Source organism: Pseudopodoces humilis, chromosome 2 (assembly GCF_049639895.1).
Source record: "Pseudopodoces humilis isolate 2021_Gansu_Grassland_sample_001 chromosome 2, ASM4963989v1, whole genome shotgun sequence".
NCBI classification, from domain to species: Eukaryota; Metazoa; Chordata; class Aves; order Passeriformes; family Paridae; genus Pseudopodoces; species Pseudopodoces humilis.
This window is the reverse complement of record NC_142201.1, coordinates 7,428,314-7,570,798: the sequence shown is the minus strand read 5'-3', so window position 1 is coordinate 7,570,798 and position 142,485 is coordinate 7,428,314. Positions and strand designations below refer to the sequence as shown.

The 142,485-nt window shown below is 52.6% G+C and overlaps 1 protein-coding gene across 8 annotated transcripts; it reads right to left on the bottom strand.

Moving 5' to 3' along the window:
• Nucleotides 1-39,534: 39,534 nt before the first annotated feature.
• BCOR (BCL6 corepressor) lies at nt 39,535-121,334 on the bottom strand. 8 transcript variants are annotated; one of them, XM_088051574.1, is made up of 15 exons: nt 121,195-121,334; nt 78,669-78,798; nt 77,095-77,173; nt 73,348-76,176; nt 72,595-72,648; nt 71,933-72,116; nt 63,569-63,850; nt 62,815-63,165; nt 57,008-57,336; nt 56,407-56,676; nt 50,305-50,471; nt 43,392-43,537; nt 42,168-42,245; nt 41,806-41,956; nt 39,535-40,640 (listed from the first exon to the last, which is right to left on the bottom strand). In XM_088051574.1, the coding sequence occupies exons 2-15, from the start codon at nt 78,752-78,754 to the stop codon at nt 40,346-40,348; spliced, it is 5,301 nt and encodes a 1,766-aa protein (XP_087907700.1). In that variant the 5' UTR covers nt 78,755-78,798; nt 121,195-121,334; the 3' UTR covers nt 39,535-40,345. The 8 variants fall into 8 exon arrangements, with proteins under 8 accessions (XP_087907700.1, XP_014106636.1, XP_014106630.1 ...); XM_014251161.2 differs by lacking the exon at nt 121,195-121,334 and adding an exon at nt 98,082-98,140; XM_014251155.2 differs by lacking the exon at nt 121,195-121,334 and adding an exon at nt 97,485-98,026.
• Between the last annotated feature and the right edge of the window lie 21,151 nt (nt 121,335-142,485).

Below are 142,485 nucleotides of genomic sequence, written 5' to 3'. Positions count from 1 at the left end.
TTGTTCCCACCAAGGAAAGGCTGGGTGCACCATGCTGTACTTGCTCCTGGCAGTCCCCTACTCCAGGGACTTTTCCACAGCTGGGCAGGCTGTGGAGGGGGCACTCACAACAGTGAGGTTTGACTGGGGTGGTTCTGCCTGACAGGGGTTTTTCAGTCAGAGGGAAATGTGTCCTGGGCTCTACAGAGGAGAGCTCCAAGTTTTATCTGTACTTACTCTTTTCTGAGGGTACCACTAAAAATGTCTGGGCAAAGTGCAGGTTTGGAGATCTTTGCAATTCACACCTGCACCTAGACAGTGCCTATGCTACAGTAAAAACACTGTCCAGATTCACCATCAAGCACAATTTATGTGAGTGATGTGCTCTCCCTGCGGGCTGAAGCAATAACACTCCAAACACACCTTCGGAAAGACTATTGCTTTCATGAAAGGTTTTCATGAAACACAGGGGTGAGGGAAGGAGGTATGAGAAATTAGAGGCTGAAATTGTGTCCCAACACTGCTAAGAGGAAAAAAAATCAATTTTTTTCCCACTAACCCCCTATAGCAGTACTTGATCCAGTATTACCCTCCTCCCAGGGATCAAAGATGATGATGCCACGCAGGAGTAATGCTGGAGTAATACAGGAGCTTATAACTGCAGAAGAGCTGCGACCTAAAGCAAGCCTCCCCTGCAGATGCTGAGTCATCAGAAATGTGATGCCCTTCCACCATTATCTAAGAACAGCATCTGAAAGAGAGAGGGGTGATTAGACCTGGGTTGTGAGCCGGGACAATCCGAATCCTGATGCTGGTTCTGATATATCCCCCACATGAACCTGGGGAGTAGTTAATAGGACTCAGATGTTCAGAGGTTCTTAACATCTGTCACTCAAAACCCCTCAAATGCACCATGGGTACTTAAATCCTCCAAAAAAAAATTATGTTTAACCTTCTGAACACAGGAAGAAGAGGAATTAAGGTTAATATTTGTAATGTGCTTTTCAGAAGAAAACAGACTATTACTTTTAGTTCTTCATTACTTTATGCAGTAGAAAGAAAGAAGATATAAAAAATTAACAACAGGATAAGACTGGTTATTAGTATTGGGAGTGTTGTTGGGCCATTTCTGGGTTTTTATGGGTACTTCTATCAAATAAATGCATGGATTATATGCACCATGAAGGAATAATTCTGGACAGGTGATGTTTGTTCCATAAAAGGGACACTCTCAAAGGACATGCAAAGTCCTCTAAACTTTCCAGGATTAGCACTGAGTGACCTAATATCTCCTCCCACCACTGGTGCCTAACACTTTAGAGAAATTTATGCACAGAATGTGACAACTTGTCATGAAATGCTCAACTTCATCTATCCCGTTTTCCTGTAGAGTTCTCTGCATAATATATAAACAGAGGGGGGTGGGGGAAATCTCTCTGAAAGCTCCTGCCAACTCACATCTATTTCATTCTTTTCTTTTGAAAAGAAACCTATTCCAGATGGTTTATCATTAGAACTTTTTTTAATCTCTGACGTTATGAAAAAACAGGAAAATAAAAGAAATCTGTGTGGTCAGTTCTAGCACAAACTGGAAGCCCTCCCGAAAATCTTTCACACTGAACCTGGGGCTGTGGATGAGTGTCCACTGCAGGGACCAATGGACTGCCCCAGGTCAATAGAACCAGCACTGGATGTTGCTGACAGGGCAGGATTTGGGCCAGCCTGTGACTGGGCAATCTGTTCTCCTGTCCTCAAAGCTCTCACTCTTCCCAGGGCACGGACACCCACTGTACCACATAAGCAAATATGCTCAGACCGATGCCAGTAAGGTCATTCCTGCTGTGACCTGGGCAAGCTGTTCTGTGTTTATATCAAGGCTCCCATGGCACCCTACAAACAATACAGGGAACAGGAGCTGCAGTATCTCCCCCTGAGCTGCACACCCTCCTGGGTGTCAGGACTGCAGCCGGGCAGACAGCCAGCATGCTGAGGGATGTTTGAAGCAAGGCCTCTGAGACAAACCTCTGCTTTCAATAAAGTGCCACAGGATTTTTAATGCCCATGCAGAGCAGGCAGCTGTTACCCAAAGGACATTCTCCACCCTAAAATTACATGGAAATTATTTGCCTCTGAAGCTATGTTTAGCCTACAGAGATTCAAACATATAATTCTAGGATATCTAGTTATTTGATTAAAATGCTAATATAGCCACCTCACTGCTAATGCTGCCAACCGACCGGCCTCCCTAGGGCAGCGCTGTGTGTTTGCTTTTCGTGTCTCTCTCTAAGCCAGAGTCTCACCCTAAATCGGGGATCGTGATCACTGCTCTAAGCCCAGGGGTTCAGCCTCCCCAGCACGATGACTCAGAAGAGCAGCCAGCTCAAAGCTGGAGAGGAGGCACAGAGATTTGCCCATTGCCTCATTCCAAGCAGTTTCTCTCTCCTGCTAGGAGGTGTCAGGCAGCAGCAGTGGTGGCAGGTTCCTGAGGAAGGTGTGCATGTTGAGGAGGCACACCCCTGCTACTGAGAAACTGATTTTTTTTTTTTTAGGAGGAGCCCCTAAATAAGTGAATGGGAGCCACAAGGTTTTTCCCAGAACTTTTCTTAACTGCCTTTTTTCTCACTGTCACTATAATGACTGGGAATTGTGCCGTCAACATTTTCCCTGTGAAGAACAGCTCCCATTTTATCCAAAATTACCTCTGTCCAACTTGATTTAAAATTTCTAGTTTGTCAAAGTTAATTATTTTTACTGAAAATCCAGGTGCCAAGATGCTCAAAACCAATATCATGTACAAAGGAACTCACAGCATATCATTTTGAGCTCCTGCTATGAACAAACATCCCTTCATCCTACATCCTTTTCCCACCTCAGGGTCTCTGTAAAGCACTATGCCACAGCAGTACTACATGATCTTATGATAAATAGACCTAGGTCCTTCTCCTAACAATTGCTGAGGTTTGTCAAAGCTGCTATTCATTTTGCTGAGAGGGCACAGAAAGGATGACCATCCTGATGATGCCAGTCCTAATGATCCAGCCTGAGTGCAGGGGCTGAGCACAAGGCCAGGGATGCTCTGCGCTTCACTGTCCGTGTCAGTGTAAGCTGCCTCATCACTGGCTCCACAGGAATCAGAAGAGAGTCTGAGGGGGCACTTTTTTCAGAGGAACAAGGAGGGGAAGGATGAGTGTACATGCCTGATTAGTTACAGGCAATTAAACACGTCTAGCTTCCCCTTGCCTCTCATCCCTAACCTCCAGCCACTGGAACAGAAATCCAGAACAGCCATCTCCTGATGCATGATCCCTATATCCCTTTGCCTTTATAACATGGTGCCTGCACTCTTTCAGCCCCTGGGCATCAAAACATTTGTACACAGGCAAGTGAAATGTCTCAGGCTCTCAGGAAGGAGACCACCCCTTCCCTGCAGACCAATCCTACCTCTGATCATGGGACAACACTCTCTAGCACAGTTCCTGGAGCTGCCATTGCTCATCTTGAGCCAAAGCAAAGGCAGCTTTCAGAGATATGGGATTGCAAGAAACTTCTGTCATCCTCTGGTTTGCAGCCCCTTGGGTTTCCCTGGCTTCACACAGATTTGACCAAGGGTGCTTCCCTTACAGAAACTTTCTGTCTCCATTTAATTTTAAAACTGCTTTTGCTCCAGCACCTGTCCTCCCTGCCAATCTTCTTGACCAAGAGCAGCACAGTCTCAGGGTTTTCCCATAAAATCACTGCTCTCCTTGGTAAAGAAGGATCAGACTATTTGTCCCTTTTCTCCTGTCCTCCCCCAGGGCCTGCCAAGAGCCCCCTAGAACCCTATCATCCCTTCTCTCACAGGGTTTCTACCACTGTGGCTGAGTTCTCCAACAAAAGTCTCACCAGGCTGGGTATCATCCTCACCCACACTCCCCATCCTGCTTCTTCTGCCACTTCTGCCTCCAGGGAACAGGCTCTAGACTGCTCCTGCCAGCAAGGAACACAGCCTCTTGCTGTTTAAGGAAAGAGGTGGGTGGGGAGAGAATCCCTCGGGCTAAGTGGAGAGGCACAATCTGCAGTCAGAACTCCAAAAGCTCATCCTCCCCAGTGTACTCATCCCTGTCAGGCCACAGCCAAGGCCTTCTTTTTAGAGAGAGCTGGTGAGGCCAGTGCTTATTTCATTGCAGCCAGTACCTCTTCCAAGTAAGTTACAGGTACATGGATAGAAAATACAGAAAAAACAAGTGCATAGAATGAGTCTTACTACAGCATGTAACTGTGTTTAAACATGATCACCACCAAAACATCACTATGACTGAACAAATCTTGTCCTTAGGTGCAGGCAAGAGCAAATTTCAATTTGCAAAGGTCAATTTTCACCCCTGCGTTGCAAAGTTTCATCATTTTACTGAGGACATTGTGATACCCAATACTCTTTAAAGCCTGTATTCCAAGTTTGGGTATACAAGAATGACACCTTGAGCTCTTTTCCAGATACACTTCTTTGTGTCTTCTTGTCACTCTCATAGAGATTCCTGATTTTGTGAAGCTTATGTTTCAAAAAATAGAGGGACACCCTCTTCCTCACCAAGATTTTTTATCTCATGACCCAGGGAACAATTGGACTTTTGATTTTATACTGGTTGGACTCAGCAGTACTATAAGCACAGTAATTCAAATACAGACAACAGGTAAACTATCAAAATGCCTTTTGCTTTCTGACTGACCCAAAATCCATGTCCAATGTTCTGTAAAGAAACAGCAAATACAGCTGTGTTCAGATGTGAGAAAATATCACACTTAAGGCAGACCTTCGCACACAGAAAAGAAGCTGAAAGCATCCTTACCTTTTTCTAAGGTCTGTCTTCAGCACCTCACACCATGGCCCAGGTGTACCTCATGCAGCCCAAACTTTCTATCCTGCTCTCCCTGCATGAATTTTTAGCAATATTCTGTAAGTTACTTTTACTCAGAATAAAACCGAGTTTTACACCAAGTTATGTCCTGTCAATCCAAAGAACCAGCTCACTCTGTTTAACTATGGGCATGGGGAACATTAGGAATTATTTCCATAAAAGGGTACTAGGCTGCTATTTGATACAGGGGTCAGAGTAGAGGACATGGTCTAGATTTGACCAAGACAGAGTTTAAAAGTGGTCTGGATAAATGGACTTTCACTGTAGAGTAGACAGGGTTAGAGGTCAGCCTTTGCAGAGAAAGAACAAAAGAGTACTGATCCAACTAGGTAATTTCTGCAAAAAGCAGACTTATTTATCAAAAACTGAATTGATCTAGCTTGCACAACATTAAAGCCAAAGAATAAATAATAAACAGCACCTCCATTTGTCACATAGTAAAAAGAACAAAAGTGCACAACTGGGAAAATGTAATTTGGAGAAAAGTCTAATACAGAAAAAAATAAGGCAGAGTTGCAGTAGCGAAATAAAACCAACCTGTGATTTATTAGCAGCCATTGTGTGCTCTGTGCCATATTTCTTTATTCAAATAAAGCCCTGTTCAGATTCTTCTGAGGTGACTTTTCAGCAGCATTTAGCACAATGCAGGGCAGGGCCTGAGGGTCACGAGTTCAAGAAAGGACTTGTGTTCCTCTATCCTCCAGCCACCTGATCTGAGCTATAGACATGACTTTCCTCAGCTGTGGTGATGCTGCTGGTGGAAAGGAACAGTCTGCCCTGCGCATTAACGTCTCCTGTAAATTATCTCAGGAACGAGACTGATACAGCTGCAGACTGAAGCAGCTTTTCAGTTGTCCTAGGCTGGGAGAAGCTACAGCTGATGACAAGAAATGGAAAGGAGGAAGGAAGAGAGAAAAATGTAATTTTGGAGGGCTCAGTATGAAAATTTTGACCGCATTATTTGCACAGGCCAGACAGCAATAAAGCACAAACTTGTTGGAATAGCTTATTCTCCTCTGGCTTCAAGCAATGCAGGAAGGATTTGCTGTTAGGTCTCCCGGTGCCACCTTCCCCCTCCCCTGTTTTATTATTAACCTCCTACATTTTCTCTGCCTTTAACGGTAAATTGCTTTCCAATCAGCATGGCGTGACAAGGCTAACCAGAGGCAGCCAGAGCCCGTGCAGTGCTGGGCCCAGTCAGGCAGCGACGACTCCTATTCACAGCACTGACACCTCTGTTATTTTTCCTACCTCCCCTGACCCTTTGAGATCAGGGGGCCCTGGCCATAATGCTCAAGCAGTGAAAAAACACAAATCCTGCTGGACTTGCAGCTGGGGGAGAAACAACCTCAGGAGCTGGGAAAGGAGCTGTCAGCCTTCATTATTAATATCCAGCTGTTAATATTTAATGTCATAAAACCGCGTCTCCCTCCACAGCCTAGTCATCAGACATGCAGGGGTCACAGCAGCCAAAATCCTTTAGACAGACAATTCAATGTCCCTGTGCTTTAGCTGCATGCCAGGACTGCTAAAGGTGTTCTAGATGTATTTGAGATGAAATGCTAGAAGCTTTAATAAAGCATGAGATTGAAAAAAAATAATAATAAAAGGAAATGGAAAAAACAGTGGTCACATTCCTCCCGCCTTCCCAGCCAGCCCTGCTCACAACATTGACCCCATCCACGAAGCCAAAGGGCACCTGCAGCTGGAAAAAAATGAACAGGGACGGCCAAAGCATTAGCACAGCATGGACATGGCCCACTGCTGCAGCTGCAGGGCCAGATCGCTGCTCTAGCCTTGGTGTCCAGACACAGAGGGAAGGTTTGAACATGAGGTAGAGAGAGGGCCAAGATTTAAATCCTTCAGATGGCAAAAGCCAGATGATACTGCATTAGGAAAAAGACTGTGTAGTCCAACCCAGCCTGTGTTCCCAGGAGCTGTGGCACACACTGAGGAGTGCCAGGCAAAGCACGCCAGGAAATGCTGTTGTGTGTTTGATCTCACAGAAGACGAGACAGAGAGAGGGCCTCTATCATGGGGGGCAGGCAAGGGACATTTTAGTGGTTATTTTCAAATCCTTCACCCTCACAGCTTCACAGAAGGGTCAAACACCAACATTGTTTGCAGGCAGCTTTCCTCTCAGCGGGTGTGAGAGCGTGTCACCTCTGCTGGCACAGAGCCACGGGTCCTGCTCCCTGCTGCAGATCCCGGGCTCTCCCTGCTAGCGATTCCGCTTGCGCTGCCAGCATTGCCACTAAAGCTGCCTCACAGTATTAATTTTTAAAGACTCCTTCCTCCTCCCGGGCATAGATTCCGAGACAGCTCCAGAAGCCCACACATATATACCAGCGCAGCGTAGCAGCCAAATGCGTCAAACGAGATTTTAAGGGAGAATGGGGGAATAAAAAGCACAGCCAGAATGTTTTGGCATGCGGTGCAGAGAAAAGCGTGGCACCACATGCAACATCTGCTACCCTTTGGCCTTCCCTGCCTCTCCTGTTTCCACCTGTAAGCTCAAGATTGATTTATTTCCTTTTTTTACAGAGCAGTGTAGTCAGAGGGGCTGGAGCACCCCAGGCAATGAAGAAACATAAGTAATGAGAAGCCTCCAAATATGTTAGTCTGCATGACATGAAGACAGCTGAGATGGTCCTCAAAGAATTGGTCAGATCCAGCAGAGCTCATTAGCTCTGGCTTGGGGCTACTTCTGCCAGATCTGGGTTAGCACAAGCTCCCAGGTGTCTGCGAGCTGCACTCTGGGCTCCAGGCTGCCACATCAGCCCAGCACTGGCCTTTGCTGGCACTGTGGCTCGATAGAGCACAGCTCCTCAGTGAGGTGAAGTGCTGCAGAGCTCTGCGGAGCACGATGCACAGGTATCCAAGCGACTCTCCAGGAAACAACCTGGGCACAGCTGTGCCTGTATTGAGATGAAGCTATTTAACCTATCTGGGTTTGAGCTGGCTTTATCCAGTGCCTCTGTCCTCCAGCCCCAGTTTGTGGGTTTAGGGACAAAATGCAGAGACACCCCCATAGCCCTGCCTGCAAAACCATCTTGGGTTTGCAGGGATTAGTAGTACAGACTGAGCACTCTGGGGACACAAGGGGTCTAGGTCCCTTTTGGTCTGGAAGCAGACAGCTGTGTCCTCACAGCACAGGGGCAGAGTCCAGCTCAGGCCGTTTGGCACAAAGGCAGTTCCTATTTCTTATGGATAATCCACAACCCAAATAGATTGCCTACAGTGAGGTACTGACAGCAAGTGGATACTAAAAGAAGGTGGTTATGACTGTGGTCAAGTGTGACAAGCAGGACAAGTCAAGTCTCCCCTTCCACCACACTCTGGCATGGTAAGGTAAAAGTGACTATTTACACATGGCATCTCCCTGCCTATGGATAACAGTAACTTCAGACAACTCTTGCAAACTAGGAACTAGTGAACTCCAGCAGTTAATTATAGTAAATATTTACATAACAGCTGGGCCCTTCAAATTTAGAAGGAATAGTCAATGCAAGGACATGCCCTTTAACCATCCCATTTTATTACACAAATCACCAGGGAGCCCAGCACAGTAAGATTTGCAAATGAAGTGTTTGATATTGGCTGAGACATTAAACTACTTACCTCGTGCTATAAAATGCATAGGTACAGTACATCATTCTTTTTGCAGAAATTTCAACCCCATTTACTTTAGTTAACTCTTCCTCGGCACTTAATATTTTGTGTGCTACAAAGAAACACCGTACATAACCCTGAGTAGATCTAGTGCCACCGCTCTAGCAGAGTCTGACTTAAAATAAAAATGTTTTCCCCTTTGCTGTTACTAAATTTGGCATCGCTTATGTAGATTCTATTGATGTGTCTGATCTACTTAACATCCTCAATGTTCTCCTATTAGCTGGTTGCTTGGGAATTTTCCTTACGTGAAAGATTCTGCCTCTGTCCCATCCCATGCTTTCTCCACACATACACACACCGGATAATGAAACCAGGTCCTGTAAGTGAGGTAATATGTTATCATCCAAAATGACTTGGTACTCAGGGGCATTGTATAAAATCCTGTAAAAAGAAAACGCTGTGGGTGCTGGGAGCTGTGGCTGCATGGTTTCCAGACAGAGCACAGTTTTAAAAAGATCACGGTCTGAGTTTGGAAATCCGAGTCAGTTCCAAGCACCCTCGACTGGCAGGACTCAGATGTGCCTTGGGTAGGGTGTAATCTATACCAGGAGCAAGATGAGACACTGACAACTCTCGGGAGCCCCCAGCTCCTGAGTGGCCAGTGGCTGAAGTAACTCCAGAAATACCTGGAGACAAAGCATGATGTGCTGATCCTCTTCAGGAGCTCAGTGTGGAGGAAAGGGGAAAGTAATAAAACACAATAATCCCAGAAGATATTTCCTTCTCACCACTACAAAAAATTGCATTCCCAGATGCACAAATCAAATATGGAAAGGGGTTGACCATGGTTGCATTACGCATAGTTTTAGGTGGTCCATAAAAGAGTTCTTCTTACTGAAACGTTATACCAGATAGTATTTACTGCTCTATGACTTCCTTTCTAGAGGATTTTTGTGTTACCTTAGGGAGGAAAATGCTGAAAGGTATCATAAGTCAAGGTGCAAAAGTGTGCAGTGTAAAATTAGCTGTTAGAAGAGAGGATGAAGCAGCCCAAAAATGGTCAGGTTTAGCCAAGGGACAGCTGCTGCAAAATCAGGAACCCTAAGGACTTAATGGATGGGGGTTTTGCATGCATCAGAAACCTTCTGCCAGTCTGGCTGATTTATGTGGCTGAGAAGGCTCAGATGAACCCTCCCTCCTGAGCTTGCTCATAACATTATAGGGTAGGCTAAGAGGGTTACTCAATGTTATTACTGCTGTTGCTGTTGTTTATTTATTAATGCATCTGTATCAGAGACCGGGGCTGATCCTGGGAGTCTCGCTGTGCTACGTGCACAGGATGCAGAGCAAGAAGGAGCAGCCCTTGCCCAAGAAAACTCCAAGTGCTCCCTTTCCCCAGAACCAGAGCAAGCTCCCAAAGCTATCCCAGGGACATAGATCCCCCTTTTCACTGCCATGTTAGCCACTTATTGTTTCCCAGCATAAATACGTTTTAAAGAGAAATAAAGTCTGCAGTTCTGAAAAGGGAGTGCTTTCATACACCCACTTCTCATCTATAAAGCCCCATGATTTGGCATCTCAGGTTAAAGTATGAAATTATGACACCAGAATTGACTTTAGAGTTTCTGATGCTTCCTTGGATGATTGCTTCTATAACTTATAGAGACAGGGGAGCGTTTGTATTCTACTGAACACATAAATTAATATCCATACATGAAAACGATGTGTAGACAGCAGGACAGAGGCAGGGATGAGTTTGCTAGAGTGAATAACACCAAAGGAGGGCTTGTCAGCAGCAGTTTCTGCTGTATTTGGAATGTTGTGGTGAGAGTCTGCAAGAGTAATGAAGTAAAATAAAAGGGGTTTGTACCTGACTTGTTAAAGCAGCAGAGAAATTAATGGTATTTTCCATCATCGTACCATTTGGGGGGGAGTCCTACTGAAAATAAATATACATTTTTATTTTTGCTGGTGGATATAAACCAGAATTTCATATTTTCATGTGCTCTGTATGTTTTACACCATGAGCAGTGCAGGTTATTTTGTGGCCTAAAGAACATCTGTAAAGGTATTGGAATCCGGTCTTACAATGCATAAGAGATAAAGTTCTCTTGCTCATGCTTGCTAAAAGCTTTATTTTAGTCTGTCGTGGCAGAGACAACATTATTTGATTTTGCTTCTTCCCTATGTTTCTAACAGTAGCAATATTATATGCATTGAAAAGAAATTGGAGCAAAATAAGAAACAGAATACCCCAACCCCTGCATATGCCATGGATCTGAAAGCCTGTTAAATTCATGGCAAAGTTTTAAAAACAAAGGGGGTGAAAATCGTAGCCCCACTGAAGCCAGTGGAAAGCTCTCAGTGAGGGACAGGAACTGGGAGCTGGATTTCACCACGTCCCCTGACACTGTCTTACATTAGAAACAGCAACCAGGATGTTTCTGTTTCTCTCACCTCTGACCCAAACCTTTTTAAAAATTAAAATAAAATGTTAGAGATGCAGCATCAAAGGGCTGGAGGCACAAAGGAAACATGGGCCTGCTCCCAGCCCTACACACTGGCAAAGCTGTGATGCTGATGAGCCAAGGCAGCAGGTAAGACATTCCCGTCGGCACGGCACGCTGCCTGCCGGATGCCAGTGCCATCAGGAGCAGCAGAGGGGCTGGGTGACACACACCAGTGGCTGGACCAGATGGAGGATTTGGACTGCACTGCAATGTTCAAGTTGTCCCCAGATCCGATGGCAAAGTCCTGTGCCAGTTTGTTAGTCTGGAGAGCTCGAAGCGATCCTGGGAGAAACCCTTATCCCACATAAATCGTCTGGAGTTGATGGATGGCAGGAGCCTCAACTATAAAAATCTCAGCCAGAAACATGATAAATAGTTGCATCCTGTTAAAAATAGGCAGCAGAGCAGCAGGCACATGCATTGGCTGAGGAGGATTGCCAGTCAATGACTGAACTGCCAAGGCATTTTGGCGTTCAGCTTCGGAACAGGCTTTCAGGCTATTCTTGCAAGTGAACAACCTCTGTAGTAACCTGGTTTTCAGTACACATTGAATTTCCTCTGGGTACCTCAAGAGGTGGCAGGAGAAAGCCCAGAAGAATGTTTTGGTTGACTCTGGTTTTTGTATATAGCAGGTATACTGGAGCCAGCTTCTTTTGGCCAAAATCAAGTTTTTCCCTGTGGGCATCATTTAAATGTGTTTGCTTTCCCACCAAATCCTGATTTCATATAAAGTACTCAAGGGAAAAAGTTGCCTCCCTGCCTCCTCCAGCAGAGTTCCTGTGTTTACTGTAACAGTAGCGTATTTGCATGGCGCCTCCTGCTTTGGAGGCTCAGACTCCCATAGTGCAGGTAATAAACAAATATTACTGTGAGCTTTCTGGAGCAACTCTCTTTCCCTCATAAGAACTTCTATAAAACAGTTGCTAGATTACAGATGGGAAAGCAAACCTTTCAAAAAAATTCTCTCAACACTTAAAACTACAAGCTAAGTATGTCAGACACACGTGGTTTGCTCTTCGTGCAGAACCAATAAAACCTTGCAAATTTCAATTGTAGACCTCAAAACATCCTATGACACTCGAAACCTTCTCTTACCAAGAAATTTCCACAATAACATCCCAAATCCTTCCCTAGCCCACAGTCTCCAATCTGTTCTAGTTTCATGTCTCTTCCATGCTCCTCAAACACCCAAACCAAGTCTTCTTTTCATCTCTGCAGTGCTCTGCTCCTGCCCTGTATGGTTTCTACCATGCTTTCATGTGCCCTCATACCACTTTTCCAGCCTCTTAGCTTGGCAAGAGACAGCACATACTGTGATTCAACCAAAAAAAAAGCAGATTTGGATGGGGGAGTTGTCAGATGCCAGTCAACATGGACAGCATCTTCTTTCCAGCTTTTCTTTGGTGGAAGTACTAACTGGTGTCTTTCCTCCCCAGGTACTGCCACTGCCCTCTGCCAGATTTGATTCCATGCTGACCAGTGGAGTTCAAAAGCTCATAGTTGGGGACTAGCAGATAAACAGTGTGTTTGTGTAACTTTTGTGTCCCTAGGAAACAAGGCTGAAAACAGAAATATGAACTCTGTCCATGTTTACAGATATCTTTCTTGCTAATATTTCTGTTGAACTTGCCCCTGAGACTCTGAGCAACTCTATGATAAACACTGCATAAACAGATAGTAAGGCATGGTCTCCACTCCAGTTAAAGAAGACAAAGTAAAGTATGAAAATCTATACCATTCAGCTATTTTAAAAATGGCTCTTGTAAATAAGCAGTGAGGAATAAATTGCACACAAACATGACACACAAACACAGAGATAGTTTCAGGCTGGGATCATCCGTATCTGATCCGCTGAAAACAAAGATAGATACAAACTTGTCCTATCTGAACCCTACTTTAAAAACACAGTATTGTGCATTCACAGTAGCTCAAATGTTAAATATAAAGCCTCATTTATCTCAAGAGAAAATGCTGATGAAAGGGGTAAGACTTAAACCACATCTTTTGTAGGGCATCAACTTCCCAACTTCAGACATGCAGCAGAAGCTTATCCTCTCTACTCCAGTGCTTTGCCATCACCCATCTGTCATATTTTCCTCAATATCCATGGGTTCAGGACACTCAGTGGTAGGGGGGGACACTTGTCTTAAAAATCCATTGGCCCAGGCTTGAATCACTATGGGTGCAGCATCTCCTGATGCTGCTGTTTCACTTCACTTTTCCCTGGAGCAGTTACTGACACCTTGCTCAACCATAGCTCAGGGAGATGCCACAGAATTAGCAATCATCTTAGCTCTGCTATCAATCTGTACAGTCCTGAGCTTGATGGTCAGGTCACTTTGCTAGGAGAAACACGTAGATCTGCCCAAATTAGGCAGGGTGAGGCTTTGAAAACAGGTTTTCCATCTGTTGAAAGATTGCTCTAACCAATGGATGGTGGGTGGAACTTGCCCACAAACTCAGGAAGTAGCTAAGTGGGGAACACGGGCCTCTCAGCTTGCCTAACTAGAAGCCTGAATGCCTCTGTTGATTTGGGCCTTACCATAAAAATTTGGTACATGAGCTGAATCGGACCAGACTTGTTCTCCATCAAGGCTCTGCAGAACACTCAATCACCCTTCCTTTTTTTCAATGCATCAGGAAGGAGTTATGCAATTTCAAACTGTGCAGATCAGAGTGTACAAAACAGACTAAGCCCTTCCCACCAAGAGTCCTTTTGCCATCCCAGGGAGCTCTGGGATGCATGATTGGCTCAGCATCAGGTTCCTAAAAGAGCCTCTTGTTGGTTACCAACACTGGCAGGGCATGACTTGAGAACTAGGGATCCTGCTTTGCAAAATACTGCCATGCAGGTAGCTTGAAGTTAACTACACACATTGCAATGAAAATGGACATGTAAAGGTCCCCCTCATTATTTAGTATGGTTTGGGTTTGGGATTTGAGGGGGTTTTTTATGAAAGAAAAGAGGTTTTGGGTGGGTGTAGAAGATTTGGCAGTAAAGCATCAGGACAGCCAGTCAAATAGACAAGCAGGACTTCCATTTTTACCTCTCTTGTCTTTAATCCCAGCTTTCGTGCAGCTAAATCTAGGGATAGGGATGTAGGGAAGGAAATCTACACTTATTTATTTCTGGAAATTAGGATGAAGACATTATGGCCTGCACAGTATGTTTGCTATTATGAAGTTGCAAACTGAGCTACAGAAAGGGCATTTAGTGGGAAATATTGTCAGCTGGCAGTCTCGGGCACTTGAGTACCCTCCATAACATGCATAACAGAATCAATTTAAACCTAGTGAAAGGGACATTGTCTGATAAAGTAATTCCTCTTTGAACACAAGATGGCAGCCTTAAATAAATGCAACCCCGCACAGCTTTTAATCTTACACATCATTAAATTCCTAATTTACACATTATGTTTTCATGGGCCAACCCATAACTCATTAGTGTTGAACTCTTGAGTTGTAAAGACCAACACACTAGACAAATGTGGGCTTCTTTATCTGCTTTTCTTTGGGTGGCAGTTCTCTTTTAATTTACCACAGAGGCAGACTTCAAATTCAACATTAAGAGAGCTTTCTGATCTTGTATGCTTTGTGCATCCTCTACCCCAAAGAAAAACCACTCTGACTACTGTTCTATACCCACAGATTTTACTGATAAAGTGTGGAATATGGAATGGGGAATACCATCTTTTTTCAGCTTGTTCAAGGTACTGGAGTTCCTTGAAAGATGTGTCTTTCAGCAGGAGAATTTCAAACAGGCCTTGAAGTCAAAACTAAAACAGACTGAAAATAACATAGGGTTTGAGCTGGTCTTCCCACTTTTCCACAAAACTTAAAACACCAAATCATGTTTTGACCTCTTAGCTTTCCATTCTCTTGTCTGGGTGTTGTCTGAAAGAAGTCACGAACGCCATCTGAGCAGGAGGGTTTTCATGGGGCTCCAGTACCATGACACTAGAAATAAATCTAGCAGAATGGATGGAAATGGCAAAGGAAAGGCTATAATCACTTTCCCTGCCTTGGGAACTACAAAAACGTCAAGCATAGAAGGAGTCTTTACAAACCTGGTACCACTGCTTTAGCATTGCATGTAAGAACATAAACGGCTCTTGGAGAAGGTCAGACCAAGGGCCTTTCCAAGACAATCCCTGGTCTCAGATTCCCCATTCAGGCAAAGACAGTGGGAAATGTGACTCATTATGTGGGGTCAAGGAAAGCAGAGCAGCAAGGCAAGGCTTTGAGCTAAGCTTGTTCTTCCTGGCTGGGCTGCAGTTTATCATGGCCACAGGGCCACTGGTCTGCAAGAGCTGCTGCTTTGAGAAAGCCAAACTCCAATAGCACAAGGCCCTGCATGCCCTGATGGAAACTGGACTGAGGTTCACTGATGGCTGTAAAGGCTGCTTATGCAAAGGAGAAGATTGGGATCATTCTTTTCCACCAGAGTTGAACAAGCTTCTAGGGAAAGTCAGTGCTCCTCAGGGGAATGTTTTGCTATGCCACTGCTCAAAAAAAGCTACAAACCTAAGGAGAGAGGAAGAATATTCATACCTCAAGTGCAAACTATTGCAGGCTCTCCTCCCCATCCTCCACTAAGCCACATGGAGTCCATCCATAACACCAGCAGAAGAATTCTTGATGAAAACCCCCATCTATTCTCTTGCTGCTTATGCCTCCAGCAGCTCACAACGACTGCCCCATTGGGCATCTTACAGACCCTTCAACTATTTTAGAGAATGGCAGTGCTGATCCAAGTCTTCTGCCTGGCACCCCCATGGAGCTAAATTCTTATTCTTATAGGATGGATGTCTTCACCCCCACTGAGTCCCTTTTCCTATCTGCTTTACTATATAGGCATTAATTTTTCTCTAGTATTCTTCCTCCCTCCTTTCTCTTCTTTTTGGTGGATGAAAACATATAAATTTGTCAGCAGAGAAAGAGGTAGTAACCAGTCAAAGTGTCTTCCTGCTGACACTACTTTCCAAGTGGAACCTTCCAGAGAGCTTGTGGATGGTGAGGGACAGTGTGTAGCAGCAGGGGATGGTCTTGTGTGGCAAATAAAGGGACTCTGGCTCTTTCCTGAGACTAAACTACCTGGGGAAGGAGGTGGGCTTGTGATATCAACTCAACATCAGCCTCAGTAGGTTTTGCTTCAATTTCTGGCACATATTTACGGATATGACTTAAAGCCAAACTGGGCTTCCCTGCCTTAGTTTACTCCTAGAGGACATGAGTCTAGCACTTGGAGCATTTATAGGATCCCACTGCATGCTCCTGCAAACACATTGAGACTTGGAGACCCAAGTTGCATTCTGTCCGTTCTCCACATCTTCCCCATCAGAGATTGTTCTAGAGGTCTAATGCAACCCCCAGCAACATCTGTACAACCTCGTAAGGACATCATTTTAAAAAAATGCATCGCACAAGCATACCAGGAAAGGACGGATTCTTTTTGTGGTTAAAGCACAGCAGGAGGCCCTCAAAGATTTAGGTTCCATTCTCAGTTCTGCCCAATAGTTTGAACAGATCATTTAATCTTTTCAAGCTCCCAGTTCCCCTTTATAAGAGGGGAACAGCTCTTGATGGGAATGCCTACGAGGATTAATGCACACAACATGAAAGTGGTGAGGGCTGTATTGCTAAGCTGCATGACAGCGAGTACTCTCCTTAGCTTGCCAAGTCTCCTACACTCCTGCCAGAGATGGGACACGGCCTCCAGAGGTGGCAATTAGAGCTCTGCCAACTATTACAGCGATGCGTGGCACACGGCACGGCCACCCCTCCTTGGCAGGGCGCCTCTCCAAACAGGGCTGAGGCACACCACATCTCCTGGGCAGGGCAGTGTCCCTGCAGGGCCCGAGCCTGCCCACGCAGCTCCGGGTGGCTGCAGGGCCAGGGAGGGCGGCAGGCTCGGTGCCCGATGTCCTGATGCCACCTCTGCTGCCTGAGCACGGCTGTGGGACCTGCCTGCACCCTGCCCAGGCTGCCCACACCCTGCTTGGCCTGCCTGTGCCCCACTGCCCCCCTGCCCACCCTGCCCACACCCTGCCTGTCCTGCCTGCGCCCCACTGCCCACCCTGCCCAGGCTGCCCATGCCCAGCCCACACTACCCTGCCCCAATTGCCCTGCTTGTGGCACTGCTCACCCCGGCAGTGCTGCTCCCCTGAGGTTCACAGAGTCCTCCACAATCTTCTGTTCCCCACAGCCCCTAGTTCTGCACAGCCCCTCTCCAGCCATCCCCCACCATCACGTCCAGAGTCAGCACCTCCCCGGTGCCTGCCCTGCTGCTGACACCCACACACAGAGCAGGCACAACCCACCTGTCCATATGGACCAGCAGCCAAACACAATTTTCCCCTCATCCACAACCCTTCTGCAGTCTCCCATCTGCCCTCCTTGCTTTGCACACAGGGCTCAGACAAGCAACCCTTCATGTGAGCCTCTGCAAGCCTCACCAGAATACAGACGAGACATACCCTGCAGCTACACACTGCCAGAGACAGCCCCTCACACCCTGCACAGGGCTCCCTCTGCTCCCTCTCTTTTGGCCTCCTGTGCATACCAGACTTACTCCACACCCTGCACAGACAGACCCTTTCCACCCCCAAATGCAGCCACAGACACCTGCAGCGTGCGCACACCTGTAGATCCAGAACTGCACAGGCACAAATCATTGATCCTGTATGGGCAGGAGACTGAGTGGAAAGGCAGCAAGGAGGTGTGATCAGACCATTAGTGGAGGGAGTCCTTAAAGCCCCGTCACAAGACAGTGTGCTGCCTTTTAGGAAATGCTGTTACCACATTTCCAACTGCATCCACCTCAATCAGACACCAGCTCTGTTGCCCACAACATCACAAGGTCTTCATCTGTACTCACCACTTGCCTGTGCCCCACTGACATTTATCTTCCAGGCAGCTCTCCAGCACTGCTGTAATGGACAACCCCATGGCAGAGGCAAATGTTCTGAATCACAAGTATCTCTCCACCAGTCTGGCTCTGCATGTGCAAACACACAAGTCCTGGCTCCAGGGCCGTGCTGCATCTCTCCCAAGCACTCCCCACCTCCTTCAATACCTGCACACTTTACAGAGTATTCTTCTACAAGCATCCCATATATAACCCCTGCACTTCCACAGGAGCGGCTTCCCAAACACTCCATGCAACTCAAGCATCACAAATACATCTACACATCACATGTGGATTTTCATGTTATCCAAGTCAACAGTGGTCTGCTGGCAGGGCAAGTTACATTGTGGTTGCCAAACCAATAAACAGATCCCTTAGTTCATCATTAGAGGTGGATGAAGTCTGCTGGGAATGGAGACTGGGACTGCTTAGGGTTTTATTCAGCTTATTCATTTGTCCACTTGTATTTAACAAGTTATTTTAAAAATTGTAATATTTATTTCTATTTTTGTTGCCTTGTGTCTGATGTTGTATGAAAGTAGATCACAGGCTGACCCTTGTACCAAACAGAACATATCCTAAGTAAGAAAACACAACAACCTGTAAATAATAGAGATGATGACAATATGCAGAGTTGTTCTGTTGTCTCCTCTTGCTATATGTACCCCATTATTTTACTTTCAAAATCTCTCCTCATGTTTAACACTGCAGTGGGCTGATTTATGCCTTCCTGCACTTCAGACACTAGGATAAAACCCTCAAACAATAGGTTTTTTTCTCTCTGTCATACTGGTGCCTTGGTTTTCCCTGGCTTCTATCACCAGTTTCTGGCCATAGGTAGTGCCTTTGGTGAGATTTTGCCCCATTTTATGCCCTTTCCATTGTCACAAGGTCGGGTCACTTCCTTAAAAGTAACCTGCTGTGGTCAAGGTTGTTTTCCTTGACCTGGTTTATTGCCTTTTAAATGTTTTAGTGTTTTGACTGTTTCTCAGGTTGAGCACAGGATGTTTGTTGCACTGGTAAGAGGTTAGTACTGCGAAGCCTAGGGAGTGATATATGGATGGTTCATGCTTTCTTTTGGATTTAATTTTTCATCCTCTAGTGCTCTGTGGTGAAAGGAATGTTTGCTGCTTGCCTAGGGAGACACCTGACATTTAGACTTTATCTTCTGTAAAGGCTTGGGCCAAAATTCTCTTCTCTGACTTTGGGAATGGCAGTAAAGGGCACAGAGTTGAAGTGAAGGGGGGGACGAAGAGGGATATGTGTCTTTGTGATACCAGGCCACAGTAAGGAACTCTGCAGCCCTCTGATAAAAGTCAGTTCCTCCAATATAAATGGGGTTTTCATCCCCAGGTGCCTTGCAGAACTTCCTTAGTCCCAGAGTATCTTTAACAGCTCCTGCACACCCAGGTAGAATACAAAGGCTGACCAAAAGATAAAGAATCTTCCCCTGGAATGCTTTTTGCTCAAGCTCAAAGCACTGAGGGTTTCCTTTTTATTTTTTTTTTTTTTTAATTTTTTTTTTGCCTTTGACAAGTCCTAATTTTGCATTGTCCTCACCTGATTTGGCTGCCCCTGCCTCTGGCTTTATCTCATGTCCCGAGTCAGTAATGTTGATTTAACAGAGGCAGATCTGACAGGAGCAGAAAGAATAAGGAAAGGACACCTTTCTGGAGATAACCCTCCAGTGTAAAATAGATAAGTGTGTGAATCTTCCATCTCCAGGGCTTCAGGAGCCATGATCTCCCCCTCCAGAGCATTCACTTTCCCAGAACTAAACACACTGGCTTTCAGAAACTCTCCCCTTGGGTGCTTACATCTGGTTTGCCACCTGGGGTAGGAAACACCAAGAGATGCTGTGCTGGTCTTCCCATAGCTCTTCATTCCTGGCTTTCCCTACCCCAGCCTGTGACAGCACCAGAGGACAGTTCTGAAGGGGAGAGCAGTTCTGTGAGAATATGATGCCAGGAGAGGTTTCTTCTGTGAGTGAAAGGTTGAAAGTTTGTGTTCCTCACCTGTGTGTGCCCACACCTGCCCCTTCCCATCATTCAGATATCTGAGCTGAGGTGACTAATGGTCCATTAATAGCTAAAAAGCCCCCTTGGCACAATTGCTAAAAGAGGTATGAACTTTCTTTAAATGGCACTGGTTTATAGCTGTTAGAATAAATGCTACTTAGACGGTTCCCCAATTTTTAAATTAAGGAACTAGGAACTAGGAATTTTAAATTAAATTTAAATAAGGATTTTGTGTCTTCCTTCATGTGCTCAGTGTGAGGAAGGATTGGTATGGTTGCAAGATGCATTTTTGCTGGCCTTCCTGTGGATAAGTAATATCTGCTTTGCAGAACTACAGGTGAAGGTCTTCTGCATGATTCTTTTATTTCATCAAGTATGATGGGCTGTAAAAGATAGACCTGCAGGAAGAAGGACTCAGTTATGCTCTGCCCAGTTCTTTTTTTATCAGAAATTTCACTTCACTCTGTGGGTTGTGTCTGTCAGATAGATTCTCCATCATACAGAAAAGCTGGGGAGCTTTCCTTGCCACGCTTTGAAAGGAGGCCTGAACATCCTCGGTCTGGCAGAATTTAGAGTATGTTTAATTTCCACGTCACTGAAATAACATAGTATTTGTTTTAGAGATTTTGTGAAATACTGTTGTTGTTTTCCCGGCTGACCTTTGGAGGCTCTGCATCGCCGTGGCAGCAGGTTGCTATGGGGATCGCCTCACATGGGTGGGAGCATGAACCAGTACACACAGATCCGCTGGGTGCTCCGTGCTGCACCTGTTCTGTGGTGCTGTACCACTGGGAATTGCTCACAGAAATCTGGTAGGCTGATTCATTAACACGTAGGAGATCCAGCTCCAACTTATATCCCTTTATCCTGTATTTCCCTGTATTGTTTGGCAAAAGTAACTTTTTTCTAAGTTAGTTATTTATTTTCAGTGGTGCCATAGGTTTTGTTTTCTATTAGCAAATATAACTTGAAGCAAACTGAGGATCAGTCCCGAAAAGCTCAGGTTAAGCCAAGGGTTTAAGCTATACATATTCATGATACAATTACTCTCTTCCTTTTTTTCTTGTTTTTTGTATCACCTGTAAGGTAAAAGTATGTCAGTGGTTAATTCCTCCTGGAGAAATCCAATACAAATTCAGCAATACTTTGCTGTTGGACAGATGGCTGAAAGGAAATGATTAATCTACTAACCTTGGATTTAGGAGATATGGATTTGAGTATCTGCTTGCTGCAGATTTTCCATGTGACACTGATGCGTAAATATCCTCGAATATGGCCACTGGCCTCTGTGCTTGTGTTCACAGACTGCAAAATAGCATCGCCCTGTCTCTCAGGGCAAGGTGAGAAGAAAGAAGGCACATGGCCTCAGCCAGGTAATCCCAGCTTCCTTACAAGGGAATCTGCTGGCCCACAGCAGCAGGGTAAGCAGAAGGTGACTGGGAATGAGTGTGGAAATATTTTGTTACAGTTTTGGGGTGGTGCAGACTTACACTACAAACTGAGGCTGTCGGCTGCTGCGGGGATGGGCTCCACACAAGTGCCTGGCAAAGGCAAGGCTATTTTCAGGAAACTAGACCATAATTTGCAATTGCTCATGCTGACACAGATTTTTCTATAGTTTCATGTCTCAAGCACACTTCTGTTTTGTATGGGCATAATTAGTGCCACTGACTGTCTCCCGAGGGAGTGTCTGAACTGGAACTCAGCCATCCTGAAGATACAATATCAGGAGAAGGTTATCTAAGTAAACAGGTACATCCTCCTAATCCACATCCTCCATCCTCATATCCCATATGCAACCTCTTTTACACAATCCCAAGTATTTATTATTTCCTCAGCTATCCTGAAAGACAGACCCAATATTTGCCACCCTGCATGTGACATGAGACACACTATAGACTTTAAGCACCACATCCAACAATCTTCCAACACTTGTATACCTGCACTGTCTCCCTTCCCTCTTCCAAAACAGATCTTCTCTCTGCCTTTTTGGTGAAAAATCCATCATCAAAAGTATTTATTGGTTTTAAGTGAATCCAGAAACCAAGTCTTCGAACTGCTGTCTTTTGCAATTTCCTGAGCCAACCCCAGATCTCTGCACATTCATCACTGCTTTTTTTGTGTTCTGCCTGCTCTACCCCTGAGAAACATTCAAAGACACTGAGTACAGGCCTGAAAAGCTCACATGCCCGTGCATGGCTGTCTCTGCACATCCTGAGCCTGCATGGGCTGAATTCTCCAGGATTTGGAGCTCGGGGGAGGAATGCATCCAGCAGACACGTCACAGGCAGGGGCCACGAGAAGTATTGCTAGGGCTGAGCATAAAAGTTGGTACGTTGGAGAGAAAAATCATAAACCTTCCCCAGCAGCTGTCATCATGGTCCATCTCCAAGAAGGGCTTCACATCTGGGAAGAAACTGCCTGCGGGTAATTGGGTTTGCTGGAGTTGCCTCTCTAATTAATAAGTGATTTGACTTGGAGATTGGAAATAATAGTTGAAATGATGGCATAAGCACAGGGGCATTGGGGCTGCTGTTGCTGCACTGTTCAGAAAGGACTTTCCTGCACAATCTAATGACACTGTATGGCAGTTTGAGGAATGTGAAGTTGTTTGCCCAGGAGACCAACAATGTGATAATATTGGCATATAACCTTCTAGTATTTGAGTAATTAGTTGCTTAGCTACTTTGGATAGGTCATTATTTTGCAAACTGGAAACATTTGCAAGTGGTGATATTTTCCTCGGTATGGTGAAAGAGCTAAACCTATTCTGGCAGTGTACAACTCCTAGAAATATATATGCATAAATTGTTTCTAATGAGACCATCTGCCTTTTATAGCCCCTTTGGAACTAAATAGTACCCAAAGACCACTCTGTCTTTTAGATATCCGTGGTCAGGAAGGCTGCTCCTGGCAATAACAGTATGTAGTTTTTTGCAGCTAGAGAAGCTTTTTGATTCCTACATTTCAAGACGTGTTTGTGTGTGCGTGTGTGCATGATACTGCTTATATTTGTTAAAGTTACTAGAAACCACTGTCCCAAATCTCTTAAGAGATAGCATCTGGTAACTCATCTGTTAAATTAGTATTTTCAAAGATAACAGAAAGTTCGATCTTTCACTTGCAGAGCTGGGGGCAGCTTGGCAAGGATTCTTCGCCTTGTCGGGATCTTCCTGTACTTGCAAAGAAACAGCACTGTTTTAAAGGAATACCCTCAATTTAAAAATCACAGCTGAGCTGCTCAGACTCAACATCTCACTTTGAGGCACTCACATTTTGACACTGGTGTAAAATCTGTCCGACTTCCTGGGTGCTGTGTGCGCAGCTCCCACTGAGCTCAGCATGTTGAGGACACAAAGGAGCTCAGCATCTCTCAGTCTCCAAGCAGCTGCTGTCCTGGCACCCAAATCAGGCCTAGGCAACAAGTTTCTTCTTTTACTCATGTTTAGAACTGCAGGATTATAAAAATAACAGGATAATCTGTAATTCAGCACTTGCCTGCTCCTTTCCATCAGCAGGCTGGAGCCAACACTGAGAATAGTGGAGTCAGGTGCTTTTCTCCACATCAAGTTTTCAGTCATATCCCCTCCCAAGTCCTTCTATAGGAACACAGACCTTTAAAAAGCCTCCACTGACTGTTTGTTTATTTGTTTGTTGCTTTACTCTTCAACCACATAGATGCATTTTCTTTAGTATGAGGATTTGTAAAGTCATGCTCCATGTGGTTTCTCTTTAAATACTCTCTGCAGTTTCTGTTGGAGGAGACCTCAGGCATGTGCTGGGGGACAGCCTGTGTGGGAGGGAGAGCTGCATGGGCAGGGCAGTGCTTCGGTCATGTCCCCTGGCAGCTGGTGAGGCCAGCTGGAGTCCTGACCTCTGGCTCCAGGCTGGCTGTGCCTGGGCACACTGGGTGAACTGGGCATACTGGCTGTGCCTGGGCACACTGGGTGAACTGGGCATACTGGCTGTGCCTGGGCACACTGGGTGTGTACTGGGCACACTGGGGGTGCATTGGGTACACTGGGTATACTGGGTACACTGGATGTGCTGCACACACTGGGTGTGTATTGGACACACTGGGTGTGTACTGGGCACACTGGGGGTGTACTGGGCACACTGGGGGTGTACTGGGCACACTGGGGGTGTATTGGGCACACTGGGGGTGTACTGGGCACACTGGGTGTGTACTGGGCACACTGGGGGTGTACTGGGCACACTGGGTGTGTACTGGGCACACTGGGGGTGTACTGGGCACACTGGGTGTGTACTGGGCACACTGGGGGTGTACTGGGCACACTGGGGGTGTATTGGACACACTGGGGGTGTACTGGGCACACTGGGGGTGTATTGGGCACACTGGGTGTACTGGGTACACTGGGTGTGCTGCACACACTGGGGGTGTATTGGGCACACTGGGCACACTGGGTGAACTGGGCACACTGGGTGTGTACTGGGCACACTGGGGGTGTACTGGGCACACTGGGGGTGTACTGGGCACACTGGGTGTGTACTGGGCACACTGGGGGTGTACTGGGCACACTGGGGGTGTACTGGGTAAGCACAGTAGGGAGCGAGCAGGGTCGGTGAAACACCCGGGGAAGGAGCAGGGGAGCTGCGCTTGCACAGAGGGAGAGGAGACCAGGCACACAGCTCATGGAGCAGGGACACAGCATTCCCACTGCAGAGGTGCCTGGCTGTTGAATGGAAAGGTCACCCAGGGATGGATTATCTTGAGGCAGCTTCACAAACCTCTCCTTCCTGAGGAACCTCTTCCTCTCAACATGTGTCCTCAGCCTCCCCAGAGCCCTCAGAAACCTCGTGTCGGCAGGGCCTTTCACCCCTCTTTGGACAAGCTCAGCTAACAACTGTGGGTGCCCATGGGACAGTGCACAGGAGGCTTTTCCAGGGTGTACCTGGTAGGTGACCAGCCCTGAGGCAGTCAGATGTTTCCATGATACACTTGAATTAAATATTCTATGCCAGGTCACGTTAATTAACATTCCATCTGTCATAACACAGCAGGGTAGTGAGCTGAGGTAGGGGGGAGGATAAACACTTTCCTATTCACTACCTGCTGTTAATTAGAAGAGAAATTAAATAATAAAATTTTTTTAAAGGCTGCACTCTTTTTAAGGGTTGGTGAATCAGTGCTTTGTGATAACTCAGGTGCTTCGGGTGAATCTAAGGTCTCAACTATAGCCAAGATTATTCCAGCACTTTAGTCAATGAGCTTAGTGCATATTCTCATCTTAATTACAGCCTGACAGTAGCCATGCTACATACAGCTCAGGACAAATGCACATTCAGGGGGCTCAGGCTTGGAGGTTTTTTCAATCATCATCTCAGATGTCTCCCTTTGAAATCTCACTTGCCCTATTTCCTGTCAGAGGAAAGTTTTGCTGGGAAGTTTGATAAAACTCCTTTGGTGTTTTTAGAGCTGTAGCACTTTGAAATGTATCTGAACTTTCCTTTAGAGAACTTTTTCTCTTTTTTTTCCTTTTTCTTTCTCAGCTCAAACACACTCCACAATTGCTTGGCCTTGTTGTGTACCAGTTTGAGGTAGGTTAACTAGCATAATAAAAATATTGATGAGTTAGCATCTTGTCCTATTTTTTTTTAATGCAGCAAAATCCCATTTTCTCACATCACATGTTCAGGAGTCACCACAGAGTTTGTTATTTTATCTTTCTTTATGAATAAGCATTTGTACACACCATGGCAAGGAACAATATAACACAGGAGAGCTCTGGTAGTGTAGGTGGCTGTGCACCAGGTGTGTCTGCCACCACAGCCATGCCAACTGAGAGCGTCACTGGGACCCTGCTTCATGCAGGCACACTCACATCCAGCTAACCAGGCATAGTCAGCTTGGGGGCTGCTGGAGCTACTTGCTTTTCTCTTTGGCAGGGCTGATTTTGCACTTTTATCCACCCAGCTTTGCTGCTACATCTGTACTCCATGTAGAAGCCTTTGCCAGTACAGAACAGAGGTGTTCCCCCACCTACAAAACAGCCTGATGCTGACACGGTGTGACTTAGCTCTAAGAGGACAGCTCTGACGCAGAGCTTGGTCCCTGATAGCCTTTGTTGCTGAGATAATGGGATTTCCAAGATATGGGGCTTGGGGAGAGAGTTTGCTTCTCTTTTGAATATAATGGCTGGGGTTGGGTTTGGTATTGTTTCCAGTGAAACACACTTTAAAGCAGAACTTTGTTTTTATCTCAACAGGTTTGTTTGTTTGCAAATACAGAGACTCTATCATCAGGCCAGGTCTTCTGTAAATAAGTATCTTAGTGTGGTTAAAAAAGGCCATACATACATAAAAGTTAGCATCTGGTTTGTAAACCACAGCCCAGGATCAGAGGGGGACTTCCCCTGCACTTTAGTCAGAGCTCCAAGATGTTTTCCTCTCGGCTGGCTCACAGCTCTGAGCTGTAGTACTCTTTGTGTGTTTCAGTAGAAATGAGCAAGAGTTCATCTCTCAGTCAACAAATGTAAGGAGCTCTAAAAAGTAAATCAACATGAGCAAATTGCTTCTGTTGCATAGAAAGCACTGGTGTGGCCAGCGTCACCACTACATACACTAATTAAATGTTATGTGCATGAAAGGACGTTCAACCACAGGCAGGGAAAATAAAAGTTCAAAAGAAAATCCATGAGGAAGAGCAAGGCCCACAGAAGCGAATGGCCAGAGATTGACAGCAGGTGCAGAGCAGGGATGGACCTGTGGGATGTCCAAGAGCATCTGGGTTTAGTCCCTTTCACTGTAGCTGCACTTTGCCCATGTGACCAAACACCTGGGGAAGGAGGGAAGTGACAAGACAAATGGCTACACTCATTTTCATAGGTTTGGGCACCGAGGGATGGAATCCAAATTGGCAGTGCAGTTGCTGTCAAATACTATTTCCGTGGGTAGGAGCAGCAGGAGGAAGTTTTACTCTTTACCATCTCCATCATCAGGTGGGCTCACCAGAAAACACTTACCAGGGTGTGACTAAAATCAGAAGTGTACAGACAGGGTCTTCCTTTAGCTGTTCTGCCACAAGTGCCACCCTTTGGGCATGAAGAACACAATCAGAAGCTGAAATCTTGAGGGAAAGTGTCTTCACCCCCACCTGCCTGCGTAGACAACACTGGCAGATGGCTAGAAATAGCAACGCCTCCATAGGACCTGGTGTTAAAAATCTTAAATTTTGTGTTACAATGATACAAAATGTTACAATGTTGTTAAATTTGACCACACGGATTGACAGGAGCCTCTCTGTGTTCCCCTCTTGCCTTTTCTTCCCGGTCTTCAGTTTCAGCTCTATCTCTGCGGTGCTGCTCCAGCCTTTTCTGATTTTATTTTATCCTTTTTGCACAAAGACTCGTTTCTTTTAGGACTTGTCCCTGTTCCCCAAACTATTTTTACCAGTTCCACCTCAGTCTCTTTCCCCTCTGACTCACTGCTGGGAATCCTCCCCTGGATCATTCCTCCTTTTCTCATCCCCACAGTGTCACTCCTCCTCTGCTAGAGGTCAGAGCAGGAATCACTTCTGGATTCCTAGCTATAAAAAAAGTGATATCTTGGAAATCCAATGCCTGAGGGCAGGTTGGTGACTGCTCCTTCCAAAAGCAGAGCAAGCAGGCTTCTGTGGCTCTTGCAGGGTTTAGCCAAGGTGCCCATCACTCGTGAGGTTTGTACACTGAAAGGAGAGGCGTCCTTACTGTTTCTGTTTGGTCCTCCTGCGCTGTCCTTTGCATGTTCAACATCTGCCAAAAAGGGCTGGGCACTGGGTGGGAGCAGGGGTGCTTTTGACCCCTTTCTGACCCCCTGGTCAGAGACCAGCCACCAGCTCCAGCCTGGAGATGGCCACCTTTAAAGGCAAAACTCCGTTTCTTGCTGCTGCCTCCCAACATTGCTCCCGCAGAAAGTTGTTCTCCTTGTCCTGTTAATAAATTTTTAAAGGCAATAAATCTTCACTTATTTTAATAATTAATTTTCATCTGACCAGGTTCCAGGTGGGTGTTTAGGCTCCCACTTTCTCCTGGCACTTTGTGGATGGCAAGGAGCCTGTAGACCCCATGGTTTGGAAACAGGGGCACTCACAGCCCTGCCCTGGGAGCTGCCTCACCCTGTCCACAGAGGCGTGCAGGGAAGCTGTGTCTTTAAGAGCATTCCCTCCCCAATGCCATGCCTTTGGGGTTGTGCTCTCCCTCCCCCAGACCTTAGATTCCCTCTCCACAGGATGTCGGCTGTCCTCCTTGTCTCCTCCCTTCAGTGGGATGGCTTCCTCTGCTCTCGCTGTGATAAGAGTTTGTTTTCTTCTCCAACATACCCTGGGCTAATACCACTCTGCATTTTTCTGCTTTGATACCTGCATTTATGTTCTGATTTCTTTCTCTCTCCTGGGGCCATACTGCTTTTCTTTTCTCACCCAAAGCAGCTCTGCAGTAAAGACAGGTATAACTAATAGCACTGGGCTTCGTCAATGAAGCAGACTTCAATTTACCCTTTGCAGAGATCTTACAGGCAAGAAACATCAGGCTAAGATTTATGTGGAACTGTTTGTCTAAATGGGCTTCCTACTTCCTTATTTCCATGGAGCGAGGAAGCCGCCAACATCTGCTCTGTGCCTGATACCACTTCCGATTCTACAAGTAGAAACTTTTCCCAAGAGACAAGAAGCAAGTAGTTTCCCAAGCTGGTGGGGATTTTGGAGGGTGTGGCTGTGCTCTGCATCTCCTGGCTGCACACAGCCTTCATGAGCAGTGGAAATCACTTGCTTCAGGCAGGTTGAGCTCTGCTTGCTCTCAGAAGGGAAGGGGAGACACCCAGCTTGAAGTCAGTCTTCTCAGAGGGCATGAGGGCAGAGGAGCTCTTGTTTTGCTCAGGCATCATGCATTTCCCCTCCTCTCCAGAGAGAAACCCCACTGTTGCTTCCACTGTTGCTGTTGTGCAGAGCTGATGTGCGGGGTGATGCTTCTCCTGCTCAAACTGTGGCAGTCTTGTCTCCTGAGGGGCAAAGTACAGCTACTGGAGAACGAGCAGCATGTCCAGAGCAAGATCTCTGCTGCTGGGCACTCCAGGGGTTTGATGCTGAAGGAAGCCTCAGACCCACGGAGACTCTTTTACACCCAGGCTTCAACTAGAGAGAAATCCAGTTTTCTGCCTAAAAGTCTTGTGGTTTATGGCTATTGGAATGTGTTCTAAAGCTCTTATGTGTCACATGTGGCCCCCTGCATGGCTGTGCAAGCATCCCAGCATTTTACTGTGCAGATACTATTGCCTTCAGATGGAAGGAGATGTTGAAACTAATGGAAAATAGTCTGATTTTTATACTAGACCTGTAACAGAATAATTTGAGGGGAGTGTGTTAACTTTTGTTTTATTTAGCTTTGCCAACTTTCAAGTCAGCTCTCAAGCAACCCAGAAGGTTTTAGAAAATGTTTAATCTAACTCAGACAATTTCCTGAACTCCCTAACTGGACCACCCCATTTTCTGAAACACTGCCAAAAGGCTCTAGCGTGCTGCTCTTTCACAACTCCTTGCTGTCCTCTCACCCCACTCTGGAGCCGTTGTGTGTGCCTTAATATAGCCCAGAAAGAGGAACCTCCCAGACCTCGCTGTCAGTGCCTGATGGGGCAAGCACTGCCAACAGGGCTGGGGTGCCTGATGGGCCACTGCTGCAGTGGCATCCAGGCTGTGAGCATGGACACCCAGCCCTGCTTGTGCTCATCTGCTGCTCCAGGTGTGCCCTGCCCAGCCTCCCAGCCCCCCTGCCTGTGGCGTGAGCCTCTGGAGAGCCAAGGGACTCCCTGCTGGCCCTACAGGACAGTGGTGCAGCCTTTCTTCACCGGGGCTCACACGCTGGGTTTGCTGTCCTGAGGCCTCCGATCCTCCCTGCCTGTGCTTGGCAAAAAGCATCAGGGGCAGCTTCTCATGGTCACAGGACATGGAGATGGTGAGCATCCCCTCTCCTCTCACCTCCTTCACTGCTGCACACTGAGTCCATACAGCTGTATACACAGGGGCACATACAGCACACAAGGATCAGGCCAGAGCCCTCAAAGATCCTTCTTTCAGACCTTAAGAATTATTTATTTTTCCAGCAGAGCCAGAGCACAGCACAGTTTTAACAAAGCTGCAGCAAACTGGGTTTTTAGTCACTCCCTCACTGAGAGATGCTTGCTGTTTGGGGACTTATCATCATGTGATAGAAGTGTCCTCCTCAAACTTAGTTTCCTGCTCTTCTCCTGTGCTTCCCTCTGTTGTCCACCCACACTGCTGGCTCCAAATAAGGGCAGTGAGCTCCCTAGAGCTCTCCACCACCTACTCATCACCCTGCTGTCCTTCCTCCCCTGCCTACTTACCCTGTCCCTTCCTGGTCACAGAGGAAGTGGGATGACAAGAAAAAATGGCTCAACTTTTCCAGGGATTTCTGTAGAAATTTGTTACCTGGACCTGGACCTGGACCTGGACCTGGACCTGGACCTGGACCTGGACCCGACTGACTCATCTTTAGGCTTTTTACTGGAAAAGGTGTTAGGCATCCACAGATCCAAATGAAATAAAAAGCTGGAGGGGAGAGGATGAAGACAGCAGTAAGAAAATTGATGAATGAAGCTGCTGGGGTCTTTAGCTTCTTGCTGGTTAAAACTGTCACAGACCTCAGCAGAAGCCATCCAAAGTGCTGGGGTCAGAGCTTGCAGCACAGTCCTGCCATGGGATGCTCAATCCCAGCATGTGCAGGAAACTGGGGGTGTTCCCAGCTCCCCACACAGGGCTGGAAGAAGTGATGGAACCTCCAGAGTGCACAGCTTTCCTCCCCTGCCCCACAGGAAGCAACTCTGCTGCAGGGGGAGCAGTAATTTTGTGAAGGCAAAATATTGCCAAGGGCAGGGACTTTCGTGGAGGAAGATGGGAGCAGAGCCATCTGGGAATGGCAGAGCTGGGTTCCACATAATCAGGATGGATGGCTTTCCTCGGGTCTTGTAGGTGAGACAGGTCTCTTAGGAGGTTAAACCTCCTGCTTCCACTCACTGGGAGTCTCTGCTCTGATCAGGATGGCACACAGGGCTTCAGAGTCAAGGAGTTATTGCTCAGATATCATTTCCCTATCCTTCACAGAATTATTGCAGCAGGGAGAGGATTAACAGGTATGCAAATCACAGTGGAGGTGGGGGGAGAGCTATGCTAAAAAATTAATAAATGCCACGGTGGTATTGCTGTTCAAGCTCTCTGGTGCCGTTTTAGGAAAGCTTAATGTGTTTGCAGGGTGACTGCAAGCCTGATGGGAAGAGAGAGCCAAGAGCCAACCTTCCTGCTCCTGGCTCCTGCTCTGGGTCAGGTAATGGGATCTCCTGCCCAGCAGGGGCTGGGAACAAGCACCCCTTGCACACACACACACACACAGACTGTGCACAACTGCAGCGTGTCCCTCCTCAGATGCCAGGACTGCTGCATGCTGAGCAGGGGAGGTGTCAAAGAATGGCAGGAGCACAGCCAAGGCTGTCTGTTAAGCCAAGTGAGTGAGGGAAGGCGCTCACCAGAGCGTCTGTCTCTGCTGGGACTGACTGTGGTCCCTGACACGCTGGGCTGCCTTGAGACCTCATGTCGTCCTGCAGCCACACGGCACAGCCTGCTCCTGCCGTCTGGCTGTCATCTGCCGCTGGCCAGCAGGGCCAGGCAGCAACCGGGGTGAGCAGGCAGCTGAGTCCCTCCTCCTCCACCTCTTCTTCCTCCTCCCCAGCCACCCTGTACCAGCTCCCTGCCCAGGTCTGATTTAAATGGGAGGAAGCACATCTGCACCCCCACCTCACCTACCCCAAGAGAGTACCTAGAGTTGCAGGGGGTGGCTAATGGCAAGAGTGATTTGAATAAGTCCCTTAGTGCCCAATCTCAATTTCTAAATAAGTCTGCTTTAAATTACATTGATTTATGATTCACATATTTTTATTTGATCAGTCAGTGGTGCTGCAAACCTTCAGGCGCTTTAGGTGTTTCTAATCTCTCCATCCTGTTGGATGGAGCAGCGCTCACAAAGGGCTTGTTTTTAACCCCTGAATCCACCAGCCACTCAGCAAGGACGGGCCAGAAGCCTGTCTCCTGTCCTCTTACTGGGGCTCTTCTGGTGTGATCATAGCATGGATTGTCCAGCACCTCTGGGGTCTCCCGCTCTCACACCAGGACACTCAACAAGAAATCGGGGTGAGAATATTTTGGACACTGGGTGTGACAATCCACACCTCTGGGAGTTTACATTTTAACATTTGTACCAGGAAATCAGGTCTCTCAGTGTCATGGAGTTAGACAAATACCTGATAAAGACATAAATCTGTCAAATAAATTCACTTTATAAAGGACCAAGCCCTGCAGAAGTCTCTGTTGTGTGTTTTTAGAACTGCCTCGCCTTCACAATCAGACTGCCTGGGATACTGCATTCCTGTGCACTCGGGAGCCACTGGCAGCAGAAGAGGGACCGTCCTTGGGGCCAGCTTGCTGTGATTCAGCAGCAGCTGCTGAGCAGACCCACTCTTCTAATCCTCCTCCTCCACATCCTCATCCTCCTCCTCCTGCAGCGCTGCTGGGCAAAGGATGGGGCTGACTCACCTTGTTCTGCCTCCAAAGCAAAGCTGGGGGCCCCGTGGAGCACCAAGAGTTACCGCAGGTGGAGAGAAAGCAAACAGTGAGCAGGAAAGGCTTTAACCTTGTTAGAAACTTGGTGGGATGTTTGAAGCCCTGGCAAGTCAAACGTGGGCTGAGCGTGAGGCTGTGTTTGTGAGGTGATCTGCAGCTGTAGCTGTAAGCCTGGGCAAGGGCTTTCTGCATTCCCCCAGCCTGCACTGCCTGTGCCACATCTGCCGTGCTCACAGGATAGCCTGAGAGTGCCTGGGCAGCTGCGGGTTCCTTCCCTCCCGACAGCTCTTGTTTACTATTAAATAACCTTGAAGACAGAGACGCTGTTTTGTGTCCACAGAGCCGGCCTGAGCCGCTGCTTTCCCCGGAATAACACACCCTCCCTTCTCCAGCCTTTCCAGCACTCAGAGCTGCTGCTGCCCGCTACCCAGGGCCCCGACTCCCAGACTTACAAAGCACCTTTTTGCTGCAGCGTATTTGCATCTCTTTGTTGATTTTCCTAATCAAGCTCACTCCTGAGCCTTTGAAAACAGCAGTACTCAAAGGCACTCCATCTCTTTGGGCATGGCAGCCATTTCAGGAGAGGTAACCCCTTGGGGACCAGGCAGGTTTGGTCACTAGGCTGTTACAGGCTGTGAAAGGAGCACCAGCTGGTGGATGGGCACAGCATCCAGGTTTTGGAGGCACAGGCTTACCCAACTTTCTGAGCCAAGGTAATGCCACACTGCCACCAAAAGGGCAACGCTTCCCTGGCTCTCCCTGACCCCTTGCCCTGCTCCCAGACCCAGGCAGCATTGCCTCCTTCCCTTGCAGGGGGATGGGTGGGCTCCCACCCTGTACCCACCCACCCTGAGTGGCTTCTGGGTCTGTCATCTGCTGCTTAAATGAGTGCATGCAGCCCCTGTGGGGACATTCCCAAGCACTGCCATGTGCTGAGCTGGCCCTGCAGGGAGGTGACTCAAACCCCCAGATGCTCACAGCAGCCAGGGGCTAGCACAGACAGGGTCCCTGGGCTGGGGAGTTGTGCTGGGCAGATACAAAGCCACCCTCATGACATGGAGCAAGGGGACAGAAGAATGAACTCTGGAAACCCAACTGCATCCCTTGCTAAACTGCCCATGGGTTGGCCCAGTTCAGAAAGAAGAATTACGTTTGTGTAGACTGGCAGGTCACAAAGATACTTGAAAGTGATATTTAAGTGATGTGAAGTGGGGAGACAAGGTACCTAGCCTCAAACTATTTGTTTCCCTCGGTGCTTTATGCCATCAGTTCCAGCACCTCAGCAAGGGAGCCCAAGCCTGGCCCCACTGCGTGGTCAGACACCAAATGCCCATTGGATTCCTGTGGTGGTGGAGGAACTTCTCCTCAACAATCACCCACAGACCACTGACATGACACGTGGCAGTGGCAGCCCAGGTCTCCCCACTCCCAGGGCTGGGCTCTGTGCTTACCAGCAGCAGCTTGAGAGCAGCCAGGCCAGGCTGTCACACAAGAGTCCCTCTGGCACATGTTGGCTCCAGCTCTGAATTTGCATACTGTATTTGCCAAGGGTTATTAGTGTTGATCAGCTGTTAAATAATCTGCCCTTTTCATTTCAGGAGGCCTGTCAGGACTTGCCTTCACATAGGCTTTACTTAAACAGGAGTTTCATGGCACATTTGAAAAGGGTTTTCATTAGGTAGCCTTTTCCTTGAAATTTTGACAGCTACAAATACTAAACACTGTCTCTGACATCACGAGCGTCTGCCACACGTGTTGCCTAACCCTCTACATCCTCAGTGTGTGGAAAAGCCTGCAGCCACAGAGCAGTGGAAATCGGGCTGCAGTCCCACTGGCACTCCTCATTGTGCCAAGGAAAGGCCCAAGCCAGGAGATGAAGATAAAAGCAGATCCCACATCAGAAAATGAAATTATCCCCTGTTGGAGAAGGGTGCTCTGAGCTTGCTGTACACAGGTTTTAAAAACAGCCTCACCCTGCTCTGCACCTGCAGGGATGCAGTCTTTGGGTGACTTATGGTTGCATTGCAGCATCCTCGGTTTTATCTGTGTGTCTTCAGGGCCGTACACCCTTTGCAATTAGCCAGAAACAGGAGCTCCAGAGCCTGGGCAGGCTGGGAGCACAGGCCAGTGGTTCAAAGGGGGTGGCTTGTGACTCACAAGGAAACAGCAGGATGGGGTAAGAACCGCATTTTGTGGTTAGGCAACACCGTCAAAGGACTCTGGAAAGTCAGGTCAGAGAAAAAGCCTCACTTCAGGACTGAGTGGAGCTGCAATAACCAGCTGGTTTCCTCACATGTAATTATGCCTGCTACCCTACAAATCTTTAAAAGAGCCAGAAAGGAATGAAAAATATGGATGTGGTAGTAGGGATCTGAAGAAGGGGTTGCTATGCATACTGGATAGCCTTGAAAAGCTCTGTAGAAAAACGTTGTGCTACTTTGAGGGCAAAGAACCTTCACTTTTACCAGCAAATTAATTAAAACACCTGCCTGCAGGACAGCCCCACGCTCCACATCTCCCACTCCTCTCACCTGCAGATTTGGAGCGCCTGCTGAATTCCAAGGGCTTTTCACCACGGTTACTTCAGCACAGGGGAAGAAACCCTGGTGCCAGGGAGGTTTTCTGCCCACCTGCCATGCTGGAGGCAGAGCTCTCCCCCTTCCTCACCAGGGCTGAGCCAAAGCTGGTGTCTAGGTGGTACCTCCAGGTGGCAGCTGCCTGCTGGCAGAGAAAAGGGGGAGCAGGAGGTCCCTGCAGAGCCGAGCTGGCCACATTTTCCTCAGCCATGCCCAGTAGGATGAGAGGGTGGCACTGGGTACCACAGCAAGCTCAGTCTTCACTTTCTCTCCCACCACTGCTCTGGGGAGAAGAAACAAAAGCGACTGTGAAAACCAACCAATTTGACTGTAACGAAGCATAAAACGTGGGATCAGCTCTCCACCTCCGGGTCACCTCGCCAGCAGAGTGCTTGGTTGTGCCTTGTTGGTACTGCCTGTGTTACGGTCATCAGGCAACAAAGCCAGCATTTAGAATTGATTAACTGATTTGTACATTAAATAGGTGTTTGTGCTCAATTATTGGCAGGTTTGTTAATAGATTACTATTTAAACAATTGTGATATTTTAAATTACACGTTCTTTTATGGATGCACATTTACTTAAAAAAAAGAGCGCCCTATCTATTAACATATTAAAAAGAAAATAAAACATTCAGGCTGTTATAATGCACAACGTGGCATTACTCTGGTACTTTCCTTAAGCTAGGGAAATCTTATTTGTTTAATAATAAGTTAACCATGAATATGCAAATCTGCATCCGTGCAGTACCTCACTGCTGTCACTATTAATGAGTTGCAAATTAATGTGACAACAAAAGGAAAATCTATTTAGTGACAGATTTGTGGTTCCTACCTGGCTCAAGAGAGCAACCATCTACAGTCACGTCAGTCTGCTGGAGGGAAATGTGCACATGGCGTGGACAGGGTTTTCTTCAGGACTGGCAAACCAGAAAGAAGCAACGGCTTCCTTCACCCCAAGGGCAGAAGGCAGTGCTGCTGCTCGGGATCCATCACACTTCACTTGCAGGAAAACAGCCTCTTCACTATGCAATCACATGCAACCACATTAACGGGTGAAACGCAGAAATAGCAAGGCTCATGCACGTAGACATCATGGTGGGATGCTTAAAGCTTCATCTTCTTCAGATCTCTTTGGAGATTTTTGCCCCTGACACCGCTCCAAGTGAAACTTGGATTCCTGTCACCTTCTGCTCCTCCTTCTAGGAGAAGTGCAATGGTGAAAGAGCACACTGAGAAAAGATCTGTGTCTTCAAAATTATGGCATTCAACTCTTCTGCCTTGTGTGGTGGTGCCAAACCCTCTCCTACCACCACTGGCCTCGTACTGAAATGAAAATATGTTCTGCAAAAAATTTGAAACAGATAAAATGCTATTTTTCTAGTTACCTTGAATCCATGCAAGTTAAAGCAATAATGTGTGCCTTTTCCCTGTGCAAACTGATTATGCTGAATGTTTACCAACAGCCCCACAGAGCCTGGGAATGGCAGCTGCACTTAGCACTCCCCGATACATTAATGCTCAAATCATGGGTCTCATCTTTTCATTATTTAGCATAGAAATAAAGGGAGGAGTCAGCTTCAGACTCTTCTGATTCATGAAGTGAGCTTAGTCCTTGGCAGCAGTTTTTAAAATAATTTCCATTCTGTGCTTGCTAACTAAAATCATAGAATCATTAAGGTTGGAAAAGACCTCCAAGATCATCAAGTCCAAATGTTAGCCCAGCACTGACAAGTCCACCACAAAGCCATGTGCCTCAGCACCACATCAACCCTTCCTCTGACCCCTGCTTGCCACTCACTGCCCCAGTGTCTCTGGCACAAGACTCCAGCTCAGCCACCACAGCAAAGCAGAAGAAATGAGAAGAGTGGCTGGAGGGAGAAATGTCCCAAACAGGAAAATCCCAGGGCTGACCCCCCTGCAGAAGTCTTGGGTAAGGTAGGAAGGCAAAGGAGAGGTTCAATATTTTGGTCCTCAGCAGCATTGCTTACCTCAGGGGAAACCTCCCAGCACTGCCTGTGCTGTGGCTCCCCCTTAGCCTCCCTGCCAGGCAGCCAGCCTGGAACTGGGTATTCCCTGGGATTTCCCAGCCAGCAACAAGTAAAACTTGACAAAGGAACCTCTTTGAAGTGAGGCTCATCTGCCTGCTCTAGCTGGAAATAGGGTTTTTCCCTACTGCACCAGTGGTTGTCCAACACCTTCACAGGGCAGCACAGACTCCCAGCTGGGCAAATCCAAGCGGCAAGCAGGGGAAATTCAAGGAAACACCTTGGCTTTGCCCCCAACAGCATCAACACCACGCTTTCACCTTGCAGAAGGCAAGAAACAGGATCAGCAGGGTTTTACCATCCCCAAAGGCTGCGTTTCCATTTCCTCATTTTTTTATTAACCTGGAGCAAAGCCAGCAGTGTGAAGCAAGCGTGTTTGGCCCAAGGAGGATGCACAGGAAAGCGCTTTAAAGGAGAACAGTGTGAGATCAGAAACTGAAGCGCTGAACACAGCCCTCACGCTGGCTGGAGCTCACCCAGCCCCAGCTCCGTGCCCTGCAGGATCCAGACATTCCCAGCGCTGGCCAGGGTTTCACTCCCTGTCCACACTCGCTGTCACCACGCTCACGCCCTGCTGGCACGCTGCCATCTCTCCTCTCCCAAGGCAACTCTCCCCTGGGCTTGTCCTGCAAGATTACACCTGCATCCAGCCTCTCCTGTGACAATCTCTCCCGAAACACCCAGCACAGGGGCAGCCAAGCCAGGCTCGTGCCCCCTCCTGCCACAGCGATGTCCCTTTAAAGAAGCACATCCCGCAGCAGAAATCGGCTGTGTTACACCAAGGGACAGCGCTGGGATCAGGTGTTCCCTGCCATGGCCCTATTTTTAGAGCACAGGCGCCTGGGGCAGGCACACACACTCGCATGAGGCTGTCTGTATTCCAGCGGTGGGCAGGAGCCAGCGTGGAGAAGGCCCAGCTGTACCCAGGGAAGGCAGGGAGAGCTGACTAAGCAGAGATGCTCAGGATTCCTTCAAGATGAGCTGGCCAAAAGAGGAAGCCGTGTCAATCTTTTGTTTGCCCGAGGGGCTCAGGGAGAAATGAGGTGCCTGCCACACACCCCGGGAAGTGGCACGAAGCTGATTTATACCCAGCTCAAGCCATCCAAGCATTGCACAGCTGATCAGATAAAGGTGTCCGTAACAACTGCTTTCAGCGTTCTCCCTTAAGATTTTCTGGCCCTCTTCTTTCTGGGAAAATCAGGGGGTGAAAGCAGATGGCACTGGAGAGTAGAGGTGTCTGTGTTTCAGTTCCTTGCAAAGCTGGAGACTGTTTGAAAAGGAAATCCAGTATGCACATAAAAGCTGTGCAGGGGAGACCGTCATCCTCCTTATCCCAAGTCTGGAAAAAGGAGGTGGGTAGATGTGTTAGGACTAAAAATTCCCTGTACTGTGCAGAAATGAGACTTCAGCGTCCAGCAGCAGGCAGCTTTTGGACCCTTCTCTCACCTCCTGGCTCAGCTACAAAACCACCTTACCCACAGGAACAGCCCCACTGTGAAGCCACACAGCACAAATGTTTGGCAAAACACTCATGGGCAACACACCACGAGAGGCAGCAGCTCTGAGTCTTCCCCTCCAGGGCACCTTCAGAAATGAGGCACTGCTCTCCCTTACCTTCAGCCTTCAAGACAATGGAGAAACTTCTTCCCAGATGCTTTTCCCACTGACCAGGTGCTGTGCTCAAGACCCTTTGGGTGGGGTCCTGGCCCCCATCAGAGGAGCAGTGCAGTTTAAATACCTTAGTGGCAATTGGCTATCATAAGACATACTGCTGTTAATAACAGCCCCAAATTAAAACTCAGGAGTTTGAGTTCACAGCAAGAATTTCCTTCCACAAGGAGAAGGCAGAGAGGGTCTGCCCAAGCCCAGGGAGCCCAGCTTCTTAGATACAAGTTCTACAGCTGGGCAAAAGTGACATTCTGGTCACTGTCCCTTTAAATCCTCCTAAAATGTGCTCATAGTTTTAATGCTCCCCATTAAAACTAAAGCATTTCCCCTGGTAGTATTTTCCTCCACTCTGCAGGCTCCATTGAAAAGAGAATTCAGCCAATTGAAATTAGAAGGATGTCAAGGGATGGAAAATGACTGAACCTATTCACAATTCTTTAACTAAAAGATGGTGCAGAAGGTATTGTGAACACCACTTTTAAACCCTTGTCCCACCAAAAGCACCCACCTGATGTTTCCTTGCAACATGGAATTTAGAAAGCCAATACAGATTGTACCCCAGATTTCATCAGCTGCTTGCCTGCCCCACTTCGGAAACCACACCCTCCTTTCATAAACACTAATGAGATGAAGCTCATGTCACAACCGGGCACAGAGTTAATGGGATTCACTTTAGCCTCTTCATTTCTCAACAGTTTTATTGCCTTTAAGAAAATTTTTGTAAAATATAAATACAAAGGCAGAAGATTTACTTACAAAGTTAAAACACAGATCTCAAACATAAACACACAATTCAGAAAATTTAGTTTATGTACAGTTTCAAGCAACTTCAACATATGTTAGTTTTTCAATATTTTACAAGGTACAGAAAAAATAGTTCAAAGTCTTCTTTAAATAAAGAGCATAAAATGTTTAAACATATATAAACAATCCGGTTTGATGTGTGAAAACTAAATTTCACAGCTTTTAAATTAGGATATAAAAGTTCTTACAATTAGTTGATGCGTATGGATATGGTTTAATTTATATTACAAACTATTGAATTATATTCAATAGTGCTTACCTGGCCAAAGCAGGTAATTCTGTAAACAAAAAAAAAATGAAAATAATATCACCAAGTGCCTTACCGAATTCTATCTCCCAAACAAGCCACACGACTTTGATCACATCACCTAGAAAAAGTATGTTCTGTGTAATCAGTGCTTTGTATGAAACAAAGTCAATGTGTGTGGGTGTGTTCTTTAAAAAAAAATGTGTTCCAAGTAATAACAAACTTATCCCAAAGCCTGTGTGCATTTAAAGAAACATTATATAACAATTTTTGTAAAAACCGATTGAAGTTAAAAAAAAATTCTTCCAAAATCCATCCAACTGGAATTCATATCTCTTATATAAAGGAAAGATATTTTCATATTTAATAGTGTCCTTTCTTTACAGAAACAATTTAATTTGAACACATATACATAAAGAAGTAGCTGTATAGAGCACTGTACATTAAATGGCCTGATGGTTCACCAGACGATGTCGAAGGGAGGGTCCTCGTGCGGATGCAACCAGTGAAGCTCGGAGCCGAGCAGAGTCTTGAGCTCGCTTGTGAACTCTACCAAGTCCAAGAGCTCTTTGCTCTCTGGGTTAAAAGCTTCAAGGTCCGTAGCACAAGAGAACAACTGGCTGAGGGAAGTCTGTTTGTAAAACTCTGCCTCCGTGATGGTGACGACTTCCAGGTTGGGGAAGTTGCAGCGGAAGATGCGAGATGACATTTTTAGCCTCTTCACCACGTCCGAGAGCAGAAGCCAGTTCCGTGGTCTGCGGAAGCCAAGGAGAAAGAGGCTCCAATAACTGACATTAAGTCAAGGGATTCCTGACTCTGCCCCACATGGCTGTGTGGCAAACCCTCCCCCAGCCCACAAACAATCCCTCTGAAATCAAGGCTGTCGCCCAGGGGTTGAATATAACAGATGAGCAGGTGTGTATTTATTTATTCAGAGTACTGCTACCTGCAGCTCTGGGAAGGAAGGATCCAGGCATGCAGGGGGCACTGAAACCTGGGCTCCTCAGTGCTCATGTGGCCCAGCAGCCATCCCAGCTCAGACACCTAAAGGTTAGTCCACCTGAACCCAACTTTTGTTTCACAAATAAGGAGATGGCTTGCAGTTACAAGCACAAAATTCAGCACCCCTGACTTCCAAGATGCCAATATAGAACAGAAGTCAACGGTAAGTTGATTTTTTTGTCAGATAAAGAATGCAGTTTTAAAATTCAATCTTTGTACTTGTCCACTTCAGGGAATTAAGTTAGATCCATCACCCATGTAACAAAGACATACTAAAACCCACACTCCTGCAGGATCGATATTTAAAACTAGCTGTCATCAAAATTGGTGCAAATGGTAAACAACAGTCGCTTACAAATCTAATTTATATCTTGAATATAAAGGATAATACAACTTTCCAGATATTGGCTTATTATTAAGTATCATAGGATCTTCTCTAAGATACTTATTTGTTTGTTCCAATTCAGAGCTTTAAACCAGTTTTGCTACAAAGTCTAGTAAAGCAGTAATGGTGTCATTTTGTCATCCACAAAGGTGTGTCCATTCAGCAGCAGAACAGAAAAGCCCATGAAATATAATTAACACCTTACAAACATGATACCCAAATTTAAGTGCTAGAAGCACTTCTATTTCGAGAAATTATAAACAAGATGCCAGTCTGGGATGAGGAAAGGAAATTTGTATTCAAACATCACTTGGGAATATGGCAGTAAAAATTCAGCCCTGACAAACCAGCCTTTTCACCTCTCACCTCCTATTAGTTTATTTCCAAAAAACCTTAGCAGTTAGAATATTGGTCTCTCATTTATGTTACATAAATACACTTTTCCCAGCTGACACAAACTGCCAATTTTCCCAACTGACACAAAAGCTGCTCATCCCAGCTGTTTTTACCCCAAAAGCTGTATTTGTTCTTACCCCTGAGAGAGACACACTTGAATGTTGTAACACGGTAAGGGAGGCTCATCCAAAAATTCAAATTCAAACACATCGCTGAAGCCATCTTCATCTTCATCACCCGGGCCAGGAGGATTTGCCAAGACATCAAATCCAGATTCATCTTTTGGATCTAAATAAAATTGAATAAAGGTGCTAAGTCAGCAATGAAAAGACTGTTACAGGTCTTGCTTTTTTCCCCCCAGTGACGTGATCTGCAAACAAAATCAGTTTGCTTCCTTCCTAGCTTGCTCCACCGCAACAACAAAACAGCCCCCATCCCCACGTGCCCCGTGTTTTTAAAGTCTCTTCATACAAAGAAATAAAGGGCAACATTTGCTCACCACAAACAGAGCTGCCATAGAAATCCCAGTACAAACCAGGGTCATCAACACTTCGACCTTGCAGGTCAGTTAAATACTCTGGAGAGGGAAAAACAACAACAAAAACATACTGATGAGAACAAAAAGCTGGCAAGTTAGGAGACAGCGTGTCACAGAGCCTCAACACGCGTCCTCCACACCATCTAAAAACCCCACACCATATTCCTGGCACTCATGCCACAAACAACAGCATATATACACCATTCCCCCACATCAAATAAGGACCCACCACATCAAATAATCACCCAAGGTCTAACAGGGACAGACCCAACCTTAAGCTTCAGGTAATGAGAGCAGCATCTTATTTTTGTGAAAGTAGGGCGTACCACATTTTTTGGCCTTCACAATTATTCTGGACACCCACTTGAGGGTAAAACTGCGGCCCCAAATAAGCTGATGAAAAAGGTTTATCCATACAGGTATGTTCAGAAGATGTAGTTCTTTTCTACAGATATAATTTGGGAGATTTACAAGCTGAACTGATGAAAAGATACTAGGATTCAGGATGCTAGGAAGTTAAAGATACAGACTTTACTGGAGTCCTGAAACACCTGTGTGCCTTCTATACTGCACCATTTAAACAGGTAAACAGATGAGTTCTGACACTCATGGACTATGAACACTGCAAACATGTTCAGAAGTAAGTTATTAGGGAATGCAAGTGTCTTCATCCAAAACTAAGAGGAAAAAGATCCCTAAAACCGTGTTACAACATGGATATGTTTAAAGGCAAGAGCCTTCAACATATTTTTACAGTATTTCAGATATAAAACAAGGGCAGAACTGGCAAAACCAAAAATAGTGTAAGATAAAAAGCAAGACCATGGGAAAACACAAGTATGTTTAACAAACATCTGTTTGAATTGGCAAGATTCTTATTTTCACTTCAAGCAGAAAACTGAAGGCACTGAAACAGCCCGCTGACCTCCTACCCACCTATCAAATCTGACACTGGAATAATCCTTATGACTTATTAAGAGTTTCAATTAGAAGGAGCCCCCAAGCATGGCTGTGCTTCCCACCTGCAGCCTCTGGGTTTTTGCAGGCAAAGAGGGAGCTACTGCAGCCCAGCCCAGCCCAACCCACGGCCCCCTGGCATGAAGTCACCCTGCCAGGCAGGAGGGACTTTGGGGGACAGGGAACATCTGCCAGGACCAGAAAGCCCCATGCAGTGTGGGCACAGACCTGTGAGGAAGGTCTCCATGAGCTCACTGTGGGTCATTTTCACGATGGTCCTCCCAGAGTAGGTTGCAAGCGTTGGATCAGCACCATAGGACAGCAACAGGCGGACAATTTCCAAGTGGTCGTTCTCAACCGCGTCATGGATTGGTCTGGTGTGAAATAAAAGGAAAACCACGGCGTTACATTTTGACTCGACAGTATTATGCAAATGTTTTTGACAAGAAACTTCTGACTGTAGATCAAAAGTTATTTATAGAGAGTAACACTATTAATATAGCTGCCAGTCATCTTATTGTCAGCTTTACTTGCACATCATCCCCCTCCCCTCTTGTCTTCAGCCAGACTTCTCAGGACACGTATTTCTGTTACGTCTATTCCTCTCTGCACGCATTTTCGAGGGACAGTAAAATAATTACACCACTGTAACACAAAGCAGGAGTTTGTGTGAAGCCTCACAAACATCATTTTGCTGCAAGTCACTCTACCATTCCAAATCTCTGCCAATTTAACAGCGTGTTGTGGAGCAAGGCTCATTCAGCCTGCCTCTGGGCAAGCACAGAAATCAGTTACCCGAAGCTCCTAAATTATGTACACAGAAATAAGTTATGAAAATTTGCTAGGAATTAAACTTCTGTGCAGAACATCCTCTTTAAACAGTACTTGTGAATATATTTGCAGCACAATTCAACCCTTCTAATCAGAGAATAGAAAAACATATTATTTTAAGTGTAGTCCACCCGGAAATTAACGCATTTCATGCAGCATGAGCAATCTATACAAGCTCAGACATAGATTTTGTGAGCCTTCAGAAGGATTATTCATTAATACACAGGCCTGCAATTCCAGGTTTAGAATTCCTTATCGCTAATTATAAATCGCATTAACTTTTGCCTTTAAAATTGATTATACGTAACGAGGAGTTGTCTGGAAGTAGAACATATTATCCTTCAGACTAATGAAGATGTGTTAAAATCCCATCTTTTCCTTAGACAGGGAACTAAAAGCAGAGTCCAAGGCGTGGACAGTGATCATGGCAGCCCAACTCAGCACAGTCGTCCTTTGGGCTGCAAACACTGCTGCCCCCAACAAGGCTTTCAAGCTCTCAGGGAGCTCGTACGAAAACACAAGGAAGGACTTTAACCAGGATCACACACTGCCTTCCTGGAAAGCTTTCACAGTGGTGTTACCAGGGGAAGTCACCTGGAAGCACAGCCAAGGGAACTTCTCTGCTGCATCTCCCAACCTGCCAAGCTACGCTCAGCTGACAACCAGGGCTTCAACTCCCTCCTGCCAAGAGGTCACAGCCCACCACTCCTGCCTCACAGGGCAATGCCCCCTCCATGCCACCACTGCTTTGGCATGACCTGGCATCCACAAAAACTCAGGACAGAGGAGGTGAGGGTCAAATCAGTCAGAAGAGGATGGCACACCACAGTTTTCCCATCTATCACACAGCACTGCTGGTAGGAGGGGAAGGAGGGTGACTGGTAAGTCTCAAAAGATGTTCCAGATGTATTTACTCCAAGTACTTTCCAGTAGGCCTTGATTTAGGGTGACTAACATCTGCTACATGTGAAGGGTTCTTGCTTGCACCCATCTTGCTGGAAAGCTGCATGTTGTATCAGTTTTGATATGTGCACATTATACTGACTTGAGGAGGTGCACTTGGGGACTTGGTGGCTTGTTCCCTACAGAAAGAGGGCTTATCCCATTCTACCTGCCTCTCATACACCCCATGCACCAACAGAGTGAAGAAGCAGGTGGTCCTCAAGCTGCTGAGCACAGTCCCCAGTCCAGCTTGTGCCAGTCCTCAGACCCTTGGCTGCAGAGAGCACAACATGTGGTCGCCTTCAAAGCCCAAGATACCACTCTTTGAAAAGCCACCTTCACATTTTAAGACTGGAGAGGTCTATGAGGATCTCACTGGCAAAGGGTCAGGATATCCCCTCTCAGTTTCTGAGGTAATGTCTCTAAAATAACACTGAAACTGATGCCTTTGAGACAGACAGTGTTGGAGGAGCCAGCACTCCTGGGATTCCCGTGGAAGTCCCACCCTCCCACCTCCACCTACTGACTCAGTGCTTCCCCACAGGGAAGCATCACATCCAGGATCTGGTCAATGCCACATCACAGTGTCACATCCTGGGTGACACCAAGCAGGAGGCAACAAATAACAGAGGCTACAGAAGTATCAGGTGTTTCTTGCTGTCAGCAAGCATCTGAGGCCTGAGCTGCTGGGTCATGGCACTCTGAGCATCTACAGCAGGAAAGGTCAGCCTTGCTGCAAACCCTCCTGTCCCCCACTGGGCATGAAGCATCCCTGGCTGAAAGTCTGGCAACAGGCACCAGGAGCAGATCAGACTGTTGCCAAGTGCTGGGAATGCTCTTTATCCCCCACTTCCTCGCTTTACTGGAGTCTTTAATTTTGAATTCTTTTTAAATTTTTTTCAGAATTACAATTTTCTGGTTCTGGGAGAGGTTGAGGAGTGTTGTGGGATTACTGGTTTGTGGGTTTTCTTGTGTGTGTTTGGGGTTTTTTTTTTAAGAGGACTTACCTAAGTGGCTTTTCAAGCAGTAATGAATTCAAGATGATCCCTTAACTTATTAAAAACAGCATCTAAATCACCGCCCAGTGTTTCAATTGATTTAACGACACTCAGACGAGTTTATTAAAGGGTGCCTGGGCATTCCCCAGGAAGGAAAAATTGCAGCACATGGGCTGTAAGGCTGTGATGGAACCTCCTCCTGCCTTTTTACAGGTCACCAAGCCCAACGTGGTGCTGCAGACAGAGGCAGCGGGGCAGGCAGAACCAGATTCGTCATCTGAGAGTACACAGGGAGGCTGCCTGGGCATGAGAGGGGAATTTATAGAGGCATGGGGAAGGAAAGGCGTAGTAAAGCAGTGCGGAAAAAGGAAGAACAATAAATAGAAGGAAGGAAAGAAAACACTGGCGGGGATGGGGTGGAGGGGGGAGGGGGGAGGGGGGAAGGAGATTCCCCATAGATAAGTTAAGGGAGAAAAGGCCAAAACAGAGCGCTGACAGACTCTTTTACTGGCTAGAACAGCTTCTTGGCAAGCTCACGAGCGGAACCATGCAAAGGCACAGCTATTTGTTTGCTTCTCCCAGCAGGGCCAGCAGAGGAGGGAGTATTCTTCAGTCTTGGCAGAGCTTAACCATCCTCTTTGTAGGATGCAAAAGCAACTACTGGAATAGGCAACTTTTTCAGATGTGAAAATAAAAGAAGATCCCTGGGAGTCCTCTCCTGAGCTGCTTTGCCATACAATCTCTTCCACCCTGAGCATCGTGGAAATAAACACTCTCTCTATCCCTAATGGTACAGTTAACGTTGCACAGCTCGTTTCTAAAACAAACCCTTCAAAAGGCCCCAGAAGGATCTGGGGACATTCGAGAGCTGCAATATCCTACAAAAGACACACATCTCAACCCTCTCTTGTGTACTGCCGAAATCTTCCTACTATTTTTACTGCCACTAGAGTTAAGAAAACATTTCACTGGGGGTTTATCATTCCACCACCAAAATTATAAACTATTTAGAGCAGTCAGGGTTTGCTCTCAGCCTTTCAGGCACCACCAGAATTCTCCTCACTGCAGTGAGAGGTCTCTAACGCGCTGAGCAGTGCCATGCTTTGGCGTTTGGTTTTTATTTCCATCCTCCCCGTTACGCGAGGCTGCCCCACGGAAGAGGCAAGGCAGGAGATGCAGGAGGGCAGCTACGCAGGCTGACTCTCCTTTAACGCAATTAGCTGCTGGAAGGTATGGCTCTGCCAAGCCCAGCTGAAAGGACACAGGAAGAGAGCCATCTTGGCACGGTCCTCGCAGGGATAAAAAATAAAAAAGGCTGAGCTCATCAGCTGCCAGCGGGAAGGATACAGCAGAACTGGCTGCAGAGAATGAATCTAGAGAACGAACTCTGAAGCAACGTGGAGCCCTCGCTAACAGGCAGGGGACGTCTGCATTTTTGGCATGTGGCTTTGCTTCTATAATGGCACGGATTCAGCCGCAGAGGTAAGAGGAGAACAGCAAGATAAGGCCAAATACAGGCGGCAAACAGCCTTGCTAATGCCAGCTCCAACACCCCTAGTCGAGCTACTGCACTTAGTGGGGTCCTGTCAGGGAAGGGAAGCTCTCACCTCTTAAGCACGGTCTATTATTATTTATAGGTAAGACGATTAAGAGCCCTTAGTGACTGCAGCACCTCGGAGACAGGTCTTAAAGATCTCCGGGTTCTACAATAATCTTTGATTAGGCACTAATTGAGCAGCAGAGTGCTTGTGTATTCAGGGTCTGCAGGCACTGCATGTGGTCTATCAGCATAGAGTTTAAGGGGAAAAACATCCAAGACCTACCACATTTAGCCTGGCCAGATGTGCTGTGAATAGGGCAGAGAGGAACATCCTGTGCCGAGCCGGGGTGAAGGGAAGGACTGCACCACTCCTACACCCCCAAACACTGTCTCCTCCTTGCCCCTACACCAGCCTGGCGATTTTGTTTGTCTCTGGCTTCACCGGGATTTCTGATACCATGAGGAACCAGAGGCTGAACGCCTGCCTCATCCCAAAACACACAGTGCAAAGCCAGCACGCTGCTCAGAGCACCCGCAGCACTTCAGGCAGGACCGAGAGAGATCCACAAACTCCACAGAACTTTCCCGCATCCTTCACATTCGCACGGACATCCTGGACAGACCAAAGCCGTATCCTCACAACTTTTCAGGGTGTCCTCCAAAAAGCTGACGGCAGAGGCAGCAAGGCACAGAGCCCAGAGAGCTGCAGGTGACCCCCGAGCTGCCTCACCAGCACAGCTGTGCTCACAGCTGCACCGCAGCCACATCACTCCTCTACATCAACAGGCTGAACAGAACCACACACACCCACTGCCGCTGTCTGCAGGCTTCACAGCTTCCACAGCACGACCAAAAGTATCTTCCGACAGGTGGTGGCAGAGGGGAAAATAAAAAGCATATTCAGAGTCATTAAAAAAGCAGGGGAGAAGGACAAGTCTTTGATGATGTGCTTTTTGGGTTTTGGTTTGGGTTTTTTTTTGTTGTTGTTCTTGTTAAGACTACTGTATTTCTAAGGGTCGAACATGTTCTGGAATTTAATTTTGAAAGCCACACAGCTGAGGAAGACTGACACATCTTTCCTTGTAAAATTTAAAGGAGAAAAACTTTCAAGAGAGAAATGGGATTTACCTTATGAATGTCCTGACTTACTCTACAGAGACAGAGAAGTTCGATCCTGCCAAAAGACAGTGCATGACACAGATCCAAAGTTCCTTACAGAAGCTTCTGCTCTCTGTCCTGCCCAACTCAGACCATCTTTCCTCTGTATAATAGTTGTGTTTTGGATTCTTGCTGTCTGTTGGGCAGCTTTCCAAATGAAAAGTAAGTCTGCCCTCAGAAAAGAGAGGCAACAGCACGCTGAGTTCTGACATTACCATCTATGATCAGATCATCATTATGTTCACTTCTAAAATCCATTTTCCCAAAAACAACTTTTCAGGGTACACTGGCCAAGTTTCTTTCTTGAAAATCAGCTCCATCTGTGACTAGAAATCAAAGGTGGACTCTGAACTGGCGGGTGATTAAGATTGCTCAGACACTTCCCAGGGATAATTTTCTATATAGGTTATTCCAGCGAGTGAGACAAAAATAATTTAGGATTCTTTTTTGGTAACTCACCGCTGTTGCACAGGTCACGTATTAAAGCTGAAGGCAGCAGAAAATGCGAGGCTGTTTGTGTCAGCCTGGTGAGCTCAGAACCCTTACAAAGACTTGGGCGACAGAGGAGGAATCTGACAATCCAGTCGGGGTTTTAATGTTTCTCCAAAAAGCTTTCCTTTGGGCTCTGATGGGCTGGTGATGGGCCGGGAACAATGGACCATCATGGATTTTTAATGGACCATCCCAACCAGACCTCTTTTTGTTTTCCTGACTCCTCCCTTCCCAAGTTAATAAATAAAGAGCTTAAAAACAAAAGAAGCAGGCTCTTAGTTACGCTAATTTTACCTCCCTGGCTATTTGGATGGTGATAGGGAAGGAGATAAACCATTTAAGATAACAAGCTGCAGGAGATTCGAAGAATACAAAGCGACCTGTCCCCAAAATGCACAGACTGAATAACGCTCTGCATATGCTTAGGACGAGTTACCCCAAGGTCAGCCTCACAGAGGTGGTCAAAGAGGTGCTTTTGGAGATACACAAGAAGGTTTAAAAAAAGGTCCGGAGCAGCATTTTTTTATCCACAAAGCTAAAAAGAAAAGCTCGTTATCTATTCTGCCAGCACAGGAACTAAGCACCCCCACCATTCTGTGAAGGAAACGAAAAAAAAAAAAAAGGCTAATTCGGGATTAAAAAAAGGAAAAAAAAAAAAAAAAGAAAAACTAAATCCGAAATATCAAATGAGCAGATAGTTTAACAGTTCAGCAAACAACATTTTTATACAGCATATACAGGACTCACACACCCGACCGCCACAAAAGGCTGAAGTGCTCTCAAAAGTAACCCTGCTAACAAGGCAAACTCCACTCTTCTGGCACAACTCAAAGGACCTGGAGGGCACATGAGCAGGGCTGCAGCTCAAGTATCACTCCTTCCTGCCCTGCAGCTGGCAATTCCACTGACGAACAAAAACCAACCAAAGCACAACTTATTAAAATTCCCAGAAGAAAAAAGGAATGACGCTGAACTCGAGTCACAACAGAAGCGTGTCCCCAGTGCTTTATTAAGCGGAGAGCAGAGGAGGTCACGCAGCACTGCGCGCCCCTGCCTGAGGGCCAGCAGTGAGGCAGCGCTACCTGCTCTGAGTGTTTGGGGTGGGGAGGCAGGACAAGGGGAGGCTAAAGGAGAGGCACAGAGGGAAGGGAGGCGGTGCAGGGCCGGGGGTGCTGCTAACCTGGTCCCATCCTGCGCACTGCAGTTGACGTCCGCGCCGTACTCGAGGAGATGCCGCACGATGCTCAGCCAGCCCCTGGCGCAGGCCTCGTGCAGGGCACAGTAACCCGCGTTGTCACGATGATTCACATCACACGCCTTGCTTTCCAAACAATACAGAACCACTTCCTGGAAACATCAAGGAAAACAGATGAACATCAAGTTATTTCTTGCTGTGTAAATGCGCAGATTTCTCTGCTTGAAGGAGAAGCGGGCTAAAGACAAAATCCCCGTGATATGTTAAGTTACCCTCTATGAGATGGGTCAGTCAGAAAGAAAATAAAAAGGGGAGCTGTTGACAGTCCTGTCTGTTCAGGAGACACAGCAGAGACCACAACTTCTCTAAGCAGATTCATTTGGTCAAAGAGACACTGAGAGCTCCATGTTCTGCAGGACCCTGTAACCCCCAATATCAGGAATTGTCACAGAGGGAGAACATAAAAATTTCACAGACAAAAGTCACAACGTTCCACTTCTGAGAACTTCTACATGTAAAGCTAGTGGGAAGGTTGTTACTCTTACATCTGCATCTTTGTAACAGAAAATTCTGCAAGTGCAACAGCAGCGCAGCCAACGTCAGTTTGATTTTAAAAAGAAAAAGTGCATGACCCGAAACAAAACACATTTAAGACACATAAAGGATGGTTTGCTATCAGCAAACAAAAACCAGCCTGGCTCTATCGAGATCGGGGAAATCCCATTTTCACCCACCCCAGTTTTCTGTATGCAGAAGTAAAGCCAGGCGCCAGGTTCCAATAACGAGCCCGGCACCGCAGGAAGCCATGTGAATTTAACACAATTCATCTTGCAGTCAAATACACCACACTCCAGAGCCTGGGCCAGGCTCAGCTCTGTGCTGCCGTGCAGCCTTGGAACAATGACTGCTCCATCACTCAACCAAAAATTTAGGATGGTGCAACTCTTCCTCAGCTTGTGTAGGATGCAAAAGAAGGCAAAACAAAACAAAACACATTTCTAAGAGATGCTCAGTGCACAAAATAGCCCCCAGTTCCCAGATTAGCGGTAAACCATTAATTTTGCATTTGAGTGACATCCTTGCAAAGCCAGATACGGCACGGAGGGGGCGAGTGCTTGTTTTGCCAAAAGAAGAGAATAAAATGACGTCGGGCACAGTGCATTTATTCCTCCCGTTTCAAAATAAACCGGAAAGCCCGCAATAATCTGTGCTCTGGGTACACCTGACTCGAGAGCTGGTATCCAGGATACAGCATGAAGCTGCTCTTTTAGCAGGCCCTCATCAACCAGGCTAGAGTTGAGAGCTAATGAGCTGCCTGTCCCATGCTCCAGAGCATCCCCTCCACCTGCCAGGGGGGATGCACCCACCTATCCCAATGTCCCCACCACCGGGACCCCCACAGCCCCACCTCCCACCAAACAGGGGCTCTGAACACGCCTGCTGATCAGCCCAAAGGCAAAAAATCCATCCAGAATGGATGCTCTTTACCCTGCACATGCTCAAGCCCATAAGAAAGGGCTGTGCAAAATTATACTCCGGAGGTACAAATTTTCCCTCAAAACCAGACCACCCTGCCAGGCAAATTAGCAGACGGATATAGGTAGCAGAAGCAGCTGCTGTATTCAGCACCACTTTTAGCATGCAGTTACCATTTAAAATAGACTTTGCAACTCAAAATAAAAGATGTTTCATCTATTTTTGTAAAGAGGAAAGGCTTGTCCTAGGGTGGAATACCTACTACTGGACAAAAAAGCTAATTTTGTCGGGCAATTCTGTGTTAAGAGGCTATAAGAAGAATGTCATTAACCACAAAATGTAACCATAAAGACCATAAAACTCTACATTGTTAATTAATTAAATGCCTCATTAACTTTTTTTAACATGATTTATTCAATTTACAAAAAAATTAGCCACCACTGCCAAATACAGGAACATGTGGTGCCACAAACACACTTTTGGTTTCACAAGCATTTCTCGCTAAGGCTTGGGGAAGGCTGTGAGAGTGCCACAGGGCAACTTAATGCCTGTTCAGGTGCTCTATTTAAACCAGCATTCTGAAAATCATTCACAGTTAATCCAGAGTCAAACTAGAACACAACCAGACACCTCCACTCTGCTGCTTGCAGTTTCTTAGCCAAACTGCAAAAAAGCTATGTCCAAGTATGCACTTATGCGCACATGCATGGTCCATCCTCATAGGCAAGGAGCTGCCCTTCTTATGTACTCCTTTTCCAGGGGAAGAGGTCCAGAGCACCTCCCAGGCCCCAAGGGGCACTATTCCCCCACACCCAACCTGGGAACACAGCCCTTGGGTCAGGCATTATTCGCTGAGCCTTAACATTTCCCCAGCATCACACCAAACCCCTCAAGTGATGTCCACTCCTGGGCAGGATTCAGGAGCCCTATGGGAGCTGTGCAGGGACAGGATGGTGCTCTGGAGATTCTGCTCCTGTGGCAGTGGCACTGGGAACTCCCCATGCCTGGATAAGCCCTGCCCTCACATGTGCTTAAACTCCCTATCACACATCCCGCTAATTTCACTGCCTGCCTTCCCAGGAAGGATTTAATAACAAACTGATGAGGGAACTTTCCTAGTCCACTGTCATGGTTTCACCCCAGCCAAGGCCCAGACAGCCAACTCACTCACTCCCCCACCAGCAGGACCAGAGGGAGAATCAGAGAATCACAGGGGTCAAAGGTGGAAAACTTGCGGGCTGAGATAAAGACAGTTTAATAGGGAAAGCAAAAGCCATGCACACAAGCAAAGCAAAACAAAGAATTCATTCACTGCTTCCCATGGCTGGGCAGGGGTTCAGCCATCTCCAGGAGAGCAGGGCCCCATCCCACTTATCAGAGACTTGGGGAGAAAAACATCACTCCAAACATCCCCCCCTTCCCTCCCCAGCTTTATACACTGAGCCGTGGTGTCAGACGGTCTGGAATATCCCTTTGGTCACACTGGGTCACCTGTCCTGGCTGTGTCTCCTCACCAGTGTGGCAGTAGGAAAAGCGGGAAAGACCTTGGTTCTGTGTAAGCCCTGCTCAGCAGTAACAAAAACATCCCTATATTATCATCACCGTGTTCAGCACAAATCCAAAACACCGCCCCATACCAGCCACTGGGAAGAGAATTAACCCTACCCCAGCCAAAACCAGCACATCCAAAAAGCAGAAAGGCAGCCAGTGTTTCCTCTCACATCAAATTCATTACACAAGCCTTTTGTAATTTTTCTCCCAAAAGGACTCTACACTCCCTGTAATTCCCTCTTCACAAAAAGTAAATTACAGTTTTAAGACTACCATTATCTCAAGTCATTTGTTTCAAATGGGGAAAGCAGGATGGATTCGAGAGCGGCCATACACTGAGATGAGTTGGTAACATCCTGCTGAAGCACGGCCTGCCACAGAAGCCTAGGAAGGGAAAGGCAAAGCTTCCCACCAGCTTCATCAGGGATTTCCAGGGCCGAAGACCATTTGCTGCACAGTCTTTAAGTAGCCTTGCTGGCTGCAGCCCTGCAATTTATCTGAGCAGACACAAGCCACACTTCTCCTTCGACATTTCACACTCGCGTCAGCTTTACACACAAAGTCGTATCCGCTCGCCTCCTGCTTCCTGCGGTGATCCAGGGCACATCTGCACCGTGGCACTGAGAGCAGGACACAGGCTCGTGGCCTCACAGCATCTGGGCTCCCCATGGGTCCAGGAGCGATACACAGAGCTTGCCAGCACCTCTGCGTGCTGAAGGGTTTGGAGTGGGATCTCTGCACAGCCTCAGGGCATCCCTGCTGCAAAGGCAGGCAGGCTGCCAAGGGCAGGCACGAGCTCATCCGGTCTCAGGGCCATACGGCATTCCTGCCAGGGCTTGGTGGTGCCCTGCGGTGCCAGCCGCTTCCAGCTCCAGTCCTGAATCAGCACTCGGCTCCCTCTGTGGCCCTGACTATGCTAACTCCTGCCTCCCCTGCCTCTGAGCTGGCAAAGGGCCACCGGGCTGCCATCACAGCAGCCAGGCAAGCCCCCGTGTGCCCACCAGAGGCTGCTGCCCTGCTAACAGGGGTGGCAGAAAACTGACCTGCCACAGGTAGGTCACAGATACTTGCCACAGGTCACAGATCAGTGTAATACCTTGATTCATACAGATTTTTCTTCCTTTTTTTTTTTTTTTAACATTTTCTTATTTCTTGGCCATTCTCATTCTTTGTGCAGACAGAGGAAATTCAGCTCTCTACTAACTCCAGCAGTCTCTCTATCTATCTATCTATCTATCTATCTATCTATCGCTATCCAGGAAAACCCCTCAGCTATGGAGCTTCCAAGGATGATCAAACTATCACAGCTCAAACAGAGCTCCAACAGGGCGGCACAGACACCCACCCCTCTGAGCCTTGAAAAACACAGACAACATCAGATTCTGGCAGCACTTTGGGTGCATGGACTGGGCTCTTTCCCTGCCCTGCATTCTACCAGCAACAGAACCAACTGCTGCGACGCCAACACCACCTGAACAATCCAATCAAACGAGCTGAATATTTAAGCCTATTAAAAATATGGTATTCACCTGACTTTTGGGTGAATTCAAGTCAGAAAATGAAAATCCCCAACCAGCTGACAATGGGAAGGCATGATGGCACACAATGTTATGCACACAATGTTACCCACACCTTGGTGAGCCTGGATGTTTCCCCAGCTTTCTGCAACCAGCCAATCTGATCGCAGAGAGCTCCTGCTTTCAAAGCAAATGGAGAGCCCTGGGCCTCTGCTTGAGCAAGACATCAGCCCATCACCAAGTTTGGGAGCTGCTCCCATTGAGCTGTGCTCAGCAGAGGTGCTGGTCACAGAAAGCTGAGTGCCCAAGCATACTCACCCTGACAGACCCCATGCAGGAAGAAGATACACACCAATAGCTTGGAGCACATGCTACAGCACATTTTGATTTTGCACCCACAGAAAATCAAACCATTTCAATCAGAGAACACCATAGCAATGCTGTAACAAACACCTCTCCCAGCTAGAGATGAAGTGCCCTGGGTTAGAAGAAGCCTTTGTCTAAGGTAAACAGAACCCTTCCAATAAACTCTGCTTTCCAGACCGGGACAAGGTCTTGCTCCACACAAAGCTCTTTCCAGCTATACAAAGGGCATTTCAAGGTTTCAGCAAATCCCCAAGGCTGGGCAGGCCCCACCTGGACCTGGGCTGATGCCATCTTCCCACGTGGGGCTCAAGCCCAGCTGCAAGGTCCAAGCAGCCCTCTCAGCAGGACAGCAAACCCTGCAGCCATGCTCAGCCATCACTCCCTGCAATGAAACACCGCTGCACCAGATCTGAAATGGAGCAACAATGACGCTCATACCTACATGCCCATATTTCCCCAATAAAAGTGTGCTTCAAAACGGCAGAGCTAAGGGATTCATCGGTTTCTGATTTTTGTAGCAACAGGGGGCCCCTTTCATTAGTCAACATTGTTCCAGCTACACCAAGCAGCTCCAGACGCCGAGTATAAAGCATGCAGAGTGCTCCTATGAAGCGTCTGATCATGCAAGAGGACACTCCAAGTGCTACATCCTGTGTCACATACCAGATACTCCTTGGAGAGAAGAACAAAAATAAAACCCTTCTCCTAAACTACACGCTCTTCACAAACAACAAAAGCAGAAAACATACAGCTCATTAAAGATCACCATAAAGATTACTTGGGAGGGCAAAAAAAAAAAATACATTCGTTCTGTTTGCAGATGGTTTATATTTGAAGGGAAGCGAGGGTTACCAATAAAACTTTACCCTTTGCTCATTCCCAGGGGATGGTGCTCACCCCACATCCCTGCCAGCTGACCCAGCAGTGCTGTGGAGTCATTCCCACAGCAACCTGCCTCCAAACCCCACACACCAGGGAAGGGAAAGCAGCAGGGGAACAGGGGCTACAAGTTTCAATGACCCAACCGAAAGCTGATAAATCGCAGAATTTCCCACCTATAAAACCATGAAGAGGATTTTAACTTTTGAAATTTCAAAAGGAAAAAAAAAACAACAAAAAAACCCAAAAAAACCCCCAAAAAAACCCATCATCCCCCAGGGCACCGAGGGAGCCTCACCTCATAGCCCAGGCGTGCTGCCCGCTGCAGCAGCGTCTCCCCCGCGTTCTTGTTGACGATCAGGCGCCGCGCTTCGGGCGGCATCGGCCGGCTGGGGGTGGTCTCCGGCGGGGGGCTGGCGATGGGCAGCTGTGCGGGCTGCGCGAGCGGGAGCAGCGAGGGCGTCTGCTGCAGGCGCTCGTACGGCTTCTGCTCGTACGGCTTGGCTGGAGAGGAGTCGCAGTCTGAAGTCGGCTCCGGTCGCTTCCTGACTTTCCTCGTTACCGTTACCTGTCAAAACCATTACGGTGGGGGGGTTTTAATCTTTGTTTGCACGGCGCAGTGATGGGACTGCATTTTATCAGCAAGGAATTACACTTTTCTACTCGTGTTTAATTTTTAAAGGAAGACCAGCTACAGCTTTTTAAACACAAGATGCTTCACCTCTGCAACAGTGCCTTCAACTAAGGTTACGAAAAGCAAACACAAAATGTGCAAAGCATCCACAGACAAATCTGAACGCAATCCCCGCTACCCCGCATGCACGACAGTGCGTTAGTTTTAAGCAAGCTGGCTCTGCCTTCTCTGAGGCCGGTGGACAATTAAGTCTAAATAAAGATACCTTATCTTCAGCATTTTCGATATCTGTGGTGTCATCCCCTGTCAGAGATGACCTCCTTCTCCTCTCCTGCAGTGCCAAGTGTTTTGTTTTACACTGACGTTTCCCTGATGGCTTCTCACACTCGCTGTATTTCGGCAGCAGGGATGCATGTTGGAAATCCTCCTCTTCGTCTGTGTACAGCCCATCTGTCTTCCGGCTTTCTTTAATTTTCTGCTGTTTGGCAGCCAACCTCGAGGCTGGAGTACAGCTTGGCTGAGCCTGCCTTTTGCTGTTTGCATTGGTGGATGAAAGGCTCTTCATGTGCGGAGACACCGGGAATACGGGCAAGCCTAAATGGGAAGGAAAGGCATTACACATCGCATGGTGCGTTAAACGGAAAATGCATTGCTAGCACTTAACACAAGCTCCTCGGCTGCTTAAGAGATCTACAATTACATTTTCAAATCATTAATATTTTAAGTGTTCCACATCCAAACTGTAAATAGCATCTCGCCCGTTGAAGCTAACGCTTCTCGGGCTCTAATAAAAATCCCTGAATGAAATGCCCCGCGCAGGTGCCGGGCAGCGCCAGGGCCCTGGGGACGCGTGCCAGGCCAGCTTGGCAGTGCCACAGCCCGACCACCACGGGCAGAGTGGAACAGCTGCAGGGAAAAACTCGCCTCCTTACCCAGGACTGCCTGATCGGAAGGGGAACCAACTCCTCCAGCAGCCTGGGCCCAGCCTGGCTCCTCTCAGTGGGGTGCAAGTGCAGACACAGGGATGGCCAGGGAAGAGGGGACAGGAAGAAAGGTGGGAGAATGGATCAGATTTTAATGGGACAGCACAGGTGAGCATGTTGAGCTTAGCCCCAAGACAGCCATAAGACAGGGAATACCTCCTTGGCAGCATTTAGACTTCAAAAACAAACCAAGAGAAGAAAGACTACTCAAGGAGCCATCCCTACAGAAGCTCTGTGCAAGCTCTCCATCAGAAAGCACAGGGATTTTGCAGGAAAAGCAATCAGATATTTTTCTCCCCAAGAACTCCATTCAGAAATGAGTCTTTCTGGGACATTGGGACAGTAAGGCCGGTGCTCTGCTGCCTGTGGCAGGATACTGGCAGGGCTGGGTTTTCTCTGGGGATTAGCTCCAACAAGCTGGATCCCACAATCTGGGCCACATGCAAAAAGCATGGTTAGTTTTGGGGTTTTTTTCAGAGTGCAAGCAGGCTTACAACAAAACAAGGACAGGAAAGTTGACTTTTTATATTCTGAATTTCCCTTGCGAGGAGAATTGAGGTGACCTCAGAACCAACTCCTCTGCAGAAGAATTAAAGGTTGCAGGAAAGGAAGGGACATTTCAGCCAAACAACACCACACCACCAAGAGAAGGTGTGTAAAATCTTTAAGAACTTGGAAGAGGCTCCCTTGCTCTGAGAAGTCTCTGAAGTGATGCTACTTTCAGAACAGAAGAGATGGCAGGAGCAAATAAGCAGGTGCTCAGGGGAGAGATACCCTGACTTAGAGAGATTCGGTCCAGAACCAGTTGGTAAAACAGAAAATAAAATCTAGAATCCTCTTGGTGGGCAGTTTCACACTTCAGTCTTCCTTTAAATAGATCTGTGAAAGCAACTCACAGAAGGCTTTCTAGATTAAGGATGAAAACAGAAATCCCTCAGTTCTTTTGAGCCACTTTCTAGAAAAAGACACATACCACGGCTTGCCAAGCAGATGTCAGGGAATTTATGGGACACATGATGTGCAGATTGTTCAGCAAAAATCATATAAGTTTTTCAGGCTTTGCAAAACTGAAGGAAGGCACCTAGTCGTACGCTGAGCCTATGGATGCAAGGCTGTCTTTCCAACTCTGTAGACAGCACGAAGTAAGGAGTGTTTCATGTTCACATTCCCAACTAACCTAATTGAGTAGCATGTGAAAAGCCCAATTCCAATACAGAAGTACCATCATTACCTACTTAATCACTTACTAAAGAAAAAAAATAAAAGATGGAAAAGATGGAAAGCAACAGTGAGGAGCTCTGGTGAGTGCAAATGGAACAAAACAGCTGCATGCAGAAAAACTGCAATAGAATGAAAAACTCACAGGTCTGGAGAAGGACAGAAATACTGAAAGGATGGAGGGAAAAAAACCACAGGAAGCTTATCTCAAAGAACTGCAGGCTTTCCCATGCAGAGATGCCAAGGCATTGAAAGCAAAAGTTTAATCACCACAAAAAATGTGTACTCCTGATGTGGAGTGTGTCTGCAAACTCCACATCAACTCTGTGCTTCACTCTGACCCTCCACAGTGGTGACAGCAGGCACCAGACTAAACATGCACTGGAGCTAAGAGATGGAGAGTAGCTGTGCTCTGCACCCAGGAGCTTCAGGATCAGTAACACTGCAAGACGCCAGCACTACACATAAAAAGCCATGCATCAGCCTGGAAAAGGCAAGACAACAGGAGCAGAAAAGCAGCAAGTGATTAATCCCAGAATCCCACCCCATCTTTCTGACCACGTGAAGAGAGAAGAAAAACAAGAGTGAGCAGGAATATACCTAAATATCCATGGGAAAAAAAAAAAAAAGAAAACCCAAACCAAAAACCCCAGAAAACTCAGGCCTCTGACTGATGTGGGTTGTGGCAAGTCTGACTCAGAGCAGGACCTGTTTCCCTTCCCGCAGGAGCGGGCTGCTGGAGACGTCCGCGCGGAAAAGCAGCTGCTGCCGCGTCACCTGAATGCTCGCTTGTTCAGCTCCCACCCCAGCAGCTGCCTCCTCCTGCCTGCCAAGCCCGCGGCCACCACACTGCCTGCAGCCCGAGGCAGCTCCAAGGGGCTGGCACAGGCTTCCCAGTGGGTGAGATCCTCCTGGCTCCTCTCCTCGGGGCTTTTGCTTCCCTGCTGTTCGGGCTTTCTCCTCGCACCGGGTGAGCGGCTGCAGCTCCCGGGGGAGCATCACTGCACCGCCAGCAGCACGGGGCTATTGCTCAGCTGGGACCCCAGCACAGGTCGTGGCTTCTGCCTTGGTCACACAGCTGGGCAAGCAGTGTGATGCCCTGAGGAGGCAGTATCCCCATGTTCATGGACCTGCTGCACCCCGGAGACCCAGGATCACAGAACCATAAAATGGTTTAGGGCTTGAAAGGAGATCATCCCTTAAAGATCATCCAGTTCTAAACCCCCTGCCATGGGCAGGGACATATTCCACTAGACCAGGTTGTTATGTCCTTATCAAAAGTCCCTCTCCAGCCCTCTTTCAGGTTTTAGAAGGTGCCTAAAAGGTCTCCCCAGAGCCTTCTCTTCTCCAGGCTGAACAATCCTAACACCCCCTTCCCCTCAGCCTGTCTTCATAGCAGAGGTGATCCAGCCCCTTGATCTTCTTCATGGCCCCCTCTGGATGCACTCCAGCAGGTCCACGTTCTTCCCACGTTGGGAGCCCAACAGCTGGACACAGATTTGCAGGTGGGGGTCTCACAGGAGCAGAGCAGAGACAGAATCACCTCCCTCAACCTGCTGCTCACACTTTTTGGATAAACTGGGGTAACAAGCCCAGAAGTCAGAAATCTCCACATTCCCAGAGATTTGCAGGCAGGAGCGGCAAACAATCCTGCGAGTGTTAGACTGAGGCTTCAGAGGCACAGAGGCAACCCCCACGTCCTGTTACAGCCTACTCCTTGGGATACAACCTGCTGCCCAGCAGCAGAGACTGCCACAACTGCAGGCAGTGCTTGAGCACAGAGAACAGCTGTTCCCAGCCCCAAACTAAAAAAAAAAAGGCTACAAGTTACAGTGTATATTCTCATATTGCTTAAGAAAAGTCTGACTAGTCCTGAGCAAGACAGACAAGCTGGAAGTCTCCATCCCCTTAAGACTGTCATGCAGAGGATACTCTGTCACACAGTGGGGAAAAATGTCCTCATCCCAGCCAATTAAGAACAAGGAGATTCAAAAGTTTACACTTCAACAGGGCTGGAGAAGCACCAGCAAAATTATCCGAATGATATTCAGTGTCTTTGTTACAATGCCTTGTAACAGCGAGGCACAATTTAGTCAAGTTTATGGTTTTATAGCAGCTTCCAAACCCAAGAGTTTTTCATGTCCACAGGGCAACTGGACCTGAACACCTTTGGGAATGGTGCATAAATTGGGATCCACCTCTTTTTCTTTCCTGAAGCCATGAGCCTGTCACTGCCACAGGAGGCATTGCAGGGGAAAGTGAGAGCATCCTTACACAATACAGTTCTTGTTAGTGACCCTCGTTTAATCTCTACAAGGTATCTCTCTCTCAAAGTACAAAGGTGAGGGGCACGGGTGTCTGAGCCGATACCATGCTCACCAAGGCAACACATAAAGCAAGGAAGTAAGAGTCAAAGCTCTGTTTAAACCAAGTTTTGATCTCCTGCTCCACAAATTCTTTTGGAGAACCTTCCCCATCAATAAGCATCAAACTTCGGGGGTTTCTGCCCTTAGAAAATCGTACCAAGGAGAAGGACAGATAAGGAGCTCCAGGACCAAAGGGAAGCTGATACTTTTGCCTTGACTGTTTCACAGACACTACCAAGGAAAATCCTCACTGGCACAGGATGATCTGTACTCGGTCCTTTCTACGGTGTGGGACAAGAGGATCCACTCTCCTCTTGCTTCTCTCTTTTAAGGGGATCTCAGCTAAACTACAAGTTAGGCCAGCTGGAATGTGAATGTCTTCCAGTCGATGAAGCTCCCAGGTTTGTGAAGGAGGAAGGAGCCCAAATGCTATACATGGAGCTCCTGCTCTCAGAAATAGTCTTTCCTCAAAAACAAGCAGAGGGCTTGGAGAGGTAAGAGCAGGAAAAGAGAAAGAGAAAAGGGGATTTTCTCTGTCGACTGTTCAAATCCATTCCCCATCAGTTTTCCAGCCAGGCTACAGCAGCAAAATGTTGTGGGGAAGGAGAAAAACATTGCAGAAAATGTGCCCGGAGGCTGAGGACAGTGAGGACAGGAGAGTGACCTGTCCATCCCAATGAAAATTTGGTGGATTGTACCCATGGGGTCTCCCCCAGGATAGGGAAACAACAGAAATGGGAGGGAGGATGGGGAAAGGAGGAAGTGGAGTGAGGGGGAAAGAAGCCAAAAACAAGTCAAGGAAAGCTGATACACTTTGAGGAAGCAATCCCTCAAGAGAGAGCTTCTGGAAGACCTCTGCCAAGGGGACGGGAAGTGGGGTGAAAGGGGTTTACAGGATGTGCTCAGAACCAGCAAAGCATCCTTGTCAGGAGGACAATGAGCTTTGCTCTTGAGCATATGGCCTGGGAAAGGCAGGGGAAGCCAGCAGTGCTGAGGGTGCTGGAGGTGTTGGGTTCCCGAGATCAAGAGCTGCTATAGCTGTGCTGACGCTATTTCAGAAGCTCACAGCCCCTCAAATCCTATGTGTGGTTAAACATTAAACACCCTTACACCAACTAGCAGCCCATTTGCTCCCTCTCTCACCCAAAAGCATGCCCACATTCTGTGCCCTCCCCAGATCTCCTCTAGAGTTATAAACTTCATCTTCACATCATCTACGAAAATATTTAAAGCCAAAACACACACACACACACACACACACACACACACAAACACATAGTTACACACACATACACAAACACGTTTTCTTGTCTGACAAATATCAGCTACAGTAAAATTCTTAAAGAGGTGTCAGTCCTTATAAAGGTGGACATCTACAGAAACATATATAATTCAAAAAAAAACAAGAAAGAAGAAAAAACTCTCGACAATTCCTTAACACCGGTGGCAGCATGCGTCACTGTAAATGCTAAAGCCAGCTGGTTTCCCTAGTAGTCTCTGCATACCTTGTTCATTGTCACTTGTTTTGAGGGACTCTTCAGACCAACTTCTATTGCTTTTGGCCTCTGACCTTTTCTTGGTGTGCCTTTCTTCTGTGAAGTCTTTGACCTTTGCAGTGGCCTCTGGCTGAACAGCCTCAGCTAAATCTTTCCTGCTTTGCCGGCCCAACTTGCCGGACGGGGATCTCTCTGGTGACACCTGCTGCTCCCATAGTTCCCTAAGATGCTGCAGGTGACGCTGCTTTTTGGGATGGAGCCCTGTTAATTCAATGCACACCTTCAGGTTGGTCACCTCATTACAATTGGGCTCTTCTAAGTGGTTAGAGGAATTTGTCATTTCCCTCTCAGGCCAGTCATCTAATGGAAAAATAACTAAAAATTAATCAAAAAGCCCCCTCAACTTAAAACAAAAGCTACATTTCACTTTCGGGGCATATAGTCTCAGCTTTACCACCACACTATGCATTTTAAAGCTTCGCTCATTAAGGGTTACATGCACTACAGTAACTTGCACTGCTGTGGCTACAGTGTCCAATGACTAGTGCTTTATCCTTACATACCAAGTTTGGTTTTTTTATATATACATATATATATACACATATATATACATACATATATATACATATATATAATTTAAAAGTGAAATGACAGTGCTCACATTAGTAACTAGCAAGTTCAAAAATGGAAACACATTAAGCCAAAGGGACGTTCCTTTCACGAGACATTCCTTGAGAGAGACCAAAGCAAAATGCTGTCTTACCTTTGGAGTTCTTCTTCTTTTTTGCTTTTGATACAACTTCGTCCTGCAGTTCATCCACAAAGCTCTCATTTTGGCTGCCATCATTTTGCACTCTCTCACCAGAGTGTTTACGTTTCCTGTCCAGACGTGGACATGAATGTTGGCCAAAATCTTCTGTTGGCTGGTCTTCTGCCTTTTCATATACAGAATGTCTCTCTAAATAACATTTCTCATTTGAGAGATCTTTTTCCTCTGGAGTTTCAAGAAAGTGACCTCGGTTGTTTTCTGTACTAGTAAAGTTACCTAAAAATAAAAAACAAACAAACACCACAAGACCTAATAAATATGACACAGTTCATTGTGAGAAGGCTTTGCTCTCTGATCTCTTCAATGTCATCTGCCTCACGACTTACAGCTCATGAGGCATGCAAATAAACACAAAATTGTACTTGGGAACAAGTCTCCTCTGCCCAGCCTAAGGCAGCAGTTTTCTCAATAGTTAAGCACAAAACCCCCAAATGCACACTACTTTGTGTTGTTTTTACATTAATTTAAGGAGCACAATATTCACTATACTCGTATCCATAGAAACATCACAATATGCTTTTTTAAATAAAGAAACATCTTTAGATACTGAAAGCACAAACCCTCTTCAGAAAGCAACCTCACCCCCCCTAAACTGGCAAGTAACAATCCAGTTCAAAAATACCTTCTGATGACAACCAAGTATTAGTCCTCCCTTAATTCCTAATCTTTCACTAACTTCTCCCATCAAATTGCAGAGTCTGACTTAAAGGCAGTCATCCCTTCTCCTGGAGATATAAATGGGATACAGAACATGCACACACGGACACAGAAATACCACTAAGAATAGCTGTGATATTTTGCAAAAAGCACTACTTGAATCCAAGGTTATAAAAAGGCTTCCTCACTTCAAGTAACCAACCAGTCACTGTACCTCACATGATCTCTTTCACCTCCTTTTAAAACAGACCTCACTTTTTTCAGGGAGTATTTCCAGCAATAGCTAGAGGGTGAGCTCTGAAAAGCTTACTAGAAACTAGTCTGACAAATTAGCCACAAAAACACCCAGGCTGCCTCGCCTGCACTAACTTCAGCTTCCCTCCAATACTGTTTGCCCAAATTCAGAGACAGCCTATGCAATTTTAAATGGATGCTTGATTTAAAATTACACTTAATCACCATCTTGAATAATGTTATTTTCTTGGGTTTAACCAAACTAGCAAAGGCAAGGTTAGGCAGAGATGCAGTACAGACTTCAACACAGATAATCAGCTCCTATTTACAATTCCCACAAACAAGCTGGGGTTCCCACGTGGTTTAGCCCTCCTGGCTGACCAATATTCCACACCTCTGCTGCTGTTTGGCAAACTGTATGTTCCATCCTACTTCCCCATGGCTCACTGTCCCTTTTCCTCTTCCCCCTTCTTGCTCTTCCCTCCTTCTCCCACTTCCCTTCCTGCAAACACGTTTGCTGGTTTCCTACCTGGACTCCCGACAGCCTCCTGCAGATCCTCTCTCCCTTTTACTCAGTTTACTCCCTTTTACTGCCCTGTCCCAGCCTGGGCTTCAACTTCTGCTCTTCCCCCTCATCAGGGCTGACACTGCTCCCCTACAGCCCCTTCTCCACTCCTGTGCCCTCCAACACCCACCTCTGGCAGTGTCTGGAGGCAGCCCAACTCTATCCCACCTTATCTTGACAGCACCTTCCCACAGCTCTGCCAACCCCTCCTGGTTTCATGACCCTCCTCGAACTACCTGTTGTCAGTAATGGAAGGCTGGGGGGTGATGAGGGGAAACTTCCCTAATGAGTTTTCTCTCCACCACAACCTGGAAATGGCTCCAAGTAGCACCAAGGGCTCTGGAAATGTTTGTGGGCACCAAAAGACACCCCAGCATAATTTTTACACTGCTTGGGAAGCTGCCTGCAGGGCTGCTTGTGAAACAGCACAAGATATCGGCCAAGAAAAATCAAAACAAAAGCTGATTTTCTGCAGGCGAGCGGGACGCTCGGGCTGTTCCGCTGTTTGGCGATGCTCCTCTCCACAAGGCCGTCTGGCCAACACATGCTCCTTCCAAGACTTTAAAATGCACTTTGTCACACTTCTTCCAGCCAACAACGCTGAGATGTTCCAGAGAACAGGTATCTCAGCTTACTGTGACTGTGCCTCTAAATCACAGAGTCCCCCCAGACCGGAATGAATCTGGCAGCGCCCCATGCTCGCACATCTGGCATGAGGACGCCGCCCCACAGCTGTACCCTATAACCACACCAGAAGTACCAGCAGTCCTGTTTCACACAGCATAAAAGCAGCTGGCCCAGCCACGTTTTAAGTATCACAATAGAAATAAATGCTTCTATCAGATTTCATTTTACATTTTTAATGTAGTCTGCTATTTTCCTCCTTTCATAAGGAAACATTATACTTCTGTGGTCATTTTCCCTGAAGAGATCAGGTAAGGGCACTCTCAGCCACACTCCTGCTTAGAGCCTTCTCATCTCCAGCAGCACCAACAGCTACACGCCATGGATCTTGCTGAGAGTCACCACACTGGGATAGCTTTCCTGCTCCTAACACTGTCTGGCCTGAGAAAAGGCAGGCACATCCTGACCAATTCCCAGAGAAGCTCTTGCAGGGTCAAAGGAAGTAGCAGGCTGTAGGGAGAGGGGGGTGATGGTCTTAATCTTTACGGCTTGCAGGAAACAGCAAGCTAATTCCAGCTTGCCACCACTAAAAGCAACCTGCTGCAGATTAATTCCTCCTCTATCTGCAAGAGGACTTGGCACAGGGACGCAGCTCGCTCAGAATGTGCTGAAAAATAAAGAGGGGAGAACCCTCGCTAGCAGCTTGTCACTGTCATCGTTCCTCTGGGGTTCCACATGCTGGGAGGAACAGCACACACCTACTGCGCTTCATCCAAAATTCAGCCCTCGCTGCCAGCAGCTCCGTGACACCTCGGCCCCCGCGGCCGGTCACACCCGGGAGGGACCCTCAGGGGAGCAGAGCTCCATCTCCACAGCTGCCGAGCCAGAAATCCCTCTCAAGGACCGCCCGCTGCACACGCGGCTCTGAAATCCCGCTCGCTGCAGCTAAGACCATCAGGGAAGCGGCATCTCCGCACACTAATCCCGGTTGTGTAATCACCCTGCATAGAGGCAGGAGTGCAGCCCCAGAGCAGCCAGGGAGCCACAGCCGGGGAGCCACAGCCCCAGAGCAGCCAGGGAGCCACAGCCGGGGAGCCACAGCCCCAGAGCAGCCAGGGAGCCACATCCCCAGAGCCACAGCCCCAGAGCCACATTCCCAGAGCCACAGCCAGGGAGCCACAGCCCCAGAGCCACAGCCAGGGAGCCACAGCTGGGAACCCTTGCAGGACGCGTCCCTGCCTGGGCGCTGCGGTGCTCCCGCCTCTCCCGCAGCCGGATTTTCAGTACCAAAGAACAAAGGTCAGCCACTGCTGGGGACACAGCACAGCCCACGGGCACCGACACGTCGCAAGCCCAGAGGTTCTTCCCCCGGCACAGCTGCGGCTGCCCCACGGAGAGCAGGCTCTATTAATATTTTACCACCGGATTCCACTCTGTCCTCAAACTGTTTTGCAAGCAATCGGGATCAGACGCAATGTCTCCCCAAATTAAGATATAAATGTCAACAAGCACAGCAACATAAGCATAACATGCGTGCCCAACAAGGATGAGGAGAACTTATCTGCTTTTGTTGCCACCACCCTCCTCCCATGCCATGTATCTAGAACATCCTTTTCTCTGCCTGAGGAAGAAAACAACAACAAAATACTTGGGAGTTCTCATATAATCATTATTCAAACAGTGGTGAGGTAGCCAGAAACACAGGATAAATGCTGAGTTCTCATAGCAACACACCTCTATGAGTAAGGAGATTAAACTCTTAAATGTGTTGCTTCCTCAAGCCTCCAGTATTCGCCAGTCTCACACCAGCTGTGACAACCAGCACCAACAATTCAAACCATTTCTCACTGTCCTACCAATGTAGAAACAAGGAAGAATTAAGAAGATTCTTTCTTCACAGCTGGTTTCAGTCTGAAGCAGTATCTATGAGTGCACAGGTTACAATCTCACAAGAAACAGTTACAGACACAAGCAAACACGCTACCCAAAAAAACTTTCTTTCATTTTTCTATCTTCCTGTTGCTGTCAACTGCTGTCAATGAGACCAGATCCTCACATGCAATGCAAACAAGGAAACACATCTTGGTGTTTAAGCTGCAGATTCTTTTGTTCAAAGAACATGGCAGCTAAAAACAGCCTTTCCTCTTCCCTGGAGCAACCTCTCATTGCGCTCACTTATATGCAAGGCACCCTTTATTCATCCAAGAGCAGTAATGACTATCCAAATGCTTTGGTTTTAACCCAGTGTTCAGCATGGAGACCACAACAACAGTAAGAGATTCCCTAAGACATGCTCAGAATTCAATTCTGAGTATCCCATGGGGCAGAGAGAACCCAGGTGATTTCACTTTTCCCTCCTCTGCTTCTGAGCTTTCCACATTTGCTGCATTCTGCCCAAGCCTGCCACACTGCACAAACAAGCAACCACCACTCTCAGTGCACAGCTCTCTTATATTTTTTTTCCTTTTTTTTTTTTTCCACACTATGTCCTGTGGCAGGAAGGTAATAACTGACCAGGGCAAAGGACATGTTTACTGCTTCCATCTTTCATTTGTTCCAGAGTACACACAGCCCAGCAAGAAATAAGAAAAGCAGGGCATCACCATGCAAAGGGACACTGGCACCTCACTACAAGGCTAAGATCAATTGTGCAATGTGTTTTGGCACATTGAACCATTTACCTTCACACATACCAACTGCTTTAACCTTCTTCTCATGATCTCATGCCTTAAGATCAGGCTTCTATAATATATTGAGATAATTTTGTCCAGCTAAGGCTTAAACAGGCAATGTCTTCCATCCTAAGAAATTAAATAAACAGGCAAAGTCATGCTCCCCAGTCAAGAAATTCAGTTTTCAGAACTCATTCAATCTTTCACACTCAGGTATGATTTTCAGAACCTCTGGAAGAGCCTTCTTACGAACATGCGATCGTCACATGCCCGTATTGATGCATGTGTCCATGCCAATAGCTTAAATCACTTGATCTCTGAACAATTATATGACTCATGACATATGTATCCCATAATTTATCATGTTTGTGCTATGAAAATGCACTGGAGCAGCATTGCCTCAGCAACATTTACAAGTCACCTTGGCAACAAAGCAGCTTTGCGGCTGCTCTCAGATGCCCGCTCTCAGATGCCCAGCAAAACCTAGATGAGATGGGAGAGAACTGAAGCACTTCTATTTTACTACTCATTTTTAGTTGCTCATTAATTAGCTAACATGGATACCTGCCTTAAATTGAGCCTTAAAAAATATAAAAAGGGCTAAACAAAACAAAAGCCCACCTCTTTTCCCCTTCTCTGGAAGGCTCGATGCTCAAACTTAAAGTACAGTAAAGCCACACACTGCCAAGTCCAAGGAAAAGTTTAAGGAACCGGATATTGTGCCTTCGTGTGCTTCCAAAAAAGTCTATACACGTGCAATACAGCCAGGAAAAACAGCAAACACTAAGACAAGCTGAAAAAAAAGCAGTTTCCATCCCATCAAATGCCTCTGTAAGCATCACCTGCCTGTGTTATTTAGCCTTTTGTTGCACTGGTAGGTTTAGAGGAACCAAGGGGGCAGGCAGCTGCCAGGGCCCCGGCCGGCTCTGGCGCTCCATGCCAAGCACGGCTGCCACCGCGCCGAGGAGGCAGCAGGGGAGCCCCGGGAGCTGGCTCCGTGCCACAGTCACGGTTTTGGATGCAGTTTCCCTCTTCCCCGCTGACACCAGGCAGGTGAAGCGCTGGCAGTGGGGGCAGAACAGCTCTCCAGTTTCACTCCTCAATTCCCTCCTCGCACAGGTAAAGACACGGCTGTTTCGATTTCGAGCTAGCGCCAGACGAACGTGAAACAGAGGGAAACAACTTTTCAAGCTTCAAGATCGCTTGCAGGAGGCAGAAAGGAAACAGAAAAGGCTGCAAACCATCAGCTCATTCCCGTTCAGGAGCTTTAAAGCCAAACACACCAAGAGCGCTGTCATGAATTGAAGGCAAAGGGAAAGCAAAAGATAAGCAGCCCTTGCTCTCACCGAAGGGAAAGAGAAGGGAGAGCTCAATCAGCTCTTTGCCAGTCGCTCAGTGAGAGATGCATTGAGGCTGCTGGTGGCTCAAGCCCCAACAGAGAGCCCAAGCCACCACAGTAGAAGCATTCAAGAGGTGTGAAGCTCAGCTTCCTGATTTATCAGCTGCTATCCCGAGGGGCAGGAGGTGAACCACCACGATAAAAAACTTTTACTGAGACCTGAATCTGTACTGGTAAGTATTTGCTGCTGCCCAGGCGGGCGTACAAAAAAGGAGCTCCCTCAGCAGAACAGATCCATGCTTTTAGGAGTTTAGACATTTGGCCAAAATCTGAAATAGCCTGTTAAGTCAGAGCTAATTAGCAGAGGAGAGGAATGAACTAACACAAGACTGAACATACTTTCCCTGCTTCCAACAGTTATTTAACAGTCTCAAACAAATTTCAGCCAGCAGATTCAAGTGCCAGAGATCTCACTAAATGGTGAATTTACAGACAAACCAAATCATCAGCCTTTTGCAAGGATGGTGGGAGGGGTTTCAGCATACAATTATGCTCTAGCACTCATGCTCTCCTCCATAGCCCCCTGCCACCCTCCACAAGCAGCCCCATGTCCCTGAGCAAGCCTACCTTCCCTCCCTCTGTTAAGCCCCTGTGCCCCCCCCACTCAACTCCACAGCCCACCATCCCCCCCTTTGCTGAACCCTCTTTGCAGCCAGAACAAGCCAGCAGGCCTGCTGCTGCTCTTCTAGCTTTCCTAGAAATTTCCACACTCAGGCTGGAATTTAACAGAGGACATCACCTCTGAGGAGCAAGGGAGGCTGCGATGGGGACAGCCAGGGCAGCAGCCTGCCCAGCTCTCAGCTTTACCACAGGGACTGCAAAGGCAGCTGTGCCTTCCTCCCTGCAGCTACCTCGATATAGTCTGGGGAAGGAAAAGGCTGCCCAGATTCCAGAGGCTCAGTCTCCCTCTCCCCAACCCTGCCACCCTCTCCACTTCCACAGTTAAAACTTCCCCTTGCTATTTTGTCAAGCCAATTTTTGTTGAGGCTGTCATTTCAGCGATCGCAATGCCACAGTAACTTGAATTTAGGTGAGTAACAGAGCAAGTATGATTGACCAGCATGCCCTCTGCCAAAAGCATTAACCAAAGACCAGAACAATAATTCAAAGTTATTAAATTGCCTGAATGAAATTTTCTACTAGCCCTACTCATGAATCTCCACCTACCAAAGAGCACACTTAACCACTGAGTTATACAGCCGTGCACACACACACACACACAGAGTGCAGTCTGCAGTACAATTCCTCTTGTTTTGCAATGCCTTCAGCACAGATCTCTTTTTTTCTGAGTTGTTCAAAACAAAGTAGCAACAGAAGGAACTGATCCATTCCTTAAATACCCAGGTGAAACAAAGGTGGAAACTGGCAGAAGCCATATGCTCTCCAAGAGTGCAAACCAAGAAGAAGTGATCTTTCTTGCATGCAGCAAAACAATCCCCTGATACCATTTATTTATTTTTAAGTTTATCTTACTTTTAGGATGTTGCATTTTCCATAGTCCTTTGACACCCTGTAACAGCCTAGAGGGAACAGACAGCCCCATGGGGAATTTCACAGACTCTGCCGGCAAGAACCTGAGCCTCACACACCTCCCAGCCACTACAGCAGAAGTCACACAGGCAAAGTAGCTTCTTATCATTTGGAGTTATTACTGCCAGCTTTTATGGATAAGCCAACCTAGCAGATCACATCCTCCCCCACTTCCCTTCGCTCTTCTGTCCTCCATCCCTGCTTTGAAGACTGCAACACTGGCGTATCTCAGTGCTACTGCAACTTCAGGAAGCTGAACTCCGTGTTTTCCTCTCTTCCCCCATATCCTTTCTGTATTTAAAATATAACTTTGGACCTTTGCTTTCACTGGCTGTTGTAGTACCCCATCGGTTAAAAAGAGGATCTTTCTAAGGCAGTAACTTAGTGACAGACAGTTAACTATCTCCTGAAAAGCAGGTGCAATGGCAACCAGAAACTTGCAAGCCCCAAAACAAGCGCAGGGGGTACCAGCCGTGACAACTCAGCACCTGCAGAGGATGAGGTCAGTGACTTTCACCAGCAGCACGGTGAGAACACCAAGATTTGCTTGCTTTGCTGCAAGCTGCCATGGCAAAGAGACACATACACGCTTCAGAAAGCCATCTAAATTCGCTTACATCTGTCATTGTCATTTTGGTCAGCAATGGCATCTTCCAGAGCAACAGACTTTGGCTTCTTTTCACTGTTTCCTTTCAAGTTTTCCCAGTCTGCCTGGCTGAATCTGCAGACCTCTGAGTCTTTGGTAGCTGTTTGGCCTTCTCTCTCTTTCATCTCCAACTCTGAGAAGCGCATCATTGCACGCTAGAAAGAGAATTGATATGAAAAAAAAAAGTCTTGCAATAAAAACAACTTCATTTACCTTACCTTATATGAAAGCATTTCCAAAGAAAAATTGACTCAAAACCAGGGTTTCAGATAAACAGCTAAGGGTAGGATTTTAACACACCTGACTTGTAAAACAGTGTTCTAGCATCTTATAAGCAAACAGCCACACAATTCTTTCATATGTAAGTATATATATACACACATATATATGTATATATATATAGAATATATTATAAAATGTATATTATATATAAAACAAAAACATTCCATTTTGGAGGTAAAAAGAGACAAAACCAAAAAGAAATAAAAAAAACAAAATAAAAAAAAACAACACAAAACTGTACAATGAATAAAAGACGACCATGGCCCACAAACTTCCCTTTGTGTATTTGGAAATGAAATTTAACTCAAAGGTTTATGTAAGAGTCTAGTAATAAAAATTTGAAGAACTGACCTCACAGTAAGCAGCAGGTAGACATAAAATACTGTCCTCTTGTAATCCTTCCATCTATGTAATTAAAATGGGCACTCAATGGATCATTTAGATAATTTCATCCATTTTTATAAGCATAAACCAATTCTTTTCTTAACAATGCAAAACAATTTGGCTTAACTCATCCCTTCATTAAAAGTAAAACACCCTAAGAATATTCCTACACAGTATCTGTCTATCATCCCTTAGCATCAACCTCAGTACCACTCCTACTCTTCCCTACATGCTCGCTTGGCACCAACGTTGCCTGAGACCCGCTAATGCATGGCTGTAACTCCTCACCATCCAATGGCATGTTTGGCATACTAATCACAACTTCTGGGTACGCTGTGCTAGCTGGCACTACAGGCCAGCTCAGAAATTACAGCCAGCGCCAAGGTAACATGCATGCCTGTCCAACTCCCCTCGAAACTGCACAAACATTGCATTAACGTGCATTAACATTTGTATCAGATCTTAGTAAAAGCCCTTTAAAGCTTGCTAGCCCATAAATACCTATAAGCCACACATACTATTCTTTACATCGCCTCACTCTCATTAACAAACTTACTTTGCTATTTAAAACCATTTATGGCCAGTATGCCCCAACAAAAAAAAAAAAAAATCTGGTCTCCCCACCTGTGTCGCTTTTCTCAACTTTAAAAACTCAACTGTGACTTGCAACAGAGAAATAACGAGAAAAAGCGCGGCGGTCGTTGGACCGCACGGACTCACCTGCAACGCCCGCTGCTCCCGGCTGAGCTGGCTGGAGTCGGCGTAGAGTTCAGTCGTCACACACTTGAATCGGTCACCTACATAACCGGCAGAGTTTGCGATCCTCTTGGCCAATTTGGACGGCTTGGGTTTCAGTATTTTGCCATCGGCAGACTCCGCCTCGTCGGCTCCGTCTTTGGTATAGGTCTGGTTGGCATCGATGCTTGGCGGCGCGGTCCCCATGCAGAATGGCTTCGCGTCCTCCTGCACCTTGCCAAAAGCCAGAGCTGGAGCATCGCTCTCGTGCGCGCTTTCCAAGAAAACAGAAGAAGGCTGGACCGCCACTCTCTCTTTAGGCTGGCTCACAGATAAATCTTCCTTCCTTAAGCCGAACACTGATGAACTCTGGGATTGCTTGAAATTATAAGTTTCGTGAACATCATTATTTCTTCCAAACTCCTCTCTCATTACAATAAAATCTCTGTGCTGAGACGCCTGCTCTACCTTGTGCTTTGTAGGGTCATTAGTCTGATTACTGCTTTCTGTAGCAAAGCTGGCTTTTGTTATATTTGCTTCGCTCTTAGCCTCTTGCTCGTCTCGCAGAAGATCCGGGAAGTGGTGTTTGTCGCTTTTTGTAGAGTTTTTACTATGGCCAGAGCTCTGGTGCAATTTCACACTCTTGTCACTGGGCATTTCGAAATGCATCTTCCCACCACCCTCCAAGAGCTCTGGCAATCGGCCCCGCAGAGCTGGGTCCTCGTAGCGGACCCTCTCGTGAGACCGTGACCTCCGTTCTGTCTTCTCTTCCTTATTAATCTCCAAAGCTGAATGCTGCAACAGCATGGGGTGCACCATCCCCACCCCCAGTGCATCCTGGTAGGTCATGAACTCCCCTCTCCCCGCTGGCAGGCTGTAAGGGAGGCCGGGTTTGGGAGCCAGGTGGGTGGGGTAGAGGCTGCCATTGGGCAGCAAGACAGGGTGAGGGTAGACATGTCCTTTCCCATGGAGGGTGAGAGGGCTGATGGCAATCCCCTCCGGCACTGGATACGGGAGGTAGCTCCTGGGGTAGGGCAGAGGCGGGGAGCGAAATGCCTCGTTGGGTGGCAGGAAGATGGGGCTGGAGGCCAGGGCAGTCTCGGTCGCCTTGAAATTGGCTTCCTGACCACAGGACTTGGCCACCTTGCTGCTGTGTTTCGCAGGGGCGGCGACGGGCTGCCCGACGTGCTGTATAACCGAGGCAGTGCTCTCCGCAGCGCTCCGGGCTGTCTTGGCGCAATCCACGTTGGCATTGGGAGCCGGTGACGCTGATGCTGGCCGCCCCCCCGCTGACACTGTCCCCGAAACACTGCCGACCACTGCCTCTGTGCCACCCATCCTGGGGCAGGAGGAACTCCGCGGCTGTGGCATAACCCAGTCCAGCGCCTTGTTTTTCAGCTGGACATTCTTCCCAGCCTCCTCACTGGGGCTGGGACCAGGAACAATCCAAGAGGATGGCGCCGTGCTGATAATTTCGGGCCTGTAGATGGGGCAGCTGTTCCCAGGAGAAATGGTTTCTTTCTGAACCATGTCACTGCCTGGCAAATGTGTCCCCCCTCCTGCCCTTCCATGCACCAGCACCGTTGGCATGATTTTCTTACTGTGATCTGACTTGCCAGCAGCTTCCGCATCAACCACTTTTGCCGACAAGTCCAGTGGTTTGTCGGTGACATCTTTGGTCGGGGTCTGCTTTTCCAGGAGTGGGGGAGATCTGCTGTCCTTCCGGTCATGGCCAGCTTTCCGTGCATGGGGGGCCGATGGCAGGGGTGCCTCCCCAGCATCACTGCCTTTGGGAAGCTTCCCATTGGAGAGGCGAGCAGGTGGAAATTCACTGCCAATGTTGACATAGGGTTTTGGGAGCGTAACAGCAGAGGAGGGAGAGGTGGTGATCCTGGGGAAATGTTTGTGGAAATCAGCGTAGGCATCCCCGACCTGGGCGGGCAGGGGGAGGCGGGGAGACGGCCGGGGCGAGTGCGGCAGCAGGAGCGCGGGATCTGCTGGCAAGTTGGCAGGGGCTGGCTTGGCGGTGGGGACCCGGGGCTGCTTGCTGCTCTGGATGTGGGGATAGGCGTGCGTGTCGACAGGATTGCCTGGGCTCACACCCATCTTCCACGACAAGCTCTTATCCGGACAGTGCACCAAAGGTGGGATTGCTGGTGAAGCTGAAGCCGTCGAGAGCCTCATGGGCGACGCCAGCGACGAAGGGATGTGAGGGGCGACGTAGTGGGAGGGAGGCAGGTATAAAAAACGTTCACCGTTCGTACATACGGGCGAGTAAGCCAGGTGCTGCGGTAAGCTGTATGTGGACTGCTGAGGTAGCAATGCCTTGTACATGTTCAAAGAATACTTATTTGGTGAGTCAAGGAAAGGGTATATGGTGGGCGTTGTGCCCTCCATGTAGGGGTTCACCCAGGGGAGCCTTAGGTAACTAGCACCATTGACACCGAGGGGACTCTGCCTGTCACCCGCAGCTCGGTCCAAACCCAGTGTCTCCCCTGTTGGGACAGAGTTTTTTTGTATTCCAGGTGGTGTTTTGTATATAGCGCTGAAGCCGTTCGGGGCTTTTCCAGAGACAGTTGCGCTTTCCACCGCTTCGGGAGGATTAGACTTAAACTGTATCTCTGGATTTCTTTCAGGAGTAAATCCCAGGCTGGCTATCGAAGCCGTAGCATCCCGCGATTTCTCTGAGCCAAGTCCGCACAAGCTGGAATAGACAATGCTGCTCGGGACTCTGAGTCCTTCTCGCATGAGCCCAGACCTGTCCATACTCAGAGCTGCAAGACTGTCGATGCGATGTGCTGTAGTTGCATCCACCTTTACAGAACAAGAAGCATGTTACTTTCACACCTCACTAACATGACTACCGTTCAAGCTACAGATATATCAGCATTTTGGACGAGAAACAATAACAATGCAAACATGCTGTTTGTTGTGAAAATGTACAGAGGCTGATTACACTGGAAAATGGGAGAACAGGAATCTACAGAGCAATATGTATAACACCACAAACATCAACACCAATCTTTCCAAATCCAAAACTCAAACAGCCAGAAACAAAGGTGTGAGGACTCAAACAGCCAGGAGTGGCCCAGAGACAATGCTCAGAGGCACTGCCCCAGTACAACCACTGGCTCTTCAGCCCCAGCCCACCCAGAGCAAGAGGATGTGGGCTGTGGTGTGGAGACCAGAAAGAGAAGGATGGAGTGTCTCTCCTCATCCTCCTCTTCCTCCAAGACCTCTCTGTCCACTGCAGCTCTGCTCTGGGGCTCACCACCACCACATGATTCATGGGGCAAGGCATCTGAGGATGCAGCATGAAGAAAGGTCCACTGTCTAATTTCCTTCCCACTTGCTGTTCCCCATGTAGACTCAGAGAAAAAAATCCCACCAACTTTGCTGGAACATTGATGTTCGTAATGTTTACATGAACTATTTTGGTTACACATGCTGGTATTCCGCATGGCATTATTCATAACAGCAAAACGAAGAATCTGACATCATACAACAACCCATATCACAAAGCATCAAGAGATTAATGAGATAAATAAAGAAAGCCCCAACTTTACTATTTCACAGAAACAACCTGAATGTGCCCAAGCCCACTAAGGCTGCATCAGGAAGGTGTTTTAATCATTTCTCCAAATGGATCACGTAATAACAGCCAGGGGCAGGACTCCCAGTGGGGAGGACAGGCACGGACTCATCTGCAGCATGAAGCTTGTAACTTCTTACCACACTGTGATTCAGGTGATTTTCCTCCCTCAACTCCAGTCTGCTTTTCGGTGCATCACCATCATTAACGGGAATTTTCCTATTGAAAAACAGAAGCTTACTAATTTGAAAACATCCTGCACATCTCGGATCAGTACAGTATCATATCACCTCCATATTTTGATTCCCCTAGAGAACTCCCATGAGATAACATATTTATCCTTCTCTGTACCCATACATGCTGACTACTTTGAGAAGCAAGGACCATTTGAAAATAAGCATAAAGGGTTTTGACAACAAGAACACACCAAGTACACCTCAAAGCAGCCTCTTCCAAAGCAAGCAGTTTTTGTCAAAGTCTTCTCTTTTTCTCCTCACCCTTTCCTTTTTCCAGGGGGAGAATACCCCATTTTAAACATACTCTGTTCATATATCATCCATAAACACTGCTGAGGATAAAATTAAAACACGCAGACTAGTATCACATGAACATCACCTCTTCCATGCTAAAGAAGGAGCTGCACATCTGTGCCGTACCAGTGTTGCAGCTCTGGGACTTGTTATCACAGAAATCACCAATAAAGAATATACCTTAGTGCCAAATTTCAAATCCCAGGGAAAAAAATCACTGACATGCAGCAGAAGGAAAGTTTCAGCATTACGCAAAAGAACTCCTTTCAATCAAAGTACTTAAAGGCACATCATCACCACAAAGCAGAAATGCAATTTTAATCCATTTGTTTTTAAAAGATTAACCTTCCCTGCAAGCAGCACATACAGTTATTATCCCTGAACAACTCAGAGGAAAGTGGGGAGGGAGGGTGAGAAAGCAAAGTGAGATGCTTGGCTGTTTTCCTTCAGCTTATGTTTGCAAATAGTATTCCCTGCAAAGACCAAAAACTTCCACCAGCTTTTCGGAGGCTTTTCACACAACAGTGAGAACAGGGAATAAGAAGAAAGAAAAGCACTAAAACCACACAAAACTGGCACAGAGAACTAGAGGCACATATGCAGCTTCTGTCCAGCATCATTTTGCTTTTTAAAAAGCTGGGATTTAAGGGAAGGGGACACCTGCCAGTGCCTGTGTCATCCCATCAAACACTGTCATTTTGATCATCAACTGAATTATATTCAGCAAGAAAAAAGGTGGGGAGGAGGAGAAATTAACTTGTGGGAGACAGACACTACTGATCCTATTTCACATGACAAGTCATTGGTCCAAAGGCGGGGAACACCAAGTTGCAGGCACGAGCCAATCTGCCGCACAGAGTCACCACAAGAAAACGTGCACTACTTGGTTTAATTCCCCTTCACAAATGCAAAATAATAAATTAATTGTGAAAGCACATTCAAAGGCTGCTTTGAGGGCGTCCTCACTTCACTGACCCAGGTTGCCTGTTCCATAGTAAATCAGCATCTGCTCAACTGCTCTCAGGCACGTCTTGACTCTCTCCCTTTGCCCTCCCTCCAAGCTGGGCTGATCTCGATGCAAGGTGGCAGCTTTCTGCTCCAGTATTAGGGAAGCGAGCAAACTCCGAGACCTCACTCTGCAGAATTACAGTGTGGTTTAACTTGCCAGAAGCTTAAATATTTACCTGTCTTCATTAATTCCACACATGCGGACCCTTTCATTGCTCATCCAGCTATGAACATTGCCATACAGGGGAGTTGCAGAAAGCATGACGTCTTCTTAAAAATCAACGCTTTTCTCCAAGGTTTTATATTCTATTAAAAAAAAAGGAAAGAAGAAGAAAAAAGAAAGAAAAAAAAGTTGAGCAGATTTGTCTAGGAGGAAGTGCAAACATCACAGTGGAGCAGCCAGCCTCCCTCCGGGTAATTAATAATGAATGCAGGATTGGTGCGGGGAGTGAGCTGCCTACGTTAACCGCTAAGGGAGATACCCGGCAATAAAGGAGCAAATTGAGGGCATTTATAGGTCAGAGGAGATGGATCTTTTCCCCAGCGCACATCCAGAAAATTAAGAATCATTCCAGACTATCGACAAATAAAAGTTTCTCCACAGCATTTCATTTCCACAAGAAATGACTCAGCCAGCCAAGTACACATCAGTCCCCAAATCTTCATCTCACATAGACTGAACCGAGGAGGGAGACCCCGTGAGCCCGGGGGAACATTCAAACAACCCACAGGCGCTCACAAAAGCCCTGCATTAGGAACACACAGGAGCAGGAGAGCAAGGCAAGAACAACCACATACCGGCGTGTATTAGCTACGCTGATTGCTGATAAGGCTTTTACACGAGAACTTAAAACTGAAGAGACACTGCTACAGAAGGCATCTAAATAAAAACCTCCCTTTTAGCGTCTGCACATGACTAACTTGGAGAAAGGGGTTAAAAATAGTAAGTGGGTTGGCGAGCTCCCCACCCCTTGATTTGATTAAGTGAGGAGCCCTGGTGGCTTCTGCATCGGAGCTGCTGCTGCTGCTGCTTCTGCTTCTGCTGCTGCTGCTGCTGCTGCTGCTGCTGCTGCTGCTGCTGCTGCTGCTGTTGCGAGTGCTTTCAGTAATTCAATGATGCCTGCTCACTCCAGGGAAAGAAATCATTAGCAGGCTCACTGGAGAAGTATTAGCAGTCCAAGAGGATCGGCGCTGTGTGCAGCCAGAGAGGCAGGTGAAAGGTAACCACATTTTCACGTCCAGCGGCAGAGAGGGAAAGGCTTTTCCTCCCCTCTACCTTGCCTAATGCCACCTCCGCTCGCATTAAATTCTAGTTTGCTGCATGAGCGAAGTGTCAGGACAAGCTGCGTTTTATTAACAGGATTATCGCGGCGCATGATTTATTCCAGTGCAAGATTTTAATTGCTCTTCGGAGGTTGAGTCGTTTCTTTTGACTGAGCTTCAGCCTGCATCCTGCTGCTAAATGCTGGGTTAATAAGTAGGGGGAGCCTTTAATGCACAGGATATCCCTCAGCTCTTCCTCTCTCACAAAAATAGAAGCCTTTAAGCAGGAGGCATGATACTCCTTTTACACACACACAAGCCAGTAACGGGCGATTGACCACTGGGAGTTTAATGCCTAACGTCTCCCAAAGCATCCATGCTTCCCCAGCAAACTCATTTCCTTTGTCAGGCTACAAAATATGCAAATGATCACTTTGGCATTTAATAGGGAAGAAGCCCAGATTGGGCCTTTAACACAATACTTCACACACGTTCAGAGAGGTTTAAGAACTGAAACGGTAGGAAAGCCTTGTTCCCCAACACTTTTTTCTCCCCTCAGAGAGGCCTTTTGTGCAAAACTCCACGTCTGGAACAAATGTATATTAATGAAACGGCGCGTTGACCCTCCTTTCTCCACAACGGTTAGCTTTTCCTAATGAAGTCCGCACAAATCGCCGCGAGGAAACAAAAATCCACGGAGGTTAGTTACCGCGCTATCATTCAAAAGGACTTATTTCACTGGAAAGACGTTTTCTGGACAGATTTAGTGGTTTCCAGATGCGCCGCTCGTAATGTTTTCAATAGAGGCAGCAGCAGCATGGAGAGAGTGATTTAGGGTTTCAAGTAGGGTTAGTAGCCACCCTGTGCGCTGCCTCATCTGTAAGGGACAGCCACCGGCTCAGAGAAGGGCCTTTACGGCACACAGTCCCGCTCTCTGTGCCCCACTTCCCATTGGGGCCAGGGCTCCTCAGAGGGGCTGCCTGTTTCCTCGGTGGAAATGTATCATTAAGATAAGGCGAGGTGCCTGCACTAGAGCTCATCAATCCCCTGACACGTGCAGATAGCGAAATGCTGAAGTTGCATGGGGGGAGCGAGAGCTTCCCCAGCCAAAAGCGGGTAATCTGAAGGCCCCGTGTCCCACAACCTCCGCCACCCAAGCAAGGGCAAAGCCCGCCCAGCTCCAGGGACGTGGTGGGACGTCCCGGGGCCACCAGGCAGGTCAGAGCCCGCGGCCCCGACGGCTGCCAGCCCCTTCCCCAAAGCCACCCCTTGTGGCTGTGTGCCCCGGGAGCGCGCGTGTGCGCGGCTATCATCATCGCCGCCCTGATGAACTTCTCGTGAACTGTTTAAAAGTGGAGGTCTGCTGAACGAGCAGCGGCGCCACTGCCAGCCATAATTTCATTGCAACAAGCAGCCGACTTTTAACTCTTCGCACACCCTGTCCCTCCCCCTCCTCTCTCTCCCCACAAGCGGCTGCCTTGTCGGGGATACCGGCTCACAGAGGCTCGGCCAAACGCCGGCAGCGCCACAAGCGCTCCGCGCCGCGGGGCCGGGGGGGGACAGCGGAGGGGGTGTGGGGGGCACCGCACCTATTTATACCCAGCTTCCGCGGGGGTGGGCGCAGCCGGTCCCGTTATGCAAGCCCGACGGCGGGCTGAGCGCCCCAGCGCACGGAGGAAACCGAGGACACGTCTCCCCTCCCTCCTCCTGTCACCCACCGGGCCACCGCCAGCGCGCCCCAGGGCGCCGCAGCCCCCCCGGCCGCCCCCGCTGCGCTGCGCGGCGGGGCGCGGAGCGGGGCTCGGCAGCCGGAGCGCGCACGGCATTTCCTCCGGGAGGTGTCTGGCCGATAAAGCCATTTGCGGCTAAATATAGACGGTGATGCACGGAGGAGGGAGGGAGGGAGGAAGAGAGGGAGGGAGGCGCGGGGAGGAGGGGTGGGGGGGAAAGAGAGTGAGACGCGCAACGCACACGCGGTTCCGCAGCGATGCCGCCGTGTGAAACCAGTTGTGAAAAGCGCCTGCAAGCACTAACCTGCCTCCCGGCGTGGTGCCGAGCCGAGCCGAGTCGTGCCGAGCCGAGCCGCGAACACCCACCCACCTCCCGCGCTGCCCGCGCCCCGCCGGCCCCGCGCCGCAGAGGCAGGCACAGGCACACACCGCACTGCTCGGGCAGCTGATTAAAAAGGGAAACGTTTGGGTCTCCCTCGCAACGTCAACAGACTTTTGGCAGCCATTGACGCCAGCAGCAGCAAAGTTTTGTTAACACGCTCCTGGCGTGGAAACGAGAAAAACCCGATGCCCGCGGGGAGGGGGAGAAGGAGGAGGAAGACTCCACTTCTCATGCCTCCGGGGGAAAGAGGAGGGGATGGCATCGCCACCCGGGACAGGGCAGCCTCCTCTTCCCCCTGCCCGCCCACCCCCGTGACCCCGGGGTGCCCGGCGGAATTTGAAAGGTGAAAGTCTCAGCGAGGGGCGTGGGGGGGGGCGGCAGGGGGGTGGCCTGGAGGAAGCCCGGCGGGGCCGGCGGCTGCAGCGAGCCAGAAAGCGACTCGGGAGGAGAATTGCAGCGGCGCACGAGTTCCCTTTTGGCGCCTTTACTCGTTTCCACCTCCGAGCTCCTCCTGGCAGCCTGCCAGTTTCCACTGCACAAGCCACGGAGCCGGCAGCGCAGCGGCAGCCGGCGGGGAGGGCTACGCGGGGTATAAAAAAAACCTCTGCGAGAGCCGATGGCACCGACGGAGCGCCGGGACCTTAGGCAAACAACGCAGCCTTTCGGATATTAAAAGCGATGCAATAAATTACAGGCCTCTGATCCCTCCCCCATATCACCCCCCCCCCGGGACTCCTCCCTTCCCCCCCCACCTCCCCCGCCCGGTTCCAGACCACTGGAAGGATCATTTGTAGATTTGTGAAAATCCCTGAGAAAGAAGTGAAAAGCGATCGGGGACTCGTAGCGATCTACTTCGATTAAGCCCTCAGCCCCGTTCATCTGGAGCTTGATTTAAAGGGCAGCGCTCGCACGGTATTTATAAGCTTAAATACGGGCTGATGCTTATGAATGTGTTTAGGTACCTCGTTTATCTTGTACCTCCGACTTAGATATTTACGACTTATAGGAACAACGACCTGTGCCACGGCTAGAAAGGAGACTTCAGAGACACCGTATTGCAGCACCGTTTACAATGCGCCGTATAAAGCTCTGGCAGCAGCCAGCGATCTAATATTAGACAAGTGTTAAAAGAACAGGGTTGGCTGCGCTTTTTATATATGTATGTATAAAAAAATAAAATATACCGTGCGTTATTTTTTGCAATCTCCACACGACATCGCCGCTAGTGACACGTTTTGTAAACCAGAGGAGGAAGCTGCAGACTAAGTAGCCGCCGCACGGATCCGCGGATTAGAGAAGAAGTTTGACCTTTACCCGGGACGTGTGGCATTTCATTTAACCATAAAGCTAAGCACAATGCGCCAGCGAGATCGCTAAACCGATTTAAAATACATATTGAGTCATGCACGACAGTAGTGCATCTCGGTTTAGGCAGCGTGCAGGCAGCACAAGGGGGTCGGCGACTATTTTAAGGCTCTTGCCGCAGCCACCCCCACGGTTCCCGTGTCCCCCCGTGTTCCCCCCTCCCGCGGCTCCCACACCGTCACGTGTCGAACAGCGACCGGGACTTTCTGCCGTGTAAACACGGCGGAGCCGACCGGGGGCACCCGGGGCCGCTGAGCCAGCGCCAACGCCCGCAGCAGCGCCAGCGGGGCATCCTCCCCGCCCCGGGCACCGCCGCCCCGGGCACCGCCGCTCTGCGCCCGGCTCCGGCCCCACGGAAACACCCTCGGTGCAGCGGAGCTCCGGCGGGCTCGGACCCCCCGGCACGGGCGGCCCGAGGGAGCGGCGGCCCCCGCGCCCCCCCCGTCACGCCTTGGACCCCGCACAGACAGGCGCTGCGCCGGAGCGGCAGCGGCGCGTTCCCCTTTCCCATATGCTGCGAGGCGAATCATTGCATCTCTCTCAGCTGCCGGCGGCAGCCAAAAGGGAGAGGAAAAAAAGTTTTCAATTAATGATAAGCCTAGGAACTGGGGAAGGGGGCGGGGGAGGAGGCCAATGAGGGAAAGTTAAAATGGCTGGCGATCCTTCAAATAACCCTGGCTGCCTTTCCCTGAAGCCCGCACGACACTGCCTGCCGCGGAACCCCTGGGGAAGACCCGGACCCCCAGGCACACGCTCCTGGAGGCCAAGGCTGCCTCGGGCGGCCGAGGCTGCTCCGCACACCGCGATGCCCATACCTGAAGGTTACGGGACGTTCGCATGGCGGGTGCACTCACGTTCCCCCCCCCTCCCTCCTTCCCTCCGGTTAAACCACATCGTGGGGAGCGACAGAGAGGCTGCAGAGGCTCCTACACACACCGGGGGGAGGTGAGGCGGCTGCTACCCAACTTTGAGGCATCACCGCATGAAGGATTTCCCAGAGATTCGCGGGAAACACCGACCCCATCCGCCGCACTGACAGCCCCGCACCGCCGCTACGGCGCTCGCCCCCGGGGCCCCCCGTTCCTCCCCCGGCGCGGGCGCTGCCTCTGTCCCCAGGCGCACGGTGGCGGCCGGGGGGGGCGGGGGATTCCCGCCGCCGCTCCGGCCGTGCCGGGAAACGAGGCTACTGCAAGAGGGAGCCACAAACCGGCTCAGCCGCAGGAACCCCCGGGCCCCAGCGCAGACGGGGCTCCCCGGAGAGAGCCCGGGCTCCCTCTCGTCACCCAGCCGCCACAGCATCTCCCTAGCCAGGCCGTCCGCGCCATTTTAGACACACACATTCACACTCGCACACACACGCACTCACACTCACACACACACGCGCGCACGGGAGCGAGGTTTCCGCTGCCGCTGCCAGAGACAACAGACAGCAGCCGAGCCCAGGCTGCGCAGGCGGAGCAGTGGCAGCACTGGGAGAGAGGGACACACACACACACACACACACACACACGCAAGCACACACACCCACGCACCGCGGGCCAGGCAGAAATGTGCATTTCAGGCAATTTAAGGCCGCATTCCCGGCGCGGGGAAGGAAAAGCGCAGGCCTGCGCCCCCCCCCCCTCCCCCCAGCCCATTAACCAGCCGCGCACTCGGCATCCCCGGAACCTTTCACTGTTGCCTTTATTCCGTATAGATTTTGCTTTCCACGAGTGGGATAGACAGGGAAAAAAAAATGGGGCGGGGGGGGGGGCTGAGAGGGAGGAAGGGAAAAAAAAAGAAAAATACCACCAAGCCAGCCCCTTCCCCCCCGCTCGTCCCCCATTGTTCGTCCGCGGGAGGCTGGGAGAGCGCAGCGCCACGGGCTCGCCATTAGCCGGGCGCCAGCGAGCCCTCCCCTTCCCCCAATAGCTCGGGAAACTTAGGAGGCAGGGTGGGGAGGAACCCCCCCCCACATCGAATACGAATGTCCCAGCGCTCCTGCCAGAGTTGGGCGAAGGCCTGCGCTCACTTCCGCAACGTTATCCTCGCAGAAATACCGGAGCACGGCCCCCGTTTCCTTCCCCCAGCCCTCGCCGCACCCCCGGGAGGGGTGGAGTGATTAATGGGCCGTACGCCCTTGGTTTCCCTCCGGCCACCCCGGCACAGCGCTCCCCGGCGCGGAGCCGCCGCGGCACGCTGGGCGGGGGCGGCCCCCCCCGCATCCGTCGGGGACGTTGGGAGATATTGATCACGGACGACTTCATTTTGCATAACTGCGACTGACAGGGCCTGTGGTTCCCTCATTTACGGAGCAACAGCTTCGCGGGGCTGATGGATGGGGAGCGGCTCCCTCCGCTCCCCCAACCCCCCTCTCCGCTCCCCAGCGCCAGCCCCGCCGGGGGACGGAGGCTCCGCGCCTCATGCAGCAAATGGCCGCGCACAACAGGAAAATATTAAACTTAGGTGCCTCCGTCTCTCGTTTTACCTAGCGCGGCCGGCAGAGAAGCCTCTCGCTTCCCGCAGGGCTTTGTCTGCACAGCCACGGCAAGGCCAGGGCCGGGGCACGGAGACCTTCGGCGACCGCATGCAAGGAAAAGTGCTTGGGAAGTTGGGGGGGGATGTGTGTCCTTTTTTATTTATTTTTTTTAAATCCTCCCCCTCCCAACAACAAACAAACAGCCTGGTTTCTGTTGAACAATGCCTAAAAATTAGCCTCGTCCCAAAGTTTATGTCGGGTTTATGGTGCTAACGTTTCTCCTTAATGGGAAGCACTTTCCCGAGCACTTCTGGAAAGCGCTGGCGAGCCCTCAGTTACGAAAGCTGCATTACGAGCACCTCGACTAAACGGCTCTGCAACGTGTCCCGACCTCACATCATCCATCCACCACCTTCTCCGTTCCGAGGAAACGCCTGTCCAGGGTGGGCACAGCCAGTGCCAAGCACCGCCCGACTCAGCGTGTGGAAGACACCGGGGGCAAAAAAAGAAAAAGAAAAAAAAAAAAAAAAAAAAAAGGAAACCAAACAACACGTGAAAAAATACAAATTTTTTTTTTTAGAAAAAGGAAGTAAAAAGGACATAAAGTTGCCGGTAGTGGCGGTGCCCCCGGCGGAGAGGAGGCAGCGTGGAGGCCGCCACCGGCCCTGCCTTCCCATCCCAGCGCTCCGCACCGAAACAAAGCAGCGAATCAACTGCGATGCAGATGGGCGGCTATGAATTTTTTGCTGCTGCTTAGAGCTTTAATTACTCGTTCTTGATCCGTGGGACTACTACACGACACCGCCAAGGTTAAAATGCCCTGAACAGCTCTGAGCAGATGTGAACGAGTTGGCAGACGCGCAAATGAGGTCTGCCTCTAAGCATGATAACAAGTGACTAATACATTGCATATCGCTGAAAGAAAATTATTTTTCTCTAATTTGCATTAGCTTCTTTTTTTTTCTTTTTTTTTTTTTTTTTTAACGCCGCCGACATTCCCTCCTCAGAGGCAGCAGCATAATCCTGAAAATATTGCTCCGTGACTTTAAAAAGATTTGGAAGGAGGCAGCAATTGCCAGTGTTTTGGCTATGCAAGTGTTTTGGCTATGCAGGCTTGTTTATCTTTCCGCCTTTGCTCCAAGGCGAAACTAGTTTCGCAAGCAGTATTCTTGCAGAAAAATGGCACATGTCATATAAAACACCAGTTTATAGGAATTGATGCTAAAATTGTTGAATGACTACTGGTGTACTTTTGCCACTAATAGTACAGTGTAATCCATAAAGGACCAAGAGGACAGTCAAGGCCAAAAGAGAAAAAACAACCATAATAGATTGACTGGAGAGAAACAGATAAAGACAACCCATCGACCAAAACGACTAAAAGGGGGGAGAGGGAGGAAATAAGCATCTCCCCTTCTTACCTGCTTTCCACCCCAGAGCCTTCTCATCAAAAAGACAATAGTACGTGGAGGTCACTTACTATATAAAACACAGCGGTTCTCGAAGGTAGCGAAATTATGTCAGGTACAAATATAGGCCAAAACCCAGTTCTCCAAGTTTCCTCGACTTTCCAGAGGCTCTTCTGAAAGGGCCAGGAGATCACTTTGGGTATTGGAGCAAACTTCTAGAACAGACAGCATTTTATACTACACTCAGAAGGCAAACCGAGTGGCTTAGATGCAGAGGCTTTGAGCAGAAAATAGCCACTCGGGAAATTTATGCACGAGGAGTTTTTCCACTGAAGACCTACTCCAGGGATCCCCGCACGTCCCGGTTATCAGGGGTCGTACGCTGCCATCTCAAGCGGTAACTTCTCTGCCAACACGTGTTTGCCAGGGAAACGCGCTGCCGGCCACCGCAGCGCGCTGCGCCGTGCCCCGGGCCGGCCGAGGCTCGCAGCCGGGCTGTCCCTCCTGCCGCGGGGCTGCCGGGACACCGCGCCCGCCGCTCCCGCAGAGTCACCGGGGCCAGGCAAGCCTGCCGCCGGGAGGGATTTCCCAGCGCCGGGGCCGGGCACGGAGCCGGCCGCTCCTCCAGCTGCCTCCCTGCGCTTGTAAATCAAGCGGAGGCGGAAAGAGGGGCCGGGGGGAGGGGGCGGAACGCTTCTCCCCGGCCAGCGGCGTTTGCTTAAGCGTCGCGGCGGGCGGCAGGGCAGCGCGGCTGGGCACCCCGCCGCCACCGCCGCCCGGGATGCCGCCGGGTCCCGGGGTGCCCCGCCGGGCCCCGCAGCGCCGGGCGGTGCCTCCGGGAGCGGCCCCGGGGCCACTCCGGCCGCAGCGAGAGCTTTTGTGTGCGAGTGCCAGCGAGGCGCGGGCTTTTCGCGCTCCAACAGCTGTCACATTATTTGCACTGGCTGTAAACAGCCTTCGCCTTCTCCCCCCCCCCCCCAAACCCCCGCCCCCCTTGCCACAGAGTTAAATCCAGACTAACAATCCCCAGTTAGAGATCAAACCAACAACAGCAGCATTGTGTCTGCCTTCATGGCTTTACCATCAACTACTGCAGCTGGTTTACTCGAAACAAGGAACACCCTCTACCCACCTCCCCCGCCCCGGCGCCAGAAACGTGCTCGTTCCCGGAGCTTGGCCAGGCGGAGCCGCGCTGCCCGGGGGGTTCTGCGGGCCGGGCCGGGGCTGGGGGGAGCTGCTCCGCCAAGCCGGTATCGGCGGGTGCCGAGCGCCAGGGAGCTCTCCCCCACAGCACAGAGGGGTTTCCAGTCAGCACTCACGCGCGACGAAACGCCTGCACAATCACAAGTAGAGCTCCGCTCTCGGTCTGGCTTTTGGGAAAGGCGAGGGGGAACCCCGTTGTAGCGGGGAAAGCCGCGCCTGCAGCTGCGCAGCGCCCCGCGGCACACGGCGGGCTCGCCCCCGCGGCGCGCCTCCGAGCAGCCCTGCCCCGGGAGCGCCGGGCTTCCCCCGATCCCTGCCAGGCCGCCTCGCTCCGGGCTGCCGCGGGCAGCGACCGACCTGCTGTGGCAGCGAAACTCCCGCCGAGGGGCCCCTCTGCCACCCCTGCCCGGGGCGGTGACTCCGCAACCCGCGGTGGCCCCGGCCCCTCCGCTCAGCCGGGCGACAGACACGCGCTTCCACCTTCTCCTTCCCACCGTAAGTGGGGAAAAAAAAAAGAAAATGCAAGGAGAGAAAAGAAAAAGGCCAATAACCTAAGCACTACTCCAGCTTCGTTCATGATACAACCACCTGGAAGGAGTGCGCTGCGCAGTCTCAGAGGGCCTTTTGCTGGGCACAGCTGGAATTTGAGTGTACATCCTCATACCTCCTTTCCCCGCCCTTACTTATTTTTACATCAGCAGCAAAGTTGGAGGAGACGTGGAATTTGCTTTACAGAAGCATGGGAGAAATAAATCTGTTAGAGGAAACCTTTCGTTGCCCATTCTGACTCCTGGCATTACCCAAATTGTGCATCTCTTAAGGGAAAACCGAGACACAGCAACTTTCTCTGACATTTGTGCCCTGCACAAACTCTTTAGGAGGCCACAGGAGCTGGAATAACACTTTCTATGTACCTATATGCAGTTTGGGAGCCAGCACCGGTAAGGAATAATAGGAATACGGAATTATTGGAAGCATGCCTCCATCTTGGCCTAACTCCTGCCAAAGGGCAGTACCTCCCCTGCAGGTATGGTGCTTCACACTGATGTGGTAAGTCTCCAATCGACTTCCGAATCACCAACCAAAGACGCCCGTACATATTCGCAGGTCAGTATCATCGACTATTCATTGCCTATACGTAGCTAGAAATCTGCTGGCCTGGTAAAAACCACTGCTAACAGAACAATGTCAGCAAAGGCTGCAACACAGTCTTGTGAGAGACAGGCGATTCGTGCCTACTGAGGCTCTTTCAGCACAAAGGCTTTTAGAGGAAGAAGAGAGAGAAGGGGGGAAAAAAGGAGGGAGGGCTCTCGTGTTTCAGGGCTGCTGTCCCCTGGGAACCAAGAACCAAGTGTAGCTTCAATCAAATGCTGACTTCTCCTCTGGGAGCTCAGTAGGAAACCTGATCTCACTAGCTCATGCCTGCCTCCATGCATATAGGCTGGGTTTTCTTTCATACCAGCAATTTGTATAAAGAGGGGAACCAATATAGTTTATTGCAAACGAGATCTTGCAGTAATGGATCTAGAGAGATATTTCTGTAGCTAAAATAAGACAACCTTCAGCCACCTGCTCAGGGCAGGCCGCACCACAGCCGCCTCCAGCTCCGCACACACGGCTCCGCTGTGGGCGCCCCTGGCACTGCACGGCACAGCCTCCCACGTATCTCCCCGAGCCCTGCATCCTCCCCAGCTGGCAGCAGCCGCCCTGGCTTGGGGTTTTGTGCAATGCCAGGTTACACTTCCATTAAAATGTTTGCCCTGGGAGATCACTTCCTGCTTGCAAGTACTGTTCCAGCTTCCCCTGCTGCTCCCAACTTTAGCCAGAGGTATTTCTCTCCTCGCCCAGCGAGGCATGGAGACCCCACGAAGCATCCATCCCTGCCCACTGGTCCTGGGCTGGCCTGGCACGGCAAAGCACGGCACAGCACAGCAGGTCTGCAGGGGAAGACCTCAGAGTTCCACATAACTTCACACCGGGCTGCTTAATTCTGCACAGGGCTTTGCTAATCCACTTTGTGCTTGATTACTGAAACAGGAGGAAAGAAAACACTCCATGGGGAGCACAACCAGGCCAGAGCAAGGTGAGCCTGGGGGACTGCAGCCTGTGGGAAGGGCTTTCCTCAACACCCAGCTCATCCTCCTACTGCTGTGGGCAAGTCGGAGAAGCTTAAAGCACAACCCAGCACACCAGGGTGTGGGAGCAAAGGGGATTGCCCGAGGATCAGAGATCCTTGTAGGATCTCTCCATAGCCAGGAGCTTTCACATGGAGAAAGTTTGGCTCAGGGAGGGAATTTACACTTAGAAACAGGAACTCAGCCCATTCCTTCTTGTGCCATTAACAAGTTCTCTGTGAATTTCAAGGAGAGCTGAGAATACGCCCCTCCAGCTTTGATTTCACTTCTCTGTCCCTACCTGTCACCATACACAAATGCCACAGTCAAACCATGACTAAACCAGCCCTGCAAAGCTCTCTCACCCCTCCAGGAGACTCCCAGATGCAATGCCACCCCATCCCAGGAGAACACAGAGGAAACACACTGGTGTGTGAGGGACAGGCAGCCCCACAGCACCTGTCTACACAGGGACAAGGACAACCATCAGGCTGCCCCAAGCACGGAGTCTGCTCTCTGTGCAAGTACAGGTGTCCTTCTCTCTGCTACCAAATGTGCCAAGTGCCAGCCACTCCACTACTCCTGTGATGGTGGAATTCTCACTTCTATAAGAGGATACAGGCCCAAATGTTCCTTAATATGCAAATACTGAAAGGCATACAAGGCCCCCAGGTGAGCTCCTGGGATAAAACCAAGAGCTACTCCAGCTGAAAATTAAAAGCAAACCACACTCTCAGAAAGAATGAGCTGGCAGACTGCAACCCACCGCAGGCCATCTAGAGGTGCATGGGGAAGAACCCCACCACAGCACCAAGCCACTGCAGCTTCTGGATGTGGGAGAGTACTCCAAGGGTAGCAGGAGCCACAGAAAGGACAGCACCGAGGCTAGGAGCACTCTGGGCCCTCCTGGCTGAGAAGCATGCAGAGGAAGCACAATGACAGGCTTTCCCAATGCAGGCTCAGCCGTGGAGCACAGCCCCGAGTCTCCCCTTTCCCCTGTGCTCTGCTGAACACACTCAGCTCTTTATATGAGCTGTTCCCAGTGTGGCTGGTGGATTCTGCGCTTTCCACTTTAATTGTCTTATCCAAATAAAGCTTTGTTTTCCTTAGCACGACAATCCCAACATTCAGACCGAGATTTTCATTGGACAGAGGAGATATTTTATTCTCTGATTGTTTAGGGAGTCAGGGCTTACACGGAACAGCCCCGGCTTGTGTGCCTCCACTCACAATGGGCGCTTTGCAGCCCCTTGTCCCCATCATGTAGATTCATTTTACGGAGCAATCAGGATGAGAATCATGCTTCTAGCAATTTCATAGCTTTCCAAGTCTACCCTAGACTTTAACAAGTCTTTTAGTTTGCACCTAGACAATAAATTTAGTTTAATTTAGCTTCCGGTCTTTAATTTTAGCAGGTCTTCTTTTTGCATGCAAATCAATATGGCAATTACCATCTAAAAGCTCACCCAGCCCTAGGTCAATGTAAATTGATCATTGTCCGCCTTCTACAAAATAACACCGGGAGTCTGTGGTGCATAATGAGATTATACTGGAAACTGTCTTTCAAATCACAAATTATATTTCATGCTGTCAGGATCTTCTCCAAGCGGACTTCCTTGCATGTCTAATCACATGGCACCAAATCTATCAGCTCATGAGGTAGTTTTGGGGTGCAAAGACTGAAGGAAGAGTCACAAGTAATTCAGACAACAGTTCTGGAAAACAGGCAGGCAGGTACTGAGGCGTGCTCTCACTCGCTAACTTTTCCAGCAGTGGAAGAGAGGAGGGGAAAAAAGTCTCCCCTCAGCCAAGAACTGCTGTCCAGCAAACAAGGAAAAATGAATTCCCTGCTGGAAAGCAGCAGAACTTTCCTAAGGCCACATTTGCAAGGATTTCTTGGCCTCCTCCTTTCCGTCCCCACCTCATCTGCTCGGCCACTCAAAGGAGCGCTGGCATCCTGCTCCGGAGGAAGCCGGCAAAGGACGCGCTCTCCTGGCAGAGACCTCCCTGCCCGCCGCAGCCCGCGGACCCGAGCAGGTCAGCTCGGAGGGAAAGGTCGCTCCGGAGCAGCGGCTGCTGTAAGCCGGTTCCCTGAAAGGCCAGAGGATTAACGGGATCTGCTCACAGCCAGGGGAACTCCCCCTGCCTGCAGCCCGGGCCTCCGCGTTCCCTCCGGCACGCACACGCGATGCAGCCAGCGAGCGCTGCTTGGCGTATTGCGAAGAGGTAAGCCTGGCTCTCCGTGCCACTATCCAGGTTATTGCAAAAACAAGGAAGGGGGGAGCAGGCCCGCTCTGACCATCAATTATTTCTAAAGCAACACCAACCTAAGGAGGAAGTATTAAACTCGGCTTCATGCTGCTCGAAGCCCACACTAAAATGTGATGTACTGCAGCGTTCGGGGGAAAGACAGTGCGTCGCACATCACCTGTGCAACCCAACTATGCTGCAGGGTCCCAGCAAGAGCACAGACCTCTGCACAAGACATGCAGAAATCGGAGATCACTTGTCCTCCACACTAAGCACCGATTTACTCCAAGCCATATTTAGTCTGAGGGAAACGTGGCTGCTTAGCTATGACCTCAACTGCAGCAGGCCTTTTGCCTGTCTTTGCAGGGGCCACTCATCGGTCAGAGTGGAGAGACCTTGTAAACGACAGCCACACATCGCCAAAACTACTTTGGTATGTGTGGCACTCATTATTTTGGGCTGTGGTGACCTGGGTCCATTTTCTCCACAAACAGAGACATGAAAACATATCAACAACTTTATGCGCTCTCGCAGCTGCACAGATCCAGCAAGTTTGCTTGCATGGACTGTACAGGAGCCCTCGCAGCTCGGTCACTCTTGGGGGACCTTGGCTTCCTCATCAGTCTTCAAAAACATGAATTAACACAGGGTGGAAGAAGAGGAGGGAAGAGTGATGACAATTTTGGACTGCCTGAGAAGCTGCAGCTCTTGGCACATTCTGGTAAAGGCAGATACAGTGTGTGACACGGAGCCTAGACTGTCCACCAGCACAGGAATAAAGCCAAGGCACCAGTATTGTTTCAAGACCCAGTCCATATTTGGGCATTCAGCTCACACATCCCAAGTATTGCTTTAAATATTAGAGACATTAGCCAATGTGGTTCATAATGTACTCAAATGGGAGAAGTCATTTCTGTTCACTCTCAGATTACTGCCTCGGTCTTGATGGTGGGGAGGTTTTTTGTGGGGGGAGAAGAGAGGGAAACCCTGCTGAGTCTGTTTGCACTGGTCTCTATTAGATATGCAACAAATCTGCCATTTCCGGCGCTGCTTCTATCTAATTAGAGATGTATTTAGATGTGACGTGTAAATAAGCGCGAGCTGCCTGCTGCCCTGGCTCCGTGGACTGCTCGGGAGCATTTCCAATAAGGCTGTAGCGCCCGGAACCAGGGCTCAGACAAAGAGGGATGGGAATGGTCTGCGCTGCAGGCAAATCCAACAAAACCAGCTTTTATCTATCACTCTAAAGCCTTAACTGCTTTTAATCTGTACCGCCCAGGCTTGCACGCCAGGATCGCATCTCATCCACCGAGGACGTCTCAAGCACAAAAGGAAGCACACAGGCACGGAAGAGCGGCGAACAACCCCCGACCCACCCGAGCTGCAACGCAGACCCCGCTCTCCACCTGCCCTTGCGTTCCACGAGGTGTGTTTGCTCCCCTGGGCTTCCAAACACCCCGAGGCAGGTACGCCCATCTCCTGCCTGCACAGACATGAGGGCTGCCCCATGTTGTGAGCGCAGATGAGGCCCCGTGGGGCGAAGGGCACCGAGCTGCTGGGAGAGAAGTTGACGGAACCTGAAGGCGGCCACGGGAACTCGCTCCCCCCGCGGGACCGGGAACCTCCATCTCGGGATTGCCCATTGCGAGAAGAGGGCGGGCACGGCAGGGCCGCGGGGGGCGGAGAGCCCCGGGGACGCCCCCGAGCCCGGGGGGCTGCGGCGGCTGCCCCGGGCCTGGGGCTGCCCGAGCCCGGCTCCAAGCGCTCCTCGGAGTTTCCAGAGAGGAAACTCCTGGGAACGAAATCATCTGGCACTCGTCTCCTGAACTCTTTTTCCTGTTGTGGGAAATATCTCGTATAAAACCATTAGATGGACGAGGCAGCGCCAGGGCCCGAAGGAGCCCTGCCCCCGTCTCCCCCCGCTCCGACATCATCCCTACGATCGCTACAGTGCTGCCGCATCTTTCCAGGCTGGGATAGCCATCCCCGATCCCCTTCGGCGTGAAGGGTTAACAGCCATCACCACCACCAAAAAAAAAAAAAAAAAAAAAAAAAAAAAAAAAAGGAAGGAAGAAAAGAGGGAGGGAAAAAAAGAAAAAATATCGCGGTGACCTTTTCCTCTCCGTCTCCCCCACTCTCCCTTTCAGGCTCCGGTTCCTGTGCTCGCAGGGAGCCTGAGCGGCTGTCTAGACCGATCTATCACAGACGGACAAACAATACCAGGAGAAGCCCCTGCCCGGTCCCTCGGTCCCTCAGCCTCCGCCACTCACCTTAGAAATGGCGAAGAACAGAAAAGTGACCGCGATACAATCCTCCCCGGTATATTTATAGCTTTCCACACAGCCCACCTTCATGCCTGACAAATGAGATTTTGTCTGCTCTCTCAACGTACGCTCCAATAAACACACACACTTTTTTTTTTTTACTTTTTTTTTTTTTTACTGTTTTTTTGTTGTTGGTGGTGGTGTGTGTCTGTTTGTTTTTAGTAACATTCCGGGGCTCGTCCCTCCGATCTCGGGGCGGGCGAGGGCCCACCACGCCCGTCCGTGACGGCAGGTTTGATAGCGGGGCCGGGACGGACTGAGAGGAGCAATAGGGGTCTCGGTCACTCGTCCATATACAACCTCCCAACCTGGAAGCTTCAATATCCGTATTCATCACGCCCCTTCGCACCCGGCCCCCCTCACCCGAAGTATTCCCTGGTCCCTGCCAGCCCTTCAGATTGCGTATTAAAGAGGTATACGGGGCGAGGAGCCGGAGGTCCAACGCTGCAAAAGGCTGGGGAATAACTAATGAGCTGTGCAGCCCATTGATCCGGTGCATACTTCCTAATTAACTCTGAGTCACCTATTTGTGACAGCAATTCAAAGAACTGCACCAGGGATAAACTGCAACCCCGGCGCGCGAAGGCAACCCGCCGGGGGGGGCGGGGAGGGAAGAGGCGGCGAGGGGGGGGTGCTGGGGGAGGAATTTTCTCCTAATCCTCCTAAAAGCAATTAGGGTGAGCGCTGCGCTGGCTACCTCTCGGGAAGAAAAAAAAAAAAAAAAAAAAAAAAGAAAGGGGAAAAAAAACCCACCCAGCGGCTCCAACAGCAGAACCGAAAGGAAATGAATCGGTGTGTCGCAAGGGCGACAGCAGCGGGCTCCAGACAAGACAGGCAAGCCTCAGCACCTCGGGGACGAAAGTCGGCGAGAGCGGCAGCCGGAGGAAGCGGAACGCCGGTCTCGGCGGGCAGCGGCGCGCACGGAGCCGCGGGAGGAGCGCGGGCGGTGACCCGGGAGCGGCGGAGTCACAGGCGGGGGGTGCGGGCGCTGCCCGGGGACCCAGACCCCGCACCGCCCTCCCGCTCTCGCCCCCAGCTTTGTTCCCAAGCGGCTCTGGCGGGGCATTGCTCTTCCCGGCCGCCCCCCGCGGTAGGGCCACGGGGAGGGGGCGGGGAAAAAAAAGTTAATAGAAACCTTTGGAAAATCCGGGCTTGGCTACGTGGTGCGGGTTGGGCTCCCCCCGCTCCCCCCCCCCCGCCCCCCTTTTTAATGCAAACACGAATACAAAAGCTGCGGGCTCTAAAGAGCAGATGAAAGCAATGAACGGAGTTTCTGGAAAAGATTCATTAGTGGGAATTAATGCTGCGAGGAGCTCCGAGGCGATACCATTAAAGTCAGCCCCTACACTTTGTCAGTTTTACACCACTCGCTATGGTCGGGGCTTTTTTTACTTGTTGGGGTAGATGGGGGGAAGTGCTCTTCGCCTTCCCCTCGCCCCCTCTGCGATCACCAAACCCGGAATCCGACAAACATCGCGGAAATGAGGAGGGAGGGAGGAAGGAGGAAGGGAAAAGAAAAAAAAAGAAACAACCAAACAAAAAACACCCAACATACACACATCGAGAAAGAAAGAGGAACGTGAACGCTCCACAGCCCGCGCCCCCGGACTCGCTCCGCGAACATCAAATGCATGCCTCATATGTTGCGCAGAGCCGCCCCACTTGGCCCCGGCTTCACAAAGCAGCCTCCGCTGCCTCCCCGCCTGGCCGTCCCCCTCCGGCCGGCCCATGGATGGCAAGCCCCGAGCCTCCCTCCGGCTCTCTCTCCCAACTCCAAACTACATTTTCGGTCTGACTAAACTTCCGTGTCACGCCGGACCTCACGCCAGCACAGCTCCGCGCACGGGAAAGCCCCGGGCCGCCCTGTCCCACGTGCACCGCGGCGCCCGCCCCGCCGGGGCGGGGGGACAGGGGGGAGCAGCGCCTCAGGTTCTCCCGGCGGGGAGAAGGCAGCCGGCAGCGGGCTCTCCCCGCCGCTCACCTGCCCGCCGCCGGCGGAGAGCGCGTTGCTCTCGGCGAGAAGCGCGGAGCCCAGCCCGACCGGCGCTAAAGCTCTCCCCGCTCCGCGAGCCGGCAGCGCCGCTCCTTGCTCGCCCCGTCCCACGGGATCCCCCGTAACGCCGCTGCTCCGGCGCCTTCCCAATCACAAAGTCCGAGACGACAGGAATACCGCCACCACCACTCTCCACACGGGCGCACCGGAGACGACAACGCGATCGGGGGCTTACCCCCGCCTCCGCTGCCCCAAACAGGCATCTCCACAAACAACTGCCTCCGAACTTCCCCTCCGACACCGCGGTTCCGGAGGCGCTCGCCAGACCCTCCTGCCCGCCGCTCCCGCCCGAGCTCCGCTGCCCCGCGCCGTAACTTTCCGCCGCGCCGCCGCTGTGCCTTCCCCACGGGCGGCTGAGGGGAGCCCCGCAGCCGCCCCGTCACCGCGGGACTCGGCGGCGCCGCTTCCGCACGGGAGCTGCTCGCGGAGCGGAACACTGACCTTCCTGCCGCGCCGCGGGGCTGTGGCGTGCGCGGTCCGAGACGCGGGTCCCCACACTGTCGCTTGGCCCTGCCGCTCTCCCTGAAGGGCAGCCCCGTCGGGGGTGGGAAGAAGAGGCGAGAAAAGTTTCACGATCCCGCTCCCCCTCTCCGTGGATGCGTGTGTCGCGGCTTGCCCCAGCGCGGGCGGGTCGGGGAAGGGGCGCGGAAAGACCGGGAACCTGCGGGGCGCGGGGAGCAGGAGCGTGGCCGCCCTCTGCGCCGACGGGGCAGGTGCCCGCGGGAAGGGCTTTGCTCCTCGGCTCGGCTCAGCAGAGGGAGTGGGAGCGGCAGCCCGCGATGCTCATTCCGGCTGCCGGCTCTGGTTTGGCAGCGCCATGTTGCTGGCTTGCTCCGGGCGAAGTTCCTGCGCTGGCGAGCGCGGCGCTCCCCACATCTCGCCCGCGCCGCCGTCTCCCGTGCCCTGGCCGCCGCGGCTTTGTGTGTGTGTGGCTGGGGATTTAATTCTCCTCCTCCTCTTCTCCTCCTCTCTCTCTTTTTCTTCCTCTCCCCCCCCCCCTCCCCTCTTTAGTCCGCCGGGAAAGCCGCTCTTCCTCACCTTGCCGCTGGGAGACCGGGCTCCGTCTGCTGCACGCTGCGCTCCCCTCGCACCCCCCCTCCCTCTCTCCCTCCTCCTCCTCCTCCTCCTCCAGCCGTCGCCTCCCCTCCCTTCCCCTCCCCCCGGGCAGGCGCTGCACCGAGGGACCCCCCGCCAGCAGCAGCAGCGGCAGCAGCGCCGCCACCGCTTTTTCCCTCAGCAAGTTTCCCCCTCCCCTGGCTGCGTTTCCCTGCTCAGGCAGGGCTCGCCCGGCCGCTCGCCCGCTCCCCCCCTTGCCCTGACTAATTGATTTGCCCCCCCTCGCCGCGCCGCCAGCCCCTCTCCTCGCCCGCTCTCCCCGGCTGGCACAGGTCGCTGCCAAGCTGGGGCGCCCCGGGGGGGGGGGCTCCGCGCTCCCCGGCAGGCAGGAGGGGAAAGCCGCCCCCCCCCGCCCCGCCGATACTCCCCTCTCTCGCTACCCAGAAGGCCAGTGGAGAACCGCAATTACCATAAAGCTCCGTTCACTCCGCTCCGCCAAGCTGTCAAAACCCCGGCGGCGGCGGCGCTGCCAGACATCGCTGCGAGCCTCCGCGGCGGGTCGCGCCGTGCTGCCACCCCCCGCCACCCCGATCGCCCTCGGCTCCTCCGCCGGGAGCCCCCGGCACCCCCGCCCTGCTCCCCCCGTGATCCCAGCGGCACCCGGAATACCCCCCCGGCGATGCAGCCCGCGCCCCCAGCCACACCCGCCGGCTCCGGGTTCCCCCCGTCGCGCAAAGGCATCCCCGCTCCCGCAGGGCCTGCCGAGGGGTCGCAGCCGTCGTAACCCCCCGCAGCGGTCACACCACGAGCGGACCCCGCAGCCTCTCAACGCTCGCGGAGGGGGGGGGGTGTCGCCCCCCAACCCCGGGGCCCCTCTCTGGTCCCACCCGCCGCCCCCAACTTCGCGTGGTCCGCGGCTCGGCCGCGCTGATTTCCGCGCTTCCCTCCCGGTCCGCTTCTCGGAGCTCTGAATCGGGATGGGAAAAAAAGCCACTCGTTTGTCAACGTCTGCATTGCGGGGGGCGGGGGGGCCGAGGGGGACCTTATTAAAGCGCGTTTTCGCCTGATCCGGCTTTGGCAGCCCTTAACGCGCTTTTTACCCGGCGTGAGCAGTGTGGCAACCCGGGGTGGGGTCACGACTGAAGAGCCGTTTCCCTAGCTGGCATTTCTAAGGCTGCTTTAAGATTTCTGCCCGGATCGTGGAGCCCTTTAATCTACCCGGGTTGGTAGTTATCGGCTGCATCTATTTACTTTGGCAAGGCAACTTTTGGCTCGGCGAGCTCGACTCGTAAATTTCACGTTCATAACGCCCATCCCCGCTGATACTCCCAGGTTTGGTCCCGCAGAGCCCGCGGCGTGGAAGCTCCCGGGGCGGCCCCGGCCTCAGGGCCAGGCGGCTCTCGGCCCCACTGCTCCCCCGCACCTCCCGGCGCCTTCCCGGGGAAGCCAGAGTTCTGCCACCTCAGCGCCGCCGGCGCCGCATCGAGCCCTTCTCGCCGCCGCTCCGTGTGGGAGCGACTGCTAGCCAAACGCCCGGCGATTAACGCGGACAGTTTGCCCCGGGGGGGATTTTAATCGCCTCGTTCAGGACCCTGCGCGAGAAGGCTGCAGAGACGCTCTGAGCTGCCAAAGCTTCCCTCACCGAGGGCGCCGGAGCAGCACGCAGGGCGATGGGAATTCAACGCCAGAACAGGACGGCCGGGGATGCCTGCCTGCTCTGCGCCGCTGCGTATCTCTGAAGGTGGAAAAATGAGAGTTCTCTAAAGTTGTCCCTACTAAAGCTCCCCCTCCTCCCCCAGATCCAGAAGCTTTCAATAGAGAACCTACGCTACGTCTGGGGAAACAAAAAAAAACCAAGAACATCCCGCCCGCCCCCCCCCCAAAAAAAAAGTGGGGGTCGCCCAATGCTCGGGAAAAGGACACAGAGTCCAGAGAAAAGCACACACACCCCACACATACACACACGCATGTGACACGGGTCATGGCCAAAGGGTTGGTATTTCATGAAACTGCCATCACGGGCATTGGAGTTTCACTGCGTCTCTAAAAAAACTCTCCCGTCTCAAACCAGAAGTGAAATATCCACCATCTGAAACCCGAAACGGCAGCCGCGCCGCTCAGCTTCCTCGCAGGGGAGCCCTGGAAGTCGCCGGCGAACGGAGCTGCGGTCCCACCGTGCTGGCCGGCGGGGAGCACTGTCCCGAGCAGCGGCCGGGTTTGATCCTGGCGCAGAGGGCCACGCATCTGAAAAGGCTCCCACATGTTTTTTTAATCTCCAATAACAAGCAGAAGGACACCTGGCCTATTACGCTGTAAAGCTATTTTTTATAAAGATGTTTTAGGGCTAGACATTAAAAGTTATTAGACTGAACACACGTGAGTTACAGGCACACAGCTGGAGGGGAGGCCTCTGTTGGATTTTTTTTTTTCCCTTTCCTAGGAAAACCTCATTAAAATTGCTTCTTTCGATATGAAAGCAGAACTAGCGCGTTTCCTGGCGAGGTGGCCGCAGTCGCGGCTTCCCGGCTTCATTGATCTGGGCTTTGTCTCTCCCCACAGGTCTGGATCTGCGGTGCCAGCGGCCCGCACTTGTATCACAAAAGTCGCCCGCTTCCCTTCCCCCTGGCTGCGAAATCCGGATCACAAGCGTGTGCCTACAGCGTGGGGCTGGATGCTTGGGGCAGTGGTGGTTGGTTTTTTTGTTTTTCACTAATGACTTAAAGTTATCTCGGGGTAAACTTGCTCCACTTTTATTTTTAACCGTAAACTTTCTTTGTGAACGCAGCTTCCTTCGTGGCGGGGACGAACAGACCGGCGCTTGTTCGCCTCTGTGCCTTTTTTGTTCCCCGGGTCCCCGAGCTTTGCAGCGGGAGGCTGGCGGCTCCCGCCGAACACATTGGGGCTTCAGTTCGCTCCTCCCGCGACCTGCCCCGGCCGGCTGCGCGCCCCGCCGCCTTCCCCAGCGCGGCTCCGAAGGGTACAGCCGAGCTAACCCCGGAAAATTCAAAGCATGCTCTTGCCTTGCGGATTACCGGGCGGCCTCCCCCCCTCCCACACGCCCCGGAGGGAGCTGACCCCCGGGTCAGGCCGCTGCACACTGCTCTCTCCCCGGGAGGGGAGGGGGGCTCCGCGCTGTCGTTGCTGTTGCGGCCGCCGAGGAGCCGGGCGAGGATGCGCTCGCAAAAACGGCTGCTCCCGATAATGCTTAGTACTTAACCTCCTCGTAAAGACAAATCCATTGTTAATGGCAGAATAGGCTTCTCGCAGGAGGCTTCCAAGTGGGATGGCTTTATGCCGGCTCTCATTTACCTCCAGCGCCGCCTCTAATTGGAAGCTTCCCCGCGCCCCGGTCCGCGCACCTCAGAAAGTTGGGGGTTAAAGCGCAGGAGTGGCGAGGCCGGGCCCTGGCCCCTCCATGGCCCCGCTCCCCTGCTCACCAAACGGCAACCGGAGCACTCGAGTCCTTCGGGCACGGGGAAATGAGACAGAGGGGAGATGGGCGCTTCGAAGGTAAAATGAATTAATGCGAGCGAGGTGCTCAGACAGCCTGGTGATGAGTGCTAGGAAAAGCCTATAAATAACAGATCACTGTCCTAAGCTCTGAATTGCCCTGCTTGAGTGTGTCTTAAATCAGACCTTTATCATTGGTTATTGTAAGGCTGTTTTTAATGGAAGTGTAGAAATCTGAATAACAAAACAAGACAAGCCTCAATTGGCGTTATACAGGGTCTGCAGCGCTTTCAGACCTGACACAGCGTCAGCATATTGTTACACTGCCATGCAAACTCCTCGTGCAATCAAAGGGGTTTTGCATAGCAGAAGAACTATAATTTTACTTCGTAGTTCAGGGCTACTCCGTTGACAGGAGATCCATAATTTTCTTTCCGTCTCCCCAAAAGAGCCCGAAACGCGCTCGGTTCACGGACTATGCACCGCTATCTTTCTTACAAAGGCAAATGACAAATCGCTCCGGTTGCGTTTGCTTCGCTCCGCACCCCTTCCCTACTCCACAAAAGAGCGAAGATGCCCGCGGTCCTCCGGTCCCCGCTGGCCGGCCGGAGCGGACAGCCCGCAGGGACAGGCAGGCAAACACTCGCACTATCGGCCTGTCCCCGGCCGGGGAGCTCGGCCTGCTGCACCGCAGCCGGGGGAAGCGCTCGCCGGGCCCGGGCAGAGCTCAGAGCTCGCAGCGCCGAGCTGGCCGGGACTCGATGCGCGGCCCGGGCCCCGGTGTGGGGAAGGAGGGCGGCAGCCCAGCTGCAAGGGGAGGGCAGGCTGGCTGCGAGCTGCCCCCTCCACCTCTCCCACTTGCATACCACGGCCATTTTGTGCGGTTGCGGCGCGCCCGTGTGCGTGTCCCCCACCCCGCCCCGTCCCCTCGGGCTGCTGCGGGCGCTGCCCCGGGCGCAGGGGCCGGGCCGTGCCGGCGGCGGGGCCGGCGGGGCAGGCGGAGGTGAAAGGCGGGCGGCCCCGGCCGCTCCTGAGAGCGGCGAGATGCAGCCGCTAGGCAAGGCCCTGCAGGGGAGGGGGCGTGCGCCGCACAAGTCTGGAGAGGAGTAAAAATAGCGGCGGCGAGGTTGTCGCTCTCCTCGCCTCCCCCCAGCCCAGCGGGGGGCAGCGGTGGGGCTCGGAGGGAGGGCGGCGTGGAGGGCTCAGCGGGCGAACGGGAGCGGGAGCCACACAAAACCCCGGCCCGGCGGAAAGCGACGCGGGCGAGGTTGAGCCTTCGCCTTTGAAGGCGATGCGCAGGAGCTGGAGGCTACAACCCCTTTTCCCTGTGGGGTCCCTGAGCCCCGCGAGGTTCGGGCTGCGGCCCGGCCCCGGCTCTCGGCGGCCTGGGGAGGAGCGGCAGCGAGCGGTGACTTGGCGGAGGAGCAGAAGCCACCGTGCTCCCGAGTTTAAACATAATACGGCGGCCGGGGGAACCGCCATGGTTTGAAGGTGTGTTTGTGCAGACTACAGCTTGTATGTTAATAATTGGATACAGTCGATGAATCACCTCCGTCCTCCTTCTGGTTTTGTTTTTGTGTTGTGTTTTGTTTCGAAGGGGGTGGGGAGTGAAAGCGAAGAGACGGTGGCTCGGCGCTGAATACCAATTCCGAGCCCGGGTTCATAAACACTGGGGTTATTCACTCCGCCCCAGAGGTGACAGCGGAGGCCTTCGCCGCCCTCCGCGCCCGCGCCCCGCGGCGCGGCCCCCGGGCTCGCCGGCGTGCCGAGCGGGATTTGCGCCCCGGCTGGAAGCCCGGCAGCGGCGGGTGGCTCGTCGGGGTGCATACATATGAAATGAGAGCCTGCAACATCAAAGCAGCAGCAGAGCGAGGGCAGGGAGGGGCTCTTCGGCGCGTACACGTGCGTACCTTTCCAGAGAAAAGCCCCTAATTTTTAAAATCGGACAACCCCCCCGCTCCCGCCCCTTCACTCGCATGGCAGACACGCGGAGAGATTCTTTAGTCCTGTACTTAACACTTCACAGTGTTTTTAGCAATTAAGGCGAGAGGGGGGTGGGTATAAAGATAAGCCACTTTTTCGCCCTGCAAGTGTGAAAGATAAGATAACAGTAAGCTGGGGCAAAACGTCTGCTTACAACCTCCCCCCAGCGATTCTGATCGGTCACCTCTTATCTCAGAAAATGTTCATTTCGAAAGCAGCTTCAAAAATCCAAGGAAAAATAAAAGTATTTTCCGTTCAGAAGTGCCATTTAAAACCCCGTCCTCACTTCATCTCCGTACACCGTCATTCCCCCGCGCCCCCCCGCCATCGCGGTACCCAAACAAGGGCAGCAGCCGCTTCATAGAGCGCCTCTCGGAAGCCAAATCACGCAGGTAATCAGAGGACCGAAACCCGTCAGGCGCCGAGATTAGTGGCTCCCCGCCGCTTCCCGGCCGTGCCCGCTCCCCGTCCCCGTCGCAGGCGGGGGACGCGCCCCTCGCTGCCCGCGGAGTGGGCAGAGCTGCGCTAGGGAAAGCCCCACGGGCTGAGGCGGGTGAGGCAAAGCGAGAGCCAGGCTGCCTTTCCCAGTTCGTTTGGCTGCAGCACCCCCGACGGCGACACTCCCCCACCCCGGCCTGTCCCCAGCCAAGCTGCGGGATCCGCTGTGGGCGGCCGTGCTCGGCGTCGAGTCGGTTCTGACTCTGAGCCTCTGTGCCGCCCCCGCGCCCCGCTGCCCGGCAGGCACAGGCGGAGGCCGTGTGCGGGCAGGGTGCCCGGTGCGCACGGCGGGGCCCTGTCCTCTGCGGTACCGGGCAAGGCCCCGCCGCGCCCGTCCCGAGGCCCGCGGGCAGGATGCGGGCGCTGCTCCGCCCCGACCCGGCGCGCCTGCCACGGCCGGGGTTTCGCGCTGCTTCCCAGTCCCCGGGGGCCTCCCCCGGGCCCGGAGTTTCCCCCTCCCGTTCTTGAGCCGTCGCCACCTGCGATAAACTGAGATGTAGAGTAGAAAAGGCTTACGGACACCTTCCCGAGGCAAGGCGCGGCAGCACCGTGTCCTCGCTGCCCTGGGAAACCTCCACACGGGCCTCCACGTGAGGCAGCGGAGTGTGTGTGGAAAGGGGTGTGTGTGCGTCCCCTTGTCCCCCGGCAAAGACACACCGAGGGCACCGCACGGGAAACGTGATAGCAGCGACCCCGCGCTGCCCCAACGCGCTCAGGGCCGGAGCGGAGCCGGAGCGGCTCGGCGGGGAGCCAAGACGTGGGGGGGTTTCCCCTGGCTCGCCACACCCCCGATCTCCTCCTGCCGCCGTTCCCAGAAACCCGTCGATGCCGTGCTCTCGAAGTGAGTGGGTCAGCTGCTGATGACAAGGGGAAAAAAGGAGAGAGCGAGCGAGCGAAAAAAAAAAAAAAAACTCCCTCCCAAACCCTAGCCTGGCGCGATTACTCATCCCCAGAGTTCCCCTAAGTCAGAGAAACTTGGCGAAGTCCCAAGGCCGAGCCGTTAACACGGTCTGAGGCTCCCCGGGCACCTTCCGCCGCGGGGCCGGGGCCGAGGGGGCCAGGGCTGAGGGGGCCGGAGGCCAAGGCCATCGGGGAATGCGCGTCCCCATCCTCGGCGCTGTTCGCGCTCGACTCATTGTGGAGCGTTTTATCTTCACAGTCACATCGGCAGCTAACGAAGCTCGGCGGCTGCAGCCCACACGACTTTGGTTCTCTGCATTTATCCTTCAATAAAAGCCGATTCCTTTATTAGAAACAGGAGACGTGTCTCCTACCGCCCCTATCAAATCCCAACTGGCAAGGCGCAGCCGACACCACCCCCTCAGCCCCCCCACTGCCCGAGAGGGGCAGGCGGCACCACCCCGTGGCCTGCGTCCCCCTCCCGCCGGACCCCCCACCGCGAGCATCCCGCACTCCCCCGCTTCAGCCCCCCCACCAACAGGGGCAGCCCTCATCCCCTTCCACCGGGGCGGCCAACGCCCCCTCCCCGTGATCCCTCCCGGTCAGGAGCAGCCGAGGCCAGCCGGCCCCTCCCGCCTCAAACAGCCCGCGTCGGCACGGGCGGCCGTCACCCCTCCCCTGCCAAATCAATCGCCCCCACCAGGCGCACCCACACGACTTTCGTTCCCCTGCATTTATCGTTCAATAAAAGTCGTTTCCTTTATTAGAAACAGAGGAGACGCTTCTCCCACCGCCCTCACCTCATGCCCCTTCCGCGGGCGCAGCCGGCGGCCCCCCTACCACGTCGCCCCCCGCCGAGCGCGGACCGCCCCACCCCCCTCGCTCCCACCATCGCCGCCCCCTAAAAATAACAATAACAGTTATAACAATAATAACAGCCGCCGTCCTCAGCAGTCGCGGCAGTGAGCACCCCCTCCACCGAGCTCAGCCCCCCTCCCCTTCCCTCTCAAATCCCCCATCGCTAGGCGCAGCCAACCGCCCCCCTCCCGCCCGCCTTTCCCCAGGCGCAGCCAACGACCCATCAAATCCCCTGGCCAGGCACGGCTCGGCCCTCGCCCGCCTCGCATCCCCCCCGGGCACCGAGCAGGTCTGCGCGGCGGATGCTTGTGTGCGACTCCGATTGGAGCTGTCGCTCCACCGCTACCGGGCGGGGAATGTTTCCCCAGGCGCCGCCGGGAGAGCCGGTGCTCGGAGGATGCCAGCCCGCTTTGCTGTGCCGTGCCGTGCTGTGCCGTGCCCCTCCTCCGCGGCGCGGAGCGCCCGGCGGAAATCTCCCCGCTGAGGAGGGGCCGGGAGGGAGCACACTCTGTATCGCATTAAATTAATCGCTCGGCTCCGGAGGAGGCAGGTGATTCTGCCAAACACAATGAGGGGTTTGAGCGCTGCGGAATAAAGCGCTGTTCATGGGGCCGTGGGCGGCGGTGCCCGGCTCCACCGCGGGATCGCCGGCTCCCGGGCGATCTCGGCGCTGCTCCCCGCCGCTGGCCCCAGTGCGGGGAGCTCCGGCTCGGCACACCCCACCCTCGGGTGGATAAAGGGAGGGCGCTGGGGGGAAACGAGCAGCCGCCCTGGCAGCGGGGGAGCTGCCGTCCTTGGGGACGGGAAACTGGGGGCAGAGGGGGCTGTAGGCAGCTTTCCCCACACCCCGCCTAGCCCCCACCGTGTGTCCCATCGGGGGCGGCCCTTTGAGACGGGGAGAGAGAGAATCGGCCTCCCGAGAGGAACAGGGGCCGAGTGCCGGTGGCCGCGCAGCTCGCCGTGCGCGGCGCCGGGGAGCGCGGGGCCTCTGGGCGGCCTCCGGGCGGATGGTGCGGGGCGGGCGGCGCTGCCACGGTTCAGGCGGTGGCAGGCGTTGTTTTCCTCGGAGAGCGGAGGAGGAGGAAATCTCCGGGTTTTTAATGAGGGGGTGCAGAAGGGCTGAGCGCTGGGATTACACGGCGCGGAGACAGAGCTGCGGGCTGTGTGTGCGCGCAGGGCTGGTAGTCTCCGCCCGTCTGCCTGCTAATCGCACGTTTTCCGCTGTTAAAAAGAAACCGAGACACTGTGGCCGAGCCCAGCGCTGTCTCTGTGACTGTGACATGAAAAGATGGCGCTCTCTCCCCTCCCCCAGCCTCCCTCTCGGTTTACACTTCCTCCCCAACAGCTTTTGCCTTCCAGTTTTTTAAAGCCCTCTTTGCTCCTTCCTTCCCCCCCTCTTCCCCGGCCGGATACCACCAGGTTCCCAGCCGGTCGGTGGGTCCCTCTGTTGCGACGATTTTTGTTTTTTTCCTTTTTCTTTACCTCGCTATTTTCGCCTCTCCCTTTTCTCGGAAACCTCGATCTCTTTATGTCTCGCTCTTTTGTGAACTTCAGCGGCAGTTTGCAGGAGGCGGGGGGGGAGGGGGAAGGAAAAGCGGGGAGGGGGTTACCCCGTCGCTTCTGCCCCCCATCCGTGTCCTTCCGCTCCCCAGGGGCAGCGGGGGCAGGAAAGTGAGCCGGATCTAGGTGTGTGGGTGTCGGGGCGGGCAGCAGGGAGGCTCAGGGAGGTGTCTGCCCGCGCCGGCGACCTGGTCGCGCTGCGGTTGCCCTGGTCGCTCGCCACGGGAGCGGTCGCCGGGGGGGGCGAGCCGCGATGCAGCGGGAGGCATCTCTGAGGAGTTTACCTGTCTAGAAACCTCCGCGCACCAAGGTGGTCCCGACTCACGGAGAGGGTCCACGGAACTGGCCGCGGCCCCGCTCTGAAGCAGAAGGGGCTACTCCGCTGCCTTCCAGATCACTTCTTGCGTTCATCACCAGACCGCTCTAAGTTTTTTTGTTGTGGGGTTTTTTTTTGTTTGTTTGTTGTTTTTTTTTTTAATTTCCTAAGCCTGCAAATTAAATTCAGCGCCGCTCTCCTATTTTAGTGTCTGTTATGTTAATTGCACTTAGCGCTGGGGCGCTGCTCGCCAGGGATGTTTGAAGGCCTCGGAGATTAACCGCAGGCTCTTTCTCGGACTTTCCTGAGGCAGCAGCAAGTTCGGAGGGGCTATCAGGGAGTCTTCAAGATCCCATGTGCTTTTGGGGCGTGCCGCTGCTGGCCGACACCTCTGAACTCGGGGCCAGCAACTCTCGGCTGGCAGGTCAGGCTGCCAGCAGCTCCCTGTGCACCCGCAGATCTATTTGCGTAAGGATTTGCATTGCGGGACGACAGGTATTTTTCTTCCCTGTGGATGGTAAAAATGCAAAATTAGCGTGACTGTTTCTAGGCAGAGAAGCCACGACTACGTGATCTCGCTGAACCTGTCGGTTGTGCTCTCTGGAGCAGCAGGGAAACCGGACACCTTTATCAGTGACCCCCGGAGCCGCTCTCTCGGGCGTTCGCTGTATTTATCACCATCTAACCCTAGGCAGCCCGCTGGTGCCGTGTCACGGCTCCCTGCCGTGTCACGGCTCCCTGCCCTGCTCGGGGATGTCCGTGCGGCTGGCTGTGCCCCGCGGTGTTACCCAGCCCCTCCGGGAAGGAGCAGGCATGTGTGGCCTTCCCAGGCATGTCCCTTCTCCAGCGTCTACTTCATCTATTCGTTATCAGGGGACGGCGTGTGGAGTGACTGAGCCTAATAAGTTGTCCACTTGTTCATTTCAGGAGCATTGATTTCTGGTTCCAAGGCACTCTGTTCTAGCTCTGGCTACAGCTGCGGGGCATTTCGCAGCTGGTCTTTCGCCTAGACAAATATCAGCGAGAATGTGAGCGTTATTAGCCACATAAATAAATCATTAACGTGCACACAAATGTTATTTTAGCATAACTTCCAGGGAGAAAATATCCTGGAGGAGCAAGGCGGCCAGGCGTGCTGCGTTGGACCGGCCTCGTCGCGGGCTGCCCGGCAGCGGCGGGCGGGGGTCGGCGCCCCCCCCGGCACGGAGAGGCACGGCTCTCCGGCTCCCGATTGAACATTAACAGGGCCGGCCGGCGTGGCACGGCCGCAGGGCCTTGCTTCGCAGACCTTTGTCTGCTCTCCCGAGGCCGGGCGGGGACGCCGGGCGCTTTACTCCCCAAACGCGACGGCACTAATGGGATTACCGGCCGGCTGGGAAGCGCCGAGCCCGGCCCGGCCCGGCCGCTGCGCCTCGTTAGCGCGGAGCTCTCGGCAGGAACGACGTTCGCTCGTGGCCTCCCGCGAACGGCCGCCGGCTCCCCCCGTGCCCCGGCGGGGGGGGGCGGGGGGCGGCAGCCGCCGCCGCCCGGGCCGCGCTCGCCCTGCCCCGCGGAATCCCGCGGGTGCCAGTAAAGCCCTGCCTGGGAGCTCTGCCAAGGCGGTCTCGCTTTGATATTCCGCGCCACGGCCGCTCCTCCGCTTGCTCCTAATCACGCAAATGCGAGCTTGCCCCGGCACTCTCCATAATAAACACCGAGCGCGTTTCGCTGGGCGCCCGAAGTAAATACTGTATGGGAGAAGCGGGGCTGCGCTGGGAAGCTGAAATCTTCCACTTTTCCGCACTTAGCAACAGACTGAGGCGTCGTGCGCGCCCTCCCCGAGCCAGGCTCGGTGTGATTTACTTTCTGGTTGCAATGCAGATATTCACTTGTCAGTTCAAGGGCAGGACAGAAACTGTGCAAGCGGAGTCTTGTGAACGGAAATCTCCCATTTACGAGGTTCTGCTCCAGCACCAAAAGCCACCCTCCAGCACCTTTGTTCTGCATGCAGCTGCTTTTACACACACACACCCCCTCCACCCAGCCACATCACCATACAACCCTTCTTCCCGCGTCTCACTCCTCAGATGGATTCCCAGTTTTTTCCCGACTGACCCTGGGGGAGGCGGTGGGGGGGAGCAAGGGGGAGGGAGCCCGGGAGAGGTTGATGATGAATGACAAGGCGAATGATAAGAGCCGAAGCGACAGCAAAAGCAAACAGAAGTGGTCTCTCGCAGGGCCCAGAACCGTCCGCGGCCACGGGAGTTGTGCCTGTGCCATGAGGGCAGGGTTGGCCTCCGCAGGCAGCCCGGCTTCTCCGGGGCGAGATAAACACATTTCGGTCACGTGGCGAGCCTATACGGTGCCATGCTCCTATTTGCCTTCCCCGCTCGCTTTTCGCTTTTCACAATAATATGCCATCCGCCAGCCAGCTCCGAGGCTAACCTCACCTCCCTGGCGCCCGGCCAGCCCGCCCGGGCCCGGCCGTGCAGGGAGAAGCCGCGACTCCCGCGGGGAGGTTGCACCCCGGCCTGGGGCTGGCAGCTGCCCAAGCCAGGGCTGGGGAAGCGTCCGGTTGCATCCCGGTTTGGGGCTGGAACGGGAGCTGTCTGCACGGGGGCGAGAGCAGGGGCCAGGACTGGCCACATTCCCAGGACGGGGCTCAGGAAGAGCGCGGTGTCCCCGCGGGGTGGAGTTTCGCTCGGGGACCGCAGGTGCGGGGCGTATGCGGATGGTGCTGACTTCAGGGCGGGGGGAACCCCCGCATCTCCGTCAGGATCGTCCGGGAGTAGAATGGGCCCCGGAGAGAGGAGGAGGGAACGGGGCACCCGCGGCGACACGCCAGCTTTGCTGTTTTAAAATGGCTGAAAAGGGTGTCCCCGGGCATCCCCTTCCCGCTAGCAGCAGCGGCGAACCCCGTGGCCCCGAGCAGCGCGGGCGCCGGCGGCAGCCCCGGTTGCTTACGGGAACAATGGGGCACCGCGGGCGCGCCGGGCCCCCCCCCGCGGCCGGGGCCGGCCGGGGGCAGCGCCGCGGGGCCGGGGGTGCAGGCGGCGGGGGAGGCGTTCGGGGGCAGCGGGAGGCTGGAGCCGGCCGAGTGCCCCCCCGCCCCTCCCGGCGGAACGAGCGTGCCGTTTAATCCCTTTATCCCCGCTCGCTGGTGGCGGTGCGAGCCGCCGGGCCGGGAGCCACCCGCCCGCCGCCGGGGAGGCAGAGTGCTGGCTCGGAGCCGCAGATGTCGCCGGGTGGGAGCGGGGAGCCGATCCCCAGCGGCACCACCTCCACGACGGCGGCAGCCCCCGGGGACACGGGCACCGCTTGGCCGCACACCGGAGGAGCCCCCGAGGGTTTCCTGCCGTCGGGCACCGCAGCCGTGTCCCAGCACCCCGCTCGGGGCCCGGCCACCTCCGAATCTCCCTCCCGGGGCAGGCCTCTTTTCTGTCCCCGCGGGTGCACGGACTGCAACCTCCCCTCCGTCCGGAGCCCCCGGGGGAGCGAGGAGCTGCCCCCGGTGAGGTGCCCAGGTTGCAGCCCGTGCTCCAAAATCCGGCAATTATGTAAATGCCCGGGACGCTCTCCCCTTTGATCTGAACTTCCTCGGAACGATCCTTTCTCATTACGGGGCATGAAAATGCCTTTCGGACGTGTAAAGTGAGCTACAGAGCTCCTTTCATTCCCTTTTGTTACCCGCACCGGGCTCGTCTCTCCAGCCCCGCATTCCCCAAGCGCCGGGAAAGAGGACGGGAAGGGGCTCCCGGGGGAGGCGGCGGGACGTGGGAGCAGCCCGGGCCGCCGGTTGTCATGGCGAGGCCAAGCGTCTTCCCAAGTTATGTGCGACTAATGGGTTTGTGCCCCGCTCGGCTCCGGGTTCACCTTTCCCCCCGCTGCTCGGCTCCCCGCCGACCTCCCCGCCCGCGCCCCGGGAGCAGCGGCGGCGGCCCCCGCCCGGCCGAGCGGCGGAGCCCGGTCCCTGTGACTCACCGCCTGCATGTCAAACACCGCGGGGCTTAGGAGCGCGGCCCGAGGGAGGCGGCTGAGGACTCCCGTCGAAGGGAGTGCAGTCCTCGAGCGACTTTAAACTCCATCTTCTGCTGTGCTCCTTACCACCTCTTGTTTCCGTTTTGATAACTGAGGCTAACGAGGCACTGAATGTATCAGAGGTTTAGAATGTCTACACAACAGTGGATATGGTTTTCAAGACTCCCAAGAGCCATGGCTTGGATTTTCTGTTATCTTATTTTCTCTCCTCTCTCTCTCTCTCTCTCTCTTTTTTTTTTTTTTTCCCTTTGAAAGGATATTAAGAAAGTTTATGCTGCCTTGAAAACTACTCCTCTGTAAGAAAAACATTCTGACCATTTGCTGGAGGCCATTTTATGAAACCTCAAGGAGGTTAATAGCTTGCATAATGTCAGGAATACCACGTCTCTCCTTAATCCTTCTTCTCATTCTCTGCCATTTACTCAGACAAACCAGGAGCTCTGTAGGCCAAGCACTCCTGTGACAGACAATGGATTCCTACCTATCTGAGGGGCCTGCACCAGAAAACGGATGGACTTCTTCCCTGCTCGGCTCACACACGGTGCTGAGAGAAAACCTGCAATGTGTCTGTGAGACTAAGGGACATGAAAGAGGAGACAGCGAAAGGAGCCCATCCTAAGTATGGAGATTGCGTTTTTCATTTTTCTGGAATTTGCTATTTCATCTAGAGAAGCACTGGTAGATGTGGCATGAATGAAATTGCGCTGCTGCAAAACAAAGCTGAGCAAACGGGAGAAGGAGAATTATTTGAACTGTTTCTAAAATGTTGTCATGTTTGTTAACAGCTGCTTAACTCCGGTGTCTAACAAGCTCTTGGAAAATAAGTTTATTAATAAAAAAAAGAAAAAGGCAATGCCCCTGCTTGCTTACAATTAAATGATGACAGCTTATAATGCATTCCTTTGAGACCTCCAGTAATATCAGGACTCAGGGGACTGGAAATACCTAATTCATAGATTTTTTTAAACCAAGAATGGACTGTTATGATCAGCTGGTCTGACCTGCCACATATCATGGGCCACTGAATTTCAGCCAGACGTTCTTGTATCAGACTCATAAATTTTGCCTGAGCTTTTAACCTGGCATCCAATCTTGCTCTGAAGACTTTTAAGTAACAGGAAAAACCACTGCTTGCCTCAGTTGTTCCAGTGATTATGTCCCCTCACTGTTTTTTTTTTTTTTTAAAGTACCTATTTCTGCTCAGAATTCATAGAGCTTCATTTTCCAACGTAGGATCTCATTATGCCTTTGTCTGCCACATTAAAGAGATCTTGACTATCAGAAATCTCCCCATAGAGACACTTAGGGCACTTAAAGACTATGATCAAACCAAGTCATAGCCTCCTCTTGGATAAATTAATAGATGGGATTTCTTTAGTCTTTTGCAACAAGATGCGATTCCCAGACCTTGAATCACTCTTCTAGCTTTCTTCTGATCCCATATTAATTTGCCAATGCACTTTTTAACATGCAAACACCACAACAGAGCCGGACACAGTATTGCAGCAACAGCCTCATTCATGTCGGAAGCACTGATGGCATCATTAAGTTTACTTGTTTAAAACCCTATGCAGATTGCTTTTATAGATAGCATTAGCAATACTGACTTTATTAAAACCCCATTTAAAAAGTCACCTGTCTTCATTCAGACTAGTGTTGTTCATCAAAATCACAGTGCTGAGCATCGCTTGACCGAAGTGCAGAGCTGGCTTAGTTTTTCTGGCTGGGGCTTTTTCAGTGCTCCATCAGCCCCAGCCTTCAGTAGGGCTTCATATATTTTTCTTTTGTTTGTAAGAAGCAACTGCTGCATATTATCACAATGGCATTAGCCCTGGATGTACAGCAGCAGAGAAGCATGGACAGAGCTTCACTACACCATTCCCTCTTTTCCCTGCTCCTCTCTTGCCGTACCAAAACCCTCATTAAGTTGCTCCAAGACTCAGGGTAGTTCAGTCCTTTCAGTGCCCCGGTGATGGAGTTTGGGTTTGGGACACTCCTCCTCAGACAGCTCGCAGAGAGATTCCATGAGGGCTTTTTCAACCGTGTCAAAGGGTCTGTGTTCACACCTCAGCCCGTTGCCCATCCACCTTCTCATGAACATCTGCTCCAAAAGATGGATATTAAGCATGGTAGGGCTGTGAGTGACGTTGCATCGGGTGCTGCAAGCCTGGACTTTGTTCTGCCTGAGGGGTGGCTTGAGTTGAAGCCAAAATGCCCTGGATTATTTGGTGAGACAGGCTTCCAAAAACCTCAGCAGTAGCTGGGACTGCATTGTGCTGGACTTTGTACAGCAAGGATGAAATAGTCTGACCCAACAATCTCTTTTCATATTATTTATATCCTCAAAAGCAGAAAATCAAGTAGGATAGACACGTTCTAGGAAATGGCTGAGCCTCAGCTTCATACACTATCTGTGCTTCCTAGCAGGAGTCACACCTGAGCAACACTCCTTTATTTATTTTCCTCACAAATTATAGGTCTTTTTTCATGGTTCCAGTTCAGGTTGGTCATGGTCATGCATCAGACCAAAGGTGCTTTTCCTACCAAGGGCGATCAGACTGGCATCTTCTAGCTCACTTGGTCTCCCAGCGAGCTTAGTGGGCCTGCACCATGGTCCCCTCCCACTGGGAAAGTAACTGGGACCTGCCCAGGAGAGCTGGTCCCCATATAGGAGTGATTCTCCATTTGCACAGAGCCACTTATTCTGCCACTACATCAGGGAATGCGGTGGCAGAGCGTAAAACCAGTGTAACTACGTTTTTTATGCTAAGTGATGAAGTTCACATTACATTAGAGAACCTTGAGGCTGCTACCTGTCAAGGCCCAGCCTGCATAAACCAACACCAGGACAGGGACAGCACAGGATCAAGGGTTAAGTTTCTTCTATGCTTTTGTCCCATCTCACATTTTGCACTATGCAGTTGCACCACATCTGCCCCTTTAATCATAAATTATCCATAGGCCTAAATTATTTTTCCCATGACACATAGCACAGCCTTCAAGTCCTACTAGTAGCAGCCCTCCCTTCGTTTATACTTTCCACGTGCCCTCGTTTTACTATGAGTCAGACACACTTGCCCTCTCTTCCTATGACTTACACTTTCCTACCTCAGAGGACACATATATCAGAAGACACATCTGATGGCCCAGTTTATGGATATCCTCTCATACAATGAGCATTACTCCTTTCCAGAACCACTGCTAGATAGCCATTGGGTTCAAATCAAACTCTCCATTAGACCTGACTATGAAAAAGCGAGCACAGAGAAGTCACCTTTGTTATAACAAAACACCCTTGAGTTGCACTTAATTCTAGTAAGCAGCACATTATCCTCACTTGCTGTACAAAAATGTGATTTATAATTTTAAAAAGCAATAATCATTCAAACCATCGGACCTGCAGCTTTGAGGCACTGCATACTGCAGGATGGGATTGCTTCTCTTCTGTCTAATTTACCTGCAAGCACACGTTGCCCAGCCACTCATGACATCCTGCACTTGCTCCTTGCCAGGCTGCTGCAGCCAACAGTATCTGGGTCTGAGCAACTCTTTTGGGGTCTGCTCCCCTCCAACTTTCTTAGGGGGTTGCCAATGCTTTTCATGGAGAGCAGAACAAGGCTGTATGTGTAAAAACCAATGTTGACATTTCCTTGTTTAAATATCATACATCAGAGGGGGGTCACGAGAGCCAAGGCCACCAGAAAGGGTTCCCCCACAAGCTATTATTTCCTTTTAAAAGCACCAGGGACCCAGCAGTCTCAGTGGGGCCTCACACCCCCTTGTCTGCCCTTCTCTGTGAGCTGGCTGACTGCTCCCGGTGCCACTTAGCAAATACAGATGTTCAGGTCTTTTTCTTTCACCACGGGCCTCACTTGTCCCTGTGCAGAGGTCTGCTACTAAATGAATGCAACGTTTAAGCCCTGTTTTCAAGGCCATGCAAAATACACACCCCATCCACGCTCACCTCACTCTTTGCTTGCAAAAATCTACAGTGCTTTCCTATCAAATTTGAAACAAATGGCATTCAAACTTATTTTAAAAATTAATTGAACCAATACATCAACAACTTTCATGTTTTCAGAGCCTGCATGGCCCTCGCCTGGGAAATTAGAACTGCAGGAGGGTAATTCTGCATTTAAATCAATGGAGCTCTCTTTCCTGACAAGGTTGCCTTCACACTAAGCCAAGCAGTTCTACCAGGGTTCCAAAGAAGGGAGACCATTAGGTGTCCTGCACCTATGGCACACCTGTTCTCCCTGTCAGGAGAGTTTCCTGGGACGCTGTGGAAGTATAATCCTCACATCAGTACCGTATGGGAAAATGATGCTGGGGGGTCCTTCTGCACCCTGTACCCTAGCTCCTTTCTCTTCCTGTTCATCCAAGCAACACCCCACCTGCTGTGCCTTATTCCATGCATTTTTCCCCATTCCTAATGTGGGAGTGTCATGCTGAGAGTGAGCAGGCTGTCAAGGTGATATCAGATGCTGAGCTAGGAACTGCTCAGAAAAAGGAGCAGAGAAAGTGATGGAAGCCATGTCCTTTCCCAGAGAGGGAACGGCTGCAGGATTTATCTTTTTATCTAAACCCCTGAACAGATTTGCTGCCAAAAGAAAGATAATCCACATTATGTAGAAACACAATTACATTCACATGAACACACACACACAAATACACACTGTTCCCTTCTAACCACAGGACACAGACTTTGGGAGTGGTGGCCTTGGTGAGACATTGCAAAGGAGCCCATGACTAAGTCCAGGAGCTCACCTGCCTCCCTGTACCACCATCAAAGCACTCGTGGTCATCTGCCTCTATAGACTTTAGAGATTTTCTTCCATTTTTGGGGCAGGCAGGAGCAATCTGTCTTCTGTGCCTACAGAGTGCCCAGCACTCAAAAGTTCCTGGCACATCACACAACATTTGTGAACCTGGAAAGATGAAATACTACTCAAATTTAGCATACATTGATCCCCCTATTTATGTCAATGTGTCCTGAGCCTTACTCTAGTCCAAAACCTCGCCTTACTGTTTTATATTTTGATAATAGGAACAGTACATTAGATGGTGCAAGGCAGAGTCCACCCCACAAAAACAAGACGGGCGGCATAAATAGTGTTTCTAAGAATATGAAGGCATCGTTTAGGTGGTCATGTAGTGGTCTTTAAGAATTTTCAATGACAAAGGACGTTTGAAATATTTTTTCCCCTTCTCAGAAGTGTTCTGAGGGTGGTGAGATGTCAAAACAGTGAAAAAGAGAGACAAGATTTGACGAACTGTAACTGGGAGAACATCAAAGGTGTAAGCCTGGCTGCAAGACTGGCTGCAGGCTGGTGGGGATTGGGTGCCTGCAGCCTGCCACTTCTTGCAGAATTAAGACAGGCAGCAAAGGGCTGGGGATATAAGAGGGGCCTGGGGTGTACCTGTGTTCCAAACTGAAGAAGCTTGCATACCTTTTGGTGTACCAGCCAACTGCTCCAAGCCACTGGGGTTTGCCCATTCTGCTTTAGTAATGTTCTCCACTCCTTTGTTTCTGAGGCTTAGCCATCACCACATAACAGCACTTCCATGGAGATTTTAAAATGCCTTTGGAGCACAAGGGGACAGCAGTGGGAAGCCTATCAGAACCACCTTGGCCTGAGATGCTGGGACTTAGATCCATCCAGGCATTAATTCAGTGAAAGCCAGCCAGGATCAGGCTGAAAGTGGCACAATGCACTGTTGGAAAAAAATCCACATATCAAGTACACACAAACCATTTTCTATGGGACCTTGGAGTGTTTTACAAGAGTGCTCAAGGGACCAGGTGACTTTAAGCACGGTGAATTTCAGCTGCATAACCAAGGCTTAACACTGTGACCACGGCCCTCCCTGAGGTAGGGATGACTGCAAAGGCCAGGCCAAAAAGTTGGAAAGGATTACTTTCCTTTTTCACTGCTACTGTCTGGTTTTCCATCTTCTTGTTATGCATACTGCTTGAAAGGTGATGTATGTTACCGTCACAACACAAGGCTGTGTTTTCTCTCCCTTCTAAATGCTGGATGTACCAGTCAGAGAGCGGCTCCATGCAGAACCTACAGGGACATGTGGAGACCCTGGGGCCGTTTTTGCCAACTGCTCTTCAGGTTGCTCAAAAGTTTCAGTCCTGCCTTCAGATAGTGAACAACAAGGCTCAGGGCTAGGAATAGTGGTGGTATATAATACCTATGCAATATCTCTCCCCTCACATGGCAGGGATGAGTCAACTACACCCAAACCCCATCAGGCCCCTGGGAAATGAGTTTTAGTATTTGTTTGCCACAAATCTTGTCCGAAATATGGAAGAAGGGCCTTGTCTCAATCCAGCCTAAAAGACTTGCATAGACACACATATATCTGCTGTTGTCTCATTCTTGCATTCTTCTTTCAGGTGCTTCCTTGGCATGGGAGAGGGTATCCCCAAGCCCTCATTCACACATACTTACAGGACTGCTTCCAAACCACAGTTTATATTCAGTTTTCCCCAAACAAGAGTTACTCTGACATCTTCATACACACACACGCACAGAGGGATCTTTCTGAATGCCATATGCATCATCTTTTGCTCTCCTGCTCCCAGGCAGACCAGGGCTCAGCCTGCCCAAGCATGTGCCACACCACACCTCTTCCCCATGGTCTGCCTAGAGTCCACCCCCATTTCCTTCACCTTCCCTGTGCCAACACCAGCCACTTTTGGAGGACCAGAGCAACTGCTCTGGTGCAACAAGGGCACACGAATCATTTATCTAGCTCTGTGCTGTGCTCCAGCAGGACTGGCACAGTGCTCTTGCTCCTGCTCCTCAAGCAGCGCTCAGAGGTACAGGGCAGGTTACAGATTTTTGCCTGTCTCTGATTTTTGGGCTCAGCAGCAGAACCTCTCCTTGCAGGGCTGCACAGGCAGCTGGTTTGTTGCTGTGCCCTTTTGCTTCCTCTGCCGTCCCTGATGCATTAAAACTTCCTCCAAAGGCCAGGGGAGTGGAGGGGAGCAGAGGGAAAAGGCGGAGGTCGGTGGGACAGACACCGGGGATGGGAATCGCTCCAGGGTGCTGGTGAGCAGCATGAAGGCAGCTGGTCAGCTCTGCAAGCACACGGCAGTCGGGAGCAGGGGGCGCGGGCTGGGAGGTCACTTGCTTGATCTGGGGGCCGGGGCCATCACCGGGGGACAGACCGTCCAAGCCGGCTCCCGTCGGGCTCCCGGGGGCAGGGGCATAGCTCGGACACCGCTCCCAGCCCCACGCCGTGCTGCACATCCTCTCGGGGACCCGGCCACGTCTCACCGGGATGTCTCTCGGCGCCGCAGTCCTCCCGGCTAGCTTAGCCCGGGGGACACCCGGAGAAGCCCTGTCCCGCTGCTGCCATCCCTGGCCCCAGCCCCGACGGCACGGCCCGTTCCTGCCCTGCCTGCCTCGCCCTGGGCTACGACGTGGTGCTGGCCCCGGGAACTGTTTTCCGGGCTGAGAAACGTGGCCTACATCAGCCCGAGCCAAAACTCCGGCCGTGCAAGTCATCTCTGTCCTGGGAAGAGCCTGCGATATCCTGGCTGCCTGGGGGTAGCAGGGAGCTCCAGAAAATACCAAGTGCGTGCTTGGACTGCATCAAAGGTATTTATTTTGATTGTCCCTTGGCTATAACTTTCATCGTTCGCCTTTGTTTTATAGCTGCTCAAGTTTACTTGCAGAATTAAGACAGATTTGGGGGGGAGGGGGAGGAAGGGGGTAGGAAGCCTTTGTTCTCCGAAGTGTGCTTGTCTTACTTTTGCATCATGTGGCCCGAGCGGCACACACACACATCCCCCCCGCCCCGACCGTATTTACTCTATCTCGAGTGAGTCCTTTGAAGGAGAGGGCAGAGTCGTCGTTAACCCCCTGCGTGCCTGCTGGGCCCTCCTCCGGCAGAGCCCGCCTGTGGCGGGGACGCAGCCGCTCCTGAATCCCAGAGCCACGGGTGTCGCTTTGACGGACGGCATCCGTCGTGGGTCTGTCCCCCCAAGAAAAGCCCACAGCGGCCATCCCGTGGCGGTCTCCGCTCCGGCAGCACTCGTGGAGATCCAGCGGCGGTGGGCCTCTCGGAGAGAGCCCGGGGATACCCCCTTGATCACTAGCAGACTGGGCTGCTTACACGAGGCTGGAGATGCCTACAAACTCGAAACAGCTGCCGGGCTTTGCTCTGGCCTGACTGCTAAAATACGCCGATCTCCTTTTAATCTGTTTCATATTCACAAATTAAGCACTTAGCCTAGGTAATAAATCATGAGGCAGTTTACGAGGCTAGCAGGAGACAAACAAGTGGAAAGGGAAAACAATCGCCTAAAAGTAGATACCGCATAACTGAAAATGTAACTCGGAAATGTAACAAATGTAACTCGGAAAACATAGTCCGCGCTCCCCGGAGCGGCGGCAGAGCCCCGCGGCCCCGGCAGAGCCCCGCGGCCCCGGCAGAGCCCCGCGGCTGGCGGGGGGGCCGCACCGGGACCGGCCGAGCCCGCACTTGTCGGCGCAGCGAGGCTCCGCTCGCACCCCGGCCTCCGGCCTTTGTCTCCGCGGGTACGGGCTCCCAGCACCGGCTCCACCTGGGAGAGACTCCCGCGGCAGTCGGCCTGGAAATAATGACTCGAGCTGGCTATAATCTCCTCTTGCACACACGCACACCGGCTCCTGGCTGGGGCGGGGGGAGGAAAGTGATGACGGAAAAAAATAAAGTCCGGGATCGCCTCACGCCGAGCCGCTCGCAGGCGCCCGCGTAGGATGCGGCACTCGCCGGTGTCCCCGGGCAAGGCGGCCCCGAGAGGTGCCAGGGGGCTCCAGAACGCACGCTCCCGGCCGCCGGGCGCAGGGGAGAGCAGCAGCTGCAAAGTAGCGCCTTGGCTACCGGAGTTGTCCCCTGCTCCTCCTTCCGGGATGGCCGGTTCAGGGGGGCACCGCGGCCGGCGAGGGACACACGCCCCCCCAGTCCCCATCTGGGGCCAGTGTCACCACCCATGGGCGTCGCGGGGCGGGGTACGGGGCTCCGGTGGGCAGGTCCCAGCCCCTCGGCTCCTGTGGCTGGAAAGGGGAACCGGGAGGCGGGCGAGCCTGCAGAAGTGCCGGTCGGGCGCTGGCAGCGAGGGTCCGGGGCACCGCTGCCCGCGGCGGCAAGCCAGGACTCCCCGGCGCTTTGCCCAGAGGCTCTTCCCGGGAGAGCCGCCAGCCGCTCCGGGGCACGGAGCCGAAGTCCCCAAGACAAAAGATCCGACGCTAAGACCCCTCCTGGCAAAGTCGCAGCGTGCCGAAAGTATTTCACCAGAGAGTTTTCCCCCTCCCCCGGCGGAGCTCCGTGCCGGGCCGGTGGCGCCGAGCCGGGGCAGCGGGGCCGCAGCGGTTGCGGGAGGGGGAGCGAGCAGGGGAGGGCGGCGGGGCTCCCGCCCTGTGTGGGGGACGGTCGGGAACATCCCCCGGGAGAGGTGAGGGGGGAGTGGAGCCGTGATTTAAAGGAACTCCCGCGAAAGGGAGCGACACAGACCTGCGGCCGTCCACCGAATCCGATCTGCCGAGCTGTGGGTGCGAAGAGGCGCTGTCAGGGGCTATTTATCTCTCGCCGGAGCGGCGGCTCCGGTCCCTGCATCGCCCGCCGGTAACAATGGCAGCGGCCGGCGGCTTTCCACGCGCCTGGGCGGCGGAATGGATGGCGGAAGATGCCGCCGCGCTCTGCTCACACGGGCTCGTTCATGCATCCCTCTTGGCCAGAGCCTCTCGCTACTGCCGCTCCGCCGAGAGCTCTGGCCCGCTCCCCCCACCCCCCCGCTCCTCCACCCACCCCCCACAGCCCGCCCTTCCCCAATTTTCCATTTTCAGGACTTTGGCACGGAGCCAGACATGTCAGGAGGGGATGAAACTTGACACAGAGATCTCAACCCAGAGCGATTTCCTCCTACCCCCGCCCTTCCCACCTCCCCCGCCCCCAGCCCCTAAGTTAACTTGAAGATAGTTTGGCCATATTTCAGTTTGAAAAGAAGGGGAAATTGCAGGTCACTGGTGCATGGTCGGGCCGGGTGCATTTTTTTAATTTAAAACGGTAGACATCGAGGCCTGAAAAGCATCTGCAGCCTGTGCACTTTAACTGCTCCTCCTGGCCGCGGCGCGGTTAACCCCTGTGTGCCTCGGCCGCCTGCCCAGCTCTGCCGGCGTCCCCTGCCCGGAGGGACTTCGGACCCGTTCGGGCAGCTGGCCCGGCGCGGAGCTGCGGAGGGCGGCCGGGGCGCCGGAGCCAAGCGCTTCTCCAGCCTCCCCCTCCCCGCCCCCTTCGCCACCAAACATCGGGGCTGGGTCGTACCCGCCGGCAGGATGAGGCCCTCGGCGCGGAAGGGCGGCCAAGCGGCAAGGAGCTCGCCGAGGGGATCCCCCCGCCGCTCCCCGCTCCCTCCGCCTCCGTCTCCGCCCTCGGGCGGACGAGGCAGCGCTCCCCGCGGTGCCCCCGCAGGGCCCCGGGCAATGGGAGGGATGCTCGGCTGCTCCTCTCGCCCTCAGCCGGACCCCTCGGTCCGGGACACACCGGAGGGCTTCCCTCGCCCCTGGCCAGCTGGGCACGCTGATAAGGGCGAGCTATAAGGGGGGGTTAGAGGGTGGGGAGGGGGGACGGACCCAGAATGAGGGAGGGAAAACTCCCGAAACGAGGAGAGCAGGGAGCGAAGCCCGAGCTAACTCCGGGGAGGATGCCTCAGCACTTTCTCTATTATGCATTTCCAGCACAAGGAAAGCTAATTCCTCCGCTGAGGGCCTCAATCAGGCATTTATTTGACACTCATGATGCATGAACGGCTAAACACTAGTCTAAGCGGAGGATCAGCCGCTAGTTTATAGCTCGAAAGGTTTTTTTTGATGCAGGTGAATTATGTTGATCTCTGAATGCCTCGTATTCCTGGTGGCGGCCGGGGGCGGTGGGGCGAGAAGGGGAGGAGAGAAAAAGAAAACAAGAAGGGGAGAAAGAGGGGGGAATTAACTTCTTCAGGCTCCTCTACCGCACACCCGGGAAACAATTTGGCCGGGAGTTTTGGCTGGCACCCCTCCTCACGGCTCTCTCCTGACTCCCAGTCTTGCCCTGCTGTTCCCGTTCGCCCTGCACGGTGCATGCTGGCCCGGCTGAGCCCCTCAGACTGCAGCCAAGCCGGGCCGAGCCGGGCCGGGCCGAGCCGGGCCGGGCCGGGTCGGGCCGCGGGGCCTCTCCACGCCTCGGCGGGGAAGCTCTCCCCCTGGGAACGGAGAAGTAGCGTGGAGTGGGGAGAGTCACGGAGGCAACGTGGAGGGGGGAGAAGAGGAGGAGGGGAGAAACCATATGGAGCAGGAGGGAGGGAGGCGATACGGAACGAGCGAGCAGGGAAAGCGGGGGAAGCCGGGTGGCCGCCCCGGCCCGGGGCGCTGGGGCGGCCCCCGAGGGGCCTGTGGGGGCTGTGGAGCTCGGCGGAGCGTCGGCCAGGCCCTGCTGCCCTCCCTCCCTCCCTCCCTCAGGGCTGCACTTTCTCTCCATCTCCCCCGCACTCTCCAGGGTACTGCCCTTTATTCCCCTCACCTCCCTCCCCGGAGAATTTATTTTTAATTTTTTTTTCCCTCCTGCTGGCCTCTTTCCAACTGTTGTTCCAGGACCGAAAAAAAAATAACAATTAAGTAGGAGTCATGTCTTGTGACTTGCACAATCTCTTCTAACGCCTGAGTTCAATTTTACACAACATTTAATACAAATATTAAAAATCAATAAATCAGGGAGGTTGTTAATGAAATGTTACAGTGAGTGTGTGTCACCAGATAGGATTTTGGTGGGAAACATGTCTGATTTAGCAAAAGCTGAATGCAGTTGTATTATTTATCCTTCTGCTAAAAACAAAAGATAAAGGTGTTCATTAAATCATATCAAATCGAATTAAACTCTATTGGCGGGTCCCTCCAGCAGAACAGAAGTATGAAAAGCAGGGATGGAAAATGAATCTCAATGCATCTCTTGACAACGGAACAGGAATCGGAACGCATTAAAAATAAATCAGAGAGCTGCTGTAGGTCACAACAGAAGGATTCGACTGTAGTGGAATAATGGGACGAGAGACAGAAAGGCAGAGACTACCCTGCAGGTACACCCTGGCACTAGAAGGGGAAGCCAGATTTTTTAACGATAGGTCACACCAGGTCTGTAAGAAACAGTCTTTGCCCCATTCACGCTGCTTCTTCATGTTCCCTTCCCTGGCTGGCGGGACTGCAGTGCTCCCTAGCTCCTCGGCATGCTGCCAGCTCAGCATTTTTGCAGGCTGGTGGCTTTGCCCGTCGCCCCCCCCGGGCCTTTGTACCTCTCTCTTTTCTCCACCCTGGCCGGTCCCCTCTCTCCCTGGCTCGAATCCGCCGTGCTTTAGCCCGGCCTATAGCACTCCAGCTATTCCCCGTGACCCGTCTCAGCCCTTGCAGGAGTCCTTGGGAGCCGTCTGCAGAGCGATCTGCCAAAAGCCTGGCAGCTGTCCGGGCAGTGAGCAGCGGGAGCGCCGCTGACAGCGGCCGCCGCCCTGCCCGCCGCCCGTCCCGTTGTGTCCAGCTGCGGGGAGCGGCGTGGGGTGACGGCAGCGGGGGGATTCTCCCCTCTGCCGTGATGTTGCCGAGAGATGATGGTGGCGGTGTATTACCCCGGGGAGCCAAGGCCTCGGCTCCGTGGAAACTCGAGGGGCGCGGCTCGCTCCCGTTCTTCCTCCCGGCGTACCGAGGCCCCAGCTCGGGCCGTGCTACGGTGGGAATCATGGCAGCGTCAAGAGCTCCTCTCCTGCCACCGCCACGCCGGGAAAGAAAGGTCTGTGACCGCCGGGGCGAGTGTTGCCGGCCTCTTCTCGAGCTCTCGTCCAGCTTCCCCAGGCTTGGACTTCGCTCTCGGCTCTCCTGACACTGCTCCTTTCGTCCACCTCTGCTGAGGGCATGCAGAGTCCTTCCTGACCCGGGAGAGCTGCGGCTTTTCTTGCCCTGTTAGCAAAAGTGGTGTCCCCCTCCGAGCCCTCTGCGAGCTGAGGGGCTGCACAACCCCTACTCAGGCGGGGGCCGCCTCTCCCCCCGTGTGGGCCTGCGGCGGCCGGCGCTGCAGAAAGGCTTGGGAAGAGTGATGGGAACAGCGGACCCCAGCCCCCCCAGCCCCTGCTCGGGCTCTTCCTCGAGGGGGACGTGCAGGCCAGTCGGGGCCAGCGCCACTGGAGAGGCTGCGGGATCAGCTCTGCCCTGCCGCCTGCAGAGCCGGCAGTGAGCGAGGCGGCGGCGGGAGGCAGCGGGGCGGCTGATGCGCGGCAGCCGAGAGTGCTCGGCACCGAGCCCGGAATGCGCCGCCAGAGCGGGAGCGCGGCGCCCCCGCGGTGCGGCCAGCGGGGCCGACACGTCCGAGCCCCGGCGGCGGAGGGAGCGGGAACCCCCGGGCACGGCTGCAAACCCTCCGGCAGACGCCGTATTGCCGCTTCACGATCGGGAGGCTCCGCTCCCGCTCCCTTCACCTCTCCCTTCCTGCCTCTCCGGGGCCGGCCGTGCCGCACAGCAGCGGTTAGGCGTGCGGCACCGCCGGAACGCGATAAACAAGGGTGGCCATCTGCCCTCCGCCCGCTGCCAGCCCGCCGGCACCGCGCCCGGCAGCCCAGGGGGGTTGCTTGCCCCAGCCCCGCTCCTGTCCCGGGGCAGCGGGGCCGAGGTGAGGGGTCAGGGGACCGGAGATGCTCTCCGCGGCGGCTCCGTACGCGGCTGCATACTCGCCCCCAGGACCATGCCGCGGGCTCATCTCGCCGGGAGCGCAACTTCTGCTCCGACCTGAAGTTGCAGCTCCTCTGTTTGTTTATTTCCCCGGCCGCGATGGCCGGCTGCCAAGCACGCCGACCTTGCCTATTAAAAACCCATTTCTCTTGCCCTGCGCGGAGCAGCAGTTTGCTCGCCGCTCTCTGTTGTTCCGTTAAAATAAAGCGCTGCAAAGTCTGCTCGGGGGTGCCGGGGGAGGCTGGTAATGGGAGGTTGGTGGTGGAGCTCTGCCCGCTTCACGCGTCCCGCCCGGGGCCACCGCGGTCTCCGGGGCGCCTCCCGGCGCAGCCCGAGCCGGCCGTCGCCGTTCGCCGGGATCGCGGCCGGGCGGGGTGACCGCCCCGGCTCCCCGGCCAAGCCATTTCCTGCCCTCCGGAGCCGCGGCCCCTCGCCGGCGGCCAAGCAGCAGCTGAGTCTGGCCGAGGGACTGCGGGCATCGGGGCTGGGCGGAGAGGTTGGAAAATTCAACACACGGCAGCGGAGGCAGCGGCTGATCCCATTAGCCTCGTCAAGCCGGAGCGGCTGAGCCGGAACAGCGGGGTCACCGCTGCCCGGGGCGCCGGCCGGAGTGCCAGGAGGGCGATGCTGGCTTCCTCCCCTCCTTCCCACCGTGTCCCTCTGGGTCCTCACGCCCTTATCGGCCGAGACAGCCGAGGAGGGCCGCGGAGTGGTCGTTGCTGCGTACACACCTCCGGGGGCAGGAGGCCGGCACCTTTGTGACGCTGAGCTCAGGGGGCCTTTTCTGCTCGCCGCTTTGTTCGGCAGCGGCACTGCCCGCCCGAACGCGCTCCGGCCAGCCCGACCTGGCCGGGCCCCGGCTCGCAGCTCCCTCACCCTTGGCACCACCCCTGTGCTCAGAGCCTCCTCCAGTATCCGAGGGTGGCCTCTCTCCTCTTCTCCTCTAGGACGATCTAGAAGTCGTCCGAAGCAAGTTGCTTTTAGAGCAGATTCAACAATAAAGTATATTGAAATAAGTCTGCGGTTGGTGAGTTTCCAGCGATACTTAATGGCACTCGCGGTAAACAGTCCCTCTCTGTGCGAGCGGGGAAAATCATCCAGACACAAGCACATTCCACCCTCTTTAGGGCTCCCTGGCTGTTATTATAGTTATTGCATTACTCTGGTGTAAGCCTTTTGTAACTAAGCTTCTATAAAGCCCCGCTTACAAGCACCCTGATTAGAATTTTCCTTGCCAGTAACCAAAGGCCACCCGCTTTCCAGTGCTATACAGAGGGAGCCGTCAACAGCCACCCCTCTGAATGTACGCTTTGTTCCTGGCAACAAGGAAACGAGTGGGCTTCTATTGGGGAGAATGCAACCCTTCTTTTAAATATCACACAGCGAGAGCTGATGGGGCACTGAGCTTCGGAGAGGCTGCGATGGAGGGAGAGAGACACGGCGGGGTCACGGGAGCGCGGAGTGGCCGAGCCCTAATGCTACCCACGAAGCGGCTGCCACTCAGCCGACGGCCAGAGGATCATCTGGCTGATCCCGGCTCAGGGGCGGGCGGGGACGGAGCCAGGGCCTAGAGGGAGAAGAAAAGGAGGACGCTGGATAATGGTTTCCCAGCAGCACACTCCGCTCCGGCACCCTGTCTTCCAGCTCTCCAAGCAAGGGGAGAACAGCGGATCACAGGCCTGGGGTGGACCCCAGTGCAGAGAATGGTGGTGACCTTCCAGGAGCTCACCCAGCACACCCAGCATCCCTGTCCCAAGCCCGTCCACCCGTCCCATCACCCCTCCAGGGATGCTTGATGCCCTGGGAAAGTAAACGTCGAGCATGGGTAGGACATCGACATTTCTGCACGCATGGCTTAGCTGCCGAGCACCCCCATTTCCAGGGAAGAAGAATCCCCCGGTGGTGAGGAAGGAGCCCGGCTCCCCCGGGGCGCTCCCTGCGTGCAGCTGCGGCCCTGCAGCCGCGCCGGTGAGCGAGCAGGAGGCGAGTGGGCAGCCGGCCTCCTTCGGCGGGCTCCACAACCAGCCCGGCTATTGTGAGCGCCCGAGAGCCCGTCTCTCCGGCTGTGAGTGATTGCTGTGGTGTGTCCAATGTGGATGTTAGTGACATTACTATGGAGGTGAGAGCTTGGCGCTCAGAGGGCCGAAATGCTGGGCTTTCGCTTTCATTCAGGATGTGTGTAACACAGAGTCTTTTCTCAGCTCGTCTGATTTTTAACTTCCTCTAAACCCCTCTCTCTCTCTTCTATTTCCTTTGCTCGGAGAGCAGCAATGAGAGACCGAGAGGAAACACGCTGCTGCTGTGCAAAATGTGGACCATGTGTGGGAACTATGTACTGAGTACAGAGTGCAACTGCAGGCACCAGGCGAGGGGCTGGCAGAACCGGGGGGTGGTGGTGTATGTCTCTCTCGTGCTTTCTCCCTCCCCTCGTCTTCCCTAAAGCCAAACCATATCACTGTGTGTGTAACGGTGCGTTTTACTGACTTCTCGCTGAGCTTGTGTTGTATTTTTTCTTTTATTTTCTTTTCTTCTTTTTTTTTTTTCTTCTTTCAGTCCAAGGCTTTCATGTTCTTCTTTTGTGAAAGAGAACCTCAAGCCTCAAGCAAAGGGTTAAATATTTGGAGCTCTGCAACAAACCAGAGTCAAAAAAAAAAAAAAAAGCAAAAAAAGAAAGAAAAAGGAGGGGGAAAAGGAGTGAGAGTGTGAAGAAGCAGGCAGAGAGGGCTGCACGGTCCCCTGATCGTCCTTTTGACGGCTGCAGAATAATAAAAATAATTAATAATAATCCCTAGCCTTTCTTTTCTATTTGGCTGTACCAGGAAGTGCCTCTGGCCTTGAAACTCCCTATTACCTCTCTTCCCCCCACCCCCGTCCTTTCCTTGGGAAGTGAGAAGAAAAAGGTCTGCAGCTGACAAATATTATCCATCCTTTTCATCGATCGGAGCATATACAGATGTGATAGCTTGATGTACGCTGCAAACCGGCTGATCCATCGCTTTCTCCGTCTCTGGCTGGCTCTGGTTCGGCCCCCTCCTCCTCCCCCTTTGTTCTTCCCCCCCCCCCCCCCCCGCCTTTCCCTCTCTTTAAATAGATTTCAAGGCGCTGCCTGTTGGAGAGCAGCTCTCCAGAGAGAGCGAGCTATTGCTTTCCTGCCGATAGCCTCCCCCCTTCTCCAGTTTCCAAACAGAAAACAATCCCCGGCCCGAGGAACCTGTGCTGGGCCTGGCGGAAGGAGTTAAACTAGCAGTGAAGAGCGAGATAAGGAGGCAGCTCGCTGCACCATCGCTTTCGAGTCCCGTGGAAAAAAAAAAAAAATAAAATAAATAAAGGAAAATTAAATTTAAATAAATAATAAACAAATAAAAATATAATTCGTGTCTCCCCGTCCTGACCATCACGAGGAGAAGAGGCAGTTTATCCCGAGGCAGCGACCGAGCTCGTTCCGGCGGAGTTGCCCCGAGCCCGGGTCTGACCGGCACGGCGCGACTCGGAGCGGGCGGGCAGCTGGGAGGCGGCTGGCGGCGCGGAGCGAAAGGGTTAAGCCTCCCCTCCACCGCCCTCCTCTCTCGCCAGAGAATAAGCGTTCGCACGAAGCGTTTCTGAGGAGGCAGGCTACGAGCAGGCCTTTCGCAGGGGGTCCATGGCTACCTCGGTGCTTGCCACCGAAACGCTAACCCTCCCTTGGTGCCCTGTGCGGCCAGTGCGGGCCGCTACCAGGCACTTGCAATCAGTTTTTCGAAAGGTTAGCCAAGGTCCCCGGTCCTCGTAGACGGGAGGCATTACGAAACCGCCTTTGTATCTGCAGGAACTTACATAAAAAACAGGCGAGAAGGAGGCGAGGGAGAGAGAGCAGATCTCTCCAGCCCGGGCGGCGGGCTGGGGGCTCTCCCCGGGCGTCTGTGGGGACCCCCAGGTACATCTCTCTCCTCCAGGGCACTGCGCCCCCCGGCAGGCAGCTCGCCCGCGGAAGAGCCGGGGTAGCCCTCGCCGCCATCCCCTCCAAACCTGCCCGGTGCTCGTCCGGTGCCGGGGAGAACCGGCCGGCGCGGGGCTGCCGCGGCGAAAATGGAATGGGAGGAGGGAAAAGTGCTATCCGGAGAGCTGTTGTGACAGATGCTAAGCTTTGCCCTACGCATGCTGGTGAGAGAAGGAGTTAAAAGCAAGCTGCTTTTTCGATCGAGCTGCTTCCCCGAGCGTCGGAAGGAGCGGCTTGCTAGAAAGCCGTCCATCAGCAACCAGTCCAACCTGCCCGTGATAATATGCGATCAACACCAAATCACCCCCGCTAGGCACGATCCATCATCGCTACGATGCAATGGGCCCTTGTATGGATGTGTCTACACGGGGGGCGGGCGGGGAGAGAAGGGGAGGGAGCGGAAAAGAGAGAGGGAGAGCGTGTGTGGATGTGTGTGCGAGGGGGGGACCGCATCATTCACCGGAATGGGAATCGCCGCCTCCCCCGGTTCTCGGCGAACGGAGCTGCCCGAGCCAGCGGAGCCGAAAGTTGCTGGGCCGCGGCTGAGCGTGGAGCCTGGCACACGGCCCCGCCGCCGCCTCCGACTGACATCAGCCTCCCCTCCCCCTCCTCGCTCCTCCTGGGCAAGCTTGACTGGCGTAAAATTAATAATTAATAGGGTGAAATTGATTAAAGGGCTGGGCGCGCGATGGGGGCGCTCGGAGAGCCCTTCCCCTAGCCGGTCGCTCCGCATCCGCCTCCCCGCCGGCAGCGGCCCGGGAGCGGGGACTGGCCGCCGCCGGCAAGCCAGGGGAGCTCCGGGGCAGCTCAACCAGAGCAGGAAGGAAAAGGGCGGCGGGGACCGGGGAGGAGGAAGGCGGCGGCTGCAGCAGCCAACCCCGCTGGGTGGCTGGCTGTAACCGAGATCGGCCGCACGGGCAGCGGCAGCGGCAGGCGGGGGCTGGCCCCGGGGCTGGCTCGGCTCAGCGCAGCTGGGTGTGTGTGTGTGTGCGAGTGTGTGTGTGTGTACAAAGCCGGGTCCCGGGAGCTGCCCGAGGGCGGTGCTCGGCAGCACAAGGCCAACCCCCCCGGGCCCCCCCTCGCTTCTCCCCCACCGTGATCAGTCTCTGCCACGGAGGGAGTGGGGAACCGCAGGGGACGCGGCCGGGCCAACGCACGCCTCAGCCTCAAGCCCCGCGGAGGTGGGAAAGGGTTAAACGTTGGAGGGAGATGGGGAGGAGGACGGGGGATGGGGAGCGAGGGAAGGGGGGCCGCCGAGCACAGCGCTGAGCGCAGGGAAACCACAGCGCACCTGGGCTCGGCTCGGGAGCCGGAACGAGCCGCCGCCTCCTCCTCCCTCTTTCCCTCCCTCCCGCCCTTCCTCCAGCTCGGTGCCTGCCTGGCCCATATCGCGGCTCTATCTCTGCAGCAGCGGGAGCTCAGCTCCTCTGTTTCTATCAGCTGCTCCCTCTAACCCCAGTGACCCAGATAAGAGCGGCGGCCTCTCCCCACACCCCCGCCCGCAAGCGCGCCGGGGGCCCCGGTCCTGCTTCTCACCGGCCCTCCCCGCCCGCCGAGCCGCCTCCCGCTGCCTCCCTGCGGGGCCGCGGGGCCACCCCCGGCCGGCAGCCTCAGCGGGCTCCTCCCGGCCCCGTGGCTCCGGCCCCGACCTCGGCGGGAGGGAGCGAACCTGGCCCCGCGCCCGCCCCCTCGCTGGGCTCTTTCCCCCGCGGCTGGGGCGGCGCTGCTCCCCGGTGCCCCTCTCGGACAGCTTGGGGTTATTGTTTGCCTGCGCTGCGTCAGCCCGCCGTCAAAATAATAATTAAAAGCAAAACAAACACCCCGATCCGGTCTTTCCTGGACACGCGGGTCGAAGCCACCGCAGCCCAAGTGTTGTTATTCCCGGGCTGGAAATAGCCCTGGCTCCGCCCTGGACAATCGCCTGTCAGAGGCCTCTTCTCTGCCCTCCCTGGAGGCCCTGCCCTGCCCTGCTTTATTTACTTTTGAAGTGTCTGGATTGATGGAGAATTGCGAACGGCACTTTCTTCCCCCGGCTCCCTCCTGCACCAGGGCTCCGCCGGAGCCTCTTACCGCACCCGGCGCTCCGCGCCAGCATGACCCAAGATAACCCGGCACCGGGGAGGCCGGGGCGATCGGGGGAGGGCGCTTAACCAAACCAAACCAAACAGATCGATCCTTCCCCAGCCGGGGCCGCGGAAGCCCAGGGCGGTAGTGGGGGGTATCGGGGCACCCCTCGCAGCGGTTCCCGGACAGGGGGGCGGGGAGCCGCCGTCCCAGAGTAGCCAGCACTGTCCACCCAGCACGCCCGCCCGGGAGGGAGATCGCGGCAGGGCCCGAAATGACACAAGGGATAAACACCAAAGTTATCACCAGCCGTGACCAAAATAAATGCCTGTGATAAAAAAGCACTGACAGGATGATCCATTACGCGGGTGTCACTGCCTACAACGAGGTTCAATCAGATACGCCGGTTGCCGTGGACAACGGGGGAAGCGGCGGTACCGGGCTGACGACTTTTCTGGAGAGGCGGATGGTGGTTGCCATCAGGGAGGTGACACGGAGCGATCTGCATGAGGGTGGCCTGGCATCGCGGGAAGGGACAGACCGCATCTCCCGCGGCCACCTCTCGCCCTGCGGCCCCTCTGCTCCTCTGGGAGCCAACCCCGAACCACCGGCACATCCTTGGGGAGAGGAACATCCTCCCTTGCAGGCGGCCCCGCGGAAGTGCTCACACCCTCCCATCTGGGATGCGGTCGGGTCCCTCCCCGGTTCGTGGCCCCCTCTCCGCCGCTGTTTGCAGGGCCAGGAGCGCGGCACTGCTCGGCTGCCCGCTCCCCAGGCGCCCCACGTCCCTCCGCAGCCCGGCGGTGGAAATCAATGAACGTTTGTTCCGTGCGGCGCGAGCGTCTTGCGAGCGGTGCCCTGTTATTAGTGGGGAAAGGGGGAGAGAAGAAAAGCTTTCTGCGGACTCCTCCGCACGTCCTCGCCTCCGGCGGAGCTGCTCGCAGGTGCCGGAGCGGGGGCAACGGGGGCCGAGCGGGCTGTCAGCGCCGCCGGGAAGAGCCGTACCCCGGGGCGTCGGGCTAATCGCATGGCAGGCCAGCTCGGCGGTACGCCGCGGCCCCGGGCGGTGCGATTAATGAAGGCTCAGAGGCAGTGGGGTTGGGTAAGGGCCTGTCATCCTTATGCCACATTCCTCTGGATGGGCCGGGCCGGAACTTGCCCCACACCGAGGAGGGGGCGGCGAGAACAAGGTCCTCCGGGCCTGGGGACGACCAGCCTTTCTTCCCCGGCGCTCCGCAGGAGCGAGCAGCCTTTGGGAACAGCCGTGCCCGAGATGGGGCATGGCAGGGAACAAGGGACGATGCCTCTCCACGCCCGCGGGAGGAGCGGTGCCAGGGGCCGTCCCCGGCGGTACCACGGTGCGTGACACGCCAGCCCCGTGTCTCTCCGGGGTGAGAAAGTTCCTGGCTGTTAGCGACGGGTGGCTGCGCCGCTGCAACGCATCTTTCGGTCCCGAGATTCCCCCCCACCCCCGAGCGTAAACGCATTCCCCCCGCCACCCCCTTCCCGTCACGATTTAATGCTTTTCATGTTCTTCGGCAACTGCGTTTCCGCAGAGAAACCCCGGCGCGCTCGCAGCTCGGCTGCTCAGCTGTATTGTGGAGAGCTCAGGCACAGCCGGAGTGAATCCATTACGCCTCGATCCTACAATACAGGTTTATGCGGATACCCTCTGATTTACATTTAAAACAGTGCACGGGCATTGTCTGCTAGCCTGAAAAGAAAATACAGCCCCGTAACTTCAAATGACCTTCAAAGCAATGCAATTAACTCTCGTAATTATCAGTACACGCCTTTTAGAAAAAGACACAGGTGCTCGCCTCGGTGCTGTTCCACCTGGTTAAGCAGCCTCGTCCTACCAGGGAATGCCCCCGTCTCCCCCTCCCCCGCTTTGGAGTCCCCAAATCTGGGACTCGCTCCGCCGTTCCTACATGTCGAAACCTCCCTTCACCCTCCCTTCCCCCGCCCGCCGCCTGGGCTGAGGGACAGCTTGCTCAGCGCGGCGAGGCTTTGTCACACCGCCACACACACACACCACCACCACCACGTCGCTGGCTGGTGCCGGCGGCGGGCGGCGTGGTCGCTTCCCGGCTCCCACAAAGCGCTCCCCTCCCGCCTGTCCCCGGACCGCAGGCCACGCAGAGCCGAAATTTAGGTTAATAGGATGGGCTTTGATCCGTGGTCCCCTTCGCCCGCCCCTCACCCCGAACGACATCGATCCGCTGCATTTACTCCCGCGCCGATCGGCCCCCGGCGCTCCCGCAGTCACTCTCTGCGCGACCGGAGAGAATAAATAAATATTCCCGAAACACCCAGCCGGTGGTGGCCCCCGGTCCTGCTTGCCACGGCCCCTCGCACGAGTGGCAAAGCCCGGGCGGCTGAATGTGCAGTGTCATGATGGCTCCTACGGCCCGCGGGCAGTCCCGGGGGCGATACGGGGAGCAGCGGGGACAGGGGCAGCTCTGGGGGGGCTGCCGGTCCCGCAGGAACCGCCACCCCCCCTCCCCTTCGCCCCTCTTTTGCACACACGCACATACAAAATAAATAAATAACGAGGCGGCTGGAGCCATCTGGGGTTGGATGGCTTCTCATCTCATTACAGAGCATTAGGAGAAACAGGCAAATATACAGCTATTAAAATTAATCGCCTCGCGCTGTCAGCTGAACATAATGGAAATTATTTATAGGCTGCCTACGATGCCTTTCTCGTCACGGAGGCTTGGTGCGGAGAGACGCACTCGCGGCTCCCAGCACAGAGAGGCGTACGGGGCCGTGCGGGGGTCGCCGGGCTCGACTCGGCCCCGACCAGCAAAGTTTGGGAGGTCAGGGCGGGAGGAAGAGGGAAAGGGAAAGGGAAAGGGAAAGGGAAAGGGAAAGGGAAAGGGAAAGGGAAAGGGAAAGGGAAAGGGAAAGGCAAGCGGCAGAGGCGCTGCGCTGAGCGAGTTAGGGCGGCTTGTTTTCAGGTGATTGCAGGGGAACGGTGGAGACGTAAAAAGGGCAAACGGCAGTGCTGGGGGCCTCCCCGGGCTGCTCTATCGGAGCGTGCCCGGGGCAGTGCGGGGCAGGGTCCGGGGCAGCGGGCAGGCTCTTCCAGAAAGAAATCTCCTCTGCAAACAGCGCATAGTGCTTAGCAGACACCGTGCGATGCGGCGAGGGCACGCCGCGGGAGGGGGCGATGCGCTTCCCGAGCGATCTGCCTGCAGATCTCTCCTACCAGAGGAAATGTTAATTGTCAGCCCTTCCGCTTCAGCCTCTAGAGCGGGCTCTCGGAACTGTTTGCTTATGCTCCCGGGGAGATGGGGGTCTCTTCCGCTCCGGGAAAAAGCCCTAAACCAAAACGACTAGGCTAAGGAGAGCTGGCCTGTTTTTCCGACCGAGAGAGAGAGAATGTATTTGGGAAGCAAAGGGAAATGCTGCCCGTGCATTTCCTTGCTCCGACCGGGGTCGTTTTGGCCAAGACAGCCGCCTCGGCTTGGCCGGGGCGAACCGCCTCCTCCGGCCGCAGCTGTGGGGCTCATCGCGGTGCTGTGCCCATGCGAGGACTGAGAGCCTCTGCAGGGGCCGTAGGAGGCAGAACACGGCTGCCATGGGCAGCGGAAACCACCGGGGCAGCCCGGGTGGCACCTGCAGGGTCTGAGGGAAGGTGCGAGAAAGGCCGAGCGAGAGGCTGGAAGCGCATCTTCGCCAGGCTTCAGAGGTTAATAAATACACCCGTCCCCTCTTCCCGGCCCGCCTGAGGCTAAGACTCACAGCTCAGCGGGTAATTGACAGTCTCAATCCAAAATTGAAACATGTGTTAACAACAACGCCACGCATCCTAGGAGCTACCCGGGAGATCGCCACCTCACGGTCTTTATATATTATTTGAATCCACTGGAGGAAAGTGTCACGAGATTTTCAGAGCACGTTTCACCCCTACCTGTAAATCAGCTCTTATCGCTGCTGGCTGCTCAGATAGAGCCAGCCTCTGCTCTAGAGCGCAGGTGGAGAAGAGCCATTGCTCCCTCGCAGAGCTGCTTCGGTGCCGCCTCCATGCGGAGCCCGCCGGCTCCCCCGCCCCTCCGGGGGTGATCCCAGCGGCGGGGCAGCACCCGGCAGCCCGCGGCCGGGAGCGGGAGAGGACGAGCCGACCCGAGCCCGGATACGGCCGGGGCTGCGCGGCTGCTCAGCGCTCCCTCTCCCCTCCCTGCCAGGGCAAGCAGGACCGGTGTCCGCGTCCTACCCTCCCGCCAGTCTTTTCGGGCTCCAGTTTCACAGCCGCAAGTGGGAACAGGCTCCCGTATCGGCGCAGCGTCTTTCCCATGCAGTTGCTCGTGTTTCTGGGATCCAGCGGAGCAGGAGCAGATTCCCGCGCCGAACTAAGGGCCTTGCTCTCGTCAGCGCATCAACAGCCACAGCGGGGTTGCCTGCTCCCTGTGGTGTAAGCAAGCTGGGGATTCCCTTCCCCCGAAACCCCTCTAAGGGCCTATGCTGCCCCTGGCAAGAGGGATCGGGCCGGGGCAGGAAAACGCAAACTTGTGCCGAAGTGGTTGGACGTGCAGAGGCAGGACAGGACTGGCAGGGTTCCCCGGGAAGGGCAGGTCTCCAGGGCCTCCCACCGCCAGTTCCATCCCTTCCTCCCCAGTTGCCATAGTCCCCTTTTCACACCGGGAGCCCGTGTGAGGATTAGCGTTCTCCTCCGGGGAGGCGGCGGCAGCTCCCGCTGCCCGGGCCCGCTCACGAGAGCCGGTGCCTGCGAGCTCTGCGCGGAGGTCACGACCAGCGGAGCAGGCAGATGGAAAATCCCAGTTCCTGCCGCACATAAACAAGGTGGGGACGGGCAGAACGGCCCTCGGCGCTGAGCGCGAGGGGAGGGGCGTGGGGTCCCTCCTCCATGGCCCGCTGCCCGCCCAGCCGCGGCTCTTGCCCCGGGAGCTCCCTCCTCCGGCGGGCGCCGGCCGCGCTGCGCTGCGCGGGGGCGGACGGGCCCCGGGGCTCCGTCCGGCGAAGGGACGGGACCGCCGCTGGCAAATAGGCTCCGCGGGCGGTTCCGGCAGTGGGGGCCGCCCGGGCAGGGCGCCAGCGAGGCAGCGGGGCACAGTTTCTGCCCGGCTTCCTCGGCCCCGCAGCGCGTCCGCCCCCCGAGCGGCTCGGCAGCTCTCGCCCACGCGTGCACTCACACGGTCGCACGCTGAGTCACACGGGCACGCTCGTACACCGTGTCACGCATACGCGCCGTGTGGCACACGCACTGCCGCTTCTCGATCGTGCCGTGTCACTCACACTTTCCGTGTCACACTCACGTTCCGTGTCACACGCACATTTATTCCCGCGCACACTCGATGGCCCTCTCGCACGGGCACCGCATCCTCCGGGGGAAGCACGGCAGCTCTCACACATTCGCTGCTTCTCTCAGCTGGGACACACGCCGAGGACCTCTCACGTTCCCTTTCTCTCCCGCTTTCACACCCGGGCTGTCACACAGCCACACTCACTCACGCCGACCCGCACACGCGATCGCACAAGCGCAGGTTTTCCCACGCAGGCACACGCGCGCCGCTTCCCTCGCAGCGTGCTCCCGCTCCCCACGCACATCGTCTCGCAGGCGCTCACCGCCTCACACTTGCACACACACGGAGCCTCCCGCCGTCCCCGGCTGCTCTCCGGGCACGTCAGCACCCGCACACCCCCCCACCCCCGCACACACACACACACACACACACACACACACGCGCGGGGCTCCCGCAGCTGGCGGCGGCTGGGAGCGGTCCCAGCGCCGCGCCCGGGCGGCCGCGTGTGTGTGCGCTTGCGGGAAACCCGAGGACCTTCCCTGCGGCCTCTTTGGCAGCGCTCCGCCGCCACCGCCGGGCCAGCTGCGCGGCTCCGGTCCGGAACAGCTTGTGTTTGTTCCCACCAGACGGCCGGGCGGGCGGGGGGAGGAAGGGTCAACAGGTCTCGCACCGCGCAGCCCGGGGCTCCGCTCCCCGCCGTGCCCCCCGCCCCGGGCTGCGCGGGGCAGCGGCGCAGCCTCCACCTGCCGCCGGCATCCCCGGACCGGGGAAAACCCCACTCCTCTCCAAAGTTCGCTACCGCCCTTTATGCACCCGTCCCCCGTTCTCCGTCCCAGGCTAATGCAGAGGCTGCGGCCCGGCCGCCGGGCGGGTGGCCTCGGCGGAGGCAGCGCCGTGTGCTCGGCGGCTGCGATGTGCGTGCTGCCAGAGCCAGCCGGGGAAAGGCCAACGGCGCCCGGGGCGCGGGCAGAGGTAGTGGCTGATCTCTTGGCAGATCCAAGAGCGATTTGGCCGCCACAGCCGGGAGGCCGGCCCGGATTATTCATCATGGGCGGACGAACACAATCCCTCCCCCCTCCCCCATCCCCGTCAGCCCTGGATATTTTGTCCCGGCCGCACAAACAATATTCAACTTGTATCCTCTTCCTTGGAGGCACCGGGAAGCCGGCGGCTGCCAGGAACAGGCTCCCGTGCAGCGCACGGCAGCGGGATCCTGTTTCCCTCGCAGCCGGCCGAGAGCTGCGATCCCGCGGGAAGCGGGCGCTTTCCGCCCCCTCCCGGCGCACGGCGGCGGCCCCCGGGCCCTGCCAGGCGTCCCCTGCGGGGCTTGGCCACCGCCCGCGGGAGGGGGCCCCCGGCGTGCAGCCGCTGCTTTGCAAACCGCACGATCGCAGCCCGCGGAGGGCGGCGCTGGCAGCCGGCGCTGCCTGCCCGTGCCAAGCCGCGGGCACAGCGGGGCTCGGCGGCCCCGAGCGCTCCGCTCGCCAGCCAAAGCCGAAATGAAAGCCAGCTCCGCAAACGCCCCCGGGGGTTTGCCTGGCGCCGGTTTCCCCTTTTCTTCCCCGCAGCTTCTCTCCAGTGAGAGCCGCCAGAGGCGTGTGTGGGGGGGTGGGGTCCCGGGGAGCCGAGCTGGGCCCCCGTGTCGTTCCCGGTCCCTGCGTGGACTCGGAGCCCAGCCCGGCTTCCCTCGCTCTCTTGTTGGAAGCCTCCACGTGATGCGGGGCCGTGGCGCCGGCGAGGTCCCCCACACGCCCCCAAATCCGACCGAGGGGACGCAGGAAACGTCGCCCCCGTGCTTAGCCGAGAGCAGCGGGGGTGGCACAGCCCGAGCGGGGCCCGGAGGCCTCCCTTCCATTCCTCATTCTTCCTCTTTACCCTCCCTTCCCTCACAGTTCCCCTTCCCCTTCCTTTCCTTGGCCTCCTCTCGGGGGGCCACCCCGAGAGCGCACTCAGCCGAGTGCATCGTGCTCTTAAATCAAGCCTGGATATTTAAAGCTTAACTCTCAGTTTATTTTCGTCCAAGACCAAAGGAGTTCGCTACTTATTCGGGAAGCTATTTAAATACCTCCCCCGACCTCCCCTCGGGGTTATGAACGTTTGCTGCTGGAGAATTTCACAAAGGTATTTGGTACCGTCGCCCCGGCTCACCAGGACGCACCGCGGGAGCCGGGGAGCATTGCCGAGGGCGAGGTGGGATGTGTTTTGAGACGCTGAAGGGAGAAGACCTTTTTTCAGCCAGGGAATAGCGGTACTTCACACTCACTTCGTGGTTTATTACTACGGGAGGAATCTGTTTATAGTCAAACCGTATTACATTGGGCCGTATCGATTTTCCAGCAGTACTCCCCACCGATTTAATTGTTTTTAGGAATGTCAATTGCAGCTCTCATGTTCCCTGAATTCATCAGTGTTCAAATGATAAACCTCATCATCGCTCTAAATCATACGGCAATCTGCTCGTTACGGGCTGCCTGTCCACCCCCCGCGCCCCCAGCCCCGCACACCGAGCGCCCTGTACGTGTTTCAGGGTGCATTAAACTTCACCAGAGCCACAGCACCGCGTTCCTGCCTCTCTCTCCCTCTCACAGCCCCTCCACTCCGTCTTTTAAGTGTTACTGTCTTAAAATGAACGCATTGAAGAAATACACCCCTAAATTAGTCACGGCTCCCGGTTTCGGGTTCTACAGCTCAAAATCCCCACTGCAGCGCACAGCAGACAAAACCAGAGGGAAAAAAACCCCAGCAACCAACCAACCAAAAATTTAAAAAAAATCACCCAACCAAAAAAAAAAAAAAAAAAAAAGCAAAAAAAAAAAAGCGGCACAACCCACACAGAGAAGTCATCGAGTCTTAAAAAAATAATTAGGAAGAAAAACAAGCTGAAACTGCGGACAAGGCGCTGGAAACTTAGTGGCTGCGCTAATCGCAGAAGGCAGGAGCAGATGGAACCCTTGCCCACTGCCCTGCCCTCTGCGCCCGAGCTCGGCCACCCGCACACGCGTGGGCAGCTGCGGGGCATCCCGCAGCCCCCGCCCGAGATCGCTGGGCTCCGAGCGGCTCTGCGGTTCCCAAGGGACACCGGAGGCTGTGGAGGGACAGGCGCAGTGACTGTCCTGCGGCAGGGACAGGGAGCCGAGGGTCAGTGCGGGGATGTTCCCGGGAGGACGAGAGCAGCCCGCGGGACACGAGGGCCTCGGGCGGTCCCCTCGGGAGGGCACGGCTGGGGCCGAGCGCCGCTTAGCGCAGCTATTTCGGCAGATTTTCATTCCGCCGCTGCGGCTGCTCGGGAACCACCTTTCCGCGTCACAAACATGCCCTGCGGGCAAGCTAAGCCCCCACGGCGGTTTCCCTCCGTGGCAACCTTGACGCGGAGGCTCTCGGCCCTCTGGTTCCCAGAATTACAGTGAAGCGCCTTTACGGACAGCAGATTAATCTGCTCTGCAAAGTCAGCCACTATCGCTTGGGGCGGCTGCAGGGTTTTTTTTTTGCACGGGTGGGAAGTGAGGTGGGAGATGCCAGGCCGCTGGCGAACCCCTGCGCTGCTCGCGGTTACAGGGAGGGCTTAGCGGGGCCACCCGCGGGTAGGAGGCGGCTTCTCCCCGCGGCGGGTTTGGGATGTTTAAGGCGACGGCAGCGTCCGCCCTGGGGGCAGCAGTTACCCTACAAACTCAGGTCGGACATCAACCCTCGGACTAATCAGACGTGCGGGCCGTTTTGCCCCAGAAGTCGCTGCGCAGGCAGGAGATCCCAGCACAATAAAACATCATCGGCGCTGGAGCCGGGAGAAAGCCCGGCCGCTGACCCTTCGCTCTGCTCAGAAACCCCCAGGGCAGGACTTGGTGCCGCGTCTGCCATCCCCTTTGCAGGGCACCGGCCCGCTCCTCCTTCGGGGGAACGGCGGGGGAAGCCTTGGCCCGCCGGGAGGGCTGCGAACCTCGCGGAGCCGGGAGCAAGCTGAGCCCCTGCGGATGCGGTACCGGGATGCTCATCTCATACCGGTACCGGACAGCTCATCTCGCTCCCCGCCGGGCCCGGAGAGAGGCGGCAGGGGAAAGCCGTGCGGCGGGCATCCATCACCTTCCTCTGCCGTCTCCCGCGGGCAGCCCTCGGCTGCTGTTTATTTTGTTATCAAATCAATTAAGCTCCCGCTCTCGTATAAAACGGGGGCGGGAGGGGAAGGAGGAGGAGGGGGTTTGGAGTAAAACTATGGCCACTCCTTTGACATCGTCTCACCAAAGCAAAGAGCTCCTCCTGTTGGAGAAATGATTTCCTGCCGGACGGGAAACCCTCACAACACACGAGGGATTTCATTAGTTTGAGTAACGTGGCTTTATGCCATACTATGTAATTATTTTATTTTATTTTATTTTATTTTATTTTATTTTATTTTATTTTATTTTATTTTATTTTATTTTATTTTATTTTATTTTATTTTATTTTATTTTATTTTATTTATTAGTTATCTCTGCACCAACAGCCATGCCAGTCACTTGGTGCAAATGCTCTTCTGTGTTCTACTTCTCTATAGCCATCATGTCTGGCCACTGGTGCCTGGTCAAACACTTCAAAACAGTGGACCCTTCCTGTGCTTTACATAATGATCCAGCTCTCGTAATACCAACATATTTGGCACCTTGTGAGTAGCATTGAGCAGATGTAGGGTTTTTTGGCTTGATCCAAAGTCTCCCAGAAATGTGTCCCAGTCACTGGATCACTGGAAAGGTTTACATTGGTTCCCAGAGGCTATCAAATCAGCTCTCATGCAGGGCAATTTCAAATCTGTGCTCCACTAAGTTCATGTCCATGATTATATGAGAAGTTTTTTTAAACGTAGCAATTTCTGTCAAATGAGATAAGTTGAACTGGGGACCCAGTATAATTACAATTGGTATCTTTTGGGGAATCCCTGGTAGAAAAAGCCAAGCATTTGATGAGCAAAGAGATTCTCCCAGAGCCTTGTGATTTGCTGAGAAGCATCCTCTGAAGGTGGTGTCTGGCTGGAAGCACCGATCTGGCTGCCAGAGGACAGCACCTGGCCAGCCCATCCTGCAAAGCACAGCACTGCTAGGTTTCAAGAGGGGCTTCTGCTGTCTCTGTCTGGAAGAGCTCTGCTCTTTGCCACTCTAGCTGTCAACCATTTAAGACTGTACCCTAGTAAACAGTGATATATTTGCTTCTTTATAGCAGTGCAAAGAGGATCCAGATCTCCCCATTCACAGAGTGCTACGTTCTAAACTTACCCTTGCTTAGTTTAAAACCAGCTACAACACTCATTGCAGATACTGACATCAAGAGAAAAATGGTGCTCTTGCTCCCTCCCTGTGTTGTAAGAACTCAAAAGACAAAACCCAGTGCACTGGATAGGTACATCATAGGAGACACTTTCAGAAGCCACTGATTATAAAAGCCTTAATTTCTGGGCACTCAGCTACAGCCTGTGTGGAAAAGTGGGTTCACTTGCAATCAGCAGCTATTTAGAAAAAAATCCAGCTTAATTCTGGTCAGCCAAGAATGAATAAAAATGCTGAAACATGCACATGCAGTAGTGTTGGAAGATGGTGAAAACTGAGCAGAAGGTGTACTTCAAGATATTTTCTGTTTCTGCACCGTAAGATTATCCATTTTAGAATAATTTACTACATTTGCTAAATACAGTTGAGTTCTGTTTTTTAACCAATGACTGCACTGTCTCAGGCCATCTGCTGCTCCTACCCAATGCTGCAGCAGCCCAGATCTTCATGAGATTATAGGA

Excerpts from the sequence above, each read along its gene's own strand:
- BCOR (XM_088051574.1), bottom strand. The coding sequence starts at position 78,754 with ATGCTTTCTGCAACTCCCCTGTATGGCAATGTTCATAGCTGGATGAGC. Across the intron at positions 63,851-71,932 it reads CCAAAATGACAATGACAGAT|GTAACTTTACTAGTACAGAA; the intron begins GTAAGCGAATTT and ends TTTTATTTTTAG. Across the intron at positions 43,538-50,304 it reads AGTGCGCAGGATGGGACCAG|ACCAATCCATGACGCGGTTG; the intron begins GTTAGCAGCACC and ends ATTTCACACCAG.